The sequence below is a fragment of the Nymphaea colorata genome, chromosome 8 (assembly GCF_008831285.2).
Source record: "Nymphaea colorata isolate Beijing-Zhang1983 chromosome 8, ASM883128v2, whole genome shotgun sequence".
In the NCBI taxonomy this organism is placed as follows: domain Eukaryota; kingdom Viridiplantae; phylum Streptophyta; class Magnoliopsida; order Nymphaeales; family Nymphaeaceae; genus Nymphaea; species Nymphaea colorata.
The window spans coordinates 14,513,437-14,646,017 of NC_045145.1; the positions used below are offsets into that span (position 1 = coordinate 14,513,437).

The 132,581-nt window shown below is 40.3% G+C and overlaps 15 protein-coding genes and 1 long non-coding RNA gene across 37 annotated transcripts; 8 read left to right on the plus strand and 8 right to left on the minus strand.

Moving 5' to 3' along the window:
• Positions 1–5,229: 5,229 nt before the first annotated feature.
• On the minus strand, positions 5,230–6,116 carry LOC116259427 (auxin-responsive protein SAUR41-like). The gene has a single exon (XM_031637239.2). The coding sequence runs from the start codon at positions 5,996–5,998 to the stop codon at positions 5,540–5,542; it is 459 nt and encodes a 152-aa protein (XP_031493099.1). The 5' UTR covers positions 5,999–6,116; the 3' UTR covers positions 5,230–5,539.
• A 6,448-nt stretch (positions 6,117–12,564) lies between these two features.
• On the minus strand, positions 12,565–13,354 carry LOC116259396 (auxin-induced protein 6B-like). The gene has a single exon (XM_031637189.2). The coding sequence runs from the start codon at positions 13,282–13,284 to the stop codon at positions 12,829–12,831; it is 456 nt and encodes a 151-aa protein (XP_031493049.1). The 5' UTR covers positions 13,285–13,354; the 3' UTR covers positions 12,565–12,828.
• A 6,472-nt stretch (positions 13,355–19,826) lies between these two features.
• Positions 19,827–27,062, plus strand: LOC116258386 (uncharacterized). 4 transcript variants are annotated; one of them, XR_004173704.2, is made up of 4 exons: positions 19,827–19,928; positions 20,359–20,613; positions 24,274–24,724; positions 26,541–27,053. It is a non-coding gene; the product is annotated as an uncharacterized LOC116258386 (long non-coding RNA). The 4 variants fall into 4 exon arrangements; XR_004173705.2 differs by having other exon boundaries at positions 19,835–19,928; positions 20,446–20,613; positions 26,541–27,052; XR_007574008.1 differs by lacking the exon at positions 19,827–19,928 and adding an exon at positions 19,962–20,144 and having other exon boundaries at positions 26,541–27,062.
• Positions 27,063–28,242: 1,180 nt separating this feature from the next.
• On the plus strand, positions 28,243–31,180 carry LOC116259063 (lysM domain-containing GPI-anchored protein 1-like). 2 transcript variants are annotated; one of them, XM_031636667.2, is made up of 5 exons: positions 28,244–29,031; positions 29,154–29,271; positions 29,842–30,003; positions 30,103–30,134; positions 30,794–31,180. In XM_031636667.2, the coding sequence occupies exons 1-5, from the start codon at positions 28,377–28,379 to the stop codon at positions 31,057–31,059; spliced, it is 1,233 nt and encodes a 410-aa protein (XP_031492527.1). In that variant the 5' UTR covers positions 28,244–28,376; the 3' UTR covers positions 31,060–31,180. The 2 variants fall into 2 exon arrangements, with proteins under 2 accessions (XP_031492528.1, XP_031492527.1); XM_031636668.2 differs by lacking the exon at positions 30,103–30,134 and having other exon boundaries at positions 28,243–29,031.
• An 855-nt stretch (positions 31,181–32,035) lies between these two features.
• LOC116258450 (uncharacterized) lies at positions 32,036–35,009 on the minus strand. The gene is made up of 4 exons (XM_031635611.2): positions 34,756–35,009; positions 32,788–32,905; positions 32,447–32,669; positions 32,036–32,366 (listed from the first exon to the last, which is right to left on the minus strand). The coding sequence occupies exons 1-4, from the start codon at positions 34,905–34,907 to the stop codon at positions 32,338–32,340; spliced, it is 522 nt and encodes a 173-aa protein (XP_031491471.1). The 5' UTR covers positions 34,908–35,009; the 3' UTR covers positions 32,036–32,337.
• Positions 35,010–36,934: 1,925 nt separating this feature from the next.
• Positions 36,935–38,414, minus strand: LOC116259540 (protein MEI2-like 7). The gene is made up of 4 exons (XM_031637399.1): positions 37,684–38,414; positions 37,449–37,595; positions 37,166–37,307; positions 36,935–37,090 (listed from the first exon to the last, which is right to left on the minus strand). Exons 1-4 carry the CDS (start codon positions 38,412–38,414, stop codon positions 36,935–36,937), a joined length of 1,176 nt encoding a protein of 391 aa, XP_031493259.1.
• Positions 38,415–43,538: 5,124 nt separating this feature from the next.
• On the minus strand, positions 43,539–48,042 carry LOC116258482 (probable plastid-lipid-associated protein 4, chloroplastic). Of its 2 annotated transcripts, none has more exons than XM_031635648.2 (6): positions 47,459–48,042; positions 46,894–47,007; positions 46,681–46,779; positions 45,596–45,670; positions 44,625–44,692; positions 43,539–43,794 (listed from the first exon to the last, which is right to left on the minus strand). In XM_031635648.2, the coding sequence occupies exons 1-6, from the start codon at positions 47,774–47,776 to the stop codon at positions 43,722–43,724; spliced, it is 747 nt and encodes a 248-aa protein (XP_031491508.1). In that variant the 5' UTR covers positions 47,777–48,042; the 3' UTR covers positions 43,539–43,721. The 2 variants fall into 2 exon arrangements, with proteins under 2 accessions (XP_031491508.1, XP_031491509.1); XM_031635649.2 differs by having other exon boundaries at positions 43,764–43,828.
• A 966-nt stretch (positions 48,043–49,008) lies between these two features.
• Positions 49,009–51,713, plus strand: LOC116258423 (uncharacterized). 3 transcript variants are annotated; one of them, XM_050078971.1, is made up of 6 exons: positions 49,009–49,084; positions 49,817–49,945; positions 50,025–50,143; positions 50,400–50,805; positions 50,882–51,045; positions 51,141–51,713. In XM_050078971.1, the coding sequence occupies exons 3-6, from the start codon at positions 50,030–50,032 to the stop codon at positions 51,405–51,407; spliced, it is 951 nt and encodes a 316-aa protein (XP_049934928.1). In that variant the 5' UTR covers positions 49,009–49,084; positions 49,817–49,945; positions 50,025–50,029; the 3' UTR covers positions 51,408–51,713. The 3 variants fall into 3 exon arrangements, with proteins under 3 accessions (XP_049934928.1, XP_031491428.1, XP_031491429.1); XM_031635568.2 differs by lacking the exon at positions 49,009–49,084 and adding an exon at positions 49,156–49,624; XM_031635569.2 differs by lacking the exon at positions 49,009–49,084 and adding an exon at positions 49,166–49,624 and having other exon boundaries at positions 50,406–50,805.
• A 675-nt stretch (positions 51,714–52,388) lies between these two features.
• LOC116259201 (pentatricopeptide repeat-containing protein At4g01570) lies at positions 52,389–55,944 on the minus strand. Of its 2 annotated transcripts, XM_031636891.2 has the most exons (3): positions 53,472–55,944; positions 53,318–53,363; positions 52,389–53,142 (listed from the first exon to the last, which is right to left on the minus strand). In XM_031636891.2, the coding sequence occupies exon 1, from the start codon at positions 55,890–55,892 to the stop codon at positions 53,541–53,543; it is 2,352 nt and encodes a 783-aa protein (XP_031492751.1). In that variant the 5' UTR covers positions 55,893–55,944; the 3' UTR covers positions 52,389–53,142; positions 53,318–53,363; positions 53,472–53,540. The 2 variants fall into 2 exon arrangements, with proteins under 2 accessions (XP_031492751.1, XP_031492752.1); XM_031636892.2 differs by lacking the exon at positions 53,318–53,363.
• A 2,025-nt stretch (positions 55,945–57,969) lies between these two features.
• On the plus strand, positions 57,970–63,146 carry LOC116258543 (GATA transcription factor 26-like). Its single transcript, XM_031635722.2, has 4 exons — positions 57,970–58,144; positions 58,371–58,484; positions 59,903–60,301; positions 62,455–63,146. The coding sequence occupies exons 2-4, from the start codon at positions 58,445–58,447 to the stop codon at positions 62,916–62,918; spliced, it is 903 nt and encodes a 300-aa protein (XP_031491582.1). The 5' UTR covers positions 57,970–58,144; positions 58,371–58,444; the 3' UTR covers positions 62,919–63,146.
• A 2,715-nt stretch (positions 63,147–65,861) lies between these two features.
• Positions 65,862–66,467, plus strand: LOC116259541 (putative glycine-rich cell wall structural protein 1). The gene has a single exon (XM_031637400.1). The coding sequence runs from the start codon at positions 65,862–65,864 to the stop codon at positions 66,465–66,467; it is 606 nt and encodes a 201-aa protein (XP_031493260.1).
• A 7,483-nt stretch (positions 66,468–73,950) lies between these two features.
• On the plus strand, positions 73,951–77,818 carry LOC116259458 (probable 6-phosphogluconolactonase 2). Its single transcript, XM_031637293.2, has 3 exons — positions 73,951–74,449; positions 74,581–74,716; positions 76,879–77,818. Exons 1-3 carry the CDS (start codon positions 74,025–74,027, stop codon positions 77,305–77,307), a joined length of 990 nt encoding a protein of 329 aa, XP_031493153.1. The 5' UTR covers positions 73,951–74,024; the 3' UTR covers positions 77,308–77,818.
• A 1,624-nt stretch (positions 77,819–79,442) lies between these two features.
• LOC116258624 (translation factor GUF1 homolog, chloroplastic) lies at positions 79,443–94,686 on the minus strand. Its single transcript, XM_031635872.2, has 22 exons — positions 94,319–94,686; positions 93,166–93,342; positions 92,860–92,946; positions 92,427–92,483; positions 92,211–92,276; positions 90,779–90,841; positions 90,413–90,457; positions 90,091–90,191; positions 88,806–88,902; positions 87,358–87,429; positions 86,869–87,023; positions 86,729–86,786; positions 86,044–86,124; positions 85,844–85,930; positions 84,374–84,445; positions 84,113–84,247; positions 83,958–84,031; positions 83,097–83,184; positions 81,680–81,757; positions 80,595–80,670; positions 80,372–80,412; positions 79,443–79,730 (listed from the first exon to the last, which is right to left on the minus strand). Exons 1-22 carry the CDS (start codon positions 94,574–94,576, stop codon positions 79,635–79,637), a joined length of 2,064 nt encoding a protein of 687 aa, XP_031491732.1. The 5' UTR covers positions 94,577–94,686; the 3' UTR covers positions 79,443–79,634.
• A 16,097-nt stretch (positions 94,687–110,783) lies between these two features.
• Positions 110,784–116,670, plus strand: LOC116258454 (magnesium transporter MRS2-4-like). Of its 2 annotated transcripts, XR_007574044.1 has the most exons (5): positions 110,784–111,236; positions 111,867–112,306; positions 113,907–114,182; positions 115,786–116,172; positions 116,210–116,670. XR_007574044.1 is itself a non-coding variant. In XM_031635617.2 (4 exons), the coding sequence occupies exons 1-4, from the start codon at positions 110,951–110,953 to the stop codon at positions 116,062–116,064; spliced, it is 1,281 nt and encodes a 426-aa protein (XP_031491477.1). In that variant the 5' UTR covers positions 110,784–110,950; the 3' UTR covers positions 116,065–116,670. The 2 variants fall into 2 exon arrangements, 1 of the variants encoding a protein (XP_031491477.1); XM_031635617.2 differs by having other exon boundaries at positions 115,786–116,670.
• A 1,000-nt stretch (positions 116,671–117,670) lies between these two features.
• LOC116258692 (pentatricopeptide repeat-containing protein At5g66500, mitochondrial-like) lies at positions 117,671–123,572 on the plus strand. Of its 10 annotated transcripts, XM_050079112.1 has the most exons (5): positions 117,671–118,055; positions 118,613–122,273; positions 122,367–123,128; positions 123,241–123,344; positions 123,426–123,572. In XM_050079112.1, exon 2 carries the CDS (start codon positions 118,812–118,814, stop codon positions 120,468–120,470), a length of 1,659 nt encoding a protein of 552 aa, XP_049935069.1. In that variant the 5' UTR covers positions 117,671–118,055; positions 118,613–118,811; the 3' UTR covers positions 120,471–122,273; positions 122,367–123,128; positions 123,241–123,344; positions 123,426–123,572. The 10 variants fall into 10 exon arrangements, with proteins under 10 accessions (XP_049935069.1, XP_049935068.1, XP_049935067.1 ...); XM_050079111.1 differs by having other exon boundaries at positions 122,367–123,344; XM_050079110.1 differs by having other exon boundaries at positions 123,241–123,572.
• Positions 123,573–125,907: 2,335 nt separating this feature from the next.
• On the minus strand, positions 125,908–131,849 carry LOC116258767 (uncharacterized). 4 transcript variants are annotated; one of them, XM_031636146.2, is made up of 4 exons: positions 131,365–131,849; positions 129,029–129,078; positions 128,040–128,133; positions 125,908–127,413 (listed from the first exon to the last, which is right to left on the minus strand). In XM_031636146.2, exon 4 carries the CDS (start codon positions 127,402–127,404, stop codon positions 126,286–126,288), a length of 1,119 nt encoding a protein of 372 aa, XP_031492006.1. In that variant the 5' UTR covers positions 127,405–127,413; positions 128,040–128,133; positions 129,029–129,078; positions 131,365–131,849; the 3' UTR covers positions 125,908–126,285. The 4 variants fall into 4 exon arrangements, with proteins under 4 accessions (XP_031492006.1, XP_031492004.1, XP_031492005.1 ...); XM_031636144.2 differs by lacking the exon at positions 128,040–128,133 and having other exon boundaries at positions 131,365–131,848; XM_031636145.2 differs by lacking the exon at positions 128,040–128,133 and having other exon boundaries at positions 129,029–129,128; positions 131,365–131,848.
• Between the last annotated feature and the right edge of the window lie 732 nt (positions 131,850–132,581).

Below are 132,581 nucleotides of genomic sequence, written 5' to 3' on the forward strand. Positions count from 1 at the left end.
TTCATTGGCACCTAGGGCCGGGAAAGGGAAAGAAATCCGAGCTCAGGTCGTTCATGCGGCCAGTTGCGCTTACCCCTTTCTCAGTAATGATGATAGATTTCCGATTTTAGCGAATTGAAATGAACGAAAGAAGTTGAAAGAGTGAATGAGACTACGAGAAGGAGCAAGATGACGCTAGCTGCATCGCATTTCACGACTGCAAGAGAGCACGAGCCAAGCTGGAACAGCTAGCTTGTCTCCGTTCCCCAATTCTAATAGTTTAAGTGAACAAAACAAATGTTCTTGAAATTATATATGCGGTTGCTTCATGGAGACTTCATTCTCGATTATCTTTTCGTTGATGATTTGTCGCCCTCGAATAGTGTATGTTCAGCCACAAAAAGGCGGACAGGGAGACTGAATACTGTCCGATGTCTATATTAAACAAAACCCTTTTGCACATGCTGGATAACGCACGTTTAATCACACAGAGAGAGCTCAAGATAGTCAGGCGACTTTCGCTATATATATATATATATATATGCAACTTGGTGCATGCATATATGTTAAATGACCATACAGACACTTATAATGTCACAAATATCACGAGATCAGAATTTTGTATTAAATCCCAACGTAATATGAAAAATGAATTTCCATAATTTTCACATTATTGGACATGTTTTTTTGAAGAGATATTATGCTGATGTCAAGATGTTTGGAAAAAATCCAATGCAATTGCTTCTAAATTCTGCAATTATGCGGTATGGACAAAGATTAGACATTAGTGTTTAAGACAAACCACAGCAGTGATTACGGTAATCCTGTCCCCTCACCATCCAAATGGAACTATGACTAATTGTTGACGTTCGAACGTATTGGTCAGATGAAATGGTTCAACGTTTCGAACTGTTACATGTATATCGCTTGGGTTAAGAATCATTTTACGAAAAACTTCCTTTATGATGGCAAATGTTAAGTTTTAAGAGAAATTAATCAAATTGTACCCTGATTATTTTCATGTTGGAGTGGTCAGAATGGTACACCTCTCTCTCTCTTTCTCTCTCTGTCTCTCTCTCATACATGCAGTAATCTTATCTTGTCAGGTCTCACTGTTGAAGTCTAGAACAAATCCAACCTAAATAATTTCCTCATTCAGTGTCATATATTTCTTATTTTTGAGTTTGCATCGGAATTTGTGTTCGAACTTTGCGTTTTAACCCTTCTTTTGATTATTGTTTTTACGTTTTAAATTGTCTCTTAACTTTTACTCTCAATTTAGTTTTCCTCATTTTGGCTTCATATATAGATCGCCACCTGGGAATCCTGATTCTTGCCCACTTGGTTTTATTTCACGTCTACGAGTGAAGTTATTGCTAATCCTGTAGCCTTCTTTGAAACCAAAGCGAGCAGATACCAGATAGTAAACATTCTTTTTTCTTTTGTTTTTTGAGCATTTTTTCTATAAGTGGAGTTCCCCCTCTTTTTTAATTTCAGCTTCGTTTCCATTCGTTGGATTTACAGAAAAGAGGAATAAAAAAATTCACCAGTAGGCTGTAGTGGAGACTTCTGATCTCTAGGATCGATTGCACATTCGTTGGTATCAGGGATGGCCTGAACTTAGAATCTGCAGTGAGAAACTACAGATGCGCAGCTAAGGTGGTAAATAACAAATTATCTTGCAAACAGACTCACACACGATGTCTCAATTGTCATAAGAACGTAAAGAGTTTCTCCATTAAAGGAAATGTCATAAGAACCTAAAGAATTTCTCCATTAGAGGCCAACGTATATAACTTGAAATATGAGTTGATCGATCATATTTTTTTCCATTTTTCTGCATGTTATTGTGTGACCTATTGTTCTTATGTCATGCAGGTGTTTGGATGAATTAAAAATCTAATGCAAATGCTTCTAAAATATTCTGTTACTAGGCAGTCTGGACAAAGAAAGGGCTCAGGACTTTAATGCCAAGCACTGCATGTGATTGATCCTGTCTGCGCATCGTCCAAATGGAACTGTATCTTGGTGTTACTGCACCCACTGGTCACAGGCCATCGAATTTTTAGTTGAATACCATATTTTTTATACATTTATGACACGGCGTACATAAATGAACTACAGTTCTTTTTTTAACTGGTTGCCGAAACGACACGTTTCTCTTGGTCCAGGTTGCAATTGGCTTATCAAGCCTTTTCTTTTTCCAAGATCTTTTGGAGTTTTCCCTGGTAAACATTTCTCAACAGTATAATGGCTGTGATCAATATAAGAAACTGAATTGGTACTCTATGTGCAATGTAACTCTTCAAGTTTGAAAAACCCTTAAAAATTAAATTGACTTGTATACATGGTCTTTTTGAAAATTTTATGTGCAACAAGAGTTTATAATGCAGTGCATGCAAATAAAGTGGTTTAAAAAGGCCAGCAATGTGCAGGGAATCAAGTGCATGGTAGAAAACAACTAAGCGAATAGGTCGTGTTCAATCTTAGCTTAAGAAAGGGATATTGATTTGGATGATGTGGGAGAAGCAGCTGCTTGGAGAAGGAGTTACGTGCACGGTGCACAGATTTCAAGGCATGCCAACTATACCTTTGGCCCACTTTTATGGGTGCGTGGCGTACACAAAAACTTGTGCACAATGCAAATGTGCAAAGGCCTGTACATATAACTAGGTTCGAGCCACTTGTGGTTCTTGTGTTCTTTATTATGGTGCTCAAAATGCATCCTTCCATTGTGGATCCAAGGCTTGTTAAGGCCCCCCTCTCTTTCTATACTCAGAATCAAGAAGGTGCACCATTCTTTTTTGCTTTCACAAGGAAACCGAACCTCAGCTGCGGAGCAGTCTATGTCACTAAGCCAACCAATTTTGGGTCTAGGAAAGAGACCCACCTTATAAGTCATTTAACAACGCATCCTTTTCTCTGCGTCATTGTTTCAACATGCCCATGTTTAGCAATATTTACTAAAATAAATACCCAAGTATATGTGGAATAGGTAGGGAATTTTAGTTGTGGACAACTAGAATTGTAACAACTCTATATTTATCTCCGTCTTGAATGCGCATTACTGGGAACTCAACTAGGAGAGAGTAAACATTTACTCAAGAAAGAAACAGATTTAGCAGTCAAGGTTGATAGAACTGGTTAAATCTAGTTTCCCGTTAGGTGTAACATAACAACTCAATGTAACACAGTAAACAAAAAATTGACAACTTCACTTGATGGAAGAAGGACAATCGTTATGCATAGGATTCCTTTTCTTTTTCTTCTTTTTGACAAGTTAGTAAGCAGATTCTGGGTAAGATATTAATTTGTCTTTATAGTCTGTATGCCGATGGCAGTAGTCATATCACAGCCGTACATCATGTTTCCACCAGCACCCAAATGACATGAAGTTGGCAATGGGGATAGGGATTCAAATCCACTGAACGTGTCCCATTACTGAAATCCAAACTTGCTTCCATTTGGTCAGATCTATTGAAGAAATTTGAATTCCGCTGGAAATGGCATTTGAATTCATGAGCATGCATCACTTCCACAATCGAATATGCAATTTCGCCCTCCGGCATTAAACTTTCCAATACACATTTGGCCTGATCAGTACAAATGCTGGATCTTGTACTAGTTGGAATTGAATCCTGCCATAGCAAATTGATGTCCCAACCCAAGTTTAAGTAAATTTGAATCCAATCACCTAAAATATGACTGAACATATCCGGTAAAGGCTGGATTTCCTACCCAACCCAAACCATTTACACCCGTAAGTGGGGAAGAACGGCCAGAGAAATATTCCGAGGGATTTACATCGAGGAAATTAAGTGGCAGTTTCTGTCGTTGTATGTATATTAAAAAGCTAATTGGCGAGAAGACAAACAGGTGCACCGTGCACGTTAGTACAGAAACTTAAACGACTGACGACTCTGTTTATTTAAAGGAGCAGTCATTTTCTCAACCGCTGCCTGATGTTCAACTTTTCTTGTTTCTGTGTTTTTTTTTCTCCTTTCTTGATTTATATGCTGTCCTGCACTAAGTGATCTTACGCACTTCCCTTTCTTCTGCATTACTGTAGTAAAAGAAAAGAACAACTTATCATATGTAGGGTCTCCGCATAGAGCTACCCTACATATGAACCGAGATCCGTCCATATCCAAAGAATACGTGATGTACTTTTACATATAGCTCGAACTGATCATATTCTAAGCACAATGCCTTTAATTTGGACGTGATAAGTCGTCAAAGTCAGGGTGAAGGGTACCGCATGAAGCCATACCAGTTTGTTCTCAACCACATATATGATCACTATATTGTTTACAAGAGAGGTGGCGATGCACATAACTTCATTCTCCATGACGGTCTTCTGAAAACTGCTCTCCTTACATATGCAGGCAGGTGGAGAATTGAAAGAACTCGCCCTCCACATATAGGCGCTTCAGTAGATGGCTACGTGCATCAGGTTAACTTCGCAGCTAGCTCTTTACGTAAGTGCGTTCATCTCCATGTGTGTATGTATGTGCGCGTGCATGATGTGTTGACGTCTGAATGACAATAAAGATGGGGAGGTTGGCGTGTAAAATTTGAACTTTCATCACAGACTTTAGATCTTAACACTTTACAGACGTGACAGATAGTACATAGCTCCTTCAACAGCACCTTAGATTAATTATATATGCTTATGGATCCTTTAAATACCTCAACCAAGAAACATGCAATAACCACAAGTCATCTCAACTGCAAGAGACTTCCTCTTAGCCACCTTCTTTGACAACCATATATTTAGAAAGAGCTTGGGGCTGAAAGTCGGCTGACATAGTTGATACTTTTCTTGGTTGGTGTACCCTCTGTTTCCAATTGTGACGTAAGTCTAGGGCGTTGTTTGTCCTCTCATGACTTAAACCTACTTTAGAAGAGTCCAACTGAATTTGGAATGTTCAAATCTATAAGACTCAAAAAGAAAAGCATGAAACTTTGATTTATTAATCCAAATTTTTAGAGAATGAGTTTACCTAATGGCTTATATTTTTTAATCATAAAATGTATTCCACAAGTCGAATTTTTACCTTAACGGTTTTTGGAAGCTTGATCTCATCTATTCGGTTGGATTGATCGTAAGAAGCTGATCAGGCCATGGGAAGTGAGATGGCTCTTTAAACATTACACGCGCATATACATGACACACACACACAGACACACACTAAAATTTAAGAGAGAGAGAGAGAGAGAGAGAGAGAGAGAGAGAGAGAGAGAGAGAGAAGTCTGAAATTCGATTTTATTAAACTTGATAAGAGAAGCCTACAATAGAAGAGCAATAGTAAAGTTTTTTCCACTAGTGATTACAAGATATAGGAAAAAAAGTGTGGGAAAACACGAGAATACTCGAAAACACCATAAAATGGTGTACATAACCCACCCTTTTCCCCTCAAACAAGCCCCTTCCCATAAAGACCATACAAGCAAAAAATATAATACCTGTGGAGTCCCTTGTATATTTGCAGAGAGAACCCGCAGGAAATAAAAAGCAAAGGAAAAAAAAAAAGGAAGAAGGAAGGAAAGAGGTTCGAAGTTAGCAGTTGCATTTGGTTTCTTCATGGTAAAAGCTCAAAAGCTCCTCCACCATCTCGAGGTTTTGGATCATGGGATCATTGTTTCTGAGTAACCACAAGATGTGCTCGAAGAGAAGGGTTTCGCAGGGAAGTCTGATGCCTCCGCTGATAGAGAAACCGAACTCTTCTTCTGCCATCTTCAGTAAGGCCTTGAAGATAGGGTGGCTAAGGTAGCTGACAGGGATTATGAACCTTCTGGCTTCCTCGCCTACATAAACGGCGAGGTAGCCCTTGGGTAAGTAGGAGAAAAGGCCGTCAGGGCCGGCCTCGTCATCCGAATCGACGACATCTTGAAAGGACATGACAGACTTGGGAGAGCGAGGGGGTGATTCGGATTTGGGTAGCCGGAAAACTTTAGTTGGTGACTTCAGGTTCCATTTGGCTAGGCTCTCCGGCAACCGGCCTTTTGGCAGAGGCATGTCTGCACCTCCTCGCTTCCTTTTAGAGAGATGGAGAGAGCGAGAGAGAAGAAGAAAGGGAGAGAGAGAAATGGAGGTGGCGGAAGATAAAGGAAGGAGGAGATGGTGGCGAGAGAAGTAGCGGTGGATGGTGCGGAGAAACCAACAGATGCTGATGGGCTTATATAGAGGAGAAGTGAGAGGGTATTGACGTGTAAGAATTTGAGAAGCTCTGTTATCTTTATTCTTACATTTTTCTTGCCATGGTCATTCAATATAACTGGAACAACGCAATATTTTAGAAAATAGAAGTACGTAAGAGTGTCATGTTGACATGAGAGATCTTTGCAAGTACACTTTATCAGTTTGAATGTTTTAAATGCAGTTCTTTAATTTCCATAGATGTGTTTCTCTTTAATATTTTTCGGTAGTAGTGCTTCCTCTTTAACATTTTCCTAAAGTGCTGTTTGACTTCCAGTATTTTCCCTGCTGGCGCTGTGTGGTGGGGATGGTCTGGTTCTTAAGAAGTTCGTGCGGAGAGGCTAAGCCATGCGTGCATGTTTTGCTTGTGAGGGATCATTTCATTTTAGATATAAGAGAATGAATTTGAAAAAGAATAGAAAATTTCAATTACAATTAAAAATAAAATGCATTTTAATGAATGCCAATGGAATACAGGGCGTGTGTAATGTGGCCAGAATAGGTAGCAAGCTAGAAAAAGGTGGACAGGTAAATTTAAATGGCGTCATTTTTGCATTGCTCAAAATTGATATGCTTGCACGTAATGACGTAACCTGTGATTATGCTATGCGAATCCTTTTCTTATTAGAATTCATGGATGTTGCTGAAGTGACGAGTTTCCTGGAAGGAGCATTCTTTATATATCATGGTCTATGCCTCCACAGTAAACAGGTTCTGCTCTCTCTCTCTCCCACCAGTTTTTCCTGGTCTCTAGGCAGTGAAAGCGTAGGGGGGAGGAGCTTTCGTTTTCAAGAGTTCTTTGATTATTCAATGGTTCATTGGATGTATTCTTCAGGTCCAACTGCATCGGACACTAAGACAGACCATGTGATTTGCCATATCAGAAACCGTAGCTGCATAAAGGGAGATCCTCTTGCACATTTGCTGGAAGATCTTTGCAATTCATTGAATGATGGCAGAGAATCTCCCTAGGTAGAAGAAAAACATCAAACAGCTAGATCCATGGTGTACACCACAACCAACCTTTTAAGACGCCGCCCATGAAAGATAAATGCAGAATGCATAGAATCCGAAAGACTATAATTTCAAGTTATGAACTTCATAATGTCGTCTTTCCTTATAAACTTAAGTGATGAACTTCATAATGTCGTCCACCAAGATCAATCTTGGCCTACAAAGTATCATATTCCTCGTCTGGCAATTGAGGACATGGCCGATTCTGCCTCACTTCCACCAAATTATTGGTGGCCAATGGCCAAAAAGGAACAAAAGGCAGTGATTGAAGTTCCAGGGAGACCAGCATTCATCGTGCTAGAAGAACAACTTGGAAGATTTAACAGTTGGAAGAAGTTATAGGCCAGTGAGGCCTGAGGTGTGATGGTGGACTTTCTTCGATCATCATCGCCATCACTAAATATCGTACCTCGCATGGGACCAACCTCCTATTGACAACTTGACAAAATTATTCACTTTCTCTTCTTGTCTTTTTTTAATCTCTTCTACACCTTATTTGAATCTAAACACGGTTTTCTTGTTTTCCAGATTTACTGTACTTATTAGATTCAACATCAGGGGGAAAACAGTAAAGATTTACAATTAACCAAAAAAAAAAAAAGGTTGAATAAGAATGAATGAGAAAGACAAAAATAACAGTGCTTTTCTCCCGTGGAAGTAAGCCATTTCGGCCAAGCTACCTATATGTGTGTTTCCTTTTCATCTCTCCTCCAGATTCTATCTATATTTTGTCCTTGTTTGGTCCCTTTTATTTATTTTTCATGGGATAGGAGAAGGGACTTCATGCTATTTGTGAAGCTGGCATTTCAGCCTTTTGTTACGTAACTAGCATTGTATTGACATATATAAGGGATCAGAGAGTGGCATTTTCATACTCTGATGCTTCTATTGTCGCTTCTTGCAGTGAGATATTTACCGCTGACTTCACTTCTAATCTTATGGCTATCCATATCGATGTGTAACATGGAAAACCAAGATCAGAATAGAGGACAGAAGCCTTTGTAACAAAGAAGTAAAATTGTTTTTTTAACGTGTGAAGACGATATAAGAACAATTCAGAGACTATTCCAGATTTTTTATATTCTTGGTACAAAATCATATCATTAATCATAAGGTCCTGTGCATTACGGTCGATGGTAGCAACATCCGCAGAACGTCTGCGTGGGGGTTGCACGCTAAGAACTGTGCTTTAACTATTTACTCTTGTCTGTTTCTGCAATTTAAGGACATATTTGGAGCGTTTTCAAACTGTTAACACCGTTTATCAAATTCATCCTTGCAATGTAGCATAATAGACGACGCCAAACGGCAATTGTAACTGATAATAGTTTGACAGATCTTTTGCAAGCTCCGCATTTAGATCATTATGAACATTAACAAGCATTGATTTAACTCTTTATTCTTGTCTGCTTCTGCCATTTCAAGACAAATTTGGAGTAGTTTTTGATCCATGAAGGACGTTTACCCTCGTCCAAGAAATTAAATGCAAGATCATTTTCAACAGTAAGTTATGTGTCAGCTTGTGATTATTTACACTGTTGAGGTTATTGGATTTTCTAGCAGCTAAGGTCTGGACAGTAAAATCGTTGTCAGATTTGAAGAAGAAAGTAGTAAGACTCAGGATTGATTGCACCAAATTTAATGCCCGTCGCAATCTTGTCATGGGATCAAGGAGAAAATGGGAGAAAAATGTGGATCATGTCCACCGGCATCTTCCACGCTATTTTGGGGCTTTCTTAGGCAATGGGGTCAGATCATGGAAAATGAATCTACCATAATAGGGCGGAGCCAGGAATTTTTGTTGGGAAAGAAACCTAGGTAAAGTAATTAAATTTTAATCTTTTCAAAAGTTTTAGATTCAAAATTAATAGGCAAATGAATGAGGGGCATAATATATAATGTAGATCGTCTGTGCGTGTTTTTTTTTTTTTTCAATTTTTAGTACGCACCGAAAGTTAGGCATTGATATTGTTTTAACAAGGGAACTCTAGCTAATTTAGACTAAGAATTATTTGGATACAATCAAACTTGAATTGGACACAGTTAAAGATGTCACGGACGTTAGTTTTGAAGCGTTTTTCCTTATATCAATTGCAAAGTGATTGCTATTCAATGTTCGGTTGACATTAGTTTTTAGAAATATTGAAGTGCTCATCGTTTTTTGCCATCCCAAACAAAAATCATTCTTATAAAAGTGACCATAAACTACGCTCATTGATTAATCGGCAAAACCAGCTAGAGAAAAATCCGCTTACAAGTAAAGTAACTTATGTATATGTATATATATGTACATAATCGTAGTTGTTATTTTATATGACATAAAAGTTGTATGGGCAATCGATTTTGAAACGATTCACGGTAGAAGTTAAATTGGAATAAAGAAAAACCAAGTTGAAAATTCAAACAACTAAGAATGCATGTAGAATATTATGATCAGAGCACATGACAACGTTCTAAAAGGAATTATAATATATGGCATATTTTTTTTGTTAAAAGAGCAGAAACAAACACTCATTAATAATGATTGATCAAACATTCGCCTGCGAGAAAATAAGTGTCTGATGTCGACGTTGCACTCGCACCTTCCTTCAACTCGTCCACTTTTATCTTTCCATAAAACCTTCCAGAAAAACCAAGACACCATTTATGTGTTGCGTTGTTTTTACAAAGATCTAACCAAACAAATAAATTCTAAAGAATTGTGAGTCAAGAGCTTGGATTTGTGCAACATGTTATTCCTATTTTTTCAATTTTCATACCTAAAGTTCATTTTTAGGAGCATTAAAATTCTTTACACATGTTAAAATAGTCTTTACTGATGGTATTGAAAGCCCCTTGATGAAAAGTGTTAAAATTTTTAGGAGCATTAAAATTCTTTACCTATGTTAAAATAGTCTTTACTGATGGTATTGAAAGCCCCTTGATGAAAAGTGTATGGAATATCCCTTTTTAGACAAGCTTGTAGGGTGCCAAAGTTTGTGAACTTTTTTCTTGCATGCAAACAAAACGTATTCCAAGTGAACTGTCCGGACGGGATTGGGCCCAAAGTGGGTAAGCAATACGTGGCAGCGGATAAGGAAGAGGTGTTTGATCGGAACCGGTGCAGCTTTCTTTGTCCTTTTTTAAAAATTAGGGAGTTCGGTGCTGAGAGCGATGGACGCAGCTGGGAGGTGGGGCATGGGGGACGGATGGAACGGAACGGGCGGGAACGGGACAGGGTTGGCGCGATCGTGAACACACAAACGAAGTCACGTCTGGTCCATCATGTGAGCTGCCTGCGGACGCCCGCATTTTCCGCTGCTCCGCCGTTCCTTTTTTCGGTGCATCCCGTCTTTCAGGAGGACGTACATGTATAAGACAACAATTTTTTAAATTAAAAATAATAATAAATTTGAGGGACCACATCTATAAAATGATTAGCAACGACATTTTTTAAATTAAACATATCGTATTTCCAATTTTTTATGCGAAAAAAAATTGTCCAAAGCTCTAGATAATATTGTGAACACGGTGGACATGTACCTGCCACACGTCCAGGTGGTACGGGACTCACTAGCCGCCTCTTAAGAGAAAAGGGAAGCGCTTTTGGTCCTACACAAGTTAATCATTCTACGCGCGTGGGTACTTCTGGTGGTGTCCGAGCACAGGATCAAGATCAAGAGAATTACGCTGACATTGTTCCATCACACCATTAGAAAATCGTCGATATTGATCAAAAATTAACTGTGCGAAAAAGTTGAGATTTTCTCTCTTAAACAATAGAAATTCAAGAAAAAGAAGCCCTTAATACTTCCATTTCCATTCTTGTATAAAAAAAAATCTCTTTTATTAAAAGCCTACGTAAAGGCATTTACCAAACGCATTAATTCATAAGTGGATCGCATGATAGATGGTTAATTTAGTGTTCCTACCATCCAATCATTCCTATGAGAAAGCCAATGCTTTTACATGCTCAAAACACTATCACAAACTTCAAATTGTTGAAAGTAACTGTAGAATTTAGATTGTTGGACTTATACGATCTATGATTATAACTTTTGATGCCGCAAATTCAAGTCATTGAGTTAGATGTGTCGGTCATCTCAACAACTCTACCTAGACATTTAGCAATAAGGACACTTTGTGAATGTTTGACACAAATTTATGAAACAATGGTTCTCTAAATCTGTATTAATTTTTGTGACAGATTTATGTAATATTCATTAAGTGTTTCTACTAAGTGTTTCTACTGTCAAACGGCCCTTACAGTTCTTATATTCTTATATACTAGCAATGTCTATGCGTGTACACTGTGAAGGCTCTTTATCTTGGTCCATTAAGATATTTCTCACTATCTTCAAACCAACTGTTGGTACGCCCATCTCAACTTAATATATAACCTAAAAGCACCGTAGAGGAAAAAGTGGCCCATAAATATGTTTTGGGCTATCATATATCACGATGAAGTCCATACATAATTGCATTCCTAACACAGCAGAAAATTCGGTCTTAACAAACCTGACGAAACATTAAGGAAATTCCTAAAACCTTCAATAACAGTGTATAATATATAGTTGTTCTTTTTCTTGGTGGCTACATTTTTTTGTTTTTTCTTTTTCTGCACAATTAAAATTTAAAAAGGTCCTGTTCACCAACCCGCGTCGGATCAGTTAAAACCTAGTTCAAGGTCATTCAAGAAATTGCATGGTTAAACAATTCAAGAAATTGCATGGTTAAACAAATTGACCATCTCAGTTACCATGAAACGGTTAGATTCTCTTCAATTATAAGAAGCAGTGGGCGGAGCCATATGTTGGCAGTTGCCCACACAGCCCCTCAAAGTTTATTTATCTTCATAAATTGGTGTGAACACCTTCAAATATTTGCATGATTATACTACCAAAAATTATAGAAAGTGTAAATAATGAACAAAACCTTCATCTCGAGAAACCATTCACTGGATTAAGGCGAACAATAATGGTTGGAAGTGGGTGAAAGTGATGATGTTCTTCTAAAGCTCTGTACTAGCCAAGGTACGTCTGCCTTTTCCATTGTCGGCCCCCACATGAAACTGAGATTCAGTATCCTCCTAACCACTACTATTTCCCACTAGGAATAACTGAAAAGGTTTGTTTGATGATAATAATCAATTTTCTTAATGGAGGCCTTAGAATCACATGGGATGTTATTTGCCGTAATCTTTCTTATGGGGACAGATCTTTCCTCACTTCATTTTGTCCTCTCCGTCCCTCGGAGAGAAAAACAGAGCAACTTGGAACCATACCTTCCTTCTGTTGCTGGTACAATGACATGCAGAAAGCGTCCGATCACAGAGGACGGGTCGGTACTCAAAGGACATGCAAACAAGACAAAGAAGAAGCCAGTGAGAGAGATAAACCAAACCTCTCCATGTTAATTAACTCTTACTGTAGACTCTTGCTTCCTGAATGAAAGGGAGAATAGGAAGGACAAACACGAGAAACCCTCGAACAACGCCATGACAGTGGCGTTCACAACCTTCCCTTCTCACTAAAACAGGACTTCTTCTAATGGACACTCGACATCGCCATCGACATGGGGATCCATTGCTACCCCAAGCAACCGACTTTACATACACAAGAAAGAAGAAGATCAGAAATTATAAAAGGTAGGAAAAATCAGAAGCTGTGTTTGTCATCTTCGTGGTAGAAGCCCAATAGCTCCTCCATTTCGAGATTCTGGAGCATGGGGTCCTTGTTCTTGAGCAGCCACAGAATATGCTCAAAGAGAAGGGACTCGCAGGGAAGCCTGATCCCCCCATTGCTGGAGAAGCCAAACTCTTCCTCTGCCTTCTTCAGTAGCGCCCTGAAAATGCTGTGGTTTAGATAGCCGAGGGGGATGATAAATCGCCTCTCCTCGCTGCCGACGTAGACGGCGAGATAGCCCTTGGGTACGTGCGATTTACATGCATCGTCGGCGTCTTCGCCGGAATCTACGCTCTCAAACGAGAAGACGCGATATTTGGGTACGCGAGCAGGGGAGGATTCGGATTTGGGTAGTCGGAAAATGGTAGTCGGTGACTTCAGGTTCCACTTCATCAGGCTCTCAGCCAACCCACCTCTCTGCAACTGCATGCCTACTAAAACAACACGAACGCAACACAGAGAGAGAGAAAGAGAGAGAGAGAGAGAGTGTGTGTGTGTGTGTGTGTGTGTGAGTTAGTACGAGATAGCACTTAGTCTGAGAGGCGATTTATAAAGATGACGAGGAGGAATTCATCTGATGGGACGCTGGTTTTCTGCTTCACTTTTTTGTTAGTCATCTATAACATGAGCGACCTATTTTGACTCCACAGAGTACACGCAAGCTAAGAAGTTTTATGGAGGCCCTACATTGCAGTTACGTGAACCTAATCCTTTCGAGATTATATCATAACTCTTTTTATAATGACGTTGCTTACTAAGTGGCAGAAACGCTTGCTTGCCGATTTCCGATTACAAGTTCGATCACAGATTAAAATTGAGTGGGCTAACCTTTGGAGATGCGATGATTTTGCTCAGATGGACCTACTTCGAGTTCATCGGCATTACTGTTTATAGAGCTTCCTTAAATTATCAGCAGTAAAGCATCAAACTCCTGTCGTTATCTTGCAGTACACTGCTGCGGTGGCGGCTTCCGCCACCATAGCTTTCATTCTCTCTCTCTCTCGAAAGCAGAGAGTCTCCTGGCCACTTCCTCATAAAAGGGAGAGCATTCACTTTTTTTTTGGTGCTTTCCGAGCAGTACTGGATGATGCAATCATCATAAATCCAAATTTCAAAGGTTTCGGGAATCCATGGCTCATCATTTCTCTATTGTTCATCTCTCTTTGATCATACAATATTTGACTGGAGAAGAAAACATTGGCTCTAATTCTAATTCGATCTAGATTGTCTCCAATAATCCAACTTGGTGCAATGCGTATTTCAGGTCCTAATCTGCATTAGATTTAGATTGAGTAGGTTTATATTGTCTTTAGTTACAGGATGTTAGGGGGAAATCCGGTGGACCCTCGTCACAAAGGATGGTCTCAACCGATCGGACCAGACCGGGCATTTGTGTCGGACCTGGGATCAGTTCTAATTGGATGTATCCTTATCATATTGGATTATTACATACTGTAATATCTTTGAATCTGTAACATCTTTGAATGTGACTTTTAAATATATAATTCGAATATAATCTGAATCCAACTTTTAATTTTATATCTGAATCAGAATCCAACTTTTAAATAAATAATTACTGAATCCGTACCACATTATAACATGTTTGCAACCAATTTTCAAATGAACACCTTACATATAGGAATTTGTTCGCAAATGAATCTAAGCATGCATGCCAATGAAAGGGATGTAAACAACATGTCAATGTTGTCTTGCTAGACAATCAATCACATGGAAACATGGATTTGAGGTGAAGAGAAGCAGTATTTCATCTTACTACCACCCAGTTCAGAACTAAAGCCCTCACCTCATCTTTCTCCGCATCCCTTGCTTTCGGTGTTTTAGGTTGATGTCTTTGTTGTAATTCAACTTACATATATTGATGTATTCTCTCTTAGGATATGAGAAGTTAATACTATGGTAACTTGAAATGAAGACTGGTCACCAACTAACCTCTGTACCATCCATTGCACAAATACATTGGGAGATGTATACAAACATAGATTCCAATTTGGGTAACGTTGCTATTAGTTATTTTGTTGTCATGTCAAGGAAGTATGACCAATTAAAGCAGGAGAGAAGTTATTGTGATGAAAGGGAAATAAGTTGTAAAAGGAGCCACGAGACTGAGGCTGTTAACGGACCTAGTCCCAACTTTGTCAGCGTGTGTGTGGATCCGATTCGGAACAGTTAATTGAATATCTTAGAGGTCAGTTTAGAATCGAATCTGGTACTATAGAAAATGACAAAACCACGACCAAACCAAATTGGACCCATCTGCCACCTTGATGGTGGTCATGGCGGTGCTTCCCGTTCACCTCTCTGACAGGCAAGCCACTTCAAAGAAAGCTCTGTGAAAAGAAATCTAAACACCGAACAGACAGTCGGCCACACCTAGTCACCATATACAGGAGGATTCCCTGTATTCTTCCATTTTGGGCATCTGTCATCCGATCTGCATTCAATTTGGTAGAATCCAAGGTTCGGCTATAAAGAAAAGGACCCAATCAATGACGGATTTGCAAGTCTGATGAGGCCAGATTCGTCATATACGAAGCTGAATATATGTGCTAGAAACTTAATTAATTTTAACTACTCTGCAGGCTTTTTCAAAGGTACGTAGTAACTGTGAAACTTAATTAAAGCAAGTTTGTAACATGGTTCCATTTAAAATCGTCCAAGTATGGGCCACAATAATCTACAGCAGCTGAGGACGGATCGAGTCCGGTCATTGCAAATAATAGAAAGATGTCCCACATTGAGAGAGAGAGAGAAATGCTTTGCTGCTGCTGCTGCTACTGCTTCTTCTGCATCAATGGATCATCTCTCTCTCTGTGACATGATCTGTAAAAGGCATGCTTAAAAATGTAGAACGGCAGATGTCCTTTCTATTTGGATGAGTAAATACGGTGATGTGGACGGCACATGTACCGCTTACAAGTGAAGCAGCAGCAACATAATTTTATGTTCCTCTCGTGAATATGTCCATCTCGTTTTCGTGGCAGCTCAATTCAACGTACTCTCCCATTCACGGAGAGAGATAGAGGGAAACAGCGAAAGAGAGATTTGTGGAAGTTTCATTGCCACTATAAACATTTACTTTACATGAAGATTATCCTCGCTGTATGAAGAAAAAATCAAACACTGGGTAGAGGTTGTAAATCCAAGATCATTTCGCTTCTGGTAAGGGAACAAAATCGGGCAGAAAAATCCTACTTTATTTACAATGGAGACAGCATAATCGAGGATTGGAGTACTTCAGCCACACCAGCTCGCCATTAACCTCTTCCAACTATGTAAAGAAGTTTGAGTAAGATAAACTATCTTCTCATTCTTCTTTCATGCCCTGATCTTCAGTGGGTCAGAAAATAATGGGAGACCTGTACGTTTTAATGTAAAAAGATAGAAGGCGCCTCCCCCACCGTGTTTGTGTCTCCTACTATTTTCTCACCGTTCTGGTACGCCCCTATACGCGCAAGTACAGATGCCAGGGAATTCATGCCAAGAAATTTCAGAAAGGGAGAGGAAGAGGACGGAACGAAACTGGACATTATATTTGATGGAAACCTTGGAGACAAACGATTGGGCGTTTTCATCACGGTTCTCTCCCGAAAATTGCGCGGCACTGAGACGCTCCCCAAAAACATGGGGGTGGTACTGTGTGAGGTACGTAGACAGCTTTATTATTATATATAGTCATCATCAGACTAGAATATATATGTCTATATAGTCATCATCAGAATACAAATTCACTAAATTTCTTCGCTTCGTTATCGTGCGGGGCTTCACGTAACCTCTCACCAATTCCCTCTCCCTCTCCCGTAGTTGTTCAAATTTTCCTGCGTCAATCTTCGTAGTTTATAGTGGCAGATATATTCATACAGCTTCTTCATACAACCTTTGAGTAATTACTAGTTAGTAACAATATTCTTTTACTCTCTGGCTTTACATGCGTAAATATTTCTGATGTGTTTCAATTCTAGTCATATTCATATTCTTCAAAACGTAGTCCAACCTTCTTGTCAAGATCAAACAGTTCTTGCTCCAACCTCTCGTCCTCTGCTCCGTCTAAATGAACATCTCAATCATCCTGTTGCATATTTTGTTTTCTTTCTCAGATTAATAATGCTTCCCATGCCCCCATGGGCCTGCAAAAAACCAAAAGTGAAAGAAAAAGAAGCCATCACAGACAACAAGATCTGACGAATATATCCATGCCGTGCATGTCTGAAACTCCTGTAGTCCTTATTATGAGCATAAACTGGAACAAAATAGAAAGAAAAATTAACAAAGCAATAGTTCGCATGCAGGAGATATTTTTGAGATATTTCTGAACTACATTCAACTTTTAATCCCTGATAATTACTCTTAACCATCAAACTCAACTTAGTCCACATGATATTGAAGGTCATGCATCTCTGGCGTAGCTTTATGTGATTTTGGTTCTGTCTTTCAAAACCGTGCGGACCCTGGAATAAAGCATCGTCTTTAAATAAAATTCGCTTGACTTCCCCCTTTATTGTCACCACAACTTTCCCTACTTGATCGATCAAACTCTCGAAGAGACTATTTGTGATCCAGTTGTAAACTAATCTCAGTTAGGTATATATATCTGTGTGTGTGTGTGTGTGTGGAGTTGGCTTACAGGCTCAGCCTGGTGTTGGTAGCGGCGAGTCACTGATTCAACTAATAAGGGTGTCATCCCTCTCCCTCCTGAACATTATGTCAATGGGGGTGAAACCAGTGTAGTAGTTCGCAGGCAGTAAGAAGGGAATGGGCTCCGGCTCTCATGCAACTAGTGAGATATTTCTCCCTCTAACTGAAAAGGGTGTGCGTGTGTATCGCATGTCGAAACTAGATCTTCTAAGTTACTTTTCTTTGATCTATTAGAGTGCAGCAGTTGGTTATGGAAATTAAGCAGTAAAAGAAAACGAAAAAGAATCGGCATTAGAAGAGACTATGGTTGAACTAATTCCACATGCAACACATAAAATTTTGTCTTCAGGCTAGTTATGCTCACCATCTCTCAAACAGACGAAGGCTTATATGTGAAGGTGTCGACTGCAAAAATTACTCCATCCGATTAGTTGATCTCGTTTAGAACGTCATCAATCAAGGAAAATGAGAAGACAATATTACACAAAAACTTAGCAGGGTCATAGTTTTTACATCCGGTTACCGAAGGGCTGCAAACGGATTTCGATCTAGTTTTAAATGTTGCCGGATTCTCATATTTGTGTCTTAGATTGCTCCTTCCAGTAATCAAGCCTCTAATTGCTAGCGAGCTGCGAGCAAAAGAACACTTTATTTCCTCTATCATGTTGCTTAGCGCCGTGGCCGAAAGACACGCCGGTAAACATCGTCGCCGGTAAGCTGTTTGGCGTCGGTCGGAACCGTAAAAGGTTTTGTTGGGACAGCCAAATGCACCCGTCAAGCATCCGCCCGGCAGCCCACATGCACTGGTGCCCTTATATATGGTGCCCCGCATTTCACGCCTTTTTCGCAAATGAATGGCGCATGAGGTTGACTTGGTTGGATTCGGGTTTAGAGTTACAACTTATATAATCGGATCATCTATTTATATGATCCCAGACAGATATTAGACCCGGATTTGGATTTGGTTATCAAATGGGATATCCAACTCAGATTTGATTACTAACCGGATTTAAATTTCTTTACCAGATCCGACTAAAGGAATCCAAAATTGGGTCGTTGATGGAGCGGAATATCCGATTTCAAAACCATTCAGCCGAATATGGTTGGAAGACCTGATGCCTTATTCAGCCGAATATGATTGTTTTGGGGCCATGCAACACATTAAAATTAGTTTTGTTGGCTTTAATTTAAATTACTTTTTTTTTTCTTTTTTTCTTTTTTCTTACAACACATGGTGCACTATCAAAATAATTGTTTCCCATAAACGACCGGTTATAACCTATTATCATGCTTATGCTTTCTATCGATCAACGAAATTAGCAATGCACCTATATGGACGGGAAGAGATAAGCACATAAATTGCTCATCCAAAAGGAGAATAGAATTTCGGCGTTCTAAATAACCTCTCTGTTTCTCTCACATATTAAATGTATGAACACCTTCCTGCTTTGTTCCTTCGAGATATTGTTGATTACTTGAAGTCGTTTTTGGAAAGAAAAAGTTTTCTTCCATGTTCTTTCATGACTATTCATTAAGTTGTAAAGCATGTTCGATTGGCAAATTAATTTGCTCCGCTGTTTTCCTTTTGTTCTTCCATTTTTCCATATATACCCAACAATCAAAAATTCTCTACGCATTTTATTCACTTTTGTTTTTTTAAGTTCCCTTTTCTTACGCTTCTCGTTATTTCATTTTTCAAAATTTGAGAAGCACATGAACTCAAGTTTAATTTTTTTTTTTCCTCTCAAGTTCAGGTAAGCAGAAAAAACTTCACCCATCAAACTGCAATTTTAGCACTTTAGATTTGATTCTCCTCATCTACCGCTTAATATGAAACACCATAACTTCCTATCGGATTAATTATATATATATATGTATATATGCACAACTCTAATAGGAATAGATGAATTTTTTCCCATATTTATGTAGGAGAGAAAAAGGAGAGGGCAGGAGCAGCGACCTTAAATTAAGTGATTATTAGCTTCTTCTCAATTGCTAATGAACGTGCGTCTTTTTCTTTGGTCCATTCTCGAAAGGTGCATCACTTGGTTAATTTTTTTTTTTTTTTCAAATCCTTATTAATAGACCTTTGGAAAAGACGTGATTGATGTATCTATGTTCAATTGTTCATGCGTTAAGATTTAAAAACTTAATTTTCGAAAACAATTAATTTCTCTTAAATCATGAATTTATACACAAATCGTTTTATTGTTAAAATCCGTTAAGCGAATATATGTTGTTTTCTTTAAATAATTTTTATTAATTATTTTTTTTTATTCAGCGTAAATGGTAACCGAGAAGTTGTTTCCCGCCGTTGCCGTTAATCCTTTTTTCCCGCTTCCTTTTTCATTTGGCCGTGCATTTTCTTGAACCCGCGGCACTGGTGACGACGATCCTTCAACTGACTACCGGCCAGCGAGGTACTCTCGTTTCCTTCTTTCTCTCTCTCTCTCTCTCCCTCTCTAATCCTTGCTCGGTTTTGCTCGCTCAAGCGAGCAACTCCCTCTCAGAGAGAGCGTTTGGTTCTATAAACCCTCGCTTCTCTGTTCAAGCGAGGGTTTTGCTCCCTCAAGCGAGCAACCATCGTTCAGAGGGACCTTCGCTCGCAGAAGCGAGCAATCGATCTCTCGAGCCAGGTTGGGTTTCAGGAACCTCGCTCAGAGCGACGGAAAATCGTCACTCGAGTGATGGTTTCACCTCCCTCACTTTGAGTGAGGGTTTCACCTTCAGATTCTAAAATGTTTCTGAAACTCTCCATCAAGGGTTTCGTCAGAAGATCTTGTTTCTTTTGTTTTTTCAAATTCTGATCGAGGGTTTCATCCGAAGATCTTGTTTCTCTTGTTTTTTCAGATTCTTTTGAGATGTCATTCTCTGCAAGCGGTTAAAACGTAGTTTCACACGCTCACGCCCTTTTTTCTCATTGATTCATTCCGTCAGAGAGGGGAGGGAAGAGGCGGGAGAAAGGAGGGCGGAAAAATGCTGCACGAGGTTCTCCTTGCTTCTGCTGGGCCACACAGGGGATTTCGTGATCAAGCAGAGGGATCAATCCGGCGAGCTCGTGTTCAAACTATCTCCCGATCTTACCTTCGTTCAGCCTTCCTGAAGGTAAACCCTAATTTTTGTTATTGTGCCTTCGGCTCCGATCTGATTGTTTGATTTGATATTCCCGATGATATTTTCTTAGTGCGAGATCACGTTTGTCCGTTAAAGGTGGCTTATTTGGACCGCTCGAAGTTGGTTCATGTTGACAACATTTAAGGTTGATCCGTTTAATCAACCTTGTCCTACAAGCGCTTCGAGTCAATCACTGCTTCAATTTCAACCGCGATTTTAGAAAAACATGGATGAATGACAAACCACATTAGTTGTGCCCGTGCTATCAATGCTTTTTCTCTCGAACGTCCGTTTCTGAATTATTGTTACATTTATCATTGCAGGGATGTTATAGAAAGGCTTGTCCGGTTGGGGCTCCAAAATAAAGTAAAGAGGAAAAGAAAATTTCTGAGGCCAGGAAAACCCTCCGAACTACAGAACATTCCCTTGTTTGAGATGCCGCAACATCTTCACTAAAAGGGAATACGATTTCGTTGACAAAATTCCCCATAGGTTGGCCTTTCTTAAATGACAAAACACAGTTCGCCGAATATCCTCTGGCTACTTCAAAAAAGACACTATCATTCCTCAAAAATGGCTCCAAAAGATAAGTATTTGCAGAAAATATTGGTTTCCTAAGATCATTGAAAGAACGTTTAGAAAGCTTGAAATCTTTTGGCACGCCCATCAGCCACATATTAACAAAGCAGACAGACATGAAAAAGCACTTGTGAAGTTTTATTACTGATTAATTAGGAGTATTGGCAAAGATAAACATTTTGCCTTCTCTTTTTCATCAGAGGAAGAAAAAGGGGGGAAGGAACAACAAAATAAAGTAAAGAGGAAAAAGAAGAAAATTTCTGAGGCCACAGCAATGGGGCATTCTGGCAGCTCGGTGTCTAGGAGACGATCCCTCTCGGAGGACAAAACACAAATGCGATTCGTGTAAGTCCTGCTGTTTTAGTTGAAGCAGTTAAATGCTGACATCAGCCTTGAATGCAAGCCGAGCAACGGAAGAACGGTACTTTCAGGATACTGATACCACTCCCCCTTCTTTTTTAATTGTCTCACACTCCCTGTTGAATGGAGATGAAGATGGAAGGGGATGAAGGAGATCCAAGCTTGGCATTGGTTCATGTGAAGGAAGATGCTTTATCAGTCTTATCATCCATTTGACGTGAGAAGAAGCTCCAACTAATGAAAAAGGGAAGGCAAAATGCTTATCTTTGCCAATACTCCCAATTAGTCAGTAATAAAGCTTCGCAAGTGTTTTTTCTTGTCTGTCTGCTTTGTTAATATGTGGCTGATGGGCGTGCCAAAAGATTTCAAGCTTTCTAAACGTTCTTTCAATGATCTTAGGAAACGCATATTTTCTGCAAATACTTATTTGGAACCATTTTTTAGAAATGATAGTGTCTTTTTTGAAGTAGCCAGAGGATATTCGGCGAACTGTGTTTTGTCATTTAAGAAAGGCCAACCTATGGGAAATTTTGTCAATGAAATCGTATTCCCTTTTAGTGAAGATGTAGCGGCATCTCAAACAAGGGAATGTTCTGTAGTTCGGAGGGTTTTCCTGCCTATGCTTGATGATCTGAGCAACACTTTTCTCTGCTTTCTTGCTGATCTTGTTACAAGGAAGTCGGTAAAATTTGAGAAAACCCGTCCTCGTTTGGAAAGTGTTATCAAGAAATATCTTCTTATGATTTTTTGAAAACCCTATCTCGTTCGAGGATGCTTTAAGACTACAAACCCAGATTATGGAAGCGTTTAGGGATCCAAAGAAAATCATATCCGACTCGTCAGCAAGTCCTCTACATCTTGTGTTCGTGATGTGGCTGTGATACTACATAGACTGGAAGACTTGTCTCTTCATGCTCTTGATGCAATGAGAAGAAAGCTTTGCATGTATCCTTGTTCTCTTTATACAGAACCTTGTACAAATCGAACTAAGGAGCAGTTGATTTGGATGTTGAGAAGGAAAATTGGTAAACTTTTGGGAGATAGGCTGCCAGATAATCTGGCAAGTGCTCTAAGAGTTGCAAGCTTGTCAATGAAGTTGATGAAAGGGCATTTTGATAGTAGATTGTCAGAGTTTTTTGAGGTTCCTCATGAAATTGAAGCTTTGCAGAATGAAATTGTAACACCCCAGAAGTTTAGTCCCGTATCGAAGATTGTGAGGAATCTTCAAGGGCTTATAATGGGAGGCTATTAATGAGATGATTGTCCTGGTTCCTAGCCTTTTTAGGATTGGAACCGAAATTGCTAGGGGGCGGGTTGGGATCCGTCGAACCAGGGGCCCGAACCCGGGAGTGGGTCGGGTTGTTATAGTGGTATCAGAGCAGTTTCAACACTCGGACCTGGGGTCCCACACGCGCGGACGCGTGCCCTTTAAGGGGGGTGGATTGTAACACCATAATGGGAGGCTATTAATGAGATGATTGTCCTGGTTCCTAGCCTTTTTAGGATTGGAACCGAAATTGCTAGGGGGCGGGTTGGGATCCGTCGAGCCAGGGGCCCGAACTCGGGAGTGGGTCGGGTTGTTATAGAAATCCTTAAAGCTATTTGGTTTGTCTCTAATCTTCCACTTGATGAAGGAACTTGATGCCAACAGTGATACACATTTTGGCAGGACTAAAATAAAGAACCTCCTACTCGAGTGCCTTTTCCAATGCAATGAATTGGAGATTCCAAAGTCAATTCTGAAGGCTATTTCCACTATTAATAGTTACTGGAAAGGGACAAATACTAGAGAAATGATTGAAGATGAATTGATATGTATGCTTAATGTGGGCAGTTGCCTGAAGCAGCTTGTGTTGGATCTATCTGAACACCCAAACATTGATAAAGAATTTTGGGGTGCATACAAGGATGAATCAGAAATTGATGGTGATAGCAGTAATGATGATGATGATGGTGATGATGATCATATTGATGACAAGGAAAATCACTGTTCCAACTATCAAAAGGTAGACATATTGGTTGGTAATGTATCTTTTGAAGCTACTCACATGGCAAAACAGGAAGATGTTTCTGCGGCTATGAGAAAAAGCAGTGTTACTTCTATGTTACCTCTTCTGCCTAGAAATGATGGAAACCGTTTATGTAAAGAAGGAGAAAATTTTTTAAGGGTGATATCTGACAAGTCTTTACCTGAGGAAGATTTGCATGTTTTACAGGAGCGCTGTCACTTCATGCCAATGGATGAACCTTGTTTGCCCAAAACAACCTGAATACTTGTTCCCAACTCTCTTTGAGTTAGTAAAACCAAGTATAACAGGGCTTTATGACAGAAAGCTCACTGAGTTTGTCGCAAAGTCACGCAACCCAAACGTGGCATGGATCACCAACGTGAATGTTCCAAATCAGGCTCCAGCATCCTTGAAGGTAAAAAAATAAAATGCCGAGTTTTATGAATAATTTATAATTTTGCATATTGGATGATTGGAGCTTATGAGTTGATTGAATTAGTTATTTGTTTTGAATCCTGAGAACTATGACGCAAGTGATTTGAGCAAGTTGTGGACTTTGATGCATTTCTTTTGAGCAGGTGTGCATGATTGAGGTTTACTTATTGTTTTCTATTACTGTTTTGGGTCCAACTTTCCGTCCGCTCCAAATAGATTGCAATGGCAGCACGATTAGCAGCATCCTTATTGCAGCTTTCTTTTGCAGATTATGACTGAACCAATAGAACAGATGTTTATATAGGCAAGGAAGACGTGAAAGCTGCAGAAAATGAAGGCAATTCATGATGGTAATTTTTTTGAGTAGGTGTTTCCTAGTTCTATGCCTTAAAAGGACAAATTATGTACATGATTGGGGAATACGCTGTTTATACTAAAGCAACTATTTTTTCTCTTAAATCTTGCAACTTGAGGATGACACCTCTATTAACTTATTTGATATGCCATATGTATGGGTATGTAATGCCTGTCACATTCCTCTATCTGTATTCTGTAGTGCTTGTCAATCTTGTTATATGTACACTGGCAATTGTGGGACACTGGCAATTGTGGGACTTCTATTCTGTTGCCAGTGCTTTCTTGAGGAGAGCCGCCGACTAATGTGCCTTCCACCCCATTATTTAACTGCCGAAGCTGACCTAATGGTTCCACTTCATTTGGTAGGTCTTATCATGCTCTTTTAGGCTCTTCACTTCTGCCAGCACAAAGCTTTGTATATAAATTTTCTGCTTATGTATCTTGAAAATTTTGTGTTTGAGGAAATTCACTTTAAGTTGTCGAGGCAGCATAGCAAAGTTGTTAAGTAATTTTAGGCTAGATAAGTTACATAAAACCTATCAAATTTAGTAGTCACTCTGCAAAGAAGTAGCTCTTAGAGTAGGCTGCATTTTTAGCAATTTGCTTGATTTTTTTAATTAAGAAATTTCTTGTTTTCGCATTTTCTAATAAGGAACGTAAACTACCTATATGTTAGGAGTCGGGCCCAGATCAGTTTGAATCCGGACTCTATCTTAATAAGGTTTGTTTGTTCTTGGAGCCTAGTGTTTAGTGTTTTCTACTTCTGCTGTATCGGGTCCTTGGTGACCCTTGTTACTGTCCTGTAGAATCGAACCAGTGAGGTGGGATTAAAACCCAAATACTAGAGAGAGAGAGAGACCATGTAGAGGCCAAAACCCTTTTCTTTCTTCCCCTTATCTCTGGGATTCTGGGTTTTTCCGGAGTGAACTTGTAGTTACTCCAGTTAATTTGAGATATAATACATATTTTTTGCAAATTAATGAAATAACACCCATAAAAATAAAACTCATGACCGGGGCTTCACCTGTCCATCAATTCAACCAACAAACTACACCCTTGAGGCACTCCGGTGAGTAATTGAGGAAAATATTGTGTCGAAAAAAGCATTTGTTACTTCTGGGTGTTAAAAAACAATAAAAGGATGTGAATGACGGGTTTTGGACCTCCCATGTAAAAAGTTTATGATTTTCAATTTAAAAAATTATAAAATTCATATTTCTTGAGTTTATAACAGATCGCAGCTTGCTTAAATGGTGTTAAACCCAAAATTTATTACTCGAGCTCCTAAGGCAAAGGCAATGCAACTTCATTCCAACTGCAACTTCTTTGGGCAAGACTTCTATTGAGATATCAAAAGAATTTTTTTGAGAACGTTACTTTTTTGTGAGAGTAGGTTGTTTGTTATGACCTTCCACTTGTGATGGTGCAAGACCTTAACTATTAGGTGACACATGATATTGGTAGTTGAGATATTGTATTCTCGAAATGGAAGGTCATGACACTCAAGCTGTCCTTATTTTTTGTCATCTAAGCAAAAAGTAGGCTTAAAAAGTGATGTCTTTGTTAAGCACATAAACCAGATTTCAAAAACTATACCCTAGTTTTTACATATATCCAAACAAAACCTGAAATGTGAATTTCTTTCTTAAAATAATTGGTAACAAAAAGCAGAACACACAAGGCTACCATGTTCACCATCGAATGCTCAAACTGCTTCCATAAACTATTTGCTGGATTGATTAATAAAAGGAGGGAGCGTTATCTCGCAGCATCTTTACATCGCAACTATTGTTGGATTTGAGTGACAGAGAAAGAGAGGGAAAAATCGCATCAATTAGTTCATGATGGTACATATGTCATTATTTTTTAATAGACTTCTCTCAACAATATCCTGATGGTACATATGTCATTATTTTTTAATAGACTTCTCTCGACAATCTTTCATTGGAATAGCCTCAATACAGTGTACATACTCATTTAAAATTTCATTTTTACTCCGACGAGGGTTAAATGTGTCAATCTTGCAATCTAGACCTAAGTTAGCCACAGTTTTACCGTCATTTACTTTAAGTTTTAAAAGTTGAGTGGTGGGTTTTTTTTTATTCTAAAAATTAAGGAGCTTTGTGTAATTTCCCTTTCCAAAGCAAATAAATTAAATTTTTATACGGACATTCGCAGTAACCGGACAAGGAACACCGCAATTCTCCAACTCCCGCCTTTTAGTCCCCAATCACTGTCTCTGGAAATATCATCGGTCCCAGAGGCACGGCGGATGTTGCCGGAAAGCAAGGGCTTTTTGCGAGGGAATGCTTACTGTAACCAAAGAATTCAGTCCTATATGGACCAGCCGCTCCTCCATACTAGTGCTCGTGTCACCGATGGAGGCAGGAGTGTCCAGACGATCTGTGCGGGAACAAGCTTTGAGGATTCGTTATTCCTTTCGATTTCTTCGGTGGAATTGCGAAAGCGAAGGGTGAATTTGATGAATTCAGAAACTATTCCGGACTTCAACCCGTCAGAAGATCGATCAGTTATGAATAGAAGAGGCGATAAATAATTGCTTCACAAATCGGATAAATGGAAGCCGGGCAAGCCAATGCGAATGAGGCTGCGAATTCATGGATTGGAAAACTGTAACCGCTAAAATGGCCCTGTTTGTGAGCCTCTCTCTCTCTCTCTCTCTATTTCGCTCTCGGCTTCCGTGGATTATCTTGGTCATGTTGTGTTTAATCGATCTATACTACTCTTTCCTGTCTTGCCGAAAATTCGGGAAGGCAATTATCTGCACTTGTTTTTACGTGCCGGAAACATTAAATTATATGGATGCTAGGGGATAGCTACTAATGAGAATTGTCGAGTGAAATTTATTTCTTAGAATCAACAGCAATAACATAGATTATAGTGAGATTTCTAGGGTTTTAGATGATTGGCCATATTTATGTTTTGTAATATGATATGCACTTAAAATTGTCTTTAGAATATGATGGACGTACAAGTAGCTGCGCACCCTGTCTAATTAAATTAAGCTAAATTGCCATGTTTTTTATCTTCTCTAAATATGAGTTTCTTTTGATGCATTTGTTCTGAACATGTCAGATCTTCATCCACATGCTTCTTCTCCGTATGTGCATGCTATGTCAGCTTGCTGATGGCTACACCCAACTAACTAAATTCGAGGTCGCATGAATGTGAAAACGGCAATGGGAGTGCGAGCGACTTTTATGTGCTATGACGGTTTGAATATTAAGGCAAAAACATAGCTCAACATACAGAACTGTTAATATGATTGTCTGTTTTGCATCATTATCATTTATGGCTCTGTTAGCTTATACCGAATTGGCAAGATGTCCCATTGGAATGGCACAACGTCAGTATCTTGCACTAATTCCCGTTGGACGGTAGAGTTTAGGAAGTCAAAGTTGCATCTCTTTTTGTCTTTCTGTAAAATCATTACAGAACTCGACTGGTTCCAGTTATTTTGTCTGATTATTTTGTTCACTTTCATGTTAACTGATTCAAAGTAATTCTTGAGGTGCCATTTATTAACAAAATTTTATTGTTTTCTTTTAGTGACATATGTAAGAACTCCTACAATGACGAACGCAAAAATGAATCATACTCGATTTTATGAAATATATGACGAATATGTTCCTAACCGTGGTCAAATTAACCATGATGAATTAATTATCTAAACGCATAACCATTGGATGAATTGGGCAATGACAATTAAGAAGCAACAGATTAATCAACTGCTTCTAAGCGACTCCACAAAAATGGTATGTGAGTGACTGTATAGTCTTTCAGTTTGTTGATTTGAAGAAAGCAAAGGTTTGTGCGCCTTTATTTGTTTGAAAAGAAAGACGACCGTTGGCTCCACCGGCAAAGAAATTCCCCGCCACTTTTTCCTTTCCGCCTTCTGCATATGCCTGGACAATCTCTCTCTCTCTCTCTCTCTCTCTCTCTCTCTCTCTCTCTCTCTCTCTCTCTCTGAGCACTCAAGCTGTTCCACCCACCATGGCAAAACTAAAGCTCCTTCATTGTCGCCTGATGCTTCTTCTGTCCTTCTTCTTCATCCACACGCTAGCGAAGTCCACCATAGAGCCGTGCAGCGTTTCGGACTCCTGCACGGCCATGGTGGGCTACACCCTCCCCACCGACCTTAAGGTATCGGAGGTGGCTACCCTCTTCCAGGTCGATCCCATTTCCCTCCTCTCCGCCAACGCCTACGATCCTTCCTCCTCCCCACCAAGTCGTATCCTTCCCGCCGGCCTGTTCCTCAAGGTCCCCCTTCTCTGCTCCTGCGTCGATGGCATCCGCAGCGTCGCCTCCGTCGTCTACCACGCCCGCGCTTCCGACACCCTCGAGTCCATCGCCACCTCAGTCTACGGCTCCCTCGTTTCTGCAGACCAGATCCGCGACGCCAACGGCATCGCCGACCCTGAGCTCATTCTTCTCGGCCAGCCCCTCCGCATCCCCCTTCCTTGCTCCTGCTTCAACCGCTCCGACAACGGCCTCCCGGCCATCTACCTCTCCTACGTCGTTCGGCCGGCCGATACGCTCATGGAGATTGCCACCACATACAGCACGACGCTATCGGATCTCATGGCCGTCAATGCCTTGGGTGGCCCCGTACTCAAGCCGGGGGACATTCTCGCCATCCCCTTGGGTGGTCCGTTCTCTCAATCATTAATTTCTGTTCTGTTATCGTCTGAAGGGAGGAGAATTTCGGGGCACTTTCTTTGATTATTGCTTTTAATAATTCGTTTTGGGGCGTTTCTGAATTATTTGTAGCTTGTATTCCTCGATTCTCGAGGTTCGCTTCGGACGCTGGATTGATGGTTGCAAACGGGAGTTACGCTATTACTGCTGACCACTGTGTTCAATGCAGTTGCGGACCTGTTAACATGAAGTAACAACCCTTTTCCTCGTACTCTCTGGTTGCTTGATGTTCAAGTTACAAATGTGCCAGATTCTACTGGTCGTGTTTTTTTTCAAGCCTATGTTTTCCTTAACCCCACTTGATCTTTCTGAGCCACTAATCTACATTTTTGTGCTGTTCTCGGGGACATCGGCGACCAAGAAAAGAATTTTAAGCCCTTTCCTGCTTTTCCTTTTGCTTCAGTAATCTTCTGTTATTGATTAAACTAGATGGGTACTGTCTTACTAGGAAAAGAAAGCTTCTTTTCTGCCTCTGCTGACCAAAGTAGATGCCATACTTTTGACGCAAAAGGCTCTCTTCTTCCCTTCCCCTGTTTTGCACTCCGTTTCAGGACCCATCTGATTTTTCCCACTTATCTAGAAAATTGGATAATCGGATATAGGATATTAAGGATAGATGTTGTCTATTCCATGCTCTGACATCTGGCTTTGACATGATTTGGCAAATTCAAGTTCAGAACAGGTTCTTGTTTTGTTATCTCAGCCCTTTCACCTGCGCCTTCTGAACTGAGCGTTGGCTTCTTTTTCCTGATCTGCGCAGTCTCTTCTGTGCGCCGGCCTCACTGGGCGCTTCATGTGAAAGTATGCACTGCAGGAGAAGCAACCTCACAGTTGGAAGTGTTACCTCTCGGCTAACCAGCGCAGGCTGCAACGTCACCTCCTGTACTTACGGTGGTTTTGTTAACGGCTCCGTTCTAACTACGTGAGTCGTCTTCCCATCCTTCTGCTCATGACCAATTCGTTTACATAATGAATTGGCCATTAATTTTTTGTTTTCCTGTGATTTTTCCTTTTTGTATAGCTTGTCAACATCTCTCCAGCCACGGTGCCCAGGTAAAAAAGGTTTCTTTACTGAGTTTGTGACCTCTTGCAGCTTTCTTTAGCTTGAATAGAGCTGCCAAAGCGACCTTGTTAACTAAAGGGGGTGTTTATAGTCTTGGATTTGAAATCTGAGGGAATTTGAGATCATTTGGAATCCTATATCCATGAACTAAGGTTGTGTTTGTATCACTATGGATCTGAGATCTGCGGTGAGGATTTCAATCCATATATTTAAGATTAGACCGCCCTCTTATCTAACCTTAAATCCTTGGTTTTTAGTATGTAGCATGAACTTAAAATTCATGCATTCATGCTTAAACTGAAGACCTCCCAAAAACAACCTTTTTATGCAGCCTTGGATCTAAAATCCAAGGCTATCAAACGCAACCTAAAGGTCAGACCTTCCTTCCGTCCAACCTCATTTTGAGGTTTTGGCCATAAAGCGAGGATCTCAAGTTTTCTTTTTCATATAGTGATAAAATCCCACTATAAATCCAGTGTTTGTTTACACTGGATCCCACATGGAAGGGATCTTAGTTCAGCCTAGTATTTATGATTTAAGTCTATCAAACACACCCAAAATGTTATGTGAGCTCGCCTTTGAATATGAAACTTAGTGTTGATCTAGACAAGAATTTGCAATGTTGATCTGGACAAGAATTTGTTCGTAGGCAATCGGTCGTCCCTGTCTCTTTTGCCCCTGCCTTCAGTATTACCTGTATCTGCACCAGCACCATCCCCCCCACCATCTCAAGCAGGCGAATTTGCACCATTGGCAGCACCTTCATCATCGTCTTCAACAACGGAATCACTTCCGGTGGTGGTTCCGGCAGTCAGCCCATCAGGAACCAGGTCTGATACTTCGTCAGTGACTCACTCAGCAGGTCCCTCTTCAGTGGTTCTGATTCTACATATGCTGACATGTTTTTTCACCTAGATGTCCCTATGACGTTTGCCTCCAACAGAACGTCAGGTTTGTGTTGTTCATTCAGCAACTTTTTTGTTAGTTGATTTTGATACTAAGATGGAAATGGAACTATTTGCAAATTGGATCAGCCCATGGTTCAGTTGTACCTTCATGATTTTTTTTTTCCTTCAACGAAACAATCTTCATTCTAAGCAATCCAGGGTGCTGCTTTACCTTCTATTGGCTTTTGCATTTGCTATTTCCATGTGCTCAAAGTGTTCCATGTTGCCCGAGCTATTTTACCATTTTGCCTTTTAAAAGCTCTTTTTCCCAAGGTACTTCACCTTGACTAGGAGCATAAACATGACTCAGACCAGTTTTATAACTAACCAAGAATGACTCAACCCAGACATGACCTACTGGTATTTGCCTTCAAGCTTGGAATCAGATCAGGAATAATCTGAAACTGATTAGCTTAAAATCCATCGCTTGCAAGTATGTGGGTAGCTGTTGAGCACATTTTTAGCCAGGTTGAGAACTTAAGACGATTAAATAAGATCTGTGTAGCTGAGGAATGGCAAGGGCCAAAAAAATAGACAAAAAAAAAAGTGAAATACCACATTAAGAATGCTATACCTTTCCATCCAGGTGAAGATTAGGATGATTGTGCCAGATCTGTTGAAGTTAAAAATGTACAGGCAACGGATAAATACAGACAGAACTACAAATAGAAATTAACAATAACGTTGCCAGTTGCGTTGGCCTGACTCAACAACTTACTCAGCAGACACTCATTGTTGTAAGGAACCAGGTATACTGTATACAGAAGATCCCAAATGCGAGGGTCTGATGATTTTGCCGGTAAAGTAGCTGATAAGATGGTCGTGGTGATGATGGTGGCATGGTAATGGTAGCGTAAACGATAATGGTGTAAACTGTAATCGACTGCGGTACTTGACATCGGCGGTGCCACATATCCGGGTGACTGTTAGGCATGTAATCCATATAAGTGCAAGCAAATTATTTTCATTAAAAAACGGAGAACAAGCAACATTGTGGGTATCTCGACGCAAGCCATCCATGGGATGGATGATGACAATGGGAAATGGAACAAACTTCTTATAGGCATTTACATATGAAAGAAGTGCCAGAGCTGAATTCCCATGGTGGACACGTACCACTAGAACTCGCAGCTTACGCTTCATCCTGTCCTCAACAGCACTAAAGCAATCTAGGTCGACTATTTTCTCCTTGTTTCTCGGCAAACGCGTCTGCTTTTCTGTGTCAAAACACACTCGAACAAATCTCTCACACCTTGATCCGAACAACAAAAGAACCTGGTTCACAGCAAAAGAGAGCATGACGAGAGATATTTAGCAAATGGATTCACAAGGAACAACATTTAATATGCACTCACAAGCTGGAAGATTGGAAATATCTGCAGAGACTGCGCATGGCACTCCTAAATTTGTGAGGGCACCACGAATGATTCCACAGGGGAAATAAAGATGCATGTTTGCCGTTAGAGCAGCTCTGCTATCCACCAAAGGTGCAGCAGAATCTGCTTGCGTAATTGGAGATGGATGAATTGACACACGTGTAAGCCAGCGGAAACGGTTATCTTGAAGCACAAAAGTACCCTAAAACCAAAATACCAGACAAACAAGAACGTCAACATTTAAACGCAGCCAAAATTGGCAACAACCATTTGCTAGGAATTCCAATTATCCAATTGTTACCATGCTTTAGAACTCGAACCTTATGGTTGGTCTTCAGGTTATCAATTTGCTTCTTGAAAAGTTCATTCCAGAAATCTTTGCAAATGAACTTGATTGCTTCTAAATGGTCAGTAAATCGGGGTCGGTCCATTGTATACCTGTCAAAGGGAAATCAGACGATTGAGTGAACTTGAAGAAAGATATGCATGGGTTTCAAGTATGAAATTCCAGGAAAGGATACAGATTCAAGGATTCCTGCTATTCACGGAAGAAAATAGTGGATTTAAGGATTCAGATTGTTTTGCACCAAGATTTGTTCGTGGAGGTAGACAATGCAGCAGTCAAACTGCGGCAACCTAATAAGAGTTGTGGGATCTGAGTTTGAGCCCCCACTTGCTTACTTATTTCATTCAGCCTAAACTGATATGAAAATGCTGAGCTTGAAGGGAAGATTAAGGCAACAAATATCAATAGTTGGTGAGAGAAGCCTGAGATGGAGGAGTAAGACCAACACTTGTATCGCCTCGACCTGATTTTAATGGCACAGTTCAATTGCATCTGGGGTAGTATATCTCTATTTTCTATTCTAACCTGACAATTGAAAAGTGTGGGACGAATGAAGAGAAAATGAAATCCCTTCCTACCCGATGGAACAAGAGCAGGGCAGGGCTGCAGATTTTACGAGGTTAGGGCCTAGGTTCACGGTCGGGACCAATCCACCCTAAGCTTTCCCACTATAACTAACACAAGACCACAACATGGCATCAGAAAGCAGGATAAGAAATAAAGCAAGCAATTAATGTAAGCATAAAAAATCCAGACGGAGTATAAAATATGGACACTTTGCTTTACTTAGACAAACTACCTGCATCAACGCCTTGTCATGGTTGTGTATATCAAAGATACAGATGGAGAGTAAAATGTACACACTGTTTTAATTGACATGGGCAAACTATCGGCATCAAAGCCTTGTCATGATACCAAGAACGAAGGTCCGGAACCATGAAGACAGAGAAACAGCATTGGGAAAGGGAAAACATTATCGTAACAAAAAAAAAAACAAGACGAGACTTATTTACATGAATAACACACTAACACTCCTCGAAGGTCGTTATTTATATGAAATACAAGAAAAACTAAAATTAGACTTAAATGAGAATGAAGGAAGAAAGAAAAGGACAGAAAACCCACATTATGGTCAAAATAAGCTACTTCTCATTATTAGCTGATGAATGAGGACTTCGTGAAGCTCCGGCTCAATGCTAAATAGAAGAGACTTTTTTTTCTTGCAACTAATATTTTGAATAGGAGCCACTGTCGATTCAACTCTGCATCATGTACTGAAGCAAATTTCATAAGCAAATAATACAACTGAAACCATCCGTAAAGCCCAGGAGTTAGAATATCTGTCCTGTCAACCAAAGCTTGCACACGTCAAGTTTTTCTTAATTCCACTCAAGAAACACGGGACCATACGCATCAAATAATGTTCTGATCTTTTCTTTTGTCCTGCTTTTTAGCGTTCCCAGGCAACCCACATCTCTTGAACATATTCTTTTCCAGGGATGAAGATTGAAACTAACAAACGAAGTCAAGCGTCATAACAACGGATTTAGGGAACCTAACACACTCTATCTCAGGGATCACCAAACTCTGAAGTTTCATCCGTACCATGAAAACCCAAATTCACTATGCTTCAGCACCAAAAAGTTGCACAATTTCTAAAATAGATTCGGCCAAATTTAACGACGAAACTACTTCAAGCCCTCAAGGATCACCCTTCGATGAAACCACGTGAGTTGAACAATCCACAAATTGCATGACTGAAGACAAATGCGACAATCGATTCAAAAGTTCAATAATTGTGCTCTAATCGTCACTGTGCACAAAGATTATCATCCTAACATCGGCAAACAAAACGCGGATCTAGAAATTCGCGGCTTCAGAGAGAAGGAAACGACAAAGAGAGCAAGCGAAGAAGCCAACATTAACCCCACAAACGAGTTACCTCTCAGAGAGTTGGACGCCGACCTGGAATCCGATGGACTCGAGCCGCCGGGCAGCGAGTTCAGGCTTGTTGGCGTAGAAACGGGAGCAATAGGCGGAGACCATTTCTATCATGATGCCCTCGACGCAGCTCTCCGCCACCTCCCTCCCCATCTCCAGGTCTTCGTTCTCCTCTCTCCCCGAGTCTACCCCTTCCTTCCAGCAGAGAACCCTAGATCTCTCTCTACTCTCAGGAAGTCCTGACAGCACAAATGCACGATGACCGCTTGAGGGAGAGAAAAAGATCTCGGGGCGGGTAGGATTCCATTGGTTGAGTACTGGAGTATCGGTCCATAATGCGATCCATCCCCAAATGCCGTTCACACCGCCGACCGTACCACAGAGAAAGGACGTCCTGTTCCTAGCGTTCCAGGAAGGGGAACCAAACAAGTCTCCCACAGTAACTCTCATTGTCTTGGATCTGATCAATCAAATCCCGGGATGGAACGCACTTTAAGATCAACCTTGCTCTTCGGACAAGTCCTCACCACATTAGCTAAATGTGGATCCAAAGTCTAGGCCCTAAGTTGGCCCTAAGCTTTCTTTTTTGTGAACCCAAAACTTTAACTCTTAAACAAACCCTAAAATGATGCTTCCTTACCTCAGATCAGTTTTAGTCTGAAGATCCTGAGACAAGAAATCCATAGATTTCATAGCTTACACCTTAAAAACTCTAGGGATCGACTTAAGAACTAAAAGTCTTTTGTCTACACTTGAAATTGAAAGGGTCTCAAGTATCCCCTTCCATTCATAGATTCAAGCCAAACTTCAAGGTTTGGATGTCGAACACAGCCAAACGGACCACGAAGAATCATCTTAAGACACCAATCTGATTGAATTCAAGCATGATTTTCCAAGCAACTAGGAGAAATCAAGTTCGCCAACAAAGGTACAGCCTATCATCTTCAAAAATACTATAGCCATCCGTTTAAAAAATTTCACACCTGCAATTAACATTAGCTTTCACCAACTCGTAAACAAATTGAATCTTAGGCATATTAAAAGGCAACTCGGAAGAGCTATAAGGCGAATAACGTAAAAGTATGGTATTTTTTCATTGAATTTTTGGAGTTATTGCGTCTCACGGTTGTCGCCGAAACGAGGACATCGAGCAGCCACGACAAAAATTTCAGAGGAAGTATACGTACTAATTTTTTTACACATTTTAAGGGCGTAATCATGTTTAAAACAAAATTTAAAAAAAAAATGTGTTGTCAACTGTTCAACAAATTTCTACCCCATTTGGTTTCAACTTTCTACATGAGTTACAAAAAAGAACAAAACATTCCCTTCGATATCTCGTCGTCTCATATTTCTTGTTCTGTTTGAAAGAGAATTACGGTCTCAGACAAACCCACCCAAAAAGGAGTTTTCTAAATTGTCTCAGTTCCCAATCATGCAGAGGCAGACCGAAGAAGGACAACGTCAGATTAAGCAGAGAACCAGAAAACACTGGAAGTTGTTCCCCAGCAAGCGAGAAAAGGAGACCGGAAAATAGAATTCATTCTGTGTCCCTTCTATCAGACACGGGAACACGGCAACTCGAAAAAATTTGAATGCACGCAACGAAAACACTTCCTCCTCGGCAGAATCCCAGGAAACTAGCTAGAAAATGGCAAGAGACGAAGCTGCACAGTCAAACCATCCGGTTCTCTTCTCTCTTGCAGGCGACTTGCACCAGAGTGGAAAGCATCAAAAGATCAGCTCCAGCGCATCTGTCTGAGAAACGCATGTTTATATCTCTCTCTCCCTCTCCCTCCCTCTCTCTCTCTCTAAATTTGAGACAAATAATTACGAGAGCGATGAATCGACACTAATGAAAAAAATCAAATGGTTCGATCAAGTATATTTTCCGCATTGAAGTTCTGAAATAGTTAATCGGCTACCAACTGATGCGTCGTAAGACATAAATTATGACATTTGTTCTACGGCCGGATCAATATGCATGCATGATCAGGATGAGCTCAACGTGGCTGAGATTCACACACCAATGTCAACAAACTTTATTATAGGTGTTTCAGGAAGACGGAAAGTAATCCACGAGATCAAAAACGTTTCGATACATGAAAATTTGAAGGAAAGACGGTGATGAGAAGCAAGAGTAAACGGAACACGAAGATCAAAAACTGTCCTTGCTGTGTTCAAACTTCCAGATGAACCGGCCTCAATCTCCCTATCGTGCTGCCCACCGGCGCAGACGAGCCATCGCGGGGAGGTGAGAACTCTATCGGCAGGTAGTCCGATGAGTCGCACGTAAAATTCGAGTTCCGGAAATGACTTTTTAATGCTTCTCTTCCCTGAAGAAAACCAAATGAAGAATTAACTACCATATTACTTATAACACAGAGAGCGAGCAAAAGAGAGAGAGAGACCTGAATGCGAGCGTAGCAAATCTCGCAGGTCTTCTTGGAACCATAGCAGCGCCATCGTTGGTTGTGAAAATCTCGGTAGAGGCGCCACGTTGCCGCCGAAGAAGTAAAATTCACGAAGGCGTAACCAAGATTGCACTTGTTCCTTTGAACCCCAGTTCAGCACAGAAGGAAATTACTCCCGAGTCAATGAAATTTTTTATATATAAGCGAATAGATGATTTCAGGAATTATGGCGGCCTGCAAGGTGGTTGGAGAAAAACGAGATACAAGATGAAATGCTTACCTGAAATCCATTGGCAAGTAAACAAAGTCGAATTCAGATAAGGGTTCCACCATCCCTTCCTTCCCGCCGGCGCAAGAACCATCTGATGTTACCCGGTTGTTGATCTCCAAGCAGTGACTGTCAAGCTTCTTCACCAACATCTCTCTACTGATATTTCATGAAGCTCGTAAATTTTCACAAACACAAACATACACCCGGAGAGAGAGAGAGAGAGAGAGAGAGAGGAGAAAGAAACCTTAGCTTGTTGGGAATGTTCCGAATCATGACGGTGGTCTTCCACACCGAGTTAGCATCTTCATCCCTGAACTCCAAACTCTGAACCACGCTCTTCCTCTCCTCATCTGCCAACGTTTCTTCCCCCTTGGGCCGCCAATACGTCGCCACCACCCTCATCCTGCGCTGGTGCGATGCCAACCCTCCTGCTGACCGGCGAAAGCTTCGCCTCGGCAGCCTGCGCTCCTCTTCGTACACTTTGCCTAGGACACCGAGCTTGCACTCGGTTGGCTCCTTCACAGCATTCTCTTCAACGGGGGGAACGTCGGCGGGGGCGGAAACGAGCACGGTAGTAGGAGTCAACGGAGCAGGAGGCGATAAGGCGGAAGGCAGACGGCCGCCGTCCGTGCCTTTACAGCCAGCCTCGTGAATCACAGGAATGCCGTTAACGCACAACGGGGACAGGTACACGTACAAATTTTCGATGATGTGTTGGGGTGGGCAAAAAGACAACGGTGCCGGCGGAACAGAGTAGCCGGCGCCGGATTGTGAATAGAACGGCTGTAGCGGACCTGGCAGTGGTGAGGGCAACTCATGGAAGGAGAAGGGCTGGGGTTGTAGAAGAGGAAGATCACAAATGGCGTGTGGCGGCGGCGGTGGTGGTGGTGAGCACAGGTTGAGGCATGGAGAGGGTGAACGTGTAAGATGGTGGACTGGCAGAAAGAAAGGAGCATGGGGATTTAGCTGACTCATGGCAGGGGAGAAAGGCTGAGAGAGGTTGGAGGATGGCGCGAAGTGGAAGAGGAGGTTAAGTAGGCAAAGGGGAGGAGTCGCAGGCGAGGCTGATAGGCAAGCTGGCAGAGAACTCACGAAGAGAGAGAGAGAGACGTCAGGAAGGAAAGGGTCGTCATGATGCGCGCATTAAATGAGGGGTGTGGACGGGAGCAGGGGCGGCATGCTTTCTTGGGAAATATAAAAGAGGAATAGATGGAGAGAAAGGGAGGGCTTCTCTTCTGGCCTATAATACAGCCTACCTCGGCTCCTCCTGAGCACGCTTCTTCCGAGACATGCAGACGATTGGAGCTCGGGCCCTATCAGTATGAGCTGCTCGGGTCCGCCAGATTGTGAGTTCGGGCCCCAAATTGACAACCTTACACCCACAAAGTTCCAATAAAACCAGCAATTTTTCGTTAAAATCTGTAATTTGTTTGAACCCAATGTAGTCTTTTCACGTCAACTAATCCATTTGAATCTAGGAACTCTTGTCACAGAATTGAATCCAGAATTTATTTGTCATGTCGGGCCATCTGAATAGTCTCCCAACTCATCGACGCTCAACCAAGTACGCATGAGAATCAATTCAGCGTCCATCTCGGTGCATTTTCATGACCACAAGGAGCGAAACATAAAGTGTAAGATCTTCAGATCAGTCGGCCGATTTAAAACTAGAGAGTTAAAACTTCGCATCGGCCTTGATTAAGGGGCCTTTCTTCACCTCCGGTAGACACCTCAGTCGCAGATCGTAATCTAACTTGTCATTTCAAAGAAGCGAAGTCCCAAGACTCGATGACGTTTCTGTCATTCTGACCTGCTCTATACGCGTCCTCTGCGAGCGGCATGCAAAACTCAAGCACCGGGCCTTCGTCTTTGAGCAGCAGGACATTAAAAAAGCCATCGCCATGGCTGCTGCTGCTGCCTTATCCTCCCGCGTAGACGCAGAGAGGGCCAAGAAAAGGAAATACGCAATGGCACACGTGCAGTGTGCAATGATTATGCTGGTCATATCATGGCCACGATCTCCGGCAGAAGGAGGGGATCATTCGATTCGTTGGGAGATGTGGGGAATGATCTCCTATCCTGTAGGGTTCCTCCCCCTACCGGCGGAGGAAGGGCAGACGCCTTCCAGAACAGGAGCCACCTGCGAAATAGAGAGTGATTATTGCGCAACCATGCAAAACCAACAAAGAGATTTCTTTTGTACTCAGAAAAGATAATGATTTGGCGGTACCCAGACTTCTAAACCACTGCAACCCTTCTGGCGGATGGATAGATTTGCTGTTTCAGAAGAGGCAGAAGTACCAGCCATGGCGGCCGTCGCAAGAAAACGCTAAACCTAACGTTCGGCTGCCGATCAATCTTCGGCCCACGCAAAAAATGGTTTTCTTATCGGCAGCATTTGGTCAGCAGCTCGACTTCCATCCGATGGTTATCAAAATCCAATGGAATCGACTGATTCAAATAGTGTTTGAGAAAATCGGGGCACTGGGATTTTAATTTTCTTACTCTTTCAAAATTGATTGGTTACAAATCCTTACTTTGCTTTGCTTCCATAAGTACCTCCTGAAATGTTTTCAGATGCTTTAATCATATTTTTTCGAGTTCCATTGGCTCCCATGTTTTGTATGATGTGCTAACTATAGTGGCTCAGCATTGGGAGGACAAGCTTTCACCAACATATCAGCTTTCAATCTTGCTTCTCATCCTAGGTGATCCTTCTCTGCTGCTTCATGCACCCTTCCTATTCTCTCTTTACTGCAATGCTTTTCATGTATCGGAATCTAACTAAGAACAGCCACAAACATGCAGAGAATGTAAATCCAAATCTGTATCAAATGGTATGAACGGATTTTTTGTGGCAAAGAAGAAGCCAAAGTTTGAAACTCGATTGGTGAAGTCCATTTATGAGTTTGAGAGAGCAGGAAGAAAGGTGGGAGCACTCATATGTTGCAATCTGCGTTCATGATGAGGTTTCGTTTGATTATTGACCTAAGATTCGCATGGATTCTAGATCCATTAACCTATCATGGAAATCCTCCTCTATATTAAAATTTATTGTCTGTTTAAACAATGAATCTCGCATCAGCTCAGACATAAAATCACGTAATGAGATCTGAGATCCGGAGGAGGCTGTCAAAGTTATCCTCAGCCCACAAGGTAAGAACTGATCATCTGAATATGAAGAAAAAACAAAGCTTTGGAACTTCCAAAGCTTTGCCATCTTAGAAACAGTTGTTCTTGGCCTCTTGGGTCATTGAACACAGTTACACCTAAAAGTCTTGTATTAAGTCCTGTTATACTCAAATGGATAAGTTGAGTAATCCAAAAGGCAAAGGTCTTGTCCGTTATTCATAGAAAAGGTAATGGTGATTATGGAATGTCTTTTGGATAGTGCCAAGAACAAATTGAAGTGTATATTCTTTGAAAGAAACTGCTTGAGATGCTACTGGTCAGGAGTCGACTAGATGAATGGCGATCTGGGTTTACATTTTTCTTTCCAAATGGTCCTGCGATCGATCAAGATACGACTTGCTAGAGTGTCACAGAAGCGCTTTTTTCCATTTCCGAGAAGAGAAAATTGGAACCAGAAGAGGGCCAATACACGGACCCAACGTAAAGATTCTTTTCTTATCAGAAACCTGTGAAAAGGGAAGGAGCTCACTCTTTCATCATTGTCCATAACTTTCTCCTTTTCCACGTCTTGTTTCTGCACGATCAGATCCCACGCAGCAGAGATGAACAGCGCACCTCCATTAGTAGAAAAGGCACTGACCTTACTCCTTCCAGATGCGAAACCAGAATCTGCGTTCATTCTTTATTCTACAGAGGCTTTCCATCTATGGTGTAACTCTTTGTGCATAATTCTGGTCAGTTCCCCGTCTCTTCTGCAATTTCTAGGCACTGACCTTACATTTTATTTTCTTGTTATATTTGAAGCAAAGTTAGAAACCGTATATTTTCACTTCATTCAACTGTCAGAGGGCAAGGGACAGGATTGAGGGAGACCATGGGCCCGATTGAAGATTACCGATAAGTCATGTTCTGAAAGGAATTTCAGATAAAATATGGCTAACTTTTGGTAGGCAAAAAGGATAATAGCTTCAGTTTTTTCCATTTTTCTGCGACTCCATAGGTACATCAGAAACTGCCGCTGCTGCCACACTCCGAGAGGGAGAGAGGGTAACGCCTCTCTCGAGAAGCAAAAAAATGTTTCAGTATCTTGTGAAAGGAAAGGCAGGCAGGCAGCCTTCCTTCCCTGCCTGTCTTTGTAACATCAACGTGAAAAATGTACTGCAGCAACATCGAAACGTGAAATAATCTGAACCAAAGGGAGAAAGGCTCAAAAGGTGAAGAATGAGCGAATGTCTGTGTTTCTCTCTCTTTCTTGGAAGTGGCAGTGAAAATGGGGCTCAGCGTGCACACCCTCTCACGTAGATGAAACTGCATCAGATTTATATACATTTGGTACGGCTGGAAAGAGCACGTTATTTCATGAGATCATTTAGGACAAATAGGTCTACCACACAGAGAGAGGGAGATTTCAGGGAAGAAGGGGAGGGGTGGGATCCGATCTGTTGAATCATGGTGATGTTAAGTATGTGTGTACGATCATAAATGAGCCTTATACGGTGCCATCATTGCTCGGTTGTCTCGTTTAGCTCACACGAGAAGATGAGGATAATCTTTTTGAGGGTGCATCAACCATGGCGCGCATCTCGCCCACGGGAAAATCTTGTGACATTTTTTTTTTTTCTTTTAGTATGTCCTGAAGAATTGGCGAAGAGCAAATACCAGGACTTTCAGTGGGATATGACAATGTATAGAACTGGAATCGGATGGAACTTCTGTCAAGCACCTTCATTTGTATTTGCATATCCGCTTTCGAACTTGAATGAACCGTACCCGGAACAGATTCTGAAAATTAACCAAATAATAGTTTCTGAATGTTTAGTTGGAAATGAACAAGCAAAAAGTTATCTGAGCATATTATATTACACGAGATATCCGTTGCCCCCTCACATACTTTTTTAGATTAAATGTAAATCCAAATTCGACCGCATGTTTTCGAAATACTTTATCCAATCTGATTTTCTGTTCAGATCAACATTATTTGCATGTCCTACTAATTTGAAGTGATCCCGACATAGAAAACTGTGAGCAAAGCATTTCATATGGTTTCCAAGAAAAAGTTGCATTGCCAACTCTGTTTGCAACACAACATACACTCTGGTTGCAACACAATATACAGATAGTACCGGAGACTCCAAATAGCAAAGGTTACTGCTAAAACCACGACGCCATTTGTTCTAGAAAGGTGCCTTAAAGCAGCGACAAAGCCACCAACTACGCTGGTAAGGCTTGTAGGAGGTATTGGAATGCCAAGGTAGAATCACCCAATTGAATTGGCAAAGCCAACTAGCGTAAAGGCACTCGAAATGCCAAGGTAGACATTCGGACTTGGGCACCAGTTGACTGGGTTATATAGCTTTATTATAGGAACTTCAAATTCAAAGGAGATCTTTTCAAGAAATAAATAGCGCAAGGTTTCTAGTACCTTGCGGAACCGAATTCGCTTTGGAGTCGTTGAGAAGGCGGCGCTGGGAAAGTCAAATATACCACCAGCAGTCAACCATGGACAAAACCAATCCGCATCCCCTGCAAGAACCCATTCTAAGAACGCACACCCTGCAGGAACCCATACCGAGTAGAGCATGCATAACAAAGAAATGAGACGATGGAGATCCCTTGCAGGAAGTTAGAAGACCATTGAAACTTCCACTTTCTTTTGCAAACTGTTTCCCTTGGTCATTTTCAGACACCTGAAAGAGAATATTCGAGATGAACGATCCCCACCAAACCTCCCAATAGGCCATCTATAGGAACAATGAGATGGAACAATCAGTTTGCTGTCAGAATGCTTTAGCTGATTACCCAAAATAGGTTAGTTTAAATATAAGCGTTCACTGATGGAGACTAAAAATTTTCCTTTTTTTTTTCTGGAGACCCAAGCAAAAGTTTCAGATACTTTGCCACTAGAAACCTTGTCACCAACACTAATACCATTTAAAACTCCTTGATGCCGGTGTTTAGTAGACAATATGGTTTGTTAACATGCTAACAGTTTGAGAAATCGACTACACATGAGAATACTTCAGCCTCTTTAACATAGAGGTCTACTGTATACAAGCGGCCAATTCAAAAAAGAACAAGGTCCCTTGGTCCCCCTTCGTATAGCTATGAACCAAGGTCGTGCAGAAAGTACATCCCTTCAACCTTATGAATCTAAGTTGGCACTCTGTATGATCGGTCCACCATTTTCAAAATGAACAAGTTTCCTTTGTCTCCTCGTGAAATTCTGCAAACCATAGCCACGTTCTGATCATATTTTTCTACATGCAAAGACTAACAGTTTCAACCCACGGAAAGCTTAAAAATAGATATCTTTCCAATCATAGCCACATGTAACCGGCGAGAACTACTGCTAGTTACATTTTTCATGACATTCATTACATGATATCTTTCCAAAGAAATGCATGATAATAATACACACTAAATCCCTAGTAAAAATTGTTATTTTTCATGTTGCATTGAACCTGTCACCGTCATTTATGTGCCAATCATATCACTTAGGGTTTGTTTATTTCACTGCAGATCTAAGATCCCTAGGATCTCAAATCCATGGATTTAAGGTCTCACCAGCCCACATCTGACCTTAGATCTATGGTTTTTAACATGTAGCATGGATTTAAAATCCATGTTATTGAAATCTTCAGTTTGTTTAAAATGAGTGTTTTCCAAAACACACCTTTTAATGCAGTCTTAGATATAAGGTCCAAAGCTATCAAATGCGACCTTAGTGCCACCGAGGTCTTTCTTACACAAAGGACATCTCCATGCGATATGGAAAATTAAAGTTATGACACAGGCTTATGTGTCTGTGGAAAGGAAGAGGGCGTGTGGAAGAAAGGTCCAAACTACCGTTTGGGACAACTCAGGCAAATCTTTCCCAGAGATAGGGAGAGTTGTTTGAGTTGTTTCATATATATACATAGGCGTACACACACACATGTATAATATTAAACTACTTAACTCATCATCAATTCTAAAACTCCGAAAAAAAAAACAGCATCCATGACCATCATAGGAACCATCTATATGATCAATTAAATGGTTTAGCATGCTTACCGCAGCTCATCATCCAAGTACGTGATCTCCAATTCCCCACGACCTCTTCCAGGCGCTTTAATAGGTATCTGTGCAGATGCATACATGTCAATTTATAGAGGTCTCATATGGAAAGGGAACATGATTACATGCAAAAAGTGCAAGGTGTAAGAGATGTTATCAGCTATTCACTGCAGTCATGTTAAAATGTGGCATTTTCGTGACAGAAACAAGGAAAGAAACTATGAAGATGTTCCCCTTACTATATGTGTCTCAAACTCTCATCTGTCATCAGGAACACTCCCCCTGATGCAGACTTTAACCAGCCAAGGGGACGCAGACAAATATATAACCAAATGATTGGATGCTTGTGCTTGATCCGATAGAAGACATTTATGTGATAGCAATTGTGGCTCTAACCAAAAGGCTTCACTAACCTTTGCCAAATAACATGGAGCCAGTAAGCAAACGAAATAACAAAATCTATTGGCATTCAATAAGCCAAAATTCACAGCTGCAACATGTTATCGCCATCCGTGATTGTGTAAGCTGAACATTTCCCATCTCGTGAGCTCATTTGGATATTCATCTGCTACTCAACTGCATTCATGCTACTGAAGCATCTTTTCTTCTTAAGTTTCTCTATAAACATAGGAACAGATACATAGCAAAGTACTGGCTTGTTCATCTACTGTGTGCAAAAGGATTGGGATATGAGGCTGGTTCTAAGGGGCAACGTTCTTACTGTTGACGCTGTGAGGAGAATAGGAGGTCGCTTTTGTTCCTACTATAATAATGCACGTCATTAAGGCCAATTAACCAACATATGCTGAAACCAGATTTAGCACTGGAGTTGTAATAGAATGTCACAGGGATGCAGCTGCAAGCATATCTTGGAGAACAAAGGAATGGCTAATGAAACAGACACATGTATCCCCATGAAACTGACAAAAATTTTATGACGGTGCAATTAGGAAAACTGAAGAACTCACCAAGCCTGCAATTTTAAAAGTATCAAACCTTACAGCAACACGCCTTGCATTCAGAGGTACTAAATTTGCCGTCACCTGTAGACATTAACCCATTCATTAGACTTACGCTGCCAATAAGTTTTCCTTAAAGAAGAAAAAGCAGGCTAGCTACACATGCTTAAAGTTTGATGTGCATCATATAAAATGTTTTCAAATTTGAGTAATTCCAATGATAACCTTGCCAAAAATGCTTTAATTTTAGCTTAATCAAGTTGACAAAAGACAGAGTACATAACTACAGAAGCTAATGCCATGTCTTTGATGAAAACGTATAGCAACGTGGCCTTTCAGATTTATAAACTACACTGGTACATTTTTCTTTTTCCTGACTCATGACTTCACTGGGTTGTGGGAGGATCACCTTGTAGAAAACCAGGGTTCAGTTTGTATAACAAAGTTTTACGCGTGAAATGCCAAGATGATGAGCAAAGATTAGCCAAAGTGATACAGCAAAGAAAATGATAAGAGGATGCAACAGCAATCCTTTTAAACTGAATTGAGATATCACAAAATTGGGGCTAACAAAACAGATCCAACAGGACACGGGTACTAACTGTATATGAGCCCAAGTGGTTGAGAAGAATAATAGTGGTTTCATTTCTTCTAAAAGCTGAATTCCTAACATTTTTAACCTATGAAATCCACATTGAACAGAAAATTCAAAAGCAAATGCATCAACCCTCTCAGAACCTGGGTAGGGCCAAAGGAATAGCCCATATCGCAGGCAGAGAAAAGAAGAGAAAACAATACTACCACATGTAAGAGCATTAATGCCTAGAATGTCATATGAAAATGCTATTCTCCAGAGGTCACAATTCAAAGCAGACCATGCACCAAATATTCACTTGAAGAAACAAGAGCTGATAATCGATTTTATGTACGTACAATTCATGGTGATACAATTATATGATGTTTAAGGTGAGAAGACGGTATGTTAGAATGACCAAAGCTGCATTAGGAGTAAGTGAAAATAAAAAGGAAGCGCCGCATTGCCTAGGGGTGTAAAATAATGCAACCATGCAGTGATTGAAAAGAAGAGAAATGACCTGATTGAAAAATGGCCACGTTTCCATGTTTTGGGCCCTTAGCGTATCAGAATTAATAGCTTGGTAAATCTTACCATTCGGTCTTAGAAGTTTTGGTCTCTGTCAACAGGCATAAAGAAAAAGGCAATTAGCCAAGCTTCAGTGAAAGGCGATCTTGTTGAAGTAACTGAGCAGATGCAAATCTAATGATGAAAAGCAAACAGAAAAATTCACCTGCCTTGCCAAAATTGAACTTGAAGTTGTGTAAATGAGCTCCCACTTTCCATTAAGCAAATCGGATTTGAGAGGTTCTTTAATCATATTATCTGATTCTAGTTCTCGTGCAATCTGCCACAGCCAAAATAGAAAGAAAGTGAAAAAGAAAATTTAATTGATTCATATGATAGTCATGTACGCTTCAGAGCCCACCACATGAAAGAGAGAATCCTTTGGCTTAGCCATTATAACTCACAAGTCACAACCACCAATAGAGGTAACTTAACCTTCTCATGATACATAAATTGGACCAGCTTCTCAAATACTACTACGAGGTTGTGCATGGTGATGAGTACAGTGGACCTTAAGACGAGAAATAGGCGTAAGAAAAAGAAGAGGCAACGGACAGAACATTTCCATCAACATGTAAGAATGTCCTCTCCAGGCTCTCTCTAACCACTAAGAGGACCGTGGAGCCACAACCGCTTCCCATCATCCAGAAAATCGAAGAATTAAGGGTGCATCTGAAGAAAGTTTGAAAAATGATTGAAAAAAAAAAAAGAAGCAAAAGAAAAAAGCAAACCTGATCGACCCGTTTCTGGTCCTCCTCTGTAGCTTGCGCACCTCGATCAAGCGGAGCAATGGCTTCCAGGAGCTCTTCTTTGAGTGCATCCGTGTCCTTCTTCTTCTTCTTCAAGAACGGAAAAAGAGAGGCGGCCGTCCTCCACGGTCCCCGTTTACGTGGGATATCAATCGACAAACTCAGCGAGCCCTTGGACTCGTCGTGGCGTGGGAAACTCGGGAAGCACGAGCCGCGAAGACTCGTCGGGTTTAGTCCGTAGAGAAGTTCAGGCGTCCCTGGAGCAGCGGGTCGGAGGGAAGACAAAGCGACCGACGCCATGGCAGTCTGAGGAGAGGAGGAACGAAGCGCGGTGGCGGGGAATCGCAGAGGGGAACGTTGGATCTGGTGGACTGATTTACCCTCAAAATGATCTCCAAAATACCGTTTTTACAGCTTCTTGAAAGCGCTTCGACGCTTCGCAAGAATGTACAGTGAAGGGTGTTGAAAGCGCTTCGACGCTTCGGAAGAATGAATAGTGAAGGGCGTTTCGGTCTTTTCCAAGATCGAATTTCGAGAAGATAAGAGAGAGTGGGAGGCCAACGATCTTCACTGGAGTGGAGGGCGAACGGGTGCCGAGCCATTTATGATACGGAGGTGTAAATGGACCCCACGTACTGGACCCGAACGGATTTGATTTTGTAAGTGATGATCCTTTGGAAATATGGAAACGAGAAACAAGTTTTCAAAAACTTATTTCGAATCAAAATCCCTTTCTGTTTGCTTGCTGGACTTGGTTTTATATTTTTGAAACAAATTTCTCAGTTTGTTAGGCATGAAAGATAAAAATCGGAATCATTGGAAATTAAGCATTACTTTGCAATTTCATCAAAAACTATGAGGCATCTAGGTAATTCTGTTAAAGACACCAGCCATCTAAAAATGCATGTAAACTTTTGGGGCTGAACTGAAAATTGTCTGTTGCCAAAAACTCGAGTTTATGAATGTACCACCCATAATATTATGAAACAACTGTGGATTGTAAGGGCAAGGAGAAGAAGGAGACGACGTTCGGTTTCGGCCTCGCACTCGGGCAGTAGGTTCCCTCTCGCTCAAGCATTTTAGGAATTTAAGAAAAAGAAGAAACTGATCAAGAAGCAGCCACTGGCAACAGACAATGATGAATAATTTAAAAATTTTGCATTGTAGTTTGGGGGAGTGACCAGTTAGGTATGTTTAGAATTTTTTGCTCATTCACTCACAGCTTTGCCATCAACTTATCCACGCCTGGTGGTGTCTGCAGTTGGCTTGATGAAGCACAAGCTTGTTTATCATGAAGTGAGACGAATTAGAAGCTCTTTTTCGTAAGGAAAACTTTGGGGGAACTTGAGCAACAATGCTCTGCAGAGAGAAAACTTATAAGCTGCAGAAATGAAATTAAAAGCTCTATTACATGTAAAGAATTCCGGTCCAGATCTGTATTCTTTGGGGATCTACAGTACATATATGAATTCAGGAATAGCAAGTTTGAAAATGCATAAATATTGGAAACGCAAAGAACTAAGTTATTTTGTGTATTGATTGAGCGTAGAGATGTGAAACTCTTTGGGGGAGGGAGGTTCAGAAGGGGAGAACGAGATTTCGCTCAAGGTCTCACTCTCGCCCTCGCGCTCCCTCATCCCTTGCCTCCTCTCTCTAATATGAATCATTTTAAAAAATTTGAAACATGTTTCCTGTTGTACAGTATTTTTCCATACCATCAAACTTCCTCTCAGGACACTTTTATATATATTAAACATGTTCATTTAAAAATAAAGAAATTTTAAGAACAAGCATCAAATGGCTCGGCCTGACCGCCACTGTTTCACATGAAACCTATTATTTTGGTCATTCAATTTTTTTTTTTTTCTGTTTTTGTGATTTCTCCGCCAATCCGGATTTTTCGCCGTCTCCGTTCTCTCCATGTGATGGCAAAGGTGACAGTGATTCTGGAGGATGAGTTGCTGTGGTGAGGGTGGGCGGCTGCGGTGAGTTTTCTGATCGCGGGTTTACGCTGCGGTAAGGCTGCCGCGAGAGGAAGAGGATGGCGATGGCCCGTGCTCTCTCTACGCCCCTAAGTTTCTCTCCCATTTTCTAACTAATCACTGCCGGCAGCCCTCATCTCTCCGGCGGCGCTTGTCGTTCCGGCGGGTAATTTTTCAACCTCTCTTGGGAGGGGTTTGCACCAGAACACCTTTCGTGCTTCCTGGGACCCTAAACCTCTTTCTTTTTGGTTCGGGGCTTGGCTATTTCCTCATCTTAGATTTCTCTGTGACTTTTACGTTGGTTATGGGGTGATTGGAATGTCTCGAGGAGATTTTCTCTCATTCTTCTTTTGGGTAGGGACTCGATCGTTGAGGATTTGGAAAAGTGCATTTGGAGCTGCGATGGGCTTCTGATCAATGATGATGGCATGTTCGTGCTGAATCTATAAATCAGCGGAAGCCCGATCGGCGAGGTCATCTGTAATAGGTATTGTACTGTTCAGTTGGAGTTTGATTAGCATTTGGGCTTCTTTTCCTTTTGTAATTTAACTTTGATTTTACTGCAGTCTCTATGAAATCCCACCACCTTATTGGAATCAAAACGCCCGCACTCTTGTGCATTGTTCTAATTTTGTTCATAGGTGACACGAATTCGAACACTATCAGGCCTTCCTGGTTCAGTAAGGTTGGTATGAGAGGCTATTATCTACATTTAACTTTCTTCTTTTATGGGGCCATCTTCAGTGTTTAGTCGTTGTCTTTCCTTTTTTCCGATCTTATTCCTCTACTGCTGTTGTCTCTGTCAGTGTTCGTGACTTCGTTCTATGATTCTCAACGGGGAATGATAGATTTCAGACATCGTGTATAATCCAAAGAGAGTATTCAAAATCATTGAAAAGTTATCCTTTTTCAACCTCATCTGCTGATTTTTCTTTTCTTAGTTGCAGGGGCATGGATCTCTTTTTGCAGTAGGCCATGAACTTGGGGACAGGAGTGTCCTCTGCGGCATCGATTGCCGTAATGAGTTCGTGATAAGCTGTTTCTTGGAAAAATATGGAAAGCTACCTGATTATGGTTTTCATGGACAACTAGCCAAGGAATTGTGCGATATTTCAAATGGTGAATGGCAGATTGGCATAAAGCCAACCTTCAAATTAACAGAGTTTCAGCGGTTTCTAGTGGGCGAGGGTTCTCATCGGCAGTCGGTTTCTTCTATAAAATATCAGATCCAACCAAACCTAGTTACTGACCATCCTGGACAGCCATGTGAACTAGTGCTTGTTGAAAGATTAGGACCGGGAGTCTTTGCAGATCCTTTCGAGCTACAGAGGCTTGTTCAACGTGGTGGTGAGATAGAATTTCATCTGATTTTTCAGAATTTATACCACCTAAACTTGTTCCTAACAGAAAGTTTTTATGACAGTGTTTATGGATGCTGCTGTTTTTGGAGATACTAATCTTGAACTGCCATCTGCTCTTTCCAACCAGTCTGTTGTGGAGGTTCGTGTTAAGATTAACCATGTCTCAGATAGCAACAGCAGGGAGCATGGAACAACTGTAACACTACCGCTGCATGCACGATATCCCGTACGTTTTATTAACTTTGCTGCAGTGTCACATTCATGTTAAAGATGCATTTTAGTAACTGATGATTTGGCTTTAAACTGGCAAATTGATTGCAGCCCCTCGGTGAAGGCAGTTTTTCAACTGTTGAAATTGGTTCACCAGATATGATGATAAGATGCAAACACCAAGTTGCTTCCTATTCATGGGCCTTGTACAGTTTGGATTCAAAATCAGGGGAGGACATACTACTATGGATGGTGCCGAGAGGAAAAGAATCTCATGCATCTTTTGTGTCGGTGGTCACAGCTGGTTCAGCATTGTTATCTGCTTTTGTAATAGTTTTGGCATCAGTATATTCATTGCAAATGCGTGAAAAAAGTTGATATCTGTTGCTCTTTTGCTTTTACTTTCTCCGTCTCCTATTGTAATCAGGCCATTCATTTGGTGCGACCAGACTGACGCTCTTGGCAATTTGGACTTATCCCACTCTTGGCTATTTGGATTTATCCCAGGCTGGTGGACAAGCTGGCCTTTGATTCAAATTGTTTGTGACCAGTTCATGGGATCAGTTAGGAGCTTCATTGTATGGATTCGTAAGAGCTCATCACGTTATCCATTGTGTTTTTGGCTTACAAATTAGAAGCCTTTCTTTTTCAATCGATCACACTGAAGTCTTCCCTTTTTCATTCCATTATCTCTCCTTGTATTTTGATTCTGACTCTGTTCTTTGTTTGCATGTGCCTGTGTCTGTGTGTGTGTGAGAGAGAGAGGATGAGAAAGAGACCATTTTCCACGGTTTCTAGACCGCCCCTCGTGCCATTTAATCTATAGTTCATTGGAGCTTGATTAGGCCAAATGTCTTCGTTTGGTCAAAGGGGTTTGTGCTTTTAGTATGACTCACTCTGTAAATTACGATTATTCAAAGAAAAACCCTTTTTCTGCACAATATTTATGTGACTAAAGCGTCACTTATTTAGTTTCAAATTTTGGTTTTTGGCAAAGCGAGCAATCGGCTCATGAATTTCTTCCCCGTTAGATTCCCATTCAGGAGCCACATCCAATCACCCTGCAAGGTGCTCACCGTTCAGATGGTATATGGAGTTTTCAGCTTGTTGTACAGTCTATATTTTTAGAATTTTTTAAACGCCTACTTAATCAACAGCGTTTTAGGGCTTGAGTATCCTCCATGGCAGAAGTCATTACAGGAATGGAAATGGCTTAATTGCAGAGGTTCATGATCATCAACTTCGCAACAGGGAGTAACTTCTCTATGCACCCTTCACACGAACCAGACGGCTCATAAACACGGGAAATCATGCTCTTTTTCCAGAGCAGTTACTGGACATTTAAAAAAAAAAAGGCTGTTACCGATCCAACTAATTCATTACTAGAGAATGATACAAATATTACATTAGTTCATTAAATACTCAATATTACATTCTCACGAATTCATGAGGCCGTGATAGTTGATGCCTCTCAAGTTTATAGTTAGTCTTACATATGCCACTTTATTGAGTCCACGGGAAAAAAAAAATTGTTGTACCTGAACAACTTTCAACAGTGTTTGCTTAATCATATCAAGAGGCTGGATGAAGTTCTCCACCAATCTTCGAAGTGATCGAGCAACCCCGCATCGTGACATCAATCCGAAAATCCGTTGCTTTCCTGTCCCCAATGCACGCGCATATAGATGATGTGTCGTTGATTGTAACCAAATTATTAGTGGACATTGTTCAGGAATTTAACCTGCTAGAAGCCGTCTTCCATATATAGATATAAAGCCTGAAGCTCTTCGAAACGAACACTGTACGAAGAAATGGCAGCATAAGAATGGCATTTTTGCCAATTTTTCCAAATATAGCTGGAATGCATTCCCCACCCTTATGCAACTATTCGTATCTAGTGCCAGTAAATCAACCAAGCATCTCGCTGATCAAATCTGCTCAGCTTGTGAAGTACACACTTGAAAGAGGTCTGACAAGTAAGTTGGTAATTTCCACCTTGCATGGTTCACGGTCAAGCTAAATCATGCACCTTCCAACAGTTTCAACGGAATCTTACTCAGCACCTTGTGATAGCGGCTACAAATCATCTGCTGATTTAGTGCCACCAAAAAACCTACAAAGAGAAAACAAATATAATTATCATGAAAGTAGTATTAAGGCCATAATTATAGCAAAAACATGAATTCGAAGTAAGCAACAAACTGTATAAACAATGAACATAAGATCATGAGTTATCACTAAACCAAAAGGGACCTCCGCAGGAATGTAGAATAACATTTTTTTTTTACCATGAAAAAACCTTTGTGTTTGTGCCTTCTTTCTAGATGGCAAGACCTGCATAATTGAAACCACTCGGTAAATGGACATATGTCATGCTTCATCTCCAAAAAATCATGCAAAATGATAAAAAAGCTTGTTCATTAGCAAAGAAACATATGATACCTGTTAATGTAAGATCTCACAAAAGCAAAGCACTTCATGTAATTGTCGCTTCGAGTTTCCGACTGTTATTCAAGAAAAATCCCCACGTTTCATTGATGCCTTCTGATACCGCGCTTTCTCTATTTCTTTTTCTAGAGAATCAAGAATTGTGTCTGTGACATGATTAGGAGAGCATCCTGCGTCCAACATCATCTTGAGAAACTTATAGGCTTCCTTCACTCGCCCTTGCTTGCTGTGGATCTCGATGAGTGTATTAAATGTGACAATATCTGGGTTGATGCCACTTACAGTCATTTGTTTGAATAAGTTGTTAGCTTCATCCAGGCGACCTGCTTTACCTAGTGCATTGATCAAAGTGTTGTACATGACAACGTCAAGATGCCCGCCCTTCTCCAGCAAATGCTCAAGAACAGCGCAAGCAAGATCTGCTTTACCCATCTTCCCCAATCCCTGGATGATCACACTGTAGGTTGCAATATCAGCAGGACATAATTGCTCCCCCATCTCAACCAAAACTCCCCATGCTATGCTGAAATATCCCTTCTTGACAAAAGAGCTCATCAAAGAATTGTAAGTGTAGCTCACTGGTTCACGGCCCATTTCAGTAAAGATTTCAAACAACTTACAGGCTAAACTCAACTTCCCCTTCGCCAGAAAGATGGACATGTATGTATTGACCATGTCAATGTCAAAGGTTTCTACTCCCTTATCCCTAACTCGCCGTCCTCTAAGTGCAGAAAACTCTTGAGAAAGGCCATCATGTTCGCCTTCCCCTGCAAGACGTTCCATATAGGAAGACGACGTCCATCCGTTGGATCCAACCATCGCATTATGCAGCTCACCTTCAGACATGCTCCCGAAGCTAGTTCCACAATTTCCGTCGGAAGAAGATATTTTCATCAGATTCAAAATCTCGTCTGCATCGTCAACTGTAGGAAACATAAGCTTGAAATCCTTACTTCTATCCTGTGGTGATCGCATAACGGCTTCTATTTCCGAGCTCCATCGGAGAACATTCATCACCAGGCTACCATTCCGAACGTACTGCATTAGCCCCTCAGCCCGATCCCAGAGACCATATTTGTGAAGCCCGATTACAATAGATGTCAGCGTGACTAAGTCAACCACAAACCCTCTAGCTTCCATTTCTTCCACCAACTGAAGGGAGCTTTCAATCCTCCCATTCCGAATAAGATACAAGATCACTATGCTATAAGTAATGGCATCAACGTACCGCCCCTTCTTCTTCAAATCACAGAAAAGCGAATAGGCAGCCACTGCTCTCCCGTTCTTGAACAACCCATCGATCAAAATGTTATAAGTCCAACAGGTAGGCCTCAGCCCATCTTGCATCATCTTTTCTAAAAATGTGCAGGCGTCTTCTAATCTCTTCGCCTTGAACAACCCGTCAATAAGAGAATTATAAATTACAACACTAGGACTACAGTTTCTCGTCTGCATTTCGTCAAACAGTTTGGTTGCAACTTCTAATCTATAAGCTTTGCAACAACCCTGGATAACGATCCGATAGCTAAACACATCTGGCTCGTGCCCAGAGTCCTTCAATTCATCGAACAAAACCAACGCCTCATCCAATCTACCAACGAAGCAAAGAACACGAATCAAAGAATTATAGGTACACAAATCTGGCTGCCGCCCTTCTTCCTTCAACCTCTTAAATAGCTTCATTGAGACGCCCAATTCCCCCCAGCGCCCGAACGCATGAATGCAGATATTGTAACCCCAGTTATCGAGCTTAAAACCCCTACTCATCAGCTCATCGAAAACTCGTCTGAACTCGTCCTTCATCTTCGCGTTCCGTAGGGCGACAAGGAGCTCGTTACAGGCCAGGTTATCAGGAATCGCGACGCCGGATGCCAGGACGTTGTCAAAAATCGACAGCGCCACCGCGATCTGATTCTTTCTGGCCAGTGCGACCAGCACGGAGCCATAGACCCCAGGGTCGAGGCCAACCCCGGAGCGCTCCATGTCGTCCAGGGCCTCGAGGGCACGATCGAACTTTCCGAAGCGCACGGAGGCACCGATAAGGAGCCTGAAGGTTTGGGGGTCGAGCGCGAGGCCGCGCCCGCGCATGGAGCGGATGATCAATGGCAGCTCGTCGTCGAAAAGGGCCGCAGTAACAGGCGCGGAGGTGGGGGAGCGACAAATGGTGCGAACAGCGAGGGAGAAAGCCTCCGGAGAGGGATCGTAGTCCGGGCGGGTAAGAGCCCATCGGAAGAAATCGAGCTTTCTACGAGGCTGGAGGGAGCGGCGGAGGAGGACGCGGCGGACGAGGTCGTCGGAGAGAGGGAAGGTCAACTTGCAGAGGTCGGCGGGGCCGCCGCGGGCTAGGGTCTTGATGATGGAGGCAACGAGGAGGAGGGTTCCGGCGGAAGTAGGTAGAGCTCCGCCGGATGGCATCAACGGGAGGGAGGAATGGAGGAACCGGAGGCTTCACAGAAAGCGCCTCCTGTCGACTCCAAGCTTAATACGCGTAGGGGTTGGAGGGGTTTAAGGTTTTGTGAATTTAAGAAAATAAGCAAGTAATCCCACAATCATCTTTAAGTTAAGGACCTGTTCTAGTCTACTGCCATCTTTTATATCTTTGTGAATTTTTCCTCACTTTCTCCTTCAACGTCTGAAACTTTTTCACTTTCTGCTGCACCTCGTTTGGCTTGACGCTTAGGTGGTTCGAGAGTGATGGCAAATGTGAATTCGAAGAAAAGATACTTTTGAAAATGGGGAAGTGGAAGAAGGGCATGAAACGGGTCGGATATGATCTGAGTCATGAACGGCCCGGTGTATGATCATCAAACATCTTCGGTCTGTTTAGAGATCCAGATCTTAGGCGTTTTGTCTCTTGGAAATAACGATACATTCGAGATATTATGATAAAGATCGTAGAAATTATATTGGATCGGACCATACTTGCCAGTTGCTAGCCTCATTGTGGAGATAGAACTAATATGTGTGATCATTTGCATTTAAGATACTTCATCTTATCAACGTATTGACACAGAAACAACTTATTTTTTTATTATAACAAAAAAAAAATGTACATTTAAACAGATTCAGACCCAGTGGTACGCAATATATAAATAGATTGCTGTTCTTTTAAAATAAATAATAAATGTATCAAGGTGTCTCCATGGCACATACGCAGTTTATTTGTGCATGAAACAAAGAAAATTCGGTATTGTAAGCGGGCCTTGACCACGAGGCTTTGTCTTTTTCTTTAAAAAAAAAAACCAAAAATGTTTAAACATGACACTCTTAAATATAACCATCAAATCAGATCAGTCTGCCACCCAAATTGCTTAATTCGAGCCGCTCCAGACCAATCCTGGTAACACCCAGTCAAACCTGGGAGTGGGAATGCCGGTAGTTGGAAAATACTATAGTGAAGACCCTGAATCAAATCCCAGCATTGCCACTTTGCACGTTAACGGCCTTCACATTGACATCTCGGCAATTTTCTCTCCAAAAGCAGCACATTAAGAAGCTTGCTTCTTAAATTGTTGGTTCCCAATTACTAACGGGTGGCTGGACGCCATTCTTCAAAAACCCAGATTTGTGAAAAAAAAAAGGGTTTTGCAAAGACCAACTGGTTTGCTTCTTAAATTGTTGGTTCCTAATCACTAGAACTAAAGGGAGGATGTAAGATCGAAGTAATTGCATCCACAAGTCAACGAGCTCAGTCTACCACTCACATCGACAAGTCAACTAAGAGCTCAGTCTTATCACCAACTTAAGATTCTTTTCAGATGAAGTCAAGAGTTAAATTTACGATGTTCACTGGTGCAACATAGTTTGGATGAAGGGAAAACAGGGTAGATAACTTTTCTTTGTTATGTAGAACGATTGCCATGTCCACGGTTCCTGAGTATGGTGGAGAAGACTTTATGTTGGCATTTCATGAGTCAAGATCTTAAACCAACTCAATCCACCACGTCCTCATTCAATGTCCTCGCGCTAACTCACCAAATTTTCGTCGGCTCACAAGCAGGTTGAGAGATTTACAGGTGTTAAGGTTGAAGCTATTTAAAACTTTGGTCTTGAAAACTTCGCAAAGCAATGATATATATAAGATGATTGTTGCCGTCTGTGGAAGTAGGAGGAATAAAAAATGGGCAAAACGAAATTACTGGCTGAAACTTACCTTGATTACCTGCGGAGTGGAATTTGCAGCAAAATCCATTTCAAGGGTGATTAATTGGTGTTCATTCCCTTTTTATTATTTATTCGTTTTGCAACTTTTGGCCTTTCTCGTCTTCTATAGTTTTGGATTCAAAATTTTGCCTTGGTCAGATTGGCTGAAGAAGTTTCTACTCCTCCAGTGAAATTTTACTTGCTGTTCTTCAATATGGTCGAGTCACCTCGTCTTTTTGTAAGTTGTAACCAGGAAGGCAGCCCTGGCCCCTCTTCCCTTCCCGTTAGGCTCTTGACTCTAATTCAAACTAAACTTTTACTGCAGAGGGAGGGAGGGAGGTGGGGAGAATTAAGTATGGCTTTTGAACACGACAAGGACTCGAATAATGATGGCCACCTTGCTTTTAGGTGAACAAAGAGGGGAAAGAGCGGAAAAGTTGGCTCGACAATCCTTTGAACTTCCTGACCCACTTTCATTTTTGGCTCTTTTCTCCCTCTATCCTATTCAACACGTTCTACAAATAGTTAGTAATCGTCAATTCTGCTTGGTCATTTTTTCCCGTTTTGTTCTATTTTTCGTAATTGTTGATTGTGTTCGAAGATTCCATTTTACTTTCTTTTCTCTCGCTTTGACATATTTCAAGAGTTTATGGTTTCATTTGTGGGCATTCTCTTGTGGTTGTTCGTTCTTCTTCTTCTCGTGACGTTGTGTGTCTATTCTAACGCGTTTAATTTGGAATCTCTGTTCAGGAGGCGTTGTATTTTGGTGCAATAATTAGTGGGCAGGCTTCCTGCGTTGTGAGAAGCACTTCCATAGGATCGTCATGGGCAAACAAGGTCCTTGCTGCCATTGTGGGGTTGCAAGTGAGTGTTGGAATTTTCTGCTTTTCCTTTCTAGTTTAAGGAGGAAGGTCTTGTTTTTGAATTGCTGCTGCTCCTAATTCTGCTTCTGCGACGCTTGAGAGTCGATGATCCGCAGAACGATCTATTCGAATGCAAGGGCCACATTGGAAACATTTATTTTCTGAGGGCTTCATGCTGAGGAGTGGAATGCTTTCTTGCTCTCCTTTTTTTCTTTTTGGATTTCTCTCTCTCTCTCTCTCTCTCTCCCCCTCTCTCTCTCTCTCCCCCTCTCTCTCTCTCTCTCTCTCTCTCTCTCTCTCTATATATATATATATATATATATATATATTCAAAGGAGCATTAAGTTATATTCGTTTCTTGTTGTATTGTTGCCTAGGTCGTGAGGAGTACTTTTGATGTAAGATACAGCTATAATAGTTGCACCTTACAAGCGTTTAAGCTATTGTTGTCTCTTCATATTGACATCTAGGAAACTTGTTTTCACTGCATGGAGTGTCTCGTAACTCTCGTTGTATCCGACTGCTGAATTCAGTCATTCCTGTATCGTATGCTGGTTGTAAATCATTATTTTCTCTTTATTGAAAAGTGCGTTAGTAGTTTACATGAGGAATTTCGTCATCTTGTAATTACGATGTTCCATTGCAAGATGTTGATATAACGCTTATGACATCTCCTATGCAGCCTATTTTCTCGTGCATGCTTTCAGTTTCAGTCATACTTTAGGAACCTTTGCTAGTGCATGCTTGATATTATTAGCAAATATTTTGCATGATCCCTTTTCTGTGCCCCTATTATGGCGGTTCATTTTGTTTACTAAGCTTCGAAAATAGTGGGGGTTCTATTTAACTCCACACTATCTGGTTGCATGCCTTGAGTACTGGTTTTGTTTCTCACTTGACTTCGATAAGTAAGCATGTCTGCATGAATATGATGCTTGCATGCTGAAAGAATTTATGATAGGTCTGTTTTTCATTAATGTTGAAATGTTGGTATGGAGTGTTCTTTTGTTGTTTTCCAGTTCCCATTTACCTGTCTTAGGGCGTTTTCTGGCTCTCTGTTTCCAGTGAATGTTCTAAATCCTGAGTGGGGCATATGGTGCCATTCATCACTCTTTTCTTAAGCACCAGCCATGTGAAAGCCTAGAAAGTTGTCCAACTGCATCGGTGTTGTAAGCTTTTGTGCATGTTAACCAAGTAATTGACACCTTACGTCTGTCGTTTTTTCATCTTTCATGCCATTATTCTAGAATCACATTCAGTTGAAAGTACTAGATGTTACCTATCGATATGGTATATTATATAGCTATCATCCGGATCTGATTTTGATGCACTGGATGTTAATACATAGACATTATTCATTACAATGAGCTAAATGCCCTCATTAGCTGCTGACTGAAAAAAGAAGATGTAATGGAGCAGGCACTCCATTGTGGAGGAATGGACCACCGAACAAGCCAGTGCTATGTAATGCATGTGGATCAAGGTGGAGGACAAAGGGCACCCTGGTTAACTATGCTCCATTGCATGCTCGTGGAAATTCAGCCACTGAACTTGAAAACAGAGGCAACCATGAAGGAGTTAGGCCATTAAACAGTACCAAGTTGAGACTTCTGCATGCCGCTAAAGCCAAATTAGAAGCTTCACTTGTAGGTAACCATATCAGAGATAAGCCAAAAGCCACACCAGCAATCCACGAGAAAGACACACCTGAAGGAAGTATCGAGGAAGACACAGGAAACAGGTCTAGCTCTATGTCTGGAATATCATATTCTGAGAGTTCTACCCAGTTTGACAGAACAGATGGAAATGAAATTGCAGGTGATCCAGAATAGCTGTTGCAATATGGTTGATGTTAGTGTCTATGCATCAAAATACTTGTGAAACTGAAAGACATTTATATTTATTTAAATCTGCATATCTTGAAGCAATTTCATTGATTCTCCATGAGAATTATGTTTAAATTTGTCCTCATTAGTTCCCTCTTCATTTTGCCTCTTGAGAATGTATTCCTCTGATCAACCTGCAGGTGGACTTGTTTCATTTTTTTTTTTTGGGAAACGAAGGGTTGGCCTTTTAGGCTTTTACCATCTGAAAATATATCCATCTTATGGCTATTTTCTTCTAATGATTGCTCCCGTTTATTGGGTTATCCAATTAATGCTATGGGATTGGAAAATGGAGACATGAACTTTGTCCCAGTAATGCATGTTTATTAGGTCATACTAATGACGATTCATGGATAAGAAACTTAAACATATACATCTAAATTTTGTTGTAATTATGACCACAAATTTTAACTGGACAAGATCTACATGGCTATGCACATCTATGCATGCACGTAGGCATAACAATTTCTTGGGCATATGAAGGAACATTGCCATTTGTATAAGAACATGATATATACATGAATATGTTTATGTACATGTGTTTATAGATAGATTAGTTGATGAATCTTGTGGCCTTGCTACTTTTCAAAGCCTATATGCATTAAAATGTCAGTAGTCTTTAGTTTGACAGCATTACATGATTCATGGTTCTTCGTAGAAGCATCATGGAAAATCTCTCTCACAAACTGAATGGTTGCTTTCATTTTTCCCATTTGGTAGCTCTTTATGTTTATTGTGAGCTCAGTTTCTACTTTCTAAAGTTGAGTTCCAGATTCGTTTTCCTCTTGTTGTATGAAGATTATTAGCATTTTTAATTATGTTTTGCATTACCTAGTAATTTTGTTGGCATGAAGTAAAGTTTACATAAATTGGAAGAGAGATCTATTGCCCACTTGACTTTTAGTTGTTTTATCATAGTTACATCTTTGATCTATCTCAATTAGGGATGTTATACCTTGAATGTACATTTATTTGGTTCAGGCTGGTTTTTCCTCTACCTGGAACAGTAGCTTTTTCTGATTCCAAGCAAGAGTAGCCACTCGTCTGCTGTGATGCAGTGCATATGTGGCATGTAAGAAAGGCAATAACCATGTTAGGGTAAGATGATGATGGTCTATACTAGCCTCAATTTTGTGGTCGAACACATTCACTTCAATATGTTTGGCATGTCAAAGAGATGATTAGTTATTGGTGATGTGGGCTGGTGATGTAGGTTGGACTCATGTTTCATTGGCAGTTGGAGGAGCCTAGCTTTGATAACCTATTACCAAGGAAATGATCCTGCTGCACAACAAGTATGCCTGGCACTTGAAACCATTTGTATGTCATAGCAGTCTAGACTCTAGCCACTTTTGTCGATGTATACGACATCAATAGGCACAGATGGTATAGCAAAGGCAAGAAATCTTGAAATAAAGTGAAGGATGCACAAAATTTTTATGTGGAAGTCCTTTTTTTTGAAAGGATCGAGAAATAATATTTTTCCCTTTCATAATTTTGACCCCTAAATAAAATATATCAGTCTTAATATCCATCACTGTAGCAGAGTGAAACCTAGGATTGAAAGCTGGAAGACGTGCAGAGTTGATGGTTATAATTGACAAAAAACAAAGCACAATAACTTGTAAAGAGGTAACGTCCCGGTTGGCGTCTCATTTTGGAATTCCTTTTTCCTTCATTGGTAGCATTAGGATGAGAGGATAATGCACCTGGTTGAATGCTCTACAATGGCCTCATGTTTTAAGATTGTGATTTCAAGTTTTCTATGGGAAAGGAAAGTCAAGGCATTGCCATTCCCAAATCATGTAATAGCACCGCAGATTTTTCTGCACACATGGAATTGGCGGATTGCTGAAATATCACAATAAAAAGAACAGATAAGAACATTCTGGGCCTATGCTATAAATAGTGCTTCTTCCTTACTGAAAAAAATCTCCTACCAGCTTTTATTTTGATTGGTTTCATCCATATTCTGAGATCAATTGGGTCTATTTGATGCCATTTTTTAAATGGATGTTGCCTGTTACATGTATAAACTTTCGATGATCGTTCTAATTCTGATTGGGTTCAATATGGTTTCTTCAGATTCTGTACAATCACATGCCTGGGACACCCAAATTCCGTCTAGAAAGAGAACATCCCTTAAACGTCCAACTCCAACTTCAGTAGAAAAGCTCCAGAAAGAGCTCTCTGACATTCTTCACGAGCAAGAATCATCATATCTCTCTGAATTGTCAGAAGTTCTGGTTTTCGGTTCTGAAACTCCATTTGGTTCTGTTGAGATTGGTCTTGGCAGCATGCTCATCAAGCCCCCACTTTCAACAGCGGCAGCAGAGGAATCAGAAGGATGCTCATTTCCATCTGAAAACAAACATTTTATAAAAAACAGACAATACAGAGAGGTATCTTTGCCTCTTTTACAATCTGGAAGCTATAAAAGCAGTTCAAGTAATGTGTCAAATGATCGGGTGGCAGAGGCGATGGAAATGAGGAAGCAGTCGGGGGAAAATTATCCTAAAAGAATAGCTCTTGTAAGTAAAGTTTTGTAAGCTGTTCTTGTGAGCTTGATTTTCCAACACATGTATATGTCTTCTTATTTAGAATTGATATATTTTCCTGTGGGAAACTTTTTGTGTAGCGAACCACTCTGTTCCTGATTTGTCCAGGTCTCTACATGGCATACGGCTGTTTTAGCACATGTTTGCTTTCCCTACATGTACAGGATCTGCGTTGTAGTCTGCCTGTTAATCGATGTCTCTCAGGTGATCTTTAGAATACTGATTTCACCATTGTGCTTGCTGCCTTCTTTAAGACGAGGAAAGTATGTGGATGGAATGCAGGACTTCAGTCTTCTAAGATTAGTAGGACTCCACATGAAATTACAGGAAATGTAGAAAAAGGAGTTCATGAAACTGGCGCATATGTTCGAATTACTTTCTGCGGTCCTTTCTAGGTTTGGTATATCATCCTTGTTACCTCTTTCTTTGAGTGAGTGTTACTAGCTGTTTTGAACAAAACGAGAACAAAATTCTTGTTCCATCCAAGTTAAGGTCAGTGACCGACTTACCAGAGACTGATTGTTTCTGCAATTTTCTATCAGGTGCAGAAGGTTATCCCGTAACTTTTCAAAACAAAAAACACTTGCTGAAAAAGATATGGTCTAAGCTTTCATATGAGATCAATTAATTGAGTCCAGCCTTTCAATAAAAAAACGTTTGCAATTATGAGTTCTGTAGGCACATGAGGGTGGGTCGACACGATGCTGCTTGAAATTCAAGCAAAGAGTAACGTCGTCCTGACCTCTTCCACTTTCATGGTTGGGAACCCATCAACATGGTCGGACCAGTTTAAGGCATGAAAACTTTGGACGCAATAGATTCAAGCCACCCAACCTATCATCCAGGAAATAAAATAATGAACAAAATCATTTTAGTCCATGGACACAGAAAGAAGATCAGAGATTCGGAGCACAGATTGCGTCGTGGAGTAAAATGGCGTCCATATCCGATTCCAAGAGCACCAAAATTTAACTGATGCCACCTTCTGATTGCTGTAACATGCCATGTTTTCTTCTTCAAGGCATTCAAATTGCTGTCAGTACCTGGAGCTGCGTTAAGTCCTATGTGCGTCCATTCTGGTCGTGTTATTATTATTCTTGTTGTTTTCGTTTTTATTAATAAAGGTTTCTTGGTTGATTGAACCTTGCAAATCATATTTTTTGGCGTTTTGAATTTTTTGTTTAAAAACATCTTCCTATTTCTATGTTTTATTTTAAAAAGTTTTGATCTTCTGAATTTTGTTTGGAATTAAGAGGTCCCAATATGAGTCTGTTGGGCTGAATTCTGAATGTTTGCGAAAAACGATCCAATTTCAAAGCTGATTTGAACATTGGTACCGTCCAGTATGGTATGACACTATGACGTGATCGTTCGCGTGCAGCAGGACTTAGATCAGGCAGTGGTGCATTCCAACGGTGATGCAATTGTCATGAACCGGAGTTTGTAGGCAGATTCGACATGGTTTATTTAACCGAGTTCCTCCTTTGCCTTTGAATCTGCATTCCTTTCTCTACATTCATTTATTTTGAGAAGTTTCTCCGTGCTACTTCTATTCTTCTTATTTCTCCACTTCAAACTGCAAATTTGTGACGGGTTTCCGACGATGGACAAGAATCCAGTAACTCCCAAAATGGCTTTGTTTGGTTCACATGGATGTGGTTAAAGAAAACTCTTTAACTTTTTAACAGCATGTGAATATAAAATGATTTGAACATAAAGTGAAACCTTTTTAGTTTTTCCGCTCTAGCAAATGTAATCAAAATATGCATTTCAAAAAAAAAAAAAATTGATGCATTCAATCTGATCTCCCAAACATAGTTCATTCAATCAATCGATCCATATTGAAACCATCTACGTCCAAAAGATCAGGTTAGGTAGGCATGAGTGCACCCACCACGCTTGGTCCCCATAAGTCAAACTCAAGATCTATGGATAGACCCATTGCAAGCAGGATTAATGGTGGGCCTGTTTCCTTAGTGGCGAAGGAAGTAAAAAAAAAGTAACCTAGTTTTCACATTCCACCCAAATCTTCAAAAAGTTATAACGTGGCCACCACGGTTTATTAACCAATTTTTTTCGCAAGCCACAGCTAAAAGTTAAGAATGCAGGAAGTAGTGCATGGCATTTTTTCTGGTTTTCATGTTTCTATTTTGTCGCAGTGTGGTTGAGAAGTCGAGATCAATGGTAGAAGCATAATCTTTAGTTCAGATATGGATTCAATGCAGGCACGTGCATACTCTGGCCCCCATGAGATTAAAGATTGTTTGAAGGATGAAAGCTTTGGATTTTTGAGGAATATTCTTGTGAACCCGTGGAAGATTTACAGGCACTTCCTATACTTTATTAAGGCATTTTATTAGATTAGTTTGTTTTGGTCAAGGTGCATGGACCCCAAGTAGATTGGAGAAAAAACCAAGGCAAGTGAGATATGACAAAACCCCTCATCTATAAATTAAGAAGCAAGCAAACTATGAGTTCACTGGTTGCTTAAATTTAAGAGTTTCCTTGTAAACTCACAAATAAATGGAGCGCATATTATAAATTCTCAGGGGCCATCAATTAAAAACTCTGGTGGAAGGTGGGTAGATGGTGGTGGGGCGGTGCAAAAGAAGCAGAAGGGTAGAAAACGGAATGCGTGGACGTAAACTAAGGGGTTTAGCGATCACGCGGACGGAATCTGGCGGTGCACACCCATTCCATGACGTTTCTTTCTCTCTGGAGGTCTCCTTTCATTTATTATTAAATTGCCGCAACCACAAAGAAGAAGGTCAGAAACAAGAGGCCCACTCCCCATTACAGAGAAATAATTGGAGTTCCATTTTCCCAACTCCCTTTCTCTCACCATTAAAGGCACGGAGAGTTAGGTGGGGAGGCGTCCAGCCATGGTCCCGTCCTTGCCTTGCCTTATTTAACTCCACATAAGGCTGTTGAAGGATGAAGACTCTGCTGCTGCTGAGCTTGGGGATCGCTGTTCTTCTGGCGCTCGCCGCAGGGTTTGCCCAAGAGCCAGACCCGGACCCAGAGATGGCTGCGAGTGGCCGCGGAACCGGCGATGGTGGGTCCGGTGAAGGCGGTCGCGGCGGGTCCGGACGAGACGGCGGGTGGTCTTACCGCTTCGGATCTGGTTCGGCTCCCGACGGCAGCTGGGACTACAGGTGGGGGTCGGGTTCCGGCCCCGGTGGTGGTTGGGGTTTTGGTTCGGGGAGCGGCCGATCTGGTTCCGGTTCTGGTTCTGGTTACGGCTTTGGTTGGGGTACGGGGCACGAGAGCGGCGGTGGCGGAGGCGGAGGCGGCGGAGGCCGGGGCGGAGTTGAAGGTGGCGCTGGTGGTGGGGGTGGCGGCGGCGGTACCGGTGGCTTTTTTGGTGGGCCTGGTTCCTTTGGGTTCGGGGGTGGGTTTGGAGGTGGCGTTAACCCCTTCGGGTGCGGGTTCGGGTTCGGCGGACCGACTGGCGGAGGGTCGGGGCGGGGGCGGTTCGCCCGGACCGACGGCCAGGGCGCGCCGGAAGCCGACAACTCGAACGGCCGTAGGTGTGCATAAACGGAAATCTAATGCCGTTTTTCCTTTTCTTTTTCCGGAGATGAACTGCAGAAGTATTATGTGTTAGTGGCTGCATATCTTTAGCAGGGTTTAGAAAGTGGTTGTGTACGTTTTACTAATGTAACATAAATGTATAGTTGAAATATCTGAAATAAACGACCAAGTATATGTTTTACATATATATTACAAATACGTCATGTACAGAAAAAATTACTTATATATTCACATGTATTACATATACTGCCTTTTCACTCGAAACGAATTTTCAGCACCCATATGCGCAGAAAAAATTAAATCATAAATACTAATATGGGCACCTAGACTTACCGAATTTTGGTTGTCCATGTTTCCTTCTTGCAAACTCACCTCCCTCGCTGAAAGATCATGAATCAAGCAAGCCAATTTAAATTCATAAAATATGAAGCTCACATGACATTTATAAAGAGTGAAAACAAGCCAATTTGAAAGAAAGTCTGCACTGCAAGATTGATTCCCTCCAGAAAATGAAGCCGGTTAATAGACAACAAACTATGCAGCATTTAAGAAGGGCGAGTCATTCGTCCAAATTAACAATCCAGTAGAGTACGCTAGGTTCGAGATGTTGATAGTTCAACTCCATCTTCCCAGACCACCGTTCTGATCAACGGGTAGCAATCGACAATTCAACGAGACTAGATGGGCACTCGGTCCGAGCAGTGACTCACGTTTCCTTACTCACCATCAGCCCTCTGCCACCTGAACCCACTTGTGCAACTGGGTGCAGGTTGAAGTCAGAAGCCGGCACAACTGGGTCTGGGGAGCCATCCAGACAATGAACTCTACGTGTTGTCCCCGTGTGGTGAATCACGAAACTGCGAGTTCAGAGGGTGAGACTCAGAGCGTGAGTGGTCACATGTGGTTGACTGGGGCTTTCACAGCGCGACGAGACCAAACACTGCACCACCATTGTTATGGGGGCACTGCGGAATGGGACCTCATTCATGAGTGTTGGGATTTTCGAGGCAGAATTTTCTCACAATTGTAGAGGTTTCTTGAGAATCTTTGTGCCCCTCTATGTGTGGAGCTCGATGGAATATTCTGAGTGTCTTTCTTTTTTCCCACCACCCTCTCTTCCTTTCTTTGGCTCTTTTCTTTTTCTCTGTCAGAATATGCTGAGCTTCATTTACTGCAGCGGTGGGCTATCTATCTGACTTTCTGGGGAAGAGTAAATTTATGTTTTCTAGCACTGCCTTTGCAACCTCCTTGTAGATTTCTCCACAAGCATATTTCTTTCATAATATTTTGGAAGCCTTCTTACACGAAAGTTTTGCGATCTGATACAACGCTAAAGAAACTGTTTGTATTAACAATCTTGATTGTAATATATATCATGCAAATCGAGAAGGAAGAGTACTCGCAATCATATGTAAACTATGTTCAAATTATGATAGATCTTCCAATTCTCCCCGTAAGATATCCAAAGAGTTTACGTTACTGGAGCGGAAATTCATATTATTTGAACGGCCATGGGTAGAGAGGGTCACATTAAACCTTAGGACACATCAAACTCATCTCTACATGATGTGAATGACATGAACGGAGAGCGTACATCAATCTGGTAACTTGCAATTCATGTGTCTGCTTTGTTATTGCCGAGAGCTGTTCGATTTCTTGGGATGGCTATTATTGATTCTACACGCTTGTGATCTGCTCTATTTTTCATTCTGCATGGGTGCCCTCACTTACTTTTCCTTTTATTCTTGTTCTTGATTCACAAGTTTATCATAGACAATGCTTTTGCTTAATCTTTTTATAATTTCCAGGGGGAGACCATTCTTTTATACATTAATTTTTTTTTTTGTCAAGAGTCAGACTTTTCGCTTCAATCCTTTGTTTGACAGTTACCATGAAAAGCATTTTCTTTTTCAATTATAAAGCAAAAAGAAGGTCCAAAAGTAAAATTGTAAAACATATTTTTTTCAATTATAAACAAAAAGTATATCTAAAAGTAAGATTGTAGATAGCGTTTTGGCCTTGAAAAAATGACATCGGAAAGGCTAATTTTTTAATGAGTTTTGAAAACATTGTCTTTTATGTTATGTTGGGTGGGTATAACTTTTCATTGCGGGCTCTCCTTTAGTGTGGGATAATAAATTCATCACTGTTAATTTAGATTTCCCAAGTCCATGTTTTATTTAAACATCACGGAGACACTTGCACGAGCTGCCAATTTCAAATAATTAACATTACTGCATGCCTGTCTGTATATATGGGTGGTTTTTACTTTATAACAAGTTTGTTCCCAAAGGTCCTCAACTTTTCTAAGAATTATTAAACGCCAACTCTTGTTTTGATGGAAGACGAGGAAAAAAAATTCTAGATCAGGCAAGCACTTGAAAGAAATTGAAAGGTTCGACCACCACACTCAAGTTATAACTAATCGGTGCAAAGCCGTTTAATTTTTCAGAAAATCAGTCAAGTCATTCAGATCAAAAGACGCCGTCGATCAACACAAACTCATCTCCGGCATAAGAAACAATTGTTGGTCAATATAAACAGCAATGTTTATGGACCTGCACCAGCAGAAGAAATAGTCCGGTCGCCTCTTTATGTCCGTAATATTTATGACAAATATGCTGACGAAAACGGATTCTGACACAGATGTGCCAAGAAATCCGTCCATCTGTTTCGATTTCTCTACTCGTTTGGATTTGCAAGCTTGAGTTTAAGAGATCAGTCATGGTGATCACAACAAATCCGTCCGGCAACCCTCAACCTAAGCCAACGCTCTCCGATATTATCAAATATCAGAACAGCTCCTTTATTAAGGACCGAATGGAGAACGTGGGTGTACACGCTACCCAGTCCAAACCTAACCCATCGTCGTTTGGTGAGAAAGAGAGATGTATCTTCCAATTTTCGATCGAATGGATCAAATATCGTCCACGTTATCACCTCGATCGGCGAGCGGCCATGAAACTGCAGCAGCCGATCAGTCTGTCACACTTATCACCACCGCCATCACCGCCACCACCATTGGCTGGGCCGTACCGTCGTCGTCCCTTCAGCTCAAACCTGAGGAGGGAGACTGTGAAAGAGAGCTGTACGTTTCACAGACCACACGATCTCTCCGTCTCTGTTCACGAGACTCGAAGGGTGGGGGGAGAGAGGTTCCCCCATGGACTAACCAACAGCTTGCAGCGGCAGGGTGTAGGCCGTACATGCCTCTGAAGAGACAAAGAGAACGGTCCGGTGCGAGCACAGGCAGCAGGAAAGAGTCCGGATAAATATACATGGGCGCCGGATCGAGAGGCGGAGTCTTAGGCTCGAGAATTTCGAGAAGAGAGCACTTTGTGGGAGTGGTCAAGACGAATGGAAATATCCAAAAAAGCACAAAGGAGGGAGGAGAAGGCAGTGATGTGTCGCCCTTAATGAGAGTGGTGATGGAGAAAATGGAGGGAAGAAATGACGGGGAAAAGTTTCTCACGGGTGCATCCTGCTCCCTCTCGTCTCTGCATCAAACAATTACGTCACGGAATGCGGTGCGACGGCGACGGCTCATTATCTTCACCGGCAACACGTGTGGTGCTGAGATGGTTGCAGAGAGGCAGAAGCAGCAGCGTCTCTCCATGGTTTTGTTTGAGCATCTGGACCTGACAGCGGCGGGTCACCTGACTTTTAGCATGATGTGCTCATCTTCTTTTCCAGACGCCCACCTTCTTTTTCTTTACCTGATTTGTGGATAATGCTGGAGATTCATATATCGTGGAGAAGGATGACATGTTGGGACCAGAAGCAGCAGGATGCATCTGCTTTTTCCATTTAAAAAAGACTTGATCTCTGCACCGGTGACAATTCTCTTCTCGAAGATGGCTTTTAATCTCTCTTCTTTGACTTACCTAAATTCATTACTTGTCATAAACATGTAAATTAATTAACTAAGAATTAAAATCACTCCGGCTTGTTGTAACTTATCTGATCCATTTTAATTGTCCAGTATATATATATATTTTTTTTGAAAAAAGTAGATGATACATTAATGAAGTTGTCTCAATGATAGATTATTAATATACATGTAGTTTTTATATTACTTGATTCACATTTTTCAACAATGTTATATATCATCTGATTAAATAAATTGAACAAACACATCCGTCATATCCATCCGAGAAAGAGAAAGAACAATCGTACGAGTTGGCAAGTTTCGTTTGGCCTTGATGACTAGCTAACAAAGGAAACGTATAATGGAGGCTTTCTCTTCTTCGTGGAAGGTGCTCATTGTTGATTGAATGTGAACAGAGATACTTACAAGTTCAGAATAACTTTCCCTTCATTTTTTTTTTTTTTTTTTAAAAGCTCCAGAGTGTTTAGTTCTAAATAGTTACGCTTGTGGGTTGCACTTGCTCAAAAACTGGAAAATCTGTTCTCTTGTTTGTTTGATAACGTGTGATAAAAAAATTTCCGGAAGATTCTCATGGAGAAGGCAGTGTTGGGTTCTGGCTTAACTAGAGTGCAGACCAGATGAAAATGTGCTGGTACTTTGGTGGCTTTTGCAGTCCGGGAAACCGAAACCAATTCCTTAAGAAACTTTTTCTGACAAACTAGTAATATCGAAAATTGTTCTTCCTTTCCTGATCAAAAAGATAATCAACAAAAGTTGGCATATACGAAGCATAATTCTTTCTTTTTCAATTAAAGATGCTTTGTAGATTACCTTTTTTGCTTTCTAGATTACCTTTTTTTTTTTTTTTTATAAATGTATGAAGTGTCCATTCCCAAGAAAAGTATGCGTTGTAAAATTATACAAGAAAATAAAGAACACATCCGCGAATCTGTTAAATAAGAAGCTCTCATTCATGGGTGTGCGATAACGTACAAATAAAGTATATCCTTTTCTTTGTTTCCACATATGTTTGTAGAATCATAACTGACCTGATTTCTTCTAAATGTTGCCCTGGCTTCTGAATTAATAGCAACAATTGTATTTGAGATGAAGAAAAAGTTAGACACCATCTCATATATATGAACTCGGAACCTTGAAAAGCCTAAACAACTTATATAAGTCAACATCAGAGCGCTCTAAACATTAGGCTAAGCCAACTTAATGGAAGGTAAGGCTGGGCATTGGGCCGGACCTTCCTGGTCCAAGCCTTGAAACCCTAGCTTAGGCTGGCTTGAAACCTAGGTTGACAGCTCAAGCTCAACCCATTTAGTTAGCCGGTCAGGTTTGACCATCAACTTTATGTTCGTTGGGTGACATTTTGAAACCCTTAATATTTTATATTTTAATATCTCAAAAACCTTTACCAACATGCCAAGAGTTACTAAAGGAGCCATCCACGACACATGAAGAATTTTTAAGGGAGACATCAGTGATGCTCCAATAGTTTTTAAGTGAGGTGATTGCCGGAAAAGAATGAAAATAAAAGTATGGAGAGATACTCGGCCTATTGCCCACCCTTAATTGAAGGTTTTAATTGCAACACCATCACCATCGGACTGATCGAGCTCCTCGTGGTCCCAATTGTTAGTAGTTGACATACATGTATACGAAAGGCTTTTCCATGACATCCGATACTAGTAGGTAAACATGCACATCTATATCTTGATTCTTGAGCAGTTACGTGAACTTAGCTTACAAACAAAAGGTTATGCTCGACTACATTTATTAACATGAAACACTATTTAGAACCTAGCTCCACACCACAAAAGAGTAGTGTCAGCTTTGCCTTTAAACAACAAAGAGTTTTGAACTTGTGAAATCATGCTGCCAGACTGTTAAGCAGAAAATATCCATGAACTTGCCACATTGCCCTTGGGAAGGGATTGCCTGTTAACGAAGTTGTCATGATGGGCCATAAATCGCATGATATTATAATGACAATATTGACTCATCGATCTAGTGAAGGGCTATTTCTGTTGGTGTACAACAACCTAGATGTTATGTAATGACTAGATTGAGTGGACAGGGGCAAAGCACCCTGCACGATTGTGGCTTAGGAGAGAGTTCCGATAGGACATCGGGGAATCGAATTTCTAGTCTCGTCTCCCTCAAGTGTACTTTTTTTGTAGTTTAAACAAATAAGTAATAAGCGACATACATCCTCAACAGGTACATACACCATATCTCTCTCTCTCTCTCTCTCTCTCTTTTATATATATATATATATATATATATATATAGGTCCTACATACAAATTAAAGCACACGGAAATCTCATAATCTATTACGGACACAACTGTAAACCCTAACGATAAAGAAAAAGAGAGGGGACTTCACCTCTCACCCAGGCAATGGGATAACCCTCTCTCTCTCACACTTAAGTACAGAAAGAGAGAACGGGACTGAAAGAAGTAAAAAGTTTTTTTTTTTCCCTGAAATTTGACTTTAAGATGTGATAACATTATTGTTTTAACAGGAATACTGGGAAATTAATCATGTCTTTGCAACACCAGAAGCCCGCGGCCCTAAGAATTTCAAAATCATGCATTAAAAGGGTCTACATCTTCATCAACTCTCATAAAATCACAGTGTTCATCATAAAAGATGGATGGACCCAGAGTTGATTCCCAAAAGGACCACAAATTGTTATCATGGTTTAATTGCGCTATTTGTTTCTTAGAAAAAAGGTAGACATAAGGAAAAGACACATGTATGGTCACTTTCTATAATATTCAAGACTATCGGAATCTGTTCAGTAGCAATTCCACAATTGAAGAATCCATTCAGCAATACCACATTAAGTACCCACTAAGCATTTCAAAATCAATCGCTTGACACGGTCTATAGTTTAAGGTCTCAATAAATCACATTTTTAATCATACAAGTATCGAACAAGAGCACCACATATTGCTAACGTGGTTGTCGACTTTTTTACTAAAGATACGAGCATGGTCATTTTCTATATATAACCGATTAGATTCAAGCTTATCCAAGTTTCTTAGCATATTCAATAAAATTTCATGCCGACTTATTTTTAGTGCTAAAAATCCAAAATGGGAGCAAGATTCTCAATAGAAATGTTCACAATAATTGCATGAGCTGGAAAAGAAAAAAAGGAAAGGAAAAAATGTGACACATGGTAGCTAGGCATTGCATGCAGCTTTAATGGGGGGGGGACTTTGGCAATCTGAATATTTGGGCAACACCAATCCACAATAACTCAACTGGTAAAACCTTTTAAATGTAAAAGGCGTTTGTGACAGTTGAAAAGCAAGCTTGTTCTTATCCAACAGAGGAGAGAGAGACGAATTGGGCATTCAGTTCTTTGTACGATTGCTGCCTTGCAGTTCACAAATAAATTATTTAATATTTGTGGGTTTTGTGTGCTATAGGACTAGAAGGGCTCACCATTAATGGAAGTACAGTCATTAAATAAGCTGGAAATACAGTGAAAACAATAAAGAAATCCACATTCTTTCTGTGATTTCTGCGGTTGATGCATCGTCGGTCCCCTTTAAAGAACTGTTGTTTTTGTACTTAAGGAAGATTTACACAAAGAAAAAAGAAAGATGGGGGCTGGGACCGACGCTGAGGAGTACTGTACTATTTACCACCGTCTTTTTGAATTGTTTCTATATGCAAAGGCTCTGCTCCTTGCCGCTCCATCATATCCAGACAACCTTCCTCTCTCTTTCACTGCCATTTTTCGATATTGCTTCCTCTATGTTTTTACTTGATTCTAAAGTCTCTTCTCCATCCTACACCAGTATCTCTCTCTCTCTCGCCCACAACCGAGCTTTTTCTGTCTTTCTTCTATATATTCCTTCCCTCGTTCTCCTGCTGCAGCACCAGAACCAGACATCCCTCCACTTCTCTCTCTCTCTCTCATACAGACAATTTATGCGCAGAGAAACAATGGGAGAGGTAAGGGTGTTCGAGAACACGGAAGAGCTCTCCACCAACCTCGCAGACCACGTGGCCCAACTCTCCGAGGCTGCCGTCAAGGAGAGGGGAGCCTTCTCTCTTGCTCTCTCTGGAGGGGACGTACCCAAGTTCTTGAGGTTCCTTTCTCTCTCTCTATCTCTTTTGTTAGCTTCCATCTTCTCTTTTCGCCATCAAATGAGAAAACCCGGTCATTTTTACGTCTCCGACTTTCATTCTTTCTTCTCTGCTGTCTCCTCGAATTAAGCAGGAAGCTCTCAGGAGGGCCTTATCTCAGAACCGTAGACTGGTCCAAGTGGCACGTCTTCTGGGCCGACGAGAACCTCGTCCCCAAGAGGCACCCCAGCTCCAACTACAGGCAGGCCAAAGATGATTTCCTCTCCAAGGTCATGCCATTCTTCCTTCCTCCTCTCCTAATTGCTTGAAACAATTTCCGCGAACGTCTCTTCAACAGCAGGCTACTGCTCTCGAGATCATCTTTTTTGTCTTCTTTTTTCTTTTGTTTTAAAGATCGCTTCAGGTCTGAAAGTCGCTAACACAGCTCCACAACCAGACCAGGCCACGGGTTGGCTTGAGACGACCTTTCAGTTAAAAGGTAGCTAGGTCAGGAGTTCGACACCCGTCTGCTTATATTCTTTTGCCGTAGATTGGGTGGTGGATCTGCCAGACCCCAACTTTAACGAAGATGTCCATCAAACTTGGCATTTAAAAGAGAGAAACGAAACTCACATAGATGCACCAGAAAATGAAGACACCTGAAAAATGTTTGTTCTTCCATCTACTCTCTCCAATTTTGATGTTCTTTTTCGAGAATGGGGAAATGAATATGCTGGTTTAACTTGTCGTATCGTTGCTTTTCTCAACATTGTTAAAAAACTCCAACCCTTTAAACCTGACAAGCCTTCTTCGATGCAGATGCCCAGAATGAGGCTAACTGATACTGCTTTCGCTAGCTAAAACCCTCCGCAATGTGTATGCTGGCTTCCTGATTCTGCGGTTTGTTGGTGCTTGTGCTTTCTCATTTCTTGCTCCTTCAAAGCTTCCTTCCCCAAATTTTTCTGCAGTTCAGATCAAGAAATCACGCCAGCAGCTATGTTTAATTTCTACAACTTTTTTTCCTTTTCCGACACTCACACCCACACACATGTTCAGACCTTTACACTACAAAATTGATGAACTGATTCTTAGAATCTTATATATCATTTATTCTTTTGCAGTAAAACCTAATTAGGTATCTCTGATCAAGTTGTAAGCCCGACGAAAAAGCTAGAAACTGGTCTATATAACTCCGCCTATATGAGAATACAATTAATGCTTTTCTTCTCTTTTTTTAAAAGAAAATTCTAATATGGTACACACATCGAAACGGTAGTGGGATGCTTATTCTCATGAATATCTTGGCTTCATTTCACGCTTGGGTTCATAAGAAACACTTGGATTCATCAAAAGAACAAGCTATCTTTTTTAGCGTCAGTACTACCACGGCATGTACCATTCTGCCACGCTTCAGTCGATTGAATGAGCAAAAGTTACCAGCGTATATGTTGGTACATACTTCGATTTGTGAGGATGTGATCTCAATCTAAACCAATAGATCAGGTTTAGCATGTTATATAAGCAACTTTCTTAAACACATCTTCTCAACTATGACTAACATTGGTAGTCAAATCCATGAAAAGAAAGTGTACATTCATGATTCACACTGTGTATATCAAGATAAAAAATGTTCATGCTCTCTCTCTCTCCTTGAAAGAAAATTATCTGAAGAAACTATTTAGTTTGATCTGTTGTTTGTATCCCGGCTCATCTTTAAGGAGTAACGTTCTAGTCTTCCAGACTTGACAAATTAGTTTTATCTGAAACATTTCTTTTTCATCAAGCTTTAGCGGCAAGTCCATTTTCTGTTTCTTTAAAAAAATGCACCTTTACATGGCAACTGTCTCATCAATGGCCTTCTTTTCCTAATCTAAAGAACGAACTGTCACACCTCCATTCTTATTTTTGTTTAACAGCCGTGGCCCGTGCATCGTGAAGGATAAGATAGGCAGACCTTATCCATTTACGCCAAGGGTTAGAACTTGAGCTTTCAGACCCTAACCACCTTCAACCTGAAAGTGACTCCCCAACTACCTGGAAGGGAGCTGTTGTTGGTGATGGGGACAAGATTGTTAAACCATACACGTCATGTTTCTTGTTCTTGTGATTCTGCAGCCCTTCTTAACTAGCGTAACATTAAACCACTCTCTACTGGACCTGCACCCTGCAAGTTGAACTTACTGTTAGAACATTGAAGATCATGCTTTGTATGGAATCTTGTCGATAAATGATTTAGGATATAGCCATAAAATCTAATTCAAACTACCAATATTATCTCTCGAAAAGTTAAATTTTACTTCTGAAAACAGAATCTATGTAAAACAAGTGTTGACCACCATTATGAGAAGTGTGGGTAGAGGAAGATCGAGTGACACTTGAGGGGAAAGGGTCTTCTGGGCTTCACAGTCTGCGTGGGCAAGCAGTTGTTGATGCATCGCGCTTTTTGTTGCAGGTGCCGGTGCTTCCAGGGCACGTTTATCCGGTGAACGTCGGGGTGCCCGGTGAGCGAGCGGCGGAGGAGTACGAGTTCGGGATCCGCCAGCACGTCAGGAATCGGACGGTGGACGTGTCGAGGCGCAGCGACTGCCCGAGGTTCGATCTCGTCCTCCTGGCTGTGGGACCCGACGGCCGCGTCGCCTCCCTGCTTCCGGGTCACTCCCTCCTCGAGGAAGCGGAGGGCGAGGACCAATGGGTCGCCCCCGTCGCCGGCTCGCCCGAGTGCGTCACTTTCACCCTCCCCGTCATCAACTCCTCGGCCAACGTCGCGCTCGTCGCCTCCTCTTCCGCCCTCCGCTTGCCTCACGCTTCCCCCGCCAAGCGCATCGCCCCATTCGAAGGGAAGCTCGTCTGGTTCCTAGATGCCGGTGCCTGCTCCTCGTGAATCTAGGATTTATCCTCCCCGTCGATCGAAAGCCCGTTCTGCACCTCTCTCTGAATTCGCCGGTGATTTTGTGTATCCTGCGGGCTCCCCGGCCACCAGCTGTTTCTCTCTTTCTCCCCCACTCAAATTCGCCGGAGTTTTTGTGCGACCCCTTGGGGGCTTCCGGCTCGAATTAGTGCTTTTGGTTTCCTTTGTTGGAAGAAATGGTAAACAGACTTGAAGGCTTCTGTAAATCACTTACAGTGCCACATGGATGATGGATCCTTTCAAATGGAGATCGCTTGTGGCTTCAGTTACACGCTTATTTAGACGACACGACAAGGCGCCTTTTTCTAAGGGCGGATGGCTTTCCTTTGTGTTTGTGTGGTTTCGTTAGTCCCCTTGTGTGAGTCCAGGTTCCGAGTTGCATCAATCTACACAGTAGATCGATCGACCAATGACTGTGCCGCGTTTTGAGCTTGTGTGGGCAGTTGCAGACACGGTTCACATATTAGACTCCCATGAAATTTGTTTATTTATATATAAATGTCCTTACATGTTGTGCCCTTCATTTATTTCGCGATTAATTTAAATCTAACATTTTTGAAAGGTTTAAAATTTAGTTATTTTGTATAACTACCGTTGCACAAAAAATTTTGATCAAAACTTAAAGGACACCCGTGAGAATGGAACCAGAGCTACGTGTTTCTTCCTGTGCCACCAGCCTCACCAACTACGAAACGAAAAAAGAATTTAGAATATGAGGATATTGATGTACCGCCCCTATACATATATATATATACTGGAGACGCCGCCAATGATGCCTTTTACTTTTACATATTTGTATAAATCACCAGGTGCCAACAACTTCGGTTTGAATGTTTCCAATTCATGAATAAGAACGTATTGCTTTCAATATGAACGACGGGAATTGGTGAAGAATTTATTTCGAAAATCAGGCTGAAAGGTTGTCGTCCATATTTTTTATCCACCGAACGTGATTACATGCCAAGATCCAAAAGTTAAAATTTTATTTTTCCGAAGCTTTCTTTGGTTGGGGTGGACCTCATTTATTAGATTACGTTGGAAAGGAGAATTGGATAAGCACTGCCAGAAAAGCACAGCGCAGCACCAGACCACACTTTTTATACACCCAAACAAATTACAATCTGTGTGGCGTCTGCACTGCAGCTCATGTTAGAGATTTTAAAATAAATGGCCGTGCCGTTTAGAGAGAGAGAGAGAGAGAGATAAAAAGTGAGATGGAGAACAAGAACGGGTCCACATAGAGGGCCTCTAATAGAGGCACTTTAAATTTGAAAATGACACTCCTCAATACCATCAGATATATTTGAGAATGATTATAAAAATGACTTGGCCTTGCCAGAATCAGGTGAACTCATCAGCTCGAGTATTAAGCTCAACAGCTTTTGACCAACTGAAACTGCCAGACATCTACTAAAGCGAAACTTGCCAAGAATGACACAGACAAGCCCCAAGAGAGAAGTCACGGATTGCAAGGCCAACATGGAAATTTCTTTTTCCCAATATTCAGGAGAAAATCCCATTCCAAATTCCAGAGACATTTGGTAGCCAGTGTAAAGGGATGGATCACGGATCGATACATATACACCTTTCCTGTGGATCAAAATGCTTCTTGGTGAGTTCAAAACAAACGCTTCTTCCAGAGTTTAAAACTTTACCGTCAGAGCAGCAGGCATTTCTCTAAAAGGCAGATCCATTCGAGCCTGAGTAGAGTAAATTAGATCCAGTTAGGTTTTGAGCCAATTTATGTGTGAAAAGTTATATTTTTGGTCGACCATTTACCTCCGCTAGAGCATAACTGCATGCAGACAGAGCAGGGACGGAGGACGGGAGCGAGGGTTCAGAATCAATGGTCAGAGACAGCAACGCACTCGGGGAATGATCAAACCAAGTGACAAGACGGGTCTGTTCGCTTTCTAAACGATCCTTCGATGGGACCTCCTATGGTCGGATGAAAATCTGATCGACACTGAGATCAGGAGATTAAGAGAGGGAAGGAGCCAGGCAGAGCCAATCCAGTCTAGCGTCCCATTTGACTCCGAGTCGAGCAGCTTCTTCCACGTGTGGGCAAAGGGGAATTGGTCAATCATATGTATGTATTTGTGAAGACATGAACAAAATTGATTCCATTAATTTGGATCCGAGTCAATAATACACTTTCAAACCCTGACCAGTCAAAATTAATAGAAAAGATGTGATTTTTGACAGCTGGCCAAGATAAATCCTCACAGTAGAGTCACTCGGGATTCCTCTATCAAAGTGTTCCCGTCATTTTTTTTTTCTTTTTAAATCTAAGGACCTACCTATACCACCTCCTTTTCCAGTTTCAATACTGCCATGAAAGCCTCCTGAGGAACCTCAACTTTGCCAATAGCTTTCATTCTTTTCTTTCCTTCAGCCTGATTAAACAAGAAAATAAAATTAAGACAGTTTAATTCACATACAAACATGATCATGCCCCTACGTCGCAAATATGGCAAATGCCCATAAAATCTTAAAAACCCTCTCCAAAGCTTAATCAAAATGGCAATCTGAAGATCATGTTGGAGATCATGTCACAGACTTCGCATAGTTTGGTGTTTTTTCCAACTTTTGTAAAGCATCTGATACCATAAATTTTGGCATGAAGTATTGCATCTATCTGACAAATTTCAGGTGAAGACACTTGAGAATTTTAAAAAACGTTTTTATACCTTAAGATGCTTCTAAGGACAGAAGTATCGTTGCTCATAGGGGAAAAGCTATTGGAAAACTTGGAAAGGGAACAAACATTTGGAAAATGGGTACAAGGTAGGGGTTTTCAAAAAACCAAATACTCTGAAATCAGAAGTGCTTTTATGATGTCAAAATTCCACCTAATATTCAAGATGAAGAATGCTACCGTATTGACATTCTTCACAAGGAAATGGTGCAACGCAGTAATATTCTCTGTGCAACAGCTACATGCTCTGCTACAGAGAATGTTTGAATTTGAACACAACTTAAAGCAGTCAAATGCTTGAATTCCTTGCTATAGATACCAAATATTTTTTCACCATACCTGCTTTTTCAGCAACTTCTTTTTCCTTGAGATATCACCACCTGCAAGAAATTTTAATCGCATATAATGATATAAACAAAATGAAAATCTCAAAACGGAAAATTACTAATTCGTAATAAAATAAAAAAAGTTACTTCTACCTTGGTTCAAGGCCAAATAAAGTTCTAATATGCATAGATTCGAAAAGAATATGTACACAAGACAATGAAAACTTAAGCCTCACCATAGCACTTGGATAAAACATCCTTTCTGATAGCAGAAAGAGACTCACTAGCAATCACTTTGGAACCTATACAAGCCTGCCAAAAGCCATAACATTAGCTTTCCGCAATAAATACTCCATGATAATGAAAGACAGGAAACAAGGATCATTAATCAAATAAAGCTTTCCCTTGTGTTAAACTAAACCATCTATACTCCAAGTTTGAGGTAGTCGAAGGAACTCCTTGTCAGAGCATGCTAGAGACTCAAAGAAGAGAGATCCGGCCTTCCAAAGTAGTTCATGCCAGTGGTTAACATGAACCATAAACGCTTCTGGAATTGCAACAGCCTTGGTGTTCCTTCAGCAGTCAAATAACACTTACACAGTACTTTGCTCAAACAACCAATTACAACCACATGTGGCATCCAGATACAGCTATTACTTCATTTCTTTTATCAGATATATCCAATATGACGTAGAGCTTTCAAGAATAGGACATGGACAGCCATACAAAAGTTAGGCCACACGTAGCCATTCTCATGTGGATCCATTCTTCTAACCTGTCCTTCTCTCCTTTCACGTGGTGTTTGAATGTTAGTTTTCACATATTATACCACATAAGGTTCCACAGTAGGCCCCGTGTCTTCAGAGGACATTGGCTGAATACTTATTTTCATGTGTTATGCTTATCTCATTCTCTCTTTCATTTTATTCTTAGAAATGTACAGATTATTTGTGCAGTTTGACTATAATTGCCTGCTCCAATGAAGTCACCTCAGGAACTCTAGTCCACTAACTTTTCTGATTTAGTGGGTAACCATTTGCTCATGCCTTTTTTTGGCAGAACATGAAAATGCTTTCAACCACAAACCATAGATCATATATCATGTCTGTAGAAAACTACAGCAGACCCCAATGCGCTGCCCATGGGTACATGTGACTTCTGTCCATAATCTCCCCATTACATTTTCTAAATAAACAGTATAAAATCCCCACCAGCTTTGCCAAAGATCACTATAACAACCACATATAGTTAAGTTAATACATCATAAATCAGCTTATCACCAGTAAATTATGAATGCAAAGGAGATAGATTCATATCTTACCTGGATTGGAACTTTAAACATTTGACGAGGTATAAGCTCCTTCAATTTTTGAGTCAACGCTCTCCCCACAGCATAAGCCTGCAAATTGAGCAGAAGAAAACATGACCTATCTAAACAAGTAGGAAAGTTTAGCATTTTAGGTACAAAACAATAATTTATCTTGCCAAAAATGGTGCTTCACAAGAAAATTTTAAAACTGATGTTTTCTTTTGAAATCTTTTAGGGAAAATAGTTCAGACCCTTCAGAGAGCATTATAGAACAAACATGAAGATAATCTCCACAGGTGCAGGGATGAGTCTGGCTTGAGCAAACAACTTTTTCCTATTACTTCATATTCTAATTCATTTCATTTTCTTCTTTCTTTTGCCCTTGTCTTCTTGTCCACTTCTTTGCCTCATTTCAGCAGTTGTATTAAAATGAAGAATATCTACTACTGACAATAGAACCCAACACTGAAAATAAACTTTTCTTGTTTCTCTTATTTACCATCTCTATAACGCTCTAAAAATGCACACTTTGCACTTGCTAAAATATTTATTCTAGTATAAATAAATTTTCAACAAGTCAATTTAAAATTTTCTCTGGAGTTCTCAGAACAATTAATGAATCAAGTCCTAAGCTTAACAACAAATAATAGTAATACTCCTGAAGCTTCTTTGACAATGCTTTCTTGGATTTTGAATTCACCCTTTAGGACCAACTCTTGCTTAAATAGCTGAGGTTTCTTTGGCACCTGAAGGGAATGAGTTTTTCCAACATTTTTAGAGCTTAAAGTAGCATGGTTTTCAAGACATGTGTAGACTAAGTTTTGAGGTGCTTAATAGCCACTGGATTTATTCTTGTTTTTAGCATTCAAAAGTAAAATTAGTCACTATTCGCTATCCTTGATCACATCCTACCTTATAGTAAAAACTCACACCTGCTTGAACATGTATTAAAATTCTAGACCATCGATATTTTTACCACACAAAAACATGTTCGTCCTTTGTATTCAGGCAAGCTAATGCAGGAGCAGAACATAAAAAAAAATATTCGACTTTAGTTTGGCTTTTATTTATTGTTTTATTTTATTTGGATCTTGTTTTAGTATTTTAGGGTTTGATTTATTGTTATTTTGTTTCGGATCCAGATCAAGGATCCGTTTTAGGCTATATAAAGGTGTTTAGAGTCTCACTTGTAGTTAGGTTTTGGAATCAATGAAACCCTAACCTTCCTTGAGCTTCCCTTCTTTCAGTTATTTATTTCTATTCCTTTGCATGTTCCCTTTGATTTCCATAGTTCAATTTAGGTATTGACTGTGGATCAGAAGAGCAGTCCTCTTCCCCACTGCTTCACAAGCTAAATGTTAGTCCATTCTCCATACAAGAGAAATAAAGGGTAAATAACATTGCTTATTTAAGTCAAAGCTTAGATCACCTTGTCCTTATGAACAATAGTTGCCAATGGGTCTACTGGGTCGGCATTGATTCGAATCTCAAGCTTTATGAGTTCACTTTCTCTATACCTGTCCATATCCCAACGAACACAAGAATGATAAGGACCAAAAAGGTGAATAATGATGGAATATTTATCAATGATTCACAGGGAAACTTAGCATTAAACTTTAAACAATAAACAGTAACTTCCAACACAAATAAAAAGGAATGCTATCTGCTTCAAAAAGCCAGTAATTTGTTAGTCATCCCTTCCCAACTACCTCAACTTTCCAAAGAGAACACAAGCTATCTGTAGAGAAAAGACCAAAAATCTGGTTGGAAGCCAATTCATGAATGGAATTCCTATCTGATCATACTGCCAAAACCTGAAGAAGGATAAACTTGGGCAGCATGTGGGATACAGTAGTAAGGTGGAATACTTAAATGCCTCAGTAGGAAAATGCTAACAGTTAATGTTGATGATAATTTTAGCTTTCTTTTCTTGTGTAGAATGGTCATCTTGTAAGTACCTCGTGAATCTTAAAAAAGAAACTGACCAGACTCTATGCTTGAAAAAAAATGCAACCACAAATTAGATCACCATGCTTTGTGGCTCATTTTAAAAGCTCCCAATCAACTTACTGTATCATGCACAGCCAATTCAGGAGAACAGTAAAGAAACATCATACTACATAGACCTCAACATCACATTACATAGACACACAAGAGGTTACTGTTCTATTCATATTGGAATCTACATCTAAGTTTACATCAAAGCAAACCTTTATCAAATTTAAATGTTTAAACATGACCATACCATTGCAAAATAAATGCATAATTGATAACACTAATAGGTATTTACCCCACAAAACTGTATTCCATACTCGCATAACCTTTGGTTCTAGACTTTAGTTGATCAAAGAAATCACCCACCATCTACATAAGCCCAAAAAGACGACGCACAGTTAGAACTCCCAATAAGCAGATTAACTTGAATACCAACAGTTACACATGTACCTCTGCCAAAGGCAATTCATAGGTGATTGAAGCTCTGGCTTCTGTAATATACTTCATTTCTTTAAATTCCCCTCTCCTATCTTGTGCAAGCTCCATAAGAGGACCAATATATTCTTTTGGAGTGAGCATTTCTATCTGCAAATACCAATTAAGAACCACGTGGATATAAACTACCAGTTTTATTAAAGTTTTCAAAAGGCAGCTTTGAAAGACAATAAACTGCAAATCTTAGATCTTATGTCATGGAGTTCTGAGTGCAACCTTGACAAATGGCTCTTCTATAGATCTCCTCAGTCCAGGCTCAGGAAGGGTAGATGGATTGGAACATTGAACCTACCTCCAGGTAATCAAATGGTGAATAAAAAGAATTGAAGAAAATTCCAGATGATAATCAAGAACTTCATTACAATGAGAGACCAAACTAAATAATAAACATTTAACAATTCTGTCTATACATGAAATACCGACTACAGAGTGGTTGATATAATGAAAACCCTTCTGCCTGTCTGCATGACAATACAAATTCAAACTCAGAAGGAACATAACTTGTGCTCATTTTAATCAGGATGCAAGAGATATAGATGAACATTCAAATTGCATCTTTGTAGTTTTTGCATTTTTTCCAGTAAGAATTATTGTTTCTGGTACATAACAGGATTATAACCATAATTACTTCTATAAGACTTCTAACAACATTTTCTTATAATCAGAATTTCAGATCGTAGGTTTTAGCCTGCATGAAGCCCATCAGTGTCCAGACCATTGTCACAAACATCATTCTCGGGAAAATATCAGCAAGGTTTTTCTCAGGTATTTTTTGGTGATTTTTTTCTCGAAAAAGTTTCAGGAAAACTCTCCACAAATTTTTAAAAAATAAAAAGTCCTATAAAAAAATGAAAAACTAATAAAGAAGTGAAGAAAGCAAAAAAATTAATAGAAAAAGCGAGAAATTCATTTTTTCCAAGGTTTTCAAGATCTCACGATATCTGTGACAATGGTCCAGATTTGGAGACATAAGATATCCAGCTAGCACACATCGGCCGAGATTGTTCATAAAATTTCATACTCCCGAAGTACCTGAGTTTATTTTAAGATCTAAAGTTTTGACTTAAAAGCAAAAAACAGTGTGTACTTCATTCCAAGTGGATGATGTTTGATCTCCACAATTCTCATAAGAAGGGTATGGACCTTCCCTATGGTAAGTCCAGTTGAACCGTGTCCAGATCCAGGATAAGCAACTTGAATTCAGGTTTGTTTTGGGACCACCCAAGCCCAGAGCAGGTTCAGTCATTAATACCCCTATATAAGAAAAAGGTCTCATGGATGGACCATTATCATGCCTTTGAGTTCATACTGATTTTTGTTCAGTTTTTTGCACAATATCATCAGCCAATCTAAATACTTCCAACAAACTAACACGATCAGACTAAAAATTTTCTTTTTTGCACTGACCAAGAGAATTTATCTTGTTATCCAGTTCCAATTCTAATTGGATACCAAAAAAAGACGGGAATGAGTCTTCGGTTTTTTCAGTTGAACTACATGGATGAAATTTTGAGGAGATTTCAAAGAGAACAAGGAAGATCCAGTGAAACAATATCAGCAGAACACAAGACCGTGCATATACTATATACATCCAGACATATGCAATGGAACACTCAAGAAGACAAAAAAGTGAACAATGTTAAAAAAAATTGGGCTAAGTAAGAATAACAGAGTTCAAGAAATTACAGTATCACCATTTACACAATTCACTCGGTAAACCACACTTGGCGCTGTTGTTATCAATGTCAGATTATACTCCCTCTCCAGCCTTTCCTGCAGGAGATCTCAACAAGTAAAAAGTGTGATCTTCAAGAAAGATCATGTAAATATTACTTTTGATGAAGTTTCTGAAGGAATACAACTGAAATAAGGTAATCTGACTTAACCTGCACAATTTCCATGTGCAAAAGACCCAGAAATCCACATCGGAAACCAAAGCCCATTGCACTTGATGTTTCAGGCTCGAACTGTAACAGTTATCACTGAAAAGTGAGATACGGAAATTTAGAAACAAGAGCTTATTTAACAAACAGGGCAAGCAAACATCAGAACACCTCCCATAACACACACACACACACACACACCCAAAAAAAAAAAAGTACAGAGGACACACCTTAAACTAATAGGCTTAAAAGCAGTAGTAATCAAGATACTGATTAACTTGAAGAACCAAGGGTAAACTCTCTTTCAAAAAGAGGTAAAACCGTAAAAGAGGATGTCAAACCCCTCTCTCCAAGTCCAATCAGCAAAATCCACAGATATACACACTATATGCACACAAAAAACATTTTGTACACATAGTTCAGAATTTTCTTCTCTTTTTGGGGAGAACAAACCCCTAGAGTTGCAACCTACTCATGGTTTGTTTTAGTCATTGTCACCAAAGGAAATTTACTGAATTGTGGTTTATAAAAGTCAACAATAAACAAAAAAAAAGTCTATTCCTTCGCTTAGGCCTGCTATCCTTGTAGAGAGGGCTTGCCAACCATGCCCAAAAGAATACCCTGTCATTTTCCAGAAATATCATGAAGACACACAACAGGGATTTTAAAACTGAAAGCATAAACTTACATTTAGGGCAGCATCATTAAGCTGTAGCTTCTCTAATGCATCACGCAGCTCAGGAAATCTGTACAAAATGGCCATACAAGCATTATCACAATAAGCAAAACACATGAAAAGCAGTTATAAGCAATTACACAATCTCCTACTGATCAGCATCAACAGGAAACAGGCCACAGAACACCATTGGAGTAGCTTCCTCATATCCAGGCAGGGAATTCTTCGCCCTTCTAGCAGAGTGAGTGATGGTATCACCAACCCGTGCATCTGCTACAGATCTTATAGATGCCGCGAGGTACCCAACCTAAAGAAGAATATTTTAGACATCACAACTGCATTATTTATGGATGTTGGATTGAAAAATCACAAAAAGGATGCTTCCAGTTACTTGCACATAATGTTCTTCAAATACTTAAACACCAGTTCCACTTCAGAGATTAATGATGCGAAGAGCTTGAGCATATTACCAAGCAAGAAGCTTTCAGATGATTATCTTTTCATGTGAAAACCATAATCAAGCTAGATTCTGTTCTTTTAAAAGCATCTATTTTCTAGTTTATTTTAAGACAGCGTTTAGAGCCATGAATTTCTTTAAGGGAAAAAGAACAACTAAATCAACCATGTACCATGACTTATACCTCGCCAGCATATAGTTCATCAACCTGCAATTGATCTGGTGACAAGACACCAATTTCATCAGCATAGTACTCCTGCATTCAAGATTATTGAAGAATACGTAACTATACTGCAATACACTGATAACACAGAGATCTTGAAAAAAAAGGGGAAAAATACAGCAAAATTTTAAAAATCATAAAATCCTAAAAATTATAAAATAAATGAGAAACTAATAAGATAACATTAAAAAAAGTACATAACGTACATAATAAATCTCAGTTCATCTTAAAAAAATCATAGTTCATAAATGATAAAATCATAGAAGTAAAACAAGGACAACTGAAAATAAGGCCTCAGCTGAATAGCTATGCACAACAGCATAATATTTATTAATGAGACATTGAATCTCACGTCTATAAACTATGAAATGTTAACTACTATTAAATTATGGTGTTATATTAACCCCTTCTATAGAATCGAAACATCGAAGTAAAAAATCAGTCTTCAGCCGAAGAGCTATGCACAAAATATGAAACCGACAGAAATAAAAAAAATTCAGAAATACACATAACACATTAACTATTCCAAGGCACAGAAAATGCAAAAAAAAAGACCAAAGAGTTTCTAAAAGAGAATGCACAACTTAGTTTCTAACGGACAGAGTTTCTGATGGACAGAATGCACAGCTAAAAAAAAAAAACCAAAACGGCCAACAAAAAGCCAAGGCACAATAAACCAAAAAATCCAACACAATGCAAATAGATCGAAAAATTCATCGTTTGTAACCAAATCCTACCACTGTGGCTGCTACTCGCCAGTCGAAGATCTGCTGGGTGCCGGAAAAGTGAAAACGCACCTGTCCGTCGGCAAGTACCACAGTTGTGGCTGCCACTCACCATAAATCGCTCAAGGGAGAATCGCCGGTGAGTTTTGCCGTCGAAAAGGCGTGTCAAAAGTAGGAAATTTACAAAACCCTAAAATGCCGATGAGTTTTCCCATTTCTTCGTCCACTGATTTCCTCTTTGTTGATGAAGGCATTCTCACTTTTAATGTTTAAGTGTCATAAAATTTATTGCACATGTACCATTAAAATTTTTTAAAATATACAAATGATGCCACCGTCCTCCCAAAAAGAAAAGAAGTCAAAAAAAGACGTGTCTTTTCGTTTCGACTGTTTTTTTGAAATAGTCACATTTTTTATGCATTTTTTCAAAAATATCACGCTTTTTGTGACTTTATTATTAGAACAGATACAAACATGGCAGGACCACTCGTGCTCAAAATTTGCCAAGCCAAAAGGCCGAAACTTTTTCCGAACATGTTACTTTCTTCCCTTTGAAAAGAAACAAAGTTCAAACGAAATACCAACTATTTCTCACAACTATAGTTTATAAAAGTATGTGATAGACCATCCTTAATCCATCTTCAATTGAACATATTAGAAAAGCTCTGATGAACACCCACTTACCTTTCCACTAGCCATAAAGTATATATTGTCTCCTTTTCTTATAGTACCATCAACAACTCGGAAATACACTATAACACCTCTGTATGGATCATAATAGCTGCAAAAAAAAATCAACAAGAACATCAAATACTATAACCGATGCACAGAAATGCAGAAGTGAGGGAACAACAAAATTTCTAATCTGTATGGGAAAGAAAAGGGTAATTCATATGAGAAAAAGAATTCAAGGCCATAGATAACATCAAGAAGGGTGAAATAATGATCATAGGACTGCTTCTTGAGTCAAGGCAATAGTCAGGACTTCAAATTCCAATTTCACAAATTAAAAATGCCATCGTAAACATCTCCAACTTTAACATATAATCCTTTAGGAAAGTTCATAAGAAACACTTATGAAAAAAAATTAAAAGTATATAAAAGAGGTTTCTTTTAAATATCAAAATATAGTTGCTATATTTGTAATTTGATCAATCATATGTATTCTTATTTTTCCCAAATGTAGGCAATGCTTGCAGCTACATTCTCAAATAATTCCCTAAATTAGTTTTAGCCTTTTAGGAAAGTCAAGTCAAACAAGAATATAGCTGCCAAAACTGGAATACATTTCCCTAGCTTGGTTAAAAGGAGCAAGAAACTATTGCAGTATTTTATGGTGAGAATCAAATTTCCTGTACTCGCCTTATAAGGATATAAGTGATCCCGATTATCATATTTTGGTAAACTCGATTCAATTAGTTTTCTGATATCCTCCAATAGTTGCAGCATTTAGTCATTGAGAAATGGAAAGTAAAATAATCAGTCACTATGTTCTCAAAATGTATGTAATTACACTCTTTCTGAGAATATTCATTTTGAGAGACATCAGAAAAAAGAGATCCATCACCTCACTGAGAGGTCATATGACTAGGCCTGCCAAATTACAGTAGAAAATGCACAGCACTGAGACACAATCAGCAGCTCTGGCATGTTATCCTCTTGCCAGGCAGGTCTAGGGGTACATTCAACATGGGACTTTAACCGCATTGTATTGTCCGACACTCTGAACATCAATTAACCGAATATTTTGGAAGATCATGCCAGAGAATGTTTGGAATTTCAACATTGTGCCTATTGCAGTAAAAGGCAAAAGAAATAAAATGCAGCCATGTCTATAACTATCAAAAAACAGAGATGGGTGTAGTGTGTTCAAAAAAACAATAAGCCCATTAAACAGAACAAATGACAACCAAAATAATGTTTATGCAGCACGATGTCAAGCATTTATTCAATCTTGCTTAATAGATGCCTGTCAAATATGAGTGCTCGGAGAGGCTCTTTTGAGGTATCTTGAGGAGGTGGAATCTTTTTCACAATAGCATTCAGAATATCTATTATTCCCACTCCTTCCTGTACCAAAAAAGAGAAAAAGAATATCAGGTCTTCCCATACAGATACTGTAAAAGCAGAATCTGGTAGAAATATTTTAAAAGATTTGTGTATTCGCCTGCCACTGTTTCATTTAGAGAAACAAACTAATAGAACACTTTCAATAGGCACCAAAACAAACTAATAAAATACTTTCAAAAGACACTGAAGTTGGATAGGAACAACTCAAAAGTCAAAACTACCTTAGCAGAACATAGAATGGCATCACTGCAATCCAAACCAACGACCTACAAATCAAACAGGAAGTATCTCAGAACATTTCCCTCTAACATTAAGAATCTAACCTCACACTTAAACTTTGCATCTTTTTCACTTCTTTTACTATTTCTTGCATGTAGATGAAATTACAAATAACTAGTGCAAAGGTCCCTAAAGAAGACTTAGGCATAACCATTGCCAATACTTTGCACATAGTTGAAAATAGGGAGGCTTTAGAAGACCTCCATTTCCAAATTTGAAAGTTCTCTAAGTGTTATCCATAACTCAAACTCTAAATAAATGTTGGAGGAATATATTAGAAAATTCATCATATAGTATGATCAACTAACCTCTTCTATTTCTTGCATAACACGACTTGGTTCTGCACCTGGAAGATCAATTTTGTTCAACACCTATACAATATAAGAATAACAAGTTAGAACTACATTATGTTAATCAATAAATACTTTTGAGCAATGTATATGCATCCATAATGTTAATATAGGTCTAAGACCAACATATTTCTCAAAGTTTCACCACTGAAACAGCATTTGGTTCTCCAAAATAATTTATTTCTGACAGGATGTCTAATCACATATGAATTCAAGGATACAAAGCAATGAATGAATATCTGTATAATTTTGCTACATAACCATCATGAATCACGTATCTGCTATGTATACCATGGCTATTCTGAAATTTATAGCAGGTAAACCAGTGAAGCAACTCAGGAATTGCACAAACCAACACAGATTGGCTATTACCAAGCCAGGTTTCAGTATTAGCCCATCAGTAACCAAATCTCAGATGAACTGGTTTAGAGTCATGTGATTTGGCTATTCAAAGGTCACTAGTGACGTAATCAGGTTTTAAAGAAACTCTTTTTATGATGTAGGGTCTTAGCAAATGAAGTTTCCTCCCCTTTCATAGGCCACCACTCAACAACTTGGGGTTTGTGCAGTTCCACATTGCAAGGGAAAGAAAAAGAAGTTTTAAATATGAATCGGAAAATTCAAATTTAATCATATTATACTACAAAATTTCAGTTCCTATAGCTCTTACCCTACAAGCTTTGCACAAATTTCAGTTCTTATGCTACAAGATTCAGTTGACATTTTACAGATATTGCAACTTGGTCATGAATTTTCTGGTAAAAGAAACGCTATATAAATTTATAGCCTGACCCAGACAAATAGGTGAGCCAAATTCTAGAGCTGCAACTCAGGCGTCAGCAGAGTCAAGTCCGAACCACAAGTTTGCCAACTATGCTGGAATTATTCTTCAAAAGCTGATCATTATATGATTAAGGATTTATTATGTAATTGATGAGATAAACCCTCGACAATATGGATGTGTTATCTCTATATCCTTTAGTAGCACCAGATGTCTCCAGAGCAACAACAAATATGCTGGTACTTGCTTCTCCAATTCTCTGTTCATAAATTTTCTGTCAACATTCCAATGTCAGCAGGAACATGGCACAACCTACCCATGCAGAAACATGGCTCTAAGAGGCTTCTGCATCACAGTTCCAGAGTAGAAGCTTCAACCAGTAAACTAGTTGAAATCAGCAAATGAAGGTTCCAAAAAAAGGTTTCAGGAGTTATTAATAGTTATGGTATGTATTATTTGAGATAAAGCTACAAATTTGGACCACATATATGTTCATGAAACAAAAGTGAACTTAAACATAGATATGGAATAACTTTCTTAATTGCTGTAGTATCCAGAGATCATAAGATGTTTGGAGACAAATATTTCAAACATAAAAATGACACATACAGGGATTATCTCAAGGTTATTTTCCATTGCCAGGTATACATTAGCTAGCGTTTGAGCTTCAACTCCCTGCATCATAGAAAAATGTGCCCTCGATAAGCAGAAACAATTCCCTAACAAGAATAAAAATAAAGAAAAACCTTTTCGAAAATAAACTTTAAATAGCCATATTGCAGTCATTTAGTCCACTTGAATCAGTAACAGACAACGATAATGCACCTGGGAAGCATCTACAACAAGCAAAGCACCCTCACAAGCTGCAAGAGAACGTGAGACCTGGTCATAACAAACAAATGAAATGATGAACTCTCATTGCAAGGAGCTTTAACCAGGACAATAAGTCATCATGAAATCCAAAGTAGAGATGCTACACAGTTGGCCGAAACTAATATAATGCAATTAGGAATGTATGTTATCAATGATAGAATCACAAAAACAACTTCACATAATCATGTATCCACCACAAACACATTCATTCTGGAGGTGTAACTGGACATATTAAAAGCCACTTGCTTCACAACTATCGTCAGTGATACCCCTAATGGTCTCATCCCACCATGTGACTATAGCTGCCCTTGAAATTTATTAAAAAGAAAACTCAAATGTGCATCTGCAAATTTAGAATCTCATGAGAAGAGAGGCAATTTTATACCTCATATGAAAAATCAACGTGCCCGGGAGTATCGATTAGATTTAAACAATATGGCTGATTTTCCACAACATAACGCATACGTGCAGCCTGCAAAAAATTGCCAAGGAAATACTATAGTTACATTTATTTCGATAACCAACAATGCAAGAGAATCAATATTTAAAACAATTAGAATATGAAAACTATGCAAAAAAATTATCGTAACAATAATGTACTCAAACATGTCCAGATAAGGAAGAAGTATGGCTACAGAAGATAGTACAGAAGACAATAACAAGCGACAATCTACATCAAATTATACTGCACCTGCAGTTTGATTGTGATGCCTCTTTCCCTTTCTAGGTCCATGTTATCAAGAAATTGATCTTTCATAACCCTCTTATCAACTGTCCCAGTAATCTGTAATAGCTTGTCTGCCAAAGTGGACTTTCCATGATCTATATGGGCGATGATACAAAAATTTCTGATATTTGAAACTGGGACCTGCCAAGTCCAGAAGAGTTAAAAGAATAATTACAGAGTTGCATGTGTTGCATATACATCGCTAAACGTCTTAAAAGATACAACGAAATAAGTTGATGCCCTAACATTTCCATTCTCACGTTCAAATTCCACACGTCAATCTTCTTTGGATTATCTTCTAATAAGTTAGTTATCTGGTATAAGTATAACCACTTGGCATATATCTACATATCTACGCAGTTCAAAAGAAGGAAAAAGTTATTTAAAGAAAAAAAAATAGGAAGTTAAATGTGTTACAGACTTAACTTCCCAAAACTAATTTAATAATTTGATAATGTTGCTCAATTTTTTTATTTGTCAAATTTTTAATTTGTCGATGTCTTTAGACTGTGAGAAATCTATGTCTCTCAATGGAGATTTATACGAGAATGTTCTTGATTTTACCTTTTCCCATTAAAAAAAGGATCAGCAACTAAAATAAATTACCAGAATAGACCCAGTGAACTGAACGAGAAAAATATACCATGAGGGCGGCAATGAATTGTTAATCCAAGAAAATCAGATAGTCGGCAGATACGCAAGCTTGACATGCACCTGTTTGAATTCCTTAAATCTCCCTAAGAAAATTGTTCACCAAGAAGGACGAACTTCAAATCCACGGAACGGATTAGAACCATAAAAAGGTTGATGATATTACTACGCCTACCCGTGCAGGAAGCAACTTCTTCTGTGCCAATTTAATCAGCGGGTTTACTGCCGTTTTTTTAATGATTGGGACGCAATCGATATTGCAAAAGCGAGTGTCCTTCAGAGAAATGCCATTCTCTGATAGCTAAAGCCAAAGCTTTGCGACTTGCGAGTGTGCTTCAAGAAATCTTAAAACCGTAACAAAATTCGGCAAACTGTCACTGCTTTGTGTATACTTTAATTGAAAACTCACTGAAACAATAACCAGCCAAGCGAGCAGCCACAACTTCGTTATCGCAGTAAGACTAACCTTTGAGAGACGATATTGACCCGCGTCTGTGGCGGCTTCGTTGTCGAGTGCCTTGGACTCCGTCAGGGACTGGCACACGATTCCGATATTCTCGAAGCGCATGGCCCTCGCGATGCGAGGGCGAGCGACGACGGAGCTCTCCCGGAGACAACGGTGGTGGGCCTTGGCTGCGCGGAGGGTTGCAGCCCTACGATCCAGGGGAAGACGACAATCGCCGCCGAGAGGGAGCTTCCCAAGAGCAGAGAGGTCGAGCGCCATCGTCGCCGGGGAGCGGTTTTCAGATGGCTTGCTTCAGCACCTCTCGTTTTGGGTAGATGTGTCGACGGATGAGATACCGGGAAAATGAGGTGGTTTGCTCCGTGTCTGAATTTTACGGTATTTTTATGTGAACCGGATTGAAACGTATAAACCATAGCCAGACTTGACATGTACCTTTTCGTTCTTTACAATTCTTGATATTGCTTGGAACTTGGTTTGGACCTGGTGCTGTTTCTAAATTTCCTAAAGCACCCAGACACATAGGGCTTAGGTTTTTAAATTTATCAGTCTCTCCTTCTTGCACATGAAACCCAAAGAGTAAATGAGGATGATGGAGTCATAACACGGTGCAAAGGGCTTAGGTTTGGATTAAACTACGTAGGAAATAAGATTCGCATCTAGTCAGACACAGCCGAAGGGAATAAGTAACTTCAAAGTCATGACCGATCCGTTCACCTCACTAACCTTCTTCCAATCGTCTTGAGCAAATTTAACAGGTCAGAAATGACATAAATTCTCCAATAAATTAGTGTTTAAATGTGATACTTCCGCACCGGCTTTTGAGGCATATTGTAAAACAATTATAAAACACAAAATGGCAGGGTTGAAAAGTTCCATTTTCTTTAATTTCATATTAGTTTATATTCTAATGGATGACTACTTGATAAATGCAATATCTTAACTGTATTATAAAGTCGAAAGGCAGTTAAATCGTCACCAGGTGAGAGCAGATGACATGAATAGAAAGCTTGAGCTGAAGATAATCTTTCGTGATTAGACGATTATTATCCTACGGACGAAGACTAAAACAAGGTAAGTCATTCATAATGCTTGAATCAGTAAGAGATGACGATAATGCACCTGGCAAGCATATACAAACAAGCGAAGCACCCAGACAAGCTGCAAGAGAACGTGACACCTGGTCATAACAACCAAATACAACAATGAACTCTCATTGCAAGGAGCTTTAACCGGGATAAGAAGTCATCATAAATCAAAATCTTGTGTGCAACAAATGATATTAGAAGTTGTCACGAAAAATTATTATTTAACCCGTGATCGAAGGTCCAAAAGAGTAGCCACCAACAAGGAAATGAAGCATCACAGGCAAACAGAAGAGAAGACAAGGCACCAATATCCTAACCAGATGGCCCAAATAGCACGTAGCTCCTCATGATGGCTGGCTGAGGAAGCTGATTATAAAAGGGGACACACATGAACAAAGTTCTGCCCTAGAAAATGACGCCCAGATATCCCGTCAATAAGAGAAAGGATCGACTAATAACATAAGATTCCATCAGAACCCCAAGAAAACCCACGGATTGCCAGCGTATCAGAGCACATATAAAGGATTGTTCACGGATTCCATCAGAGAAGGAGGGAAATCTTGAATCAAGAAAGACCGCTATTGGATAGCGGCCATTGAGCCCTATCCGAATATCCCGTAACTGCTATGCAGTTACGAGATGATGCTCATCCTTTTGCTGAAATCTCTCCCTCATCCAAACCGCTGCTGGGCTGATGGGAAAACCTAAGGGGCTGGCCTATTTAAGCTCAGCAACTCTTTATTTGAAAACTCTTTCGGTGATAACCCTATGAGAAGCCCCTTAGAAGGAAACCCCTTAAAACTAACTCTTTTTATCATTTTCTTGTCTTGCTGCTTTCTACAAAGGTGACCGTTCGTGGCTGAAACACTTGGGTGTGGACGAACTTCCGCTGTCTTCACTTCAACAGTGGTATCAGAGACTTCTTTGTTGAATTCCAAAAATGACATCAAGAGTGGAAGCTTCTGAATTAGCGAAGACTGAAAAACTCAATGGGACAAATTTTCATGCATGGAAGCGTAGGATAATGTTGGCCTTGACTTTAGGAAGACTCATTTATGTGATCAACGAGCATTTTCCTACTTTAAGAGAAAAACCCACAGATGAAGAGAAAAAGGCATATGAGTCATTTACTTCTGATGATCTAATGGCTAAAACTATCATGTTAGCCTTCATGGAAGATAATCAAATTAGAGTCTTTGAGGATTGTCCAACTGCCAAGGACATGTTTGATACTATCGCTTCTAAATACAACACCATGACTGTTATACACATCCAGTTACTGCAAGAACAGTACAATTCATATAGGATGAAAGAATCAGACAATGTAATGGACCATGTTAATAAAATGTTGGTCATGGCTAAAGATTTAGCCGTGGTAGGGAATGTCATATCTGACAATATGCAGATAAGCACAATTCTGAACAGCCTACCTCCTTCTTGGGATATGGCAGTTACTGCTTTAAGTGTTCAATTTGATACTCTTACTTTAGAAAAGCTTCCTATACAGTTAGCTCTATAGCAATAACGTCTGACCAAGAGAAATAGAGCAAAGTTGATGACAGTCCAGGAAAAAACTGCTGGTAGTCATGTGCCTGTAAAACCAAAACAATTTAAAAATCGAAATGATGGCAAGTTCAAGGGCAATTATACAGGTACTAAGAAATCTCAAGGAACTGTAGTGAAATGCTACAGATGCGGGAAGCCTGGTCATATAAAGAAGAATTGCAGGACAAAATTCCCAAGTAAGAAAGACAACAATGGTCGGGGCAACTACAATAGAAGGAAGCCTCAAGGGGACTCTGACAGAGAAGTCATCTGTGTCGTGTCAGAATGTCTGTTTGCTGATGGAGATCTAACTGGATGGTGGGTCGATTCAGGAGCTACTCGTCACATTGCAAAGACGAAAGAATGAGTGATCCACATGGAAAACCTGAGTCCGGGAACCTACAAGGTCTATATGGAAACCAACTCTTATTGTGATGTCATGGGAATTGAGGCATATCGTCTAAATGTTGGGGGTACAAGTGTTGTACTTAACGAGGTTTTGTATGTCCCTTCCATGAGAAGGAATCTAGTGTCTGTTCCCGCACTGACGGGAAAAGGATTTGAAGTATGTTTTATTCTAGGGAAAGTAACAGTGGGAAAACATGGAAGGTCCATGTTTGGTGGAAAATTTGTAAAAGAACATGGTATGTTCAAACTAAATGATATGAATGAAACTTCAAGTTCTGCTTATTTCGATTGTGCAATGAGTGTGAACGTAAACTTATGGCATGAAAGATTAAGCCATATAAGCATAAAAAAGATGCATACTCTAGCACAACAAGGTTTAATACCTGACATAAATATAAATGATTTTGCGAAATGCGAGTCATGTGTATATGAAAAAATGACAAGGAAACCATTTTCGACTGAAGTAATTCGGGCCACTGAATTATTAGAGATAATTCATTATCTGTGGACCTTTTAGGATCCAAACTCATAGTGGCAAGTTATATTTCATAACTTTTATTGACGACTTCTCAAGATTTGGTTACATATACTTAATCAGATATAAATTTGAAGCACTTGAGAAATTCAAGGAATACAAATCTAAAGTCGAGAGACAACTTGGAAGGAATATAAAAATCATAAGGTCTGATCGAGGAGGAGAATACACTTCTAGTGAATTCCTCGAATACTGCAAAGACCTTGGAATTAATAGGCAAAACACAATGCCTAGGACACCACAACAAAATGGTGTGGCTAAGAGGTGTAACAGAACCCTCTTGAACATGGTGAGATCTATGTTGGCAGGAGCACAATTACCAAAAGTTTTTTGAAGAGAAGCTGTGTTAACAGCTATGTATACAATAAACCGATTGCCCTGCAAAGCAGTCCCCACCACTCCTTATGAAAGATGGACTGGTGTAAAACCAGATCTGAGATATTTAAGGAGATGAGGATCTGTAGCACACGTAAAAATTCTAGATCCAAAACTAGATAAACTAGATAATAGATCAGTGAGATGTATATTAATTGGATACCCAAAAGGATCCAAGGGCTACAGATTATATCATTCATCTAAGGGACTTATAGAAAGCTGTAGAGTTCACAAAAGAACTCAACAATAAAGATTATGATCTAGTAGAATATCGAAATAATACACTGGATGATCTGATTTATTCAGATGAACAGTCTGGTAATGAACCGACTGGAGGTCAGTCTGGAAATGAACCGACTGGAGTTCAGTTTGGTAGTGAACCAACTGAGCAAGAATCGTCTGAGGAACAGTCAGGAAATGAACCGACTGAAGATCAGTTAGGCAATGAACCAACTGATATGAATACTTCATCATCTCAGACGTTATCATGTCATAAAAGACCTAGAGCTCCTCCTTCATATTTAAATGATTATTATGTATATATGGTAGAGGAGTTATGCTATCTAGCAGATATTGACGAAATGTCTGACAATCTGACATATGATGAAGCAGTTAGCTCACATGAGTCGTCGGATTGGGTGAATGCTATGGATGAAGAAATTGAATTCATAGAAAAGAACAAAGTCTGAGAATTAGTAGATCTTCCTAGTGACAGAAAACCCATTGGATGTAAATGGGTACTAAGGAAGAAGTATAAAGCTAACGGATCAGTCGAAAAATTCAAAGCCAGACTGGTAGCGAAAGGTTTTTCCCAAAAGGAAGGAATTGATTACTTAGAGACTTATTCGCCGGTGGCAAAGTTTGCATCAATCAGAATAATTTTGGCTATCGCGGCATTCTATGACTTGGATATTTGACAGATGTATGTAAAGACTACTTTTCTGAATGGTGAGTTGAAGGAAACTATATATATGACTCAACTACAGGGATATGTCATCAAGGAAAAAGAAGACAAAATGTACAAGTTGAATAAATCGTTGTATGGACTGAAAAAGTCTCCGAGACAGTGGTATTTTGCTTTTCACAAAGCAATTACAAAACTTGGGTTTGTAGCAAACCAACTAGACCACTGTGTGTACGTTTGGAAAAGTGGGAGTCTTTTCTGTATTCTATCATTATATGTTGATGACATATTACTAATAGGAAATGATAACGACATGATATACAAAACGAAGACTTGGCTAAACAAAAACTTCGAAATGAAGGACTTGGGTGAAGCATCCTATATATTAGGAATAAAAATCACTCGAGATAGAAACTCTAGAATCCTGAGTCTAAGCCAGGAACGATATATTGATTATATCTTGAAGAAATTTCGTATGTTAGACTGCAAACCAATTGGGATTCCTATAGTTAAAGGAGCAAACTCAAGCAGGAGTGATTGTCCCAGTGAAGGACAACAAAAATTAAATGTTCCATATGCACAAGCGGTTGGTAGTCTGATGTATTTAATGCTTTGTTTGTACCAGACCAGACATAAGTTTTTCTATCGGTCTGGTAAGTCGTTATCAAAGTAATCCTGGATGGTCTCATTGGCAAGCAGTCAAAAGAATTTTTCGGTATATTAAAGGAACAAAAAGACTGAAATTGTCTTATCAAGCAGATGAGCTAACTTTAGTTGGCTATTCTGATGCAGATTTTGCAGGCTGTAAAGATTATAGTAAATCCACTTCAGGGTATGTTTTTCTCTTTGGAGGTGGGGCGATAGCCTGGTCCTGTAAGAAACAGGGATGTGTTGCTCAGCACACGCAGGAAACAGAGTATGTAGTATGCAATGTTGCAACTATTTTTGCTGTCTGAATAAATCGGTTCTTGAAAGACTTGAAATTAGATCTTGCTCATAAACCGGTCCAACTGTACTGTGATAATCAGACAACAATATCTCTTATGAAAAATGGAGCTGTTAGCTCAAAGAGTAAACATATAATGGTGAAATACCATTATGTTAATGAAATGATCGAGAAAAATGAAATCTTGGTTGATTACTTGTCTACCAATGATATGGTGGCTGATCCCTTAACCAAGGGGATATCTGAAGATTTGTTTTCAAAGCATGTAGCCCATATGGGACTAAGATATATTTGAAAGGTTGCGAATAAAAAAAAAAAAAAATTGAATGGAAAACCTCGCTGTAAACCTTGAATAAGTTTTATGTTACGATGGATAAACCAATTATGGAAAACCTTGTAACCAGATCAATGAAGAAAACCCACATATAGTGGATGCAAACTAGCGGTCTCATGGCCAAGTGGGAGATATTGGATAGTGGCCATTGAGCCCTATCCGAATATCCCGTAACTGCATAGCAGTTACGAGATGATGCTCATCCTTTTGCTGAAATCTCTCCCCCATCCAAACCGCTGCTGGGCTGAGGGGAAAACCTAAGGGGCTGACCTATTTAAGCTCAGCAACTCTTTATTTGAAAACTCTCTAGGTGATAACCCTATGAGAAGCTCCTTAGAAGGAAACCCCTTAAAACTAACTCTTCCTTTTCTTTTCTTGTCTTGCTGCTTTCTATAGAGGTGACCGTTCGTGGCTGAAGCACTTGGGTGTGGACGAACTTTCGCTGTCTTCACTTCAACAACCGCGCCATCGAGTTCTTGTAAGATTGGAGAGAAAGGAGAGAGAGGAAGGAGGGAAATCTTGAATCAAGAAAGACTGCGCCATTGGGCTCTCGTAAGCTTGGAGAGAGAGGAAGGAGGGAAATCTTGAATCAAGAAAGCCGCGCCTTCGAATTTTTGTAAGATTGGAGAGGGAGGAAGGAGGGAAATGTTGAATCAAGAAAGCCCGCGCCATCGAGTTCTTATAAAACTGCAGAGAGAGAGAGGGCAAGGTTGACGCATGGCCCCGGCGGTTACATTTTTAGCGTTGTCGTTTCAATCAAGAAACAGAGATAGAGCGCCGCTAATTGAGCGATCCACCGCTCATCTGAATATGAATATTTATTAAAAACAACTTTTCAATAAAACGAAAATATTAAGGGCAAGCAGAAGACCAACCGAGAGGGCGAGAAGCGGACGTGTAGGTTTCACAAATTTTCTGCTCCTCTTGTGAGTAATCAGGGATGGATTCTTCTTCCCTTCGACTAAAAAAGAGAGACTCCTGATCGAAAAGAACTAAAAACAGTATCTAACGCAGCTCCATATTGTCCTGAGCGGCCAGTGCTTTTTTTTACCTTTTTATTTTTCAATTTACCTTCTTCCAAGTCGGGAGCCGGGGCGTTCTGAAACTTTTGTTAAAATTTTTAAATTTAACCGATCACAAGTTAAATAAAATTTTTCAAATTAAATTAGTGATTAAATGTGATGCTTCGCACCGGCTTTTGAGGCATAATGTAAAACAATTATAAAACACAACGGCAGGGTTGAAAGGTTCCATTATCTTTAACTTAATATTAGTTCACATTCTAATGGGTGACTACTGGATAAATGCAATATCTTAATTGTGTTATAAAGTCGAAAGGCAGTTAAATCGTCATCAGGTGAGATCAGCTGACATGAATAGGAAGGTTGAGCTGGAGATAATATTTCGTAATTAGACGATTATAATATAACCTCACGGAAGAAGAATAAATAAAGCTTGAGAAGAAGGTGAGCTATTCATAAACCATGGGAAGAAAGAAATTGCAGTTCTGTTTCACTGACTCTATTGGCGCGCGACGGCCTGGGTGGGCAACACGCGAACCAAGCAGCGCCGCCCAAAACCGGTCGGCGGAGACTAGACCCGGTTGATCTCGCGGGGAATGCCGTTGGAGGGATCAAATGACGAAAACACCCTCGGGGGGGAGGAGCTTGGCCTCTTTTGTTGCGTCTCCGAATATCCTCCTCGGGTCTTGACAGTGACGGTCAGAAGCGGCACTTTTTTCGGCCGCGAAACCACGGGCACTTTTGAGGAAGAGGGAGAGAGCGCAGGGGGCGTCGCCCGCGGGTTTTGGAGGCCTGGTTGAGTCGTTTGGCTTATTTAAGAGCGCAGCGCCATGGCGGTTTGGTGCAAGGGAGAGTTTGAAGGCGAAGGAGTAGTGAATAACCCGAGAGGGCGATGGATATCTTCATTTCCGAGGAGTACATGATCCGTCGACGAAGGGAGAGGCTGGCGATGGCTCTCCGGAGCGAAGCGGACCGGGAGAGTCCGGTACAGTGGAAAGATCAAGTGCCGTTGGAACGAGGAAGTATGGCCACCAAAATCCGCGTGGCCATCAGGTGCAGCGGGAAGGAGGAGGACATCGTCCTCAACTGTTTCACTCCTTGAGAATCGTTTCGGAGCACGGGCAAGGTTTAAAAGAGTCTTCAGACGACTCGGTGTCGTTCTTCCCCGAGTCCTTTTCGCGGTGCCCTAGCGCCGGCGGTCTTAGCAAAAAGGGAAAACGACCCGACCGGAGCTCCAAGGGTTCCTCCGTATTCGCTGTGCATCGTACGGGATGATTAATCGAAGAACATCTCTGTTCGAAGTTTATTCTTTTTCTTCTTTCAAGTTTAGAATTCCCTACCTTTATCTGGGAAAGCCTTGGAATGTAAGATTTCACTCAATATAAGCATACAAGCCTCTTTATATTCTTTTCCCCGAGAAGTTTCTTTTGTTTGTGTATGAGATGTGTTTGGTGCTGGTTGTCTGTGTGTGTGCGTCGAGCCCCGTTTACGTTACGTGACCACAGAACAGAGGCTACGTCAACCGCACCAGTTGGGTCGTATGAGAGGGAGAGTAACTTGAGAATTTCGAGTACGTGAATTTCGGGAAATTCGAAATTCAGGACAGAGTGGGGTAGAAATTTTCTCTTTGCGCAAGTAATTCAAGAGTTTCTATTGGAATCGGTAAGAATTTCTTGAATCGGGAATGTCGAAATTCATGGCAGGCAAAGAAGGGGAGATTTTTTCCTTTCGAGTTTCCAAGATGTGTTTTTTTCAGGAATCGGTGAAAAATCGGGAATTCCGAAATGCATGATATGAAGCTATGTGTGGTTTTCTTGGGAAGAAAAAATCCGATGGGCGCCGCGACGGGAAACTGGGGGCCGCAAGCGTACACGCGATGCTGTGCGCGTTAGAAACAGGAGCTTTAGATTGGTTTCCCGACGTTGATCGGAGAGGGTGAATGCCGGAGACCCTGTCCAACTCACTTCGACGCCTTGCGTTTCTAAATTGATTTATGATGCATTGTTGACTTTTATGGACTTTATAGAACAAAGGAACGGAAGCGGCCCGATTCCGGGGGGCGTCTTTACTTGGGACCAAAACTGTGGGAGGAGAGGGGCCTCCCCATAATAGTTAAAAAATTCATTCATAAGAGTTTTTTTATTTTTTACCAAGATATCCAAAATCTTGTCTGTTTTTAAGTTTTAATTTTTTTTTCTTTTTCAATGTTATAAAAAATCTCCAAATCTCATAATACCTGTGACATATAAAACATTTTCTTTTAACAAACTAAATCCAAACTGCATACCTCATAAAGGATTTTATTAACAAACATATGTGGGCATCCCCTGTTTCCAGCAAATGTCTTGCCCACGAGAGTTGAACTCTCGTGGCAGCTGCTACCTGTCCCACCGTTTCTTTTGAGCTTGGTTCTCTGTGTGAACCTACTCCAATCTGTAAATCATATTCACGACAATCATATTCCGGAAGCTGAAAGCCCACAGAAATCGGAATCGTGACAACCGGCGCTGTTCCCTCCGACCCCACCATGCCAAGTTGCCATTCGGCTCTGTTTCTTGAAGTCATCGTGGAAAAAGGGCTTTCATGCGAGGGCCCCGTCAATCTCCACTCCATCATCTGGCTTATGTTGTTCGATTTTTATAAACTTGAATATATTCATTATGCCTCAAATTAATGGATTTCAAATAAAAGGATGGAAGGCAGGGGGCCTCACTTGACGTCTATGATGAATTTCAATATGAAAAGTTTACTTTCCAAATTCATATTGCAATTTCTTGCATTTTTTTTCAAATAAAGAAATTTCAAATCCTTGTCGGAAACCAAAGTTTCCTTCCGGTTACTACTTCACACGAAATGAAATGATGGGCTTGAGATTTGATCTAGGGTCCCCCTACTTCGCACGCACCTTTCGTGCCACTTACCCTCCACACACACGGTAACAACTAATTAATGCCTCCAACGTTGGGTGAAATATTGTCGACCGTTCAAAGAGAGACCAACTCGGTCACATTTTCGCCATTAAAAGGAAGCGGACCGTTCAGGCGAGGCAGATTGCGCGAATTTGCTGGGAAGTTGGGGCTGGAAACCAGGGGCGGGCAAATTTTGTGGAGGAGGAAGAGGGCGCCCACGGGTTTCCGAAGGAGCGGGGGCTCCAACCACTGAATAAGAAGCCTCCCTGCGAGTGACGTTCCCTAGGAGTGACCGTCGCATCTGAGAGGCGAAAGCGAGGCTGCGCTACGAGTCACTCGGCCATGGACGTCTTTGTTCCAGAGGACTACGTGATTCGCCGGCGCGGCGAGAAAATGGCGGACAAAAAAAAGAGGGCCCTCCGGAACGACCTGGATCGGGATCGGCCCATGCAGAAAATGGAGCGAGCACCTGCGGACTGGGGAACGAAGGTCCGGTTCGCGGCCAGGTGCGTCGGCAAAGAGGAAGACATTGTCCTCAATTGCTTCACTCCCTGAGGGAGATTCCGGGCATTTTCCTTTCCGCCTAGCGTAGTGGCCGGCCTGTCGACAATGCTAGTTTCGTCAGAGCCTGAAAAGAAAGGTGCCCTTGAACAGAGTGGTTAGATACACAATCTTCTTCTTCTTCATTGAAAAAGTATTCGTTTTGTTTTTCTTCCATTTTGTTTTTCTTTTTGCTCCATAGTTCGTGATTGGAACTTGGGAATGTAAACATTTTTAAGTAAGAGACATGCGAATGTTCTTCATGAGTAATGCCCCCCTGGATGTGTTGGTGAGATCTGATAGCTGCATGGATTAAAACCTCTCTCTATCCCTCGCATGGAATCCTCTGGCGGTCCGGATTTTTCGGCCCCTGTTTCTGGCAGTGCGGATTTTCCGGCCCCTGTCATACAGGGGCCTTAGCATCCGGTCATCCGGATGATCGGAGAAATCCATGCCGTATATACATATATATATATATATATATGGACATTGTCAGTCGCAATTTTTTCTCCGGGAACCGGTCACATTTATTGTTACCAATTTCCTTCGAAAAGTCCGTATGCGTGTGATTTTCATATACAAAACACTAAAAATTCATAATATAAACAACATTTTTAAGTAGATAATTAATTTTTTAAAAGAACTAATAATTAAAATTTAGGTAAGATTTTTTATAAAAATAAGTTATAAAAAATGGGCAACTACATATGGAGATTAGTCGAGATCCCTTTGCCTTTTTCAAATGGTATTTCAATCTCATAAAGGATGTAATGTGGTTTCTATTTCTTTACTCCATAATCTTCTTGAGATCAATAGCTCCACGATTGTCATCTAATCTGGTAGTCCACCGGTTTTTCATCTTTATAATATTGCTTTCAAATTAAGACTTGAAAAATACATATACATAAAATAATGCAAAAATATGTGATTAAACACAATATATATAGGAGTGTGTGTGTGACAGAGAGAGAGAGAGAGATACACATCTGGTGTCGTACTACAGCCATAAGTCTTTTATGTAAAGCAACCCTACTGATGTGATTTTCTACGAATAGATGTAACGCCCTCTTCGCTGAGATATATTAATAAGGTTTTCATAATATGTAAAGTCTATACCATTTATTAAAAGTATAGAATTTATAATTACTTTTCCAGTCCATAGATTGATTGGAACTTAGTTGGCAATGTAAACATTTTCTAAATACACGCTAATGTTCTTTGTTACAATAGTGTGTAATATATATATATATATATATATATATATATATATATATATATATATTACTATTACATAATTGGTAGGTTATAGACAATATTAGATGCAACAATTTTAGCCATTGATGTTTTTCAAAAATAATGAAAATATTACATTACCTTTTTCTTCTTCTTCCTTGTTGATTGAAAGAGATCAAAAGTTGGGATCGTTCAATTGCTATTTTGAATGAAGCTGAAGGAGCGGTCGTAATTATTTTTTTGTTCGAGTTTTTCTTTAAATCTGTATTGATGTGATCTTAATTCATGGGCACACCGCACACCATTAAAAATTCACATGAAAAAAGCACTTTTTTAAGTATTTAATTAAAAATTCTATAAAAAAAAATTAATAACTAAAGGTAAGGTTTTTTTTTGTAAAGCTCATTTATATATTACAAAAATATGATCTTTATATTAATTTATATAGTTTTAGACATGGAAAATACGTACGCAAAAAATGTAGAAATATGTGGTTGAACAGGCCACGCTCCCCTCTCTCTCTCTCAAAAGAAATAGAGAGAGAAAATTGATTTTATACAGAGAATAGATGTAAAATGTGATTTAAACTAGATATAAAATCCTCTTTGTTGATATGTATTGACAAGGTTTTATATGAAATATTTATACTGTTTAGCCGAAGTTTCAGGCTTGGAGATTACGTCTGTCTGGTTAATTGTGGAAATTAAGAACCTACCGGGCACTTAGATGGTAAGGTATATATTCTGCATTGCTGAGTATATATGATAATTTGTCAGAAGATTTTATCAAACCATACCACCCCACTTCTTGGTGTGGTGTAATTTTCACAACAAAAAGTAACGATTTAATCCTGAACGAACATGATTAAGGCTTTAAAGATTCAGTTTCTTTTATGTGAAGAAGAGTAGAAACAAGGAAAAACGCAGCGATCTGCTTTTCTTGATCTCAACAAAAGCACCAATTTCAGCTTATGTAAGAAGTGACGTACAGGCGTCTGTGAGAGCTGGTGATTGACTGCCATGGCCTGCTTCTCAATACCAATTAGCGGGAAGCAAGTAACGAGAAGAAAGCAGTATAGGCTCGAAGGGTTGAGGAGAGAGAACGTTGCCCACCACCGCCACTCCCAATCCTGAGCAGGTGAAAATTAAACATTGAATTAACTCTCAACTCTGCCGCTCTGCATCCCGAGTTTTCCAATGGTGTTATTTTCGTCATTCTTGCTGGCTGGCGATCACGAGCGTTTACGTAAAAGAGAAGGTTTATCAAGCGGTTAGGTCCCGTTTGGTTGGTAATGGGGCACCTTTTTCTTCGAATATCAGAAAGCTATTGCAGAGGATTCTTAGTTAACTTAGAACACTGGAAACTTGATTTTGCAATTTGTATTCACTGGGGTTGGGCATATAGACAGAGACGGAAGTAAGTCGGATCTAGAATGGTTAAATAGATGGAAATTGAACCTGAATTGGTTCTAGAGCAGCAAAAAACACCAAACATTACAGTTCGATCCCATGAATAAATGACTGCTGTTTCGCTCATCTTGGTCAAATTTTATGAAAAAAAACACCACTACCAGAAATTTCAAGAAGATAAAATGAAACAAGAATACGATCTTAAAAATTCAGAAGCGAAATCATGTCCTGGATTCCAGGTGCACATAATACAAAAGAAATGGGTAACACAACATCTCAGAGAGCCACAGGTCCACAAGGTGCTGAACGAAGGCATTCCTCATAGAAGCTATGTCCCACAGGAGATCAAATGAACCGAGTCTGAGTCAGACACTTACTGCAGTATACATGGCCATGGCCTCTTGAAGGGACAGTTCTACTCCTACCCACTTTGAGAAACCATACACCTCAGCTCCTCTGATCAGGTTACTTTTGTTTCAGAGTCAAATCCATCTTCTTCTAAATGAGATCAAGAAACTCTTATATGCTTAGGAAGCCATCTCCGTCTAAGTCTGCCTCTATCGTCATACCATTCACCTCTTCTTGAGCGGCATTTTGGCCCATGGTTGCCATGATTTGTTTGAGCGGCTGATCAAATCCATCTTCTTCTAAATGAGATCAAGAAACTCTTATATGCTTAGGAAGCCATCTCCGTCTAAGTCTGCCTCTATCGTCATACCATTCACCTCTTCTTGAACGGCATTTTGGCCCATGGTTGCCATGATTTGTTTGAGCGGCTGATCAAATCCATCTTCTTCTAAATGAGATCAAGAAACTCTTATATGCTTAGGAAGCCATCTCCGTCTAAGTCTGCCTCTATCGTCATACCATTCACCTCTTCTTGAGCGGCATTTTGGCCCATGGTTGCCATGATTTGTTTGAGCTGCTGATCAAATCCATCTTCTTCTAAATGAGATCAAGAAACTCTTATATGCTTAGGAAGCCATCTCCGTCTAAGTCTGCCTCTATCGTCATACCATTCACCTCTTCTTGAGCGGCATTTTGGCCCATGGTTGCCATGATTTGTTTGAGCGGCTGATCAAATCCATCTTCTTCTAAATGAGATCAAGAAACTCTTATATGCTTAGGAAGCCATCTCCGTCTAAGTCTGCCTCTATCGTCATACCATTCACCTCTTCTTGAGCGGTATTTTGGCCCATGGTTGCCATGATTTGTTTGAGCGGCTGATCAAATCCATCTTCTTCTAAATGAGATCAAGAAACTCTTATATGCTTAGGAAGCCATCTCCGTCTAAGTCTGCCTCTATCGTCATACCATTCACCTCTTCTTGAGCGGCATTTTGGCCCATGGTTGCCATGATTTGTTTGAGCGGCTGATCAAATCCATCTTCTTCTAAATGAGATCAAGAAACTCTTATATGCTTAGGAAGCCATCTCCGTCTAAGTCTGCCTCTATCGTCATACCATTCACCTCTTCTTGAGCGGTATTTTGGCCCATGGTTGCCATGATTTGTTTGAGCGGCTGATCAAATCCATCTTCTTCTAAATGAGATCAAGAAACTCTTATATGCTTAGGAAGCCATCTCCGTCTAAGTCTGCCTCTATCGTCATACCATTCACCTCTTCTTGAGCGGCATTTTGGCCCATGGTTGCCATGATTTGTTTGAGATCAGACATACAGCCATCTCTACTTCCATCGATGGCCGTGAAGGCCTCTTCTGTTAGATGCTCAACATGCATCATGCTCTCTGATGTCGTTGACTGTGGTACGAAGACCAATGCCCTGTTGGGTATGGTAAGGCGGCCAAGAATTTTATGGTAGATGAAAGATTCAGTTAAAATTATGAACCACAGCTGTGGAAGTTAATATCGTCTAAGAAGAGAAAGTCAAAGGAACAATTTTAAATCTCAAGGATGATAAGGTCTACTATTCTCATATGTGATAGACAAAAGTTGTAATATTCCTGAAATATATAATTAACGTAGAAAAAAAAAAGTTTTCGAAAACTTTTTTTTTTTAAGGCTAAAAGAAATTTTCTGACGCAATTATAGAGGATGTAAGCATGTTCTTATTGGTGAGAGAAGATGCTTCGAAGATACCCAGAGAAGATAGGAACTGGGGAAAAATATTAAAAGCCAAAATGCGGAGCAAGATTCACCCCCTATCTATATAGATATAATAAAAATGAGATCATCCTATCGTTGTCTATTTTGAATTTCAATATTTTTGAAAAGCTCGTGAAGTTTCTGAATGCTTAATTTAGTTGAAAACACGAATATGTCACTACTCCTTTAAAAGGGTGCAACCAGATCAGGTTTGATTCACTTGTTGCACTTTGTAAAGTCAAACAATCTTAAATTCATGAATCTAATATGTCATACTTTTGTTGATAGAGCAAGGGGTCAACTAAACTCTACAGTTTACCAATCTAAGATCAAAGGGAAATGCTTAGATCGAATTTGAGATGACCAAAGATGCGCATAAAAAGTCAACCTCGGTTCGAACTCGGTCCAGTTAAACATGCAAAAACCGCGCCGTCGATCCAAACCATTCTTACTGCTAATTATTAATACAGTTCACCAATTGTAACACCCTCAAACTTTGCAATGTTTAACAGGTTAAGTAGCTATCTCCGTATCCACAAAAGTTTTGTCAGGTCAACTAGCGATCTCAATATTCAACGGGTATGATCCAATCTTGTCTTGTAGTGGATCTTACGGGCTCCGGATTTATGACGAAGGATAGAGATCCAATAAATTATCAGGTCAACTAGCGATCTCAATATGAAAATGTCAACCAAATGTTCTTTCCTTTGGCTTCGGTTGCATGATATTAGCTGGATCCGAGTATCAGTTTTCATGTAGAAAGCCAATAAGATCTGGATTTATTAAGACCGGTACCTCCAGTTCTCAATGAAATTCAGGTCCAACTAACCCCAATTTTATCGGGATCTCACCGATGGCGTGCCACGGCCCACCCGCCTGGGCGGGTCCCCAGTTGGGACCCGCTCCAGTGCCCACCCGCACCATCTTTTAAGTTTTTTCCGGAACTTGAATTCCTGAGTTAGCCTTTAAATTTAAACCTCATAAAGGAAAAGTTTACTGACTTTAAGGAAAAGGTAAGGGTATTATCGCCATAAAATATGTATCAACTCCCGGTCGTTAGGGATGGCCGCGTTCTTGTTTCTTGAAAACGTCTCTCCGTCCTACATAAGGGGAGCCAGCGGCGGAGGATTCCGATGAGCTCTCCCTTTGCCGACTGTTCCCGGGGTTTTCTTTCTTTCCCTTTTTCGTCTTTCGCGCCTTGCCATGCCCTGATTCATCCCGTTGTTCCGCCTCAGCTCCTCCGTAGTTTCGGCGGAGCAGAGGCGGGGACGGCCCGCCGAGGATGGGGAAGTCACGGAAGCTCCTCCGGTCGTTGGGTTCGAAGCAGAAGGTAGGCCCAAAGAGGAGGGAGAGGCCTCTCCCGGCGGCTCCTAGCAGCAACGTTATCGCGTCGACGGGCGGGAAAGGGAAGAAGAAGACGGGAGCACGGCTCTGGATGAGGTTGGACCGGGCCGGCCAGTCGGAGATCATCGAGTGTGATAGGAGCGAGATTATGAGGCGTGTCGCTATCCCCGCGAGGGACTTGAGGATTCTTGGGCCCGTGTTTTCGCATTCTTCCAATATCCTGGGTAGTGCTTCGTCTTTGCCGTTGGTTGCGAACGCCGTGGGATTTTGAGGATAGTTTTGGTCGTTGAATAAAAATGTGCTGTTGCGAGCAGTGTTTGGGAGAATCAGATGGTTCTATCAAGGTTTGAGAAAAGCTTTGATGATTTTTATAAAGAAAGAATCTCACAGATTTGAATACTCTGGGGGGGACTTCTGACTGTGAAGTTTCTTCTTTTCTTTTTGTTTTTCCTTTTGGGTTCTCACAGAATTATGAAAACTATCTTTTAATCGTTGGTTCTTTTCTTAAAAAGGTGGGTGGGGGGGCGGGAGTAGGGGGGCATGGATTAGTGTCTCTAATTGAAAGGATTATGAGTTTTCTACGTTCTCCAACATCGTTTTATCTAGCGCATTCTAGTCTTTCCTGTGGCAGTTCAACAATGATCAGGAGGCAGGCACTTAGATGCTTTCCTTTTGACGTTTTATACGCCAACATGATTTTCTAGGTAAGTTTTCTCTAAGCAGACCCAAGATGCGTCTGGCGAATCATGTTAGCCGTCACAGGCTCTTTAAGTCGGCCCGAAGTTTGTTATAGTTTGATACAAATTCATGAAAAAAATACAAAACTAATGCTTGCCCTTCTATCTTACTTGCAGCTAGAGACAAAGCAATGGTTGTCAATCTGGAATTCATCAAGGCCATAGTGACTGCTGAAGAAGTCCTGTTGCTGGATCCTCTAAGTCATGAAGTTCTTCCATTCGTAGACCAACTCCGTCAGCAGTTCCTTGTTAGAAGCACTTACCAGAATCATCTTCTGGGAGTAGAGGAAAATGAGACGCCCTTTTGTGCTGGTGACCAGTGGCCGTGTACCCCAGAGGCTGCGGAATCTTTGGAGTCCGAGCTTCCTTTTGAGTTTCAGGTGCTTGAGATTGCGCTGGAGGTTGTGTGTACGTATTTGGATTCGAACGTTTCTGATCTGGAGAAAGAAGCTTATCCTATACTTGACGAACTAGCTAGGAACGTTAGTACCAAGAATCTAGAGCGAGTGCGCAGCTTGAAAAGCAATCTTACACGAATACTTGCGCGGGTTCAAAAGGTAATTTATTTCCTTCTCTTCTCTTGTCAGCTTCTTTTGGTCATCTCATATGCATTCTCCTATAGTTCTAAACAGTGCCTCGGATGCACTTCCTAACAGTGGATTAACATTTCCCAGTAAGTGGAACATTTTATTGTCTTCATCACTCTTTACGTGCCATAAAATGCAAATAATGTTATTGTCCATTACCTACGAAAAAAATATGCTTTTAGTGCCCTTAACATTCGTTATTGGAATTGCAAGAGCAGATCATCATTACGTATGGGTGCATTGGGCTGGTCATTTCTTTGCAATGAACTGGACAAAAGTTTTTTACAGCGATTCCTAGGAAAAATGTGTGTATGGTGCGGTTTACCCTCGTGTACGCTGGTTAATCTAGTTTTCATGCTACTGGTCGTGGAGATTTGTGCTCAGATAAGTGCAATCCTGGTGGTGAATAACTTGTGGTTAGATAAGTGGTTCTCAAAATGTTGATTATACCCAAGTAGTCAAAAGCACTAATTCATACATCACGCTACTTGGAGACCGTAAATTATAAAGGCTAAAAACTGTGAAATAAGTTACAATTAAGAAGAACAGAATAAAACTCCTATAATTACACACAACAAAAAAGCCTTATATATGTAAGGCTTTAGTGAACAACACCTGTGCGTACAAGTTCCTCCTGTGAAGTGCAGGGTGCGTTCAACTATACAAGGTATGTGTGAACACCAGGATGACGAAAATGCTGTGCTCACATGGCTGTCCTAGTGTTTTCAGAAACACTTGTGCAATGTGAGGTTTAAAAGGTTTTTTTTAGTTTTGTTATGTTATATACTGGGATATATACTGGGATGCATCCTTTTCAAATTTCTTAGGGAAAAGTATGTTCTCACTGCTCAAGGGAACTGAATATCTTGCATTTTTCAGGTTATAACAAGATTGTCACAAAAGAGCCAATATTATTCATACTTTTGGAAACCTCTCTTTAAGATTATTTGTTGCTGTGATTTATGGGTGGTTTGTGTTTTCAGTAGAAGTTATATTTATGACGTGTTACTTTGTTCATTTGTTAACATATTACCTTTCATATAGGGGCATATCACTTTTAAGTCCGTATAGCTGAAATACTGAAAGTATTATTGGTGCCTAGGTACCATAGTTAAGAAGAACCCAGGTGGTGCCTAGGCTAAGAAATGCAAATAAAGTTTGTTTTGATGTTTTACTTCTAAAACATTAAGAAAACAAAGAAAGAGACGAGAGTTTAGGTTCCTGCACCAGTGAAGGATCCAGGCCCTAGGCTTGTGCTAAGGGAACTTAAGTGATATAGACAGCAAATAAGTAGCTTCACTGTATAGGTCCTCATGGGTGTCTGTCATACACTGAATTTTATGTAATGCCATCTTATAATTGGTTTTTGAAGTTTTGATGTCACAGTGGAGCATGTCTGAAATTCACATTTCGTGACTTATTTCTTTTTAGAAAAGGACCACTTTCTGCTCACTGATAATTTTCATGCCTGTCTTTTTCCACATCACCTTGACGTTCAACTTCATGATGCACATATGCTGCATTTGTTAACGCTATTGTAATTTGATTGGAAAATGTCTGCTTTTGTCAGGTTAGGGATGAACTGGAGCATCTTCTGGACGACAATGAAGACATGGCATATTTGTACTTGACAAGGAGGAATGGACAAAATCAACAGATAGAATCATCAAATAAAGCAAGTAACCTCGAGATCACATCTGATTTGCCTCATGATATTTCAAACAACCAGTACAATGGAAGCTTTATTGCCAGCACTCATTCTGATAATGATGATGTGGAAGATCTTGAAATGTTATTAGAAGCTTATTTTATGCAGCTTGATGGAACACGTAACAAAATACTGTCTGTAAGTTCTACCCCTTGCTTCAGGGAACTTTTCTTTCACGGATTTATTAAGTAGTAGAAATACCTATCATTGAGAAGCTACTAAATACTGAAGGAAATTTTCACTACCATCATCTCATTATAATATGACTGATCATGGAGACTAGTTGCCTTTCTCTCTTGATTTCTAGAAATGTCCACCTGTGAGTTTTATGTTTGGGAAGTTGCTTACAGCTACACTCTTCCATAACTTTGTAAACTTTGTCATGTATTATTTTGTCAAAGAAAATGTTAAGTGATGGATTAGCATAGATTGTTTTTTTTCCAGCAGTACTTTTTGGTAGAACTGCATCCTTAAATTGTTTCCTGTCAGAAACCATGATTGTCATAAATGTACTTTTTGGTCACAACCTCTTCAGCATATATAGGAATAGGCAATAAATGAAAAAAGAACGGAAGTCAGATGCATTAGGGCTGGCAGGGCATAATGCACTATGTGCATGTTCTAGGATTAGGACTTAGGAGCACAAGCGTGCAGCAGACTGTTGGAAATATGATAAGATTTACTTTGAAATGATTCGTGCTGGCATTGAGACACCATGTGGGATAACCCTGCATAGTGCTTCCTTTTTTATTTATTTGATTCACTTGTATGATATCTCAGGTCTGTTGATGTATTTTCTGTATCTTGCTATTTCCATTTTTTATGCGTGAGTAGACATCCTGACAAAGATAAGTTGCTGGCCATGCATTTTCATCCATATTATGCTAGAAGCTGGTAGTTTGCTTTATATTTGTCTGAATGGAAGTCATTTGCGTGTGAAATATTTTTCCAACGAATCTTATATAAGATTACAGAAATCAATGACTGTAACTGTGGGAAATATTGTCACTAATTCCTGCTAACCATTAGAACTCATCGAAATTTCAGTAGCAAGAAAATGAAAGCTTAAACTAGTCATAGACCCTACCATCAAGATTGTGTGTGTATATATATATATATATATACATTATACATATCTATATAATTTGGCAACTTTTTTGTCTATCCTCTGTGTATGTGTGCATGCATATAGCAATAATAAGATTTAAGCCAACAAATATTCATTGTTCATATTCACAAAATATAAATTAATAGAGTCCATCTACCATCCATGCTAGACCTGACCAACTACCCATCCTACCTCCTCTACGTTCTTGACAGCCCATCTTTGTCTCTTTGTGTCGAGGATTACATCCTAAGTCATACACAGAAATTCGAAGATGAAGAGCAAACAAAATCACTGCCATCTAAAAGAACAGTTTGAGAGCAACCATTACAAACATCCAAGACCTGTTGGGGTAGGAAATGTACCATCTCATTTTTTGTCACCAAGAAACAAAGTGGTTACAAAATAAACCAAAAAATCAGCAAAGATCATTTTGCGATGTCTCTTATGTACACCTATGCCTAACCGAGTGGACACAGGCTTTTCTCCCTTACAGGCGAGTCCATGTGACATACATCTTAATTTATTTTCTTATGCCTTTCTCAGATAATGGATCAATAGAGCTTCAACCGTACAATCTGTTATTTTTCGTTGAGCTCTTCCTGCTGTCAAGTTCTTACTAATTTTCGTTGACAGGTTCGTGAATACATCGATGACACAGAGGACTATGTGAACATTCAACTTGATAATCAGAGAAATGAACTTATTCAGCTCCAGCTAGTATTGACCATAGCTTCTTTTGCTATTAATATTGAAACTCTCATAGCTGGCTTATTCGGGATGAATATTCCTTGTACATTGTATGATATACATGGCATTTTTGGTCCCTTCGTTGGAGGCACTTCGGCTGCATGTGTATTGCTTTTCTTCCTCATTCTGGGTTATGGCAGATGGAAAAGATTGATTGGTGTATAGCTACTTTATTTTCCAATAATAGTATCAGTGCATTATCCATGTATCTTCTGGCTGCACGGTGGAGCGACGATAAAGCTACGAATGTGGGAATTGATTGATAAACTGAAGGTGTATTTTGGCATGGGAATTGATTGATAAACTGAAGGTGTATTTTGGCAAGCTTGCAGCTTGGATGATGTATTAGGAGATGTGGAGGGATTTGGTCCTTCCAGGTTTCGTCGTTAACACAGCAATTCTTGATTCTTGAGACTTGCTTTAGTTGTCCGCAAAGAATCTGCGTCCAACTTTGATGGTTGCATGAACAAATGTCAAGCGTGGGCGTTGATCCGTCCATGAAACTTCCAGTCTTCCATTCAGAGGAGCTCAGATGTGGCAAATAGTTGAACTTCTGATCTGAAATTCGATGCTGCATTTTTCTATATCCTTAATAAAGATAGGTAGATGGAACAGAGGATTGAATCAGAAAACATCGGAAAGCCGTCCCGTAATAATGGGTGGTTTCGTTGGGCATGCTATTCCTTCTTTTCTTTCTTTTTGTGGGGGTTTGTTGGTGGTGGGGGGAATGGCATTTGTACCGACTTTTAGATTGAGTTTGAATGAGAAAGAAACACGGTTGTTTTTAAAACCAAATTTTGTGACAACTTTAAAAACTGATTCATATGTCTGGATGGCAAGACAAAAATAAACACTTTTGCAAATAACTTGGTGGAAGTGGACTGGTTGTTCAATCCTTTTTGACCGGCAGGTTGAACTATTATGTAGACATGCCTTAAAATGGTTTTGAAGGCAAAATGTGCATGGTCTTAATTTTGTTATTCTTGTCTACAAGTTCGTACCGTTTTTAAAAAAATTAAGGTTGGGGATCAGGCTGATCTTGAGCTTGGGCTCGGGTTCAGGTTTAATCGGGTTGGATATAGGCTTAATAATTTTTAAAATTAATTTGAAGTATATATATATATTATATATATATATATATGTATTTAAAATATATTTTAAAATGTTTTATTAAAAGTAAACCAAATTCAGTTCGGGCATCATTAAAATGACGCCTGGACCGGCCCGAGCCAGATTCCAACTTGGGCCGGGCTATCCGGCTTGATTTTTATCGATTTCCGAAGAGATTGATGATGTTTGGGATTTAAGTATACGCCTTTCGTGAGGTCCAGTAGCTGACCTAATAAGCTCCTTATCTCTCTCTCGCTCACGTATCTGACTGGGAATAAAGACGGACTTCGTCAGGACTGGACTTATTGGGTCAACTGCGAAGTTTCTGGTAGAAGGTCTTCATGGGTCTCTGGTTCTTTTGCTCTCTTGTCGGATTAAATCATTTAAAGGATCCTGCATACCGGACCGGAATTTGTTAACGGAAAATTCGGGTCCTAAACCCACATTCTTACTGACCCTTCTTTGATGCCGACATTTTAAAAAGAAAAAAATTAAGAGCCCGTTTGCTGGGCTGAAAATACACTGTTGATCCCCATTACATCGAACATGGAAAAACATTCGACCGTTGGATGAGAAATATTTTTCTAGAAATTATTTTCCACTCCACTGTGAAGGGTGGAAAAAAGTTACCGAAAAAAATTTTCGGAATTTTTTTTTTTGCTCGTTAGGCTTCTCCTCTTCGCGTCGCTCGTCTTCCGCTTCTCATCTTCGTCCTCCGCCTCTCTTCAGTCTTCACCGCCAGCCTTCGAGACCCCAAATCCACCGGTGATCATCCGTTTCGTCCTCCCGTCAGTTCCCCTGCTCACCGCCTTCACCATCTCCACCAGCAGAACCCAGCTTGAACCCCAAAATCTGGCAACCCATTCCGGTTCACTCGCAGAATAGTAGTCACCATTTCACGCCACTGCCCGTTCCTCTCCCCCAGCCTAACCGCCTGAGTCCTCCTCTGGTGGCTGCTTCTCCCTGCTACCTCATCCCTGCCGCCACTACCAGCACACCACCGCTGGAATCCCTGAGATCACCACCGCTGGTCTGTCGCCCGCAGGGTAAGACCTACGTTCTCTGACTCCTATTCGCTTGTCCCGTCGTTCATTTTTTTTTGTTTTTTGGTCTTTTTTCTCGTTGTCTGCCTCTCCTCCCCTGCTACAGATTTCTCTCCCGCTTCCTGTCCATTTTTCCTCCACTCGTTCTATCTCCATCTCTTCCACCTAATTCTTCCTTTCCAACTCCTCCCAACCACTGCACCATCACCTGGCATTTTTCCCAATTTCATCACCACCGTCTGGCTGCGAGCCGATGTCGATAGAAGAATAGGCAACTCTCCCAATAACGAAAGACTAACTAGGATGGACTTCTATTTAGGTAATTACTAATACTTGGTTAGAAGAACATCGAACATGACACTGCACCTAGCAATTCTATATCGAACATGATACTTGTCTAATTCCTATAATTCACGTCGTGTAAATCTAGAAACATGTTTCTATATTATCAAACTAAAAGTTTATTTCTCACACACACACATCAAAATGAGAATAAAAAGATTTTTCTTATTCCTTTATTTCAGGAAACTTTTTTCCAAAAATTTTTTTTCCAATTCCAGGTCTGAACACCCCCTGCGTTTCCCCTGGTTACGTCGTTACGAGTGATTAGTTCTCTCTCTCTATGTCTCGGGGAGAGGATCATTGACCAAGAACAGAAAATTACAGCACTGGTGTCGGAAGATTCTGGAATTAGCCTTTTTGGTGGATTGATAATCTTTACCAGGCTACAGTATTGATTCCACAGTCATCCACTATTTCATGGTCTTTGGGAGTTGCACATGTCTCTTTCAAAGATGCCCTCAATCCAAGTTCAAATCCTTTCCCTTCATCCTCCATAGCTACACAACTAAATTGGGGCTCTCCACGCCTTCCCACTTCCCTAGCAGACTCCTATTCCATGGTGAATCTGGTCGTTCCCACCATGCGTGCCGGTTGTTCGATCAAACGCCTGAACGAAGCTCTGTTGCTTTCAGTCCTCCAATCAGCGCCAAATGTCGACATGGTGATGCTGGATCTGCTGTTGCACTCTTCCGTCCAATGCACGCGTCATTTGGACGCTTTGATGAACGCACATACACCGAGTTACTTGGTGCTTGTTCTACGGTAGATATTGGGAAACAAGTTCATGCAGTCTCTATAAAAGAATGTTGCGAGTGTGTAACAGTTTTTAAGACGTCCTTGGTCAGTATGTATTGCAAGTTTGGCAGCACAAATGATGCTTTGCGAGTCTTTGAAGAGATTAGAGTGAAGGATGTGGTCTGTTGGAACGCTATGTTGACGGGCTTAGTTCGAAATGGACACGAAAAGAACTGCGTTCTCCTCTTCCAAGAAATGCAAAAGGCTGGTTTTGCGGCTAATGGTTTCTCTTTTTCTAGTGTCCTGAAAGCGTGTTCATGCTTATCGGCTCTTGAACTAGGCAAGCAGATTCATGGACATATAATTGTCAGTGGTTGCTATAGCTTCGATCTCCTGGTATTAGGTACTGCTCTGGTTGATTTTTACTGCAAATGCAGTTCACCTGATGAAGCGTGCAAAGTCTTTCATGAGTTTGACGGCCCGAAGGATATTGTGCTGTACAACTCCATCATCTCTGGTTTTGTTCATAATAAGAAATATTCAGATGCGTTCTTAGTTTTCAGGAGTCTTGAGAAGGAACCATTGAAACCAAACCGGCATACTATGGCTACTCTCCTTGATGCCTGCTCTGGAATTTCTTGTTTGCTATGGGGAGAAGAAATCCATGGCGTGGTAATTAAAGGTGGGTTCGGGTTTGATATAGTTTTGAATAATGCTCTGATTGATATGTACTCAAAAGGGGGTAAGATTCAGAGTGCGCGGACCGTGTTTGACCGGATGCCATGGAAGAATGTGATATCTTGGACAAGCATAATCGACGCCTACGGTAGCCATGGAGACGGGATTGAAGCTCTGTGTATGTTTGAGAACATGGTCGAATCTGGTGTTTCACCAAACTCTGTAACGCTCCTCTCTGTTATCAGTGCATGCAGCCATTCAGGTATGGTTGACGAAGGCCGACGTTATTTTTGGTCTATGAAGGAGAACTTTGGTGTGGTACAGGGACCAGAGCACTTCGCGTCCTTGATTGATCTTTTAGGCCGTGGAGGCCATGTTGACGAAGCATGGGATCTTGTTTGTAGTATGCCTGTTGAGCCAAATCCTGCTGTTTGTGTATCTCTCTTAAATGCTTGTCAGGGTAATCAAGATGTTCTCCGGGCAGAACTTGTGGCAGAGATGCTTCTGAAGCTACAGGTGGAAAAACCAGCGCATTATGTTTTACTATCGAATTTGTATGCTTCAATTGGAAGATGGGACGATGCGGAGACTTTAAGAAGAATTATCAAGATGAGAGGACTAAGAAAGGTAGTGGGGAGTAGTTGGATTGAAATTGACCGGTAAAACTTGGCTACTTTTCCTTATAGCTTTCGAAACATGCCATTTGGTAGAAAAGGAAAGGGTGTTTCAAACTTGTCCTGTCGAATAAATGCAAAGCTTCATCCAGAAATACTTCAGAATGCAGATCATGTCACCGATGGGTAATCTTGTGAAGGTGAAACACCACAAAATTCTCTTCCTTGTTGGTGCGTTATCGACAGAACATTTGAAAAACCGAGCACGGATTTGTAATCCTTGGTGTTGTTGGGCGTCACCCACCAGGTAACCTAATTTGCATTCTCCTGTTAGCAAGCACTTCAGAAGTGGAAGACCAAAAAATTTTTTCCTTTCTCTCTCAGTGAGGTTTTCAGTACAACAGACAAATGCCTAACTTATAATGGGTGGATCAAGCTTCTGGTTTACACGAACTGGTCCGTTAGTTGGACCTCGATACGACTCTTTGGTTTTGTTCATCCACAAAGATATCAAAAATTGTTATGATCCCCAAGTATTTTGGAAGCTCGTTCAGTACCATTCATTTCGTTATCCTTGACTGCAGAATCTCTCCAACTCTGTAGCCAATGCTTGGGCATGCGTACGATTAACAGTTCTCCGGTGACTCATGAAATTGGATAAAAGCACCAGAAATTACCAAAAAGTTCCCTCTACGGGTGTTACTGAATGATCACTCCATTGCTTTGCTTGGGAAGCCACTTAGCTAATCCAAAGTCAGAAATCTGTGGGTGCGTGAATCAAGTTGAATGAGAGAAAACAATGCTGCTACCCTGGAAAATTTTGAAGCCCTGGATCTTCAGTATAACGTGTGGTTCAAAATCTTTGTCCAAGAAGGAGATTGGATGCCTTGATATCCTAATGAATGATCCGCCGCTTGCAGCATTTATGAAGATACTGCAGTCCTCATGCAACTCCAACTGCGATCTTGAATCTGACTGACCATTCAAGCAATTGGCTGTCTTTACCTGAAAACATCACTTATTGAGGATAAATTAATTCCATTGAAGAGGAAGTGTAGAGGCGCAAAACTAGTGCAATTTTTTCTGACCGTGCAGCATGGAATCCAAGCTCCCATTAGGACAGAAGTCAAAAATCAGATGATGAAGTCCCTTCTCAATGCAGCAGCCTAGTAAGCTTGTCGTATTGCGATGATGAAAGTGCCCCATTATACCCAATTCTATAAGGAATTCCCTCTTTTTCTTTACTCCATCGTTTTTAGTTAATCTTTTCACTGCTATTACTTTTCCATCATGGAGTTGGCCTCTGTATCCTCTGGTGCCAACGAGATTGTCTGCGACTCTGCATGAACGAGAATCATAGTTAAACAACAAAAGAAGGCATTCCCTTGACAATTGAGCTATCTGTTAGCTAACTTGTGAGTACCTGGATGGCAGTTATTTGTGGCATAGAATATTTCATCATAGGTGAAGCACCTCCATCTTGGTTTGAGGCTTCCTGGTTCAGTTCCCATGCTCTTTTCATTTTTCTGGCTAACGCTTTGGAAGAGTGCGAAGGAAAAGAATTTGCTTGGTGAGCGGGGCTTCCAGCTTTTTAATTGATTATCCCCTCTAGAATCGGTTGTTGGAAGAGGTTCGAAAACACTGAAGCTTTCAGCAGCCAAATGAGCCCCTCCTCTGACAACAGTTTTATCATGATGCCCAATCTCATCATCTTGTGTGCGGTGGCAGTGGAAGTTGCATGATTACATTGGTGGTGGCTTTTGCAATACGGCATATCTCCTTTCATGATTTTATGATGGTCAAATCTATGTGAAGAAGCAGACTTGCTCGGATCTTTGCTTTGATCTTTCAGGTTCGAATTCTGAAACTCTGCATCTGCTTTTAAAAGAGCCGGATATCAATAGCAGAATTACGCAAATTTCTCAACATTTGAATTTCTCTATAGCATCGGCTTCGACTTGTACCCACCTTCTATGGAAATGGAGCCAGAACAAGAATGTGAACTAGGATACGATGAAGACTAGAAGACAGGCAATACTTGTTTCTTCTGAACAGCAATGACGGTGCAACCCTCTGGAGCATGCTAATAACAGTACGTTGAAATTCCGATTGAGGGCCTGTTATTCAACTTGTCTTTAAGATATAAAACGAAAATCTTTTTTTTTTTTTGTCTCTCTTTAATACTTACGGATTACTATACCTCTGGATATTTGAGCGACCCAGCATTGGAAAAGCAGCTTGCGTGGATGTTGCTTCGTCAACCAGGCCTCTGCCAACTTCAGGACTGCATCTGACCTTTTATTCCACCTTCACCTGCAAATGAGAGACACCAGTTGATGTCCACCTCTTTTTGACATGCTAACCAAGCCGTGTGCTGTGGAACCATACCTGCTTAGACCGATATAGCTCCGCTAACTCCGCTACTGTGGTTATCAGAAATGTTTTTGCCTGACGAAGCATCGTCTTTTGGCTCTTCTCATCGATTATATATTATTTCTTTTTGTTAACCTTCGGTGCTGCAATTTCACAGATTACGTGTACATTCTTGCGCATGTAACTAGGAAGAAGAAAAGCATGGAATTGTAGTTCGTACCAATAACGTGTAGTGCAGTTACAGTATCTCCTGGGCAAGCTGCAACGTCAATTTCCCATGAAAGTAGCTCCAATGCAGTTCTAAAATTCAAGGAAGTGAAGTATCCCTGCACCTGTAGTAACTCTTTTCTGCTGACTTGCTATACTTTGCTTGGTTGAGTTCATTCTGGTAGCCTTCTTGCTAGCTGACAGTCGACATCACTGACAAATTTATGCTTGTTTGTCAGTTATTGAAGACCATGATGTGTTGCGAGGGGGGAGTGACCGCCATTAAAAACTTGCCAAAGAAGCATTTCATTGTCTTCGAGTTTTATTTGTGATGAAAGCAAAGGTAATGGTAGTGGTGGTGATGATAGTATGCAGTATGATTTGTCTTACTCATCAAGCAAAATTACATGCTTATGTGTGACAGTGGCACGAAGAAGCGCTGTGTTCTGTTTTAGATACCACAAATACTTGTAACCTCAAAACAAGTGGAATCTTGTCCTGTTCTACTTCTACATTTTCATATTGTCACATACCACGCAGGATTTCAGCAATATCTAATAATAGTTACCCAGTTTTTTAGTGGAATAACAAAACATAAAGTTTTTTAAGAACAAATTAACATCTGAGCACTTATTATGTCTGATGTGTACTTCTAAGTTTTGCAGATAGATGTGAAATACTCTAAGCATGAGTTGTGTTATTCCTTTGAAAGTTGAGCATGATTTGTTGAATATTCATACTTCTAGAAAGTGGGCATGCAATTTTCATTGTATGTAAGGAGACCCTCACGGGGATAAGCTGAAGTGTCCACGGGATACGGATGAATGGAGATGCATTCTTACGCACAGTACTGAGGCGCCTATGTCACGTAGATATTATTATTCAGTTAACAAATCGAGATCAGGCCACCGGTGGCAGGGCCAGAAATTTTGGACGAGGGGCAGTAGCTCAAAAAGTCCTAGACCCATTAACTACATATGAAGATAATTAATGAGCCAAAAATATACAAATAAGCAAATGATATGGGGACAACCAATACTTAATAAATATATTTTGTGTGACGGTGTGTGGCCAATGCCAACACATCCTCACATTTTGTGCAAGATACGCTAGGGATCAGATTATGTTCTTGGCATGCTTGTGAGTATGTATTGATGATGGTAAGGCAGACCTGGAAATTAGTAGTTTGAATGGTCTTTTACGTTGCTAATTCGAAACACCCATGACCAGATCTGCACTATGCACTTGACATATGCACACTGTTGAAGTGCCTACTTGACAAACAACAACAGAACTAACAGGTGTGGTTGCATACACAACACTATCAACGGAAACGAGAGGACGAGAGGACGGATCAAATGGCTTTCACCGGAATATGAACTAAAATTGCAAAAAGGTGAATGCGAAATATCCGATTTTTCAATATATATTGGACCTAGAACAGGTCTGACTGGTTTTTTTTTTTTTTTTTTGGTGTGGGGTGGGGGAGGGGCGTCGGGGAATTTACTGGTCAGACCAAACCTAATTCTTCCCTTTTCCATACGACCCGCATTTCCCATATGCTTGGCCTAATCCAAGGATGCATATCCTTCATGCTCATGTGACTGCAATTCCCAAACTAACAATCGGCGACCCAGGATTATATCATGGGCACAGACATCCTCAGATGCAACAGTGATGCACCTTCCTCCTGAACCCTGCCTGAAGTTTTTCCTTCTTGAAGCGTAGAAATTAGAAACATGACATGACTGATTGTCTTGACAATTCAGTCTCGTCAGCAAATTGAAAATAGGAAGTTAAGTCTCTCAAGTTTCCTTTGTTTTCTCCTTCCATAAATTTTAAAGTTTTCAAGTACTTTTTGCCCATATATTCTCATAAGAAAAAATGTTCTCCATTGCTTCCCACGGATGTGCAATCCGCCATTTCCCATTCCCAAAGTCCTGTTTCTAGCGGCCATCCGAAGCCATTCATTCGGGATAAATGGTGCCTAGCCACTTCATCATGCATCATCCTTCCTTTTTTTTTTTTTTCTTATCTATTGGCGTTACAGAAATCTCATCTCATCCTTCTTAAATGCTTAGATGCCCTACATTTAAGATTGGTTTTTCTTCTTTGAGGAGAGGAAAAGATCTGGGAATCCACGTTCTATCAATCCACGACAGGTAGAGCTGTTAACGCATAGGCATGAACACCGAATTGATGGGCCCTGACAGAGTGGATCAGGCCATGGAAACCATTCATCCCTAAGATGAATGTCTTCCAAAATTTGCGATGATCGTTGAAGTCGTTAGATGGTCCCCCCAAATATTCGAGGCCACTGAGAAGGCACGTCCGAACATTTCCCAAAAAATAAAGCAACTGGTGAATTTCGAGTACCGCGTCTTCAAGATGAATGGTTTCAGACCAGAAGAATCCGAGACACCATGGACCGATTCGCTTCCAAGCACTTCTGTCTCCAACCCTGCCCATGGAAAGGTGCTACACCAGGAGAGGAAAGACAATAATTGCAGGATATAAATGACAAAGTGGTTGCAAATGAGAAGCTGGCTGTGAATGAAGAAAATCCACCTCAAACAAACATCTCCATAGTAGAAACGTGCACCCAAGCAAATGATAAATTCGTTAATAGCGAACCCAACCATAGAATTCAATAGTACATTACCGCACGGCATGACCAACCAACCAGAGAGGCCGAAATTGCTGGATTAGACTGCCCCACGAAAATTTACAAGCCCAATCACATCCCACAATGAGATCCGCCATCCTCCAGGATGATGCAGAATGAACACGCCCTTCAAAATAAATGAATCACACATCCCCATGGACCTAAAATACAGAACCTGGCTAGCTTAATTCACCGCTAACCAAGTAAACGTACTACTAATTGCACAAGGAATCTCGCACAATTTAGTGACAAGAGGCCATTTCCATAGCATTTAACAAAAAGTACATTTGCCCTCATCTTTTCAGTGAGGCATCAATCAAAATTATTATTTTCACAATCATGCAGAAAGTTGCAAGGATGCAACATCAAGAGAAACCCAGCAGCCGGTCCCGTACTTCAGGTTAATAATGAAATGCCCGTAACATGAACAGCGGAATGCATCATGATAAAGAAAAAAAAAATTAAAATCAACCACCAAGGTAAAGAAACGATCCCAGCATAAATGCAGATGACGAGTTTTACACCAACATGCTATGTTTTTTCCCCCTTTTTTCATTTCTTTTTCTATGACCCAACCTACCTATGTCTGAAAGGTAATTCAGCTATATACTATGTCTCCTCAAGTCAGATCAGTTAGTGAGCGTCTCCGGCTTCTCCGCCTTCTAGCAGAATCCTCTCTGTTTGCCCTCCCCCTTGCAGCAGTTGTGGTCACATTGGCAGTGGTAATAGCTGCTGAAGTATTAATGCTCGGTGATTCATCTTCATCAGAGGAGATGATAGTAAGTGCCTCGTCATGCCACCGGCTTCGCCCTGATGGCCCCATTTCCAACCTCCTGTAACCTCTGGCAAGACGCCTCAATCGCGAAGTGAAATTACGGCCACCCGCTATGTTGCCATTGGGCCCAAATGCCTGAAAGAGAAGGAGGACATTCAGCCAGTTGCTTTCATCTATGCCTACCTCATCACCATCGCTTCCAAACCCATTGCCTTCTATAACATAGTCTCCTAGTACCATGGCCCCTGGCATTGTTGACCTGATTGTGCTCAGCACATCATCGTGTTCACGTTCATGTTCCAAACGCCTCCAATTCTGTTGGAGCACTGGATCCACTTCATGGGGGCGGGCACAAGGGTGTTCTGTTTTTACATGCTTCCTTAGTTCTTCGTAGTTTCCTATATAGGAGCATCCATCCTGCGTGCAGCTTCTCTTCTTGGTATTGAGATAAGCACGAGCAGATTCTACCACTGTACATCCCTTAACCTTTCCACGACACAATGGGCATACCAACTCCGTGAGCTCCCATTTTTCTCTAGATTGGGACCATCCCATATTTGTAATCCCAGCAGATCCATCTTCAAGTGATAAATCCTCACTGTCAGAAATGGCTACGGTAGAATGGCCTATATCATGGAAATCAGAAACAGCTGATCCCTTAGATGCTTTTCCATATGCCTTCTTGAACTGATCAAGACAATTGGAGTACCGGTAACTGGTGCCACACATGTATGGGCGACAGCCTTTGTCATGAGATGAACAGAGAAGGAGAACTGCATTATGTGGACACTCCATGCACACTGAACAGGTTATATCATCCCAGTCTTTCTTCCCTGTAGCTTCCACAGTTAGGCATGGTTTCTTGCGGATAAGATCTTTGTTCCAGTGGCACTTCTTCTGTGGGTATGGGGATGCCCTTGCTTGGCGAGAAGCAAATCTGCGCCGACTTTTGCCTTTTGCCATTTTGAATAACTACAAAAAACATAGCAGCACTGAGACACTGGGCACACCATCTCTTACGGTTGCAAGGCGAGTCAAATGTGCCTTAAAAATGCCAAGAAGCCAGACAAATAAATATAACCACAAAATCAATGAGCCTGCAGCCACAAGAATCATTTTCCACCTTCTATATCAACCATAAGAAGTATAAAATAGTATCACATAAAAACTAAAAAAATGTAAAGATAGAGCGATCAAGAGTAATTTGCACATTTTAAGAAACCCATCTCTAAATCTCATTCTTCATATATTACCATCCGTGAGGGATCCATATTTAAGTTCCATTAAGGAATTTGGACACTCCCACGAGCAGGAAAGGCAGTAAGACAATGCTTTGCCCTTTAGGTTGTATGACACTTGTCCTGACATAGGTTTTGGATCTAGAACAAAACAAACATACCATAATCTAAACAAATCACTCTCATCCAATCTGCACCAGATTCGATCTGCCACTGCTCTCACATAGACTACTATGTCCAGGAGGAGTCGGTGCATGTACAGCAACCAGTTGCAATGCACAATGCCTTGAAAGAATACGGCAGTAATATAAGCATGCACGATGTGAACTAGAATCCATCATGAAACCACACCAAGTTTACCTGAAGTGTTATGCGAAAAAAGGAAAACCAGATACAATCAAAGGTTCATGCCCAAAGGACAGGTGACTGGAGCTGTTATAATCTTACGTTCCACCTGACAGATTATGCATCTTTAAGAGAAGGGTAAACAATTTACAACAATAACAAGGCAAATTCTTGAATACCTATAAGCAGGCAATGACCAAGAAACTTAAAATGGTTAGCTATTGAAATATGAGCGTAAAACAAAGCGAAGGGAAATAAATAAAAAGTGAACAAGCAGAAGGATAGCCCTATGAACTGACAGTTCATCTAACAATCAGCTAGCATATTCAACCAATTTGTCAGAATGCTTCTCAAAGATGAAACTGAATGAAGTCACATTCAAATAAATATTTGCAATTCTTAAAGAAAGTCGACAGCACCAAATGAAGCTAATAAAAATGCAGAGCAAAGTAGAAAGCTAATGAAAAATCACAGCGGCTGAATAATATCCATGAAAGCAATTAGACAAAAATGCCACGTGCCCACAACAAAGGCAAGTTGTCAGCGAAGCCACCTGATATAAACACACAAATACATGTCTATCTGCATAAAAACTACATTGATCCAACTACAATGACAAGAAATAAACTTGTAAAGCCCATACCATATACATTTAAAGTCATAGTTATCATATAAAGTCAATGCACTAGATTTCTGATCTAGATATTTACTAAAACAAAGGACTTGTCTTTGTCTAAGGAAACTTACCAAAATAATTTTCAATCCACAAAATAATCATTATGTGAACTGTAGCCTTTACCAATTAGAATCATATGCGTACAGCATAATGGAGGTTCCTTGAACCATGTTTATTGCAACTAACCTATGTGTAAAATAGTAATCTTATCACTTAACTATATAAACAAACCATAGGTTACAGGTTCATTTCTTGTAAACCAGAAAGCTAGGAATTTAAAGTTTTAAACCAATAACTTCCATATAAATGGATAGAGATCAGCATTTACCAGGCGAGAGAAATTTAATCCACAGAAACTCTGACTTTGTTTAAGTGTATCTGGAATACAATGCACATAAAAACAGTTTCAAGATTATGAAGAAAGATAGCTGCGCAAAAAATAACAAGTAGAATGGTCAGAAATTTGAGTCGTCTGGATTCGACCCATACTAAAAAGTGTGCCCTAAACTCAGTCATGTATAAAAAGCAAATGCAGTAGTCACCCTTGTACTTACAAAACACACATAAATCTCTTAAGGTTCATAGTTTCATACGACAATAAAGGGGGGAATGGTCCGGCCGGAGCAGATGTTTTCCAAGTACAATGAGTCAAACTTATTACGGACTAGTTCATGGTTTTGTATGACATAAGATGCCAGAAAATCCATAGTCTAGTCCCGTCCATTTTTCAACAAAATCATGCCTCATCCCTCAACTGCCTATGGATAACAGAAAGCAGCAAAAGCATATCCAAATAAATGCTATGCATGCAGAATCCAAGCCCATTATGTGGGTTCATCAAGCCATTTACTATGTCTACTAAGCAATAAGCACACCTCTGTCAGGATTCTCATGATCTAGGTGTAGCTACATGGATTTACAGAATATAGTTGTGTTCCAGTTGAATTGAGCAGCCTCTAACATCCACTAAAATCGATAACCACATACACCAAGAGGCAGGATCTTTGTGGGACAAGTCAACAAGACAATTATCTGGAAAATGTTTAGAGTTAAGACATTCCTATTATCTTGTATTGATTTGTAATTTTTGCTCACTTTGAATACAAACTGCAACTGTAGTTAAAATTTAAAAATGAGTACTCTAGATCTAGAAAAATGAAAATTCATCTCATGCCTCAACTCATAATCAGTAGCATTGGGTGTTAGCCTCTAATAATCATATATAAACAGAGAAAAATCATCTAGAGCTTTTGAAGCTTTCCTAGTCTTGGCAAATACAGACCTTCACTCCAACTGTGTTTGTCCTGTTAGATCGTCTAAGAAGCAAACATCTAAAGCATTCTGAAGAAACCAATGGGCAGTTCATTTGTTGCAACATGTAAATAACTAAAGCTATACCTACCCAATTTGCCTGTGTACTCTTTTCAAATGATGAAATTTTCAAAAGAACTTATTCTACATCTTAATCAATTCAAACATAAAACTTTTATTAATGTGTTCTATGTTTGCTTTTTCTCTTTCCATCTTACCAAAGATAATCATAAAATGAGCAACAACAAAGAACCCAAAAATAAAATCAAAATGAAACTTCAACAGGAAGCTAAAAGCAAGTGGAATAGTGGATCAACTAAATTGATGTGTTCTACTATTTCAAGTTTAATTTGCTAGAGAAAAGTAGAAGGTAAAACATGATCAAGCTCCCAAAACTGCCAAATATTTTTTCCACAGCCTGAATCTAAAGTCTACATGAGTTTTGCACGGCAGATAGACAACAGAATAAGACATGAAACAAAACAAAAAAGAAACAGGGTTTAGATGGAATGACGACTATGAAAATATCCAAGTGTAGGAAAGGGATTAGCAGAACAATTATCGATTTTGGCTTCCCAGTGCCCCTAACCTTCACCACTATGCCAATGTGGCAGCCTCCATGAATACCAAGTATCGGAAAACAAATGATTCAACACGAAAGTGGAATAAAAATTGAAGTTCAAGCATTCTTCTCAATGTCATCTGCAATCAACGAGATTCCCAATGATCAAGAATCATGTTAGCAACTAGCTGCATGATCCTAAGTCTAGGTCAATGCATATAGATCGGCAATCACCACGCAACACAATATATAATTGGAACCATCCAACTAACGAACATGGGTGAGGCAATGGACATCTGCGCATCTCAAGTAGTGAAGGCCACACATGCATACAACTGGCAAAACACAAGGTTTTAAATTAAAATAATCAGGTCAAACAGAACAATGGTGCAGAAAGCAAATCACACACCACAGGTAACAGCCAGGCAAAAGGTTAACACAGGCCACCCCCCAACCCCCACCCAGACAACACACTACTTGCTTTAAAAAACTCAACAATTACATCAAATAACAAAAAATTCAGATCTCACTTCATTAAAAAAATTAAAGCGAAAAGAAGACGAATTTTTCTGATGCAGCCACATGCAATCAAGCTTTTAGATATCCATCACGCAAGAAATACTTTAATTGCTTTCGGGAACGGCGTGTGACAATCAAACACAACAACGAAGCAAATTACCAGGCAAAACACCCGACGAAAAGCAAAAGCAAGAAAAAAGGGGGGAAAAGATCGCGTGTTAGAGGCGAAAATCTAGGATTCCCGCTTGAGAGACGCGGGAAAGGGGACTCACCTTCCCGAGCGATCGATACTCCACCCGCTGCGCAAACTAGGTCTTCAAACAGAAGAGGAGCAATACATGGGCGAAATCTAGGGTTTTCTCGTTCTCTATTTCGGGAAAATGGAACCGGAGAAATGGGTGGAAAAGAAAAGGGAGGAAAGCCAAAAAGGAACGCTGGTCTTGGAAGTTTAAGGAAGAAGGGAGAGGCGGAGAAGGAGGAGAACTAAAGACCAAGGGAGAGCATTTCGGGGTGAGGCTTCGTTCCGAGCGAGACGGCCACTCTCCGTGGACAGGGACGAGAAAAGAGAGGTGGCCGAGCGTCGGGGAAAAGAAGCCGGAGGAGGGAAGGTGGGTGAAGCCGAGGAGAGAAACGTAATGGTGTTGGTGGCTTTTAACGAGGGGCAGCTCCGAGCTCGAGTCGAGCAGAGCGACAGCAGCGGCAATGGCGACCGCACCTCGTTGGCTCCCAATAAGCAAATGGGCTCAGCCCAGGTGAGGTGAGTTCTCTGTCTTTCTCTACCGCACATATAATATGAGCATCTCGGTTGTTAACGCAACCAATTAAGTCTGCCTCGTGATCCGTGACCACGTTGGGCCGGTGAAAAAGGTTCTTCTTTTTTACTCGTGCTGGTCTTGGAACGACGGATCGGATCAGATCCAGAAAAGGAGTTTTTATTTGAATATTTAGTAAGAACAGATTCGATACTGGTTTCGAAAAAAAAAAAAAAAACTGAATAAGGACCCTTTCTAATATAAAGCTCAGTTTTACTAATACTAATCAAATAAGAGTTGCTAGATCACAATTTTTTGCGTAAAGTGGAAATAATTTGTAATTTAAAAGAATAATGTTGATAGTAGAAACTGTCACCTGTATCCATACCTCCTAACCAGGAGGTGAGCTCGTCGATGAAGATTTCTTGAAAAGGAAAGGCACTTATACGACAAAGGTTAGAGTTTAATACTTGAATTGTTCCTCTATAACTTCCTAGTGTCCAAGCTTTGAAGTCTTTCCAAGTTTCTGCATATTTAATTAACATGAAGACAACTAATTGAAAATTAAATAAGGGGGATCAGACTATGACTTATAGTACGAATTGTACATAAAAAAAAAAAACCAACATAGAACAAGTCTTTTTTTGTTTTTACTTCCGAAAAATGTCCCAAAGTTCACTACTATGGTAAAAACTGGATTAATTGAAGAACAAAGACAGTATTGAGATCTTGACTTA

Bases quoted from the DNA above. Each gene is read 5' to 3' on its own strand.
- LOC116259201 (XM_031636892.2), bottom strand. From the start codon at position 55,892: ATGCCATCCGGCGGAGCTCTACCTACTTCCGCCGGAACCCTCCTCCTC.
- LOC116258450 (XM_031635611.2), bottom strand. From the start codon at position 34,907: ATGGGGAGGGAGGTGGCGGAGAGCTGCGTCGAGGGCATCATGATAGAA. The intron at 32,670-32,787 runs GTTCGAGTTCTA...TTTTGGTTTTAG, and splicing joins ACCTGAAGACCAACCATAAG to GGTACTTTTGTGCTTCAAGA. The intron at 32,367-32,446 runs GTGAGTGCATAT...GCTGTGAACCAG, and splicing joins TATTTCCAATCTTCCAGCTT to GTTCTTTTGTTGTTCGGATC.
- LOC116258543 (XM_031635722.2), top strand. From the start codon at position 58,445: ATGGGCAAACAAGGTCCTTGCTGCCATTGTGGGGTTGCAA. The intron at 58,485-59,902 runs GTGAGTGTTGGA...GTAATGGAGCAG, and splicing joins CTGCCATTGTGGGGTTGCAA to GCACTCCATTGTGGAGGAAT. The intron at 60,302-62,454 runs GTGATCCAGAAT...TGGTTTCTTCAG, and splicing joins AGATGGAAATGAAATTGCAG to ATTCTGTACAATCACATGCC.
- LOC116259540 (XM_031637399.1), bottom strand. From the start codon at position 38,414: ATGAGTCAGCTAAATCCCCATGCTCCTTTCTTTCTGCCAGTCCACCAT. The intron at 37,308-37,448 runs GTAAGCATTTCA...TGGGGTTCAAAG, and splicing joins TACTTGCCAATGGATTTCAG to GAACAAGTGCAATCTTGGTT. The intron at 37,091-37,165 runs GTCTCTCTCTCT...GGTTTTCTTCAG, and splicing joins TTTGCTACGCTCGCATTCAG to GGAAGAGAAGCATTAAAAAG.
- LOC116259063 (XM_031636667.2), top strand. From the start codon at position 28,377: ATGGCAAAACTAAAGCTCCTTCATTGTCGCCTGATGCTTCTTCTGTCC. The intron at 29,272-29,841 runs GTAACAACCCTT...TGATCTGCGCAG, and splicing joins TGCGGACCTGTTAACATGAA to TCTCTTCTGTGCGCCGGCCT. The intron at 30,135-30,793 runs GTAAAAAAGGTT...ATTTGTTCGTAG, and splicing joins TCTCCAGCCACGGTGCCCAG to GCAATCGGTCGTCCCTGTCT.
- LOC116258482 (XM_031635648.2), bottom strand. From the start codon at position 47,776: ATGGCGTCGGTCGCTTTGTCTTCCCTCCGACCCGCTGCTCCAGGGACG. The intron at 47,008-47,458 runs GTTTGCTTTTTT...TGGCTGTGGCAG, and splicing joins ACCAGAAACGGGTCGATCAG to ATTGCACGAGAACTAGAATC. The intron at 45,671-46,680 runs GTCATTTCTCTT...TAATGTCTACAG, and splicing joins CGTGGCCATTTTTCAATCAG to GTGACGGCAAATTTAGTACC.
- LOC116259396 (XM_031637189.2), bottom strand. From the start codon at position 13,284: ATGCAGTTGCAGAGAGGTGGGTTGGCTGAGAGCCTGATGAAGTGGAAC.
- LOC116258692 (XM_031636009.2), top strand. From the start codon at position 118,812: ATGGTCTTTGGGAGTTGCACATGTCTCTTTCAAAGATGCCCTCAATCC.
- LOC116258423 (XM_050078971.1), top strand. From the start codon at position 50,030: ATGAAATCCCACCACCTTATTGGAATCAAAACGCCCGCACTCTTGTGC. The intron at 50,144-50,399 runs GTTGGTATGAGA...TTCTTTTCTTAG, and splicing joins GGCCTTCCTGGTTCAGTAAG to TTGCAGGGGCATGGATCTCT. The intron at 50,806-50,881 runs GTGAGATAGAAT...TTTTTATGACAG, and splicing joins GAGGCTTGTTCAACGTGGTG to TGTTTATGGATGCTGCTGTT.
- LOC116259458 (XM_031637293.2), top strand. From the start codon at position 74,025: ATGCAAAGGCTCTGCTCCTTGCCGCTCCATCATATCCAGACAACCTTC. The intron at 74,450-74,580 runs GTTCCTTTCTCT...CGAATTAAGCAG, and splicing joins GACGTACCCAAGTTCTTGAG to GAAGCTCTCAGGAGGGCCTT. The intron at 74,717-76,878 runs GTCATGCCATTC...TTTTTGTTGCAG, and splicing joins AAGATGATTTCCTCTCCAAG to GTGCCGGTGCTTCCAGGGCA.
- LOC116259541 (XM_031637400.1), top strand. From the start codon at position 65,862: ATGAAGACTCTGCTGCTGCTGAGCTTGGGGATCGCTGTTCTTCTGGCG.
- LOC116258454 (XM_031635617.2), top strand. From the start codon at position 110,951: ATGGGGAAGTCACGGAAGCTCCTCCGGTCGTTGGGTTCGAAGCAGAAG. The intron at 111,237-111,866 runs GTAGTGCTTCGT...TCTTACTTGCAG, and splicing joins GCATTCTTCCAATATCCTGG to CTAGAGACAAAGCAATGGTT. The intron at 114,183-115,785 runs GTAAGTTCTACC...TTTCGTTGACAG, and splicing joins CACGTAACAAAATACTGTCT to GTTCGTGAATACATCGATGA.
- LOC116259427 (XM_031637239.2), bottom strand. From the start codon at position 5,998: ATGCCTCTGCCAAAAGGCCGGTTGCCGGAGAGCCTAGCCAAATGGAAC.
- LOC116258624 (XM_031635872.2), bottom strand. From the start codon at position 94,576: ATGGCGCTCGACCTCTCTGCTCTTGGGAAGCTCCCTCTCGGCGGCGAT. The intron at 92,484-92,859 runs GTATAAAATTGC...TGTTATGACCAG, and splicing joins ACGTTGATTTTTCATATGAG to GTCTCACGTTCTCTTGCAGC. The intron at 84,248-84,373 runs GTTGCACTCAGA...TGGTATTTGCAG, and splicing joins TAGAAGAGCCATTTGTCAAG to ATAGAAATGCTCACTCCAAA.
- LOC116258767 (XM_031636146.2), bottom strand. From the start codon at position 127,404: ATGGCAAAAGGCAAAAGTCGGCGCAGATTTGCTTCTCGCCAAGCAAGG.